General features: G+C 44.2%; 2 protein-coding genes across 2 annotated transcripts; both read left to right on the top strand.

The window, feature by feature from the left end:
* Positions 1–24,583: 24,583 nt before the first annotated feature.
* Positions 24,584–56,176, top strand: CCDC174 (coiled-coil domain containing 174). The gene is made up of 11 exons (XM_036869081.1): positions 24,584–24,677; positions 27,779–27,883; positions 28,591–28,691; positions 36,147–36,205; positions 38,170–38,344; positions 41,724–41,819; positions 42,804–42,946; positions 43,735–43,829; positions 44,369–44,501; positions 47,574–47,726; positions 49,046–56,176. Exons 1-11 carry the CDS (start codon positions 24,636–24,638, stop codon positions 49,342–49,344), a joined length of 1,401 nt encoding a protein of 466 aa, XP_036724976.1. The 5' UTR covers positions 24,584–24,635; the 3' UTR covers positions 49,345–56,176.
* A 1,845-nt stretch (positions 56,177–58,021) lies between these two features.
* C11H3orf20 (chromosome 11 C3orf20 homolog) lies at positions 58,022–136,683 on the top strand. Its single transcript, XM_036870202.1, has 15 exons — positions 58,022–58,496; positions 59,258–59,398; positions 63,162–63,281; positions 69,589–69,724; positions 70,722–71,006; positions 81,214–81,366; positions 82,139–82,259; positions 88,188–88,319; positions 93,715–93,838; positions 94,430–94,682; positions 122,525–122,828; positions 124,946–125,053; positions 126,143–126,285; positions 135,494–135,628; positions 136,587–136,683. The coding sequence occupies exons 1-15, from the start codon at positions 58,022–58,024 to the stop codon at positions 136,681–136,683; spliced, it is 2,727 nt and encodes a 908-aa protein (XP_036726097.1).
* Positions 136,684–144,179: the final 7,496 nt, after the last annotated feature.

Genomic DNA, 144,179 nt, shown 5'->3' with positions numbered 1-144,179 from the left:
AACTGCCTTCCTTGCCTGACCCTCAATCCAGGTCAGTGTCTATGGGCTTGGACTAAATGTCTCCAGAGAAATGTCTTTAAATAAGCAGATTCCATACTTGAGATGTGGCCAGAACTGCCCCAAACCATCTCTGTTTGCCCTGTCACATTTGCACAGTTAGGTTTTTTGTTTGTTTTATAAATTTATTTATTTATTTATTTATTTTTTGGCTGTGTTGGGTCTTTGTTGCTGTGTGTGGGCTTTCTCTAGTTGCAGTGAGTGGGGGCTACTCTTCGTTGTGGTGCACGGGCTTCTCATTGTCATGGCTTCTCTTGTTGGAGAGCACGGGCTCTAGGCACGTGGGATTCAGTAGCTGTGGCATGTGGGCTCAGTAGTTGTGGCACGCGGGCTTAGTTGCTCCCCGGCATGTGGGATCTTCTCAGGCCAGGGATCGAACCCGTGTCCCCTGCATTGGCAGGCAGTTTCTTAAGCACTGTGCCACCAGCGAAGCTCTGTTTGTTTGTCTGTTTGTTTGTTTGTTTAAACCAATCATTGTCTCTTCTTCAAAAACCATGAGAAGGGAAGATATTAATCGCTCCATTCCATATGTAGCTTGTATCAGAGGGCTGCACAGCCATCCAGAACTCGAGGGGTCAAGATCCTAGACAGAGGGCAGCTCACTGAGATGAGCCCAACATTCTCCCTTGGGTCATCTGCACGGTGGGTGGAGGTGGAGAAGCCAAATGAGCTCTAAGTAGTTTCCTGGGGCTGACTAGACAAAGTTCGAAGTTCAGGGCTACCAAAGCCACCAAGACTTGAAGATCCTAGAGAGAAGGGGGGCACAGAGAAGTCAGCCCAACCCTCACTACCAGTTTTTCCCGTAGGCATTTGCTACTGAAAAGCAGAATTGAAGTGTTCTCCAGTCTCACAGCACTTAGGAGACAAAGTTGCAGTTTGGAGCCCATCAGAGAGGAGAAGCTCTAGGAACCATCCAGGGTTTTCGTTGGGACCATGGCAGGGGAGGAGGGGATTATAGCCCAGGAGTAAGGGGGAACCACAGGTAGACCAAGACTTACAAATATAGCAACCCAGACTTGTATCAGCTGAGCCCCTGATGAGATTAAGGCAATATACCCTAACTCTAGCTATGTAACAGGAAAGGACAAGTCTTCTCTGGAGGAAGCTAACATCATGAAGACCCTCTTCAATTTCTCATGCACAGTGTCTGGCATTCAATTTTTAAAAATTGTTTTAAACCAGACACACCAATAAGTGGAACCAAAATGAAAAAAAAAATAGCCAATAGAAATAGACCCAAAGGTGACCCAGATTTTAGTGTCATCAGCTGTGGATGTTAAAACAACTGTGACTGATATGTTCAAGAATATGTAGCAAATGCTGAATTTCACCAGACAATTGGAATCTATAAGAAATAACCAACTGGAAATTCAATAACTGAAAAACACAATCACTAAAATCAAGAACTCAATGGACGGGTTTACAGATGATTGTGTGCCTCTGAAGAGAGGATCTGTGAATTGGAAGATGGGTCAGTAGAAATATGTAGAAAAATATTTCCAATATAGAAAACAAAAATGATGGAAAATACAGCAAAGAGATGTACGGCACACCGTGAAAAGCTTTAATGTACATGAACTGGAGTCCCAGAAGAGGAAGAGAAGTATAATGGGACAGAAGCAAAAGTCCTGATAATAATCAAGAATTTTCCAGAACTGATAAAAAGACATCAAGCCATAGTTCCAATAAATGCTACAAACCCAAAGCAGGATAAATATAAGGCAAACAATACCTAAGCCCGCACGAGTAAAATTGCAAAAATCCAAAGGCAAAAAGCAAACAAGCAGAAAAGACGTAAAAGCAGTCAGAGGAAAAAAGACGCATTACCTTCAAAGCGACAGTGGTCAGACTGACAGTAAACTTCTTCACAGAAACATTGGAAGGTGGAAGGCAACGGATGGCATCTTTAAAGTACTGACAGAAATCAACTACCAACCTAAAATTCTGTACACAGAGAAAATATCCTTCCAAAAGAAGGCAAAATAAAGACACATACAACTGAGAGAGACGTTACCCACAGACCACACTAAGAGAAGTTCTATAGGGAGTTCTCCAAGCAGAAGGTGAATAATCCCAGATGGAAACATGAACATGCAGAAAGAAACGAAGGGTAAATTTGGAGTAAATTGAAATGGAACTTGACTGCACAAAAAAGCTATAATGTTTTCTGGGGTTTAAAATACATGTAGCATTAAAATGCATGAAAACAACGGGCCAGGTAAAATACTGTGAGGCCCTAGCATGGTCTCCAACGTGATATAAGTACTAATTTACACTGGACTCTACTAAAGATGCATGTCATGATATTGAGGGTGACCACTAAATTAATCAGCAAAGAATATATAACTAATAATCTAACAGAGGGGGGAAATGAAATAATAAAAAATTCTTGATTAGTCCAAGACAAGGAGAGAGGAAAAAAAACATAAAATTGGTGGTACAGATGGAAAACAAATGTTGACATTGTAGATGTAAAATAGAATTAATGCAACAGATACTGTAAAAGTACTTATTAAGTGCAGGACTTTGCTCAGTGCAAGACACACAGACAATTAAATCACAGTCTCTTCCACCATGCCATTTAGTTGGGATTTTAAGGAGAAGAAGCAATCTTGTCATCTCCTGTTGAAATTCAAGGGAGGCTTCATGAAGATGGTGGCATTTGAACTGGGCCTTTAAGGATGGGAAAGATTTTTCACAAGAGGTAGAGCAGGCTTGCTAGGAGGACCTGGGCAATGTGGGCAAATGGCCAGTGGCAGTAAGGAGCCCTGGGTGTCAGAGGAGCAGAACAGTGTGGATGGGGCAGAATGTTTACCCATGTGACTCATAGGAGAGAAAGTAATGAAGACCTGTCGGGCCAGATGAGGAGTAACCTTCAGTCCAGCCCAGGGAGTAAGAACCACATTTCCAAACCATGAAAACAAATAGCTGGAAGGAGGCATCGAGTTCATCTGGTCAACCTTCCCATTTTACAGATGAGCAAATTGAGACTTGTAAGCTCAACTATTAAGCTTTCTTAGTACAAGTATAACATGGACTGATGTGGGTTTTTGAGATCTCATTCTTGTGGCCCTTGGGGAGGATGGATTGGAGAGGCAAGATCAGAGGCAGGGAGACCAATGAGGGGTGTGTGATGGTCCAAGTGAGGGTGAGGGGCCCTGCCCTGGGGCAGGGATCCTGGAGATGGCTGAAGGGGAAGAGGCACATATGGGTGACACTGTGTGATGTGGCCGTGCTCCAGCAATGAAGGTTGGCTGAAAACCCCATGTGAATGAGTCAGGGTTCTCCAGTGAACCAATAGGGTGTGTGTGTGTGTGTATACATACATACATACATATAGATATTGATATATCGATATATTGATATATTGACATAGATAGATATAGATAGATAGAGAGATTTATTGTAAGAAATTGGCTCACGTGATTATGGAGACTGAGAAGTCTAGACCAAGGAAAGCTAATGTTGTAAGTTCCAGTCCGAGCCCTGAGGCTGGAGAAGACCAGTGTCCCAGTTCAAAGACTGGCAGAGAGAAAGGATTCTTTCTTACTTAGCCTTTTATTCTATTCAGGCCTCCAGTGGATTGGGTGAGGGCCACCCACACTGGGGAAGGCAAGCTGCTTTACTCAGTCTACTGATTCAGATGTTAATCTCATCCAGAGACACCCGCACAGACACACCCAGGATAATGTTTGACCACATATCTGGGCGCCCTAAGGCCAGCCAAGCTGACACATGAAGTTAACCATCACGCCACGTTAGCCATAGGCCCCTCTACCCAGCACACTCAAGGAGAGGCCAGCCTAGGCCAGAACACACAGTGTGAAATCATGCCCCCAAACTCAGGGTGATGGCATTGTGAACCTTCTGGGGAAAGGAACTAGCATTTATCAAGCCTCAGGCAAGTTTGCGCCTGGCTAAGCACCAAGGCTAAGAGTGATCTCACTTAATGCTCCTGATCACCCTCAGAGAAGGGTTTGTGCTTTTTCCTTTGCAGCTGAGGGAACTGAATCCCAGGGAGGCAAAGTGTGGCAGAGCTGGAGCCCCAGCTTGACTACTACAAGGCTCACACTGGTCCGCAGCATTAACCAGGCTTACAAATGACTCGACCCAAATATATTAATTACAGAAACATTACCTGCTGTACCCAACAGACCCCCAAATGCATTAGTGGCTCAAATATGATATAAGCTTATTTCTCACTCATGTGAAGTTCAAAACCACCTTCTCCATGCAGTGATTCAGAGATCAAGTTTCTTCTGTGTTGTGACCCCACCATTTCCACATGGTTATACACATTGAGCTGGTGAAAAGGGAAACAGGAGTCAGGGACGTTTGAGAGGCCTGGAAGAGGCTTACATCACATAATATAGATATAGATATATTCTTTTTGTTGCACATATATACAATGGAATATTACTCAGCCATAAAAAGAAATGAAATTGAGTTATTTGTAGTGAGGTGGATGGACCTAGAGTGTGTCATACAGAGTGAAGTAAGTCAGAAAGAGAAAAACAAATACCGTATGCTAACACATATATATGGAATCTAAAAAAAAAAATGGTTCTGAAGAACCTAGGGGCAGGACAGGAATAAAGACACAGACGAAGAGGATGGACTTGAGGACACAGGGAGGGGGAAGGGTAAGCTGGGACGAAGTGAGAGAGTGGCATGGACGTATATACAATACCAAATGTGAAATAGATAGCTAGTGGGAAGCAGCCGCATAGCACAGGGAGATCAGCTCGGTGCTTTGTGTCCACCTAGAGGGGTGGGATAGGGAGGGTGGGAGGGAGATGCAAGAGGGAGGAGATATGGGGATATATGTATATGTATAGCTGATTCACTTTGTTATACAGCAGAAACTAACACACCATTGTAAAGCAATTATACTCCAATAAAGATGTTAAAAAGTAAGAAAAAAATAAAATAAACCTAAAGTTAAGCAAAAAAAAAAGATATAGATATAGATATATAGTATCAATACACACACACACACACACAAACACACACTGTCTTAGATTAGACCAAGCCTTAGGGACTCTTGGTGCAAGCATTTATTTAGGGAAAGCTCAGGAGTACCTGGTAAGGGAGGGAGGGAAGCCGGATGAGGCAGGGAAGAAACCAAGCAGGGAGGTGCTTTCGGGAGAAGTCTGGCCTCAGCCTGACCCCACAGGTTGCTCTGGAGCACGAACAATACTTGAGGGAACAATACTTCCCCCCATCCCACAGGAAGAGTGTAACATCCCAGACACTGCCCCCCACACCCCCAGGAGGCTCCTGTTGGCTGAAAGCCATTCTCAGAAGGTGCAGCCAGAGCTGTTAGCAGCCAACACACACAGCAGCTGGGAGGTGGGTGCACCGTTTGGTGACAGGGATCCGGGTAGAGCGCTTGCAGCATCTACTATGAGTGGAGAGAAAGAAAATGTTCCTGCAGGAGAGGTTTTTTGACCAGGGTCACAAAAAAATAAGAGTTTTCCAAGAGTGGGGAATTAAAAATACTGATTTGGTACCTACTGTGAGCCAAATACTCTCCCCACATCTGGGCTTGTCTTGTCCCCGGATGGCAGCCCTGCCATCCTGTATGTGAGTGTCTGTTCCTGCCTGGACTGTGTGTGGCCTTCTGAGGGCAAGTTCTGGGTCCATTTGTTTTCGACCAGTGCCCCTTTCTCCAGCTCCATACTGTGTGCCAGGCCCTCAGGTGCCAGAATCCCCAAGGTGCTGGGGGACCAGTGAGGGAAACAAACATATAGGCAAATGGGTCACCACAAGACAGGACTGGCCAAAATACCCCAGGAGTAGTCCCAGCACCTGGCCCCGTGCTCATGTAGGAGAGGGGCTAAGTGTTTGGTGAATGACAGAAGAATGTCCTTCCCAGTCCTCCCAGGTCTCCAAGGGCTTGCTGCATCCCTGACAGAGTAAGGTGCTCAGTAGAAATTTGTGAAGTGGATGTACCCGGGGCTGGATTTGGGCTCAGAAATTGTTTTCTGTTCACTCTTCACTGTGGCTAAGCTGGACGCTGAGCTCGGGAATGTGTCTATACAGACCCCAGGGCTGCCATCCTGTCCCTGGTCCCCACCCCAGTAGACAGGTCTAATGCCAGACCCCAGCGGTCCTCCACCCCCTTTCCCCCCATTCCTGGTGTCTTTGTAGAAACATGGTATTTAGTGCCTTGGGTGCTAGAATGAGAAATGTGTGCTTTGGTTCTACATCCACTGTGACCACTGTCTTTGTCAGCCAGGGCTGCCATAACAAAATGACACAGACTTGGTAGGATTTAACCGAAATCTATTTTCTCACAGTTCTGGAGACTGGGGGTCCAAGGTCAAGGTGCCACCAGGGTCAGTGTCTGGTGAGGCTCTCTCCTTGTGTTGCAGATGGCCACCTTCTCACTGCATCCTCATGTGACCTTTCCTCATGCTCCCATGGAGAGAGAGACCTCTGGTGTCTCTTCCTCTTGTTATCAGGCCACTAATCCCATCTTGAGGGCCCTACCCTCATGACTTCACCTAAACCTAATCACCCCCAAAGGCCCCACTCCAAATACCATCACATTGGGGGTTAGGACTTCAACGTATACATTTTGGAGAGACACAGTTCAGTCCATAGCCACCATCTATGGTGTTGGTGCAGGACATAAAGGGTGAATGAGGTGTAAGAATTCCCTGCCCTCACGGAGCTTAAATTCTAGAGGGAAGGGGGGAAATGGGGGAAAGTTATGAGGTATAATGAGATATAATGAGTGGTTAGAAGAAAACAAACAGTCTGTGACAGAGGCAAAGTAGAATCTACTTTGAGAGGAAGATCAGGGAAGGCTCCTCTGAGGAGGTGGCACTTCAGCTGAGATTTAAATGGCAAGGAGAAGGCAGTCATGAGAGGGTAAGGGGAGCATGATCTAGGCCCAGAAGAGAGGAACAAGCTGAGCTAGTTGGAGGCACTAAGTGAGGACTCTGGCTGCCCCAAGATTTAGAGGAAAGGAGGCCATGGTCAGAAATGAGGTTGAGAAAAATGGCAAAGCCTTATCCCAAGGGCTCTGTGGTCCCATAAGGAGTTTGGATTTCACTCTCAGGGCAACAGGAAGCCATGTAGGGTTTCCGACAGGGAAAGACATGGTCAGATTCACATTGCCAGAAGTTCCTTTGGGATTCTTTTGGAAGTTCCTTTGGGATGGCCTGCAAGGGTCCATTCTGCAAAGGAATGGACTTCACGAGGGGATGAAAGAGGGTGGTCATCAGAGGCTGGGGAAAATATTGAGCTAATTGGTGGTCTGGGGCAAAGCAGGGGGACGCAGAAAAGGTGGGGGAAGCTACACCACTTGGTCCTAACTCTTTACCTCGTGAGGCCTTACCCTTTGCCGTTTAACTTTGCAGCGCCTGTTCCTTCGTGCTGGACTTGGCCACGTGAGTTGCTCCAATCAATGGGATGTCAGCAGATGTGACCCCAGCAGAGCCTAAAATGGGCCCGTGCACTTGGGGGGTGTTCACCCTGAGCCTCTGCCATCACTATGCACTGGGCTGGCCTGGCGGAGGATGGGAGACGTGTGCAGTTGCCCCAGGCCAAGGCCAGACTAGATCCGTGGCCAGCCAGCAACCCCCAGACACATGAGAGTCCCTCCAAGATTAGAGAACTGCCCAGCCCACCCCCAGCTGATCCTGGGCACGTGAACTGATGCTATCATTGGATGCTCTGAGGTCTGGAGTTGTTTGTTATGCAGCAGTACAGGAGCGCCACTCTGATCCTCGGGGGATACATTCCAAGACCCCCAGTGGAAGCCTAAAACCACGAGCAGTACCAAAACCTATATAGACTATGCTTCTTTTATGATAAAGTTCAACTTAGAAATTAGGCACAGGCAGAGAAAATATCTGAGATGCTGACATCACTACTCTTGCACTTTGGGACCATTGTTAAGTAAAAGAAGGGCTACTTGAACACAAACACTGGGATACCAGGACAGCCTATCTGAAACCAAGACAGCTGCTAAGTGACTAACTCCGGAAGCGTATCTAGTGTGGATGCGCTGGACAAAGGGATGATTCACGTCCCAGGTGGGAGGGAGCAGGACGGCGCGAGATTTTATCACACTACTCAGAACAGTGAGTGATTTAAAACTTCTGAAGTGTTTTTTTCTGGAATTTTCCACTTAAAATTTCAGAGCACGGTTGACCCCAGGTAACTGAAACCGCAGAAAACGAAACCGTGGCTGGGATGGGGGGTGGACTACGGTATTGTCTTTCTGTATCTTTCTAGCAGGTACAGGAGGAGATAGAACCAGACCACCTTGTTGATGTTTGTATGTGAGAGTGAGGGGTGGGGGGAGTCTGGAGGACCCCAGTTTTCTGGGTGGATGGGGTCACCTAAATAAAGACAAGGAAGAGGGGGTTTGGAGGCTAGCAAGGACGCAGGTCTGTGGAGAGGATCAGAAGTCCCGTTCTCTTTGCTCTGAAGGACAACAGCGAATCACTGAGGGCTCTCGAAGCAGGACAGTGACCTGGGACGGCAAGGAAGGGGGTAACCTGAACCGAATTCTCCCGTCCCCAGTGCATTCCCTGCCACCACCACCCCACCCCACCTCCCCACACCGTGGGCCTTTCCCAGAGGTTGAACTTAAACAAATATCTTTTGTCCATTCTGTTCCCAGAGAGAAACAGACTGTTTCTCCCCTTTTCCAGTTGCTAGGACACTAATCTGTTTGAGAAAGGCGTGGGAACATCTGGTTGGCAGGAACAGTGCTTCCGGGAATTTCCTTTGTATCTGTGATTCTATCGACTCTCCTGGTGCTCCTGAGGGCCGGGGCTCTCCAGCGAGGAGGGGGCAGCTCCGGCTGGTCACCTGGGCAGCCGCGAGGTGGGCGGGGCCCCTTTCAGTGAGCGCTGCCTGGATGCTAGTAAGTCCAAGTGCACGGTGCTGCGCCCCACCCAGAGGGGCAGCGCTCAGAGTAAAGGGCCCACCCTAGCTTTTTCCTGCTTTATCTTTCTTCCAAAGATAGACGTTAGTTTTGTGTCTGTTATTACCTGTCTTCCCTCACTAAACATAAGCTTCGTGAGGCCAATGCTTTGATTGGTCACCACTGTACCCCTGGTGCATAGAAAAAGGTCTGACACGTAGTAATAATAGTACTAAACGTTTGTGGAGGGCTTACCAGCTGCATGGCATTTTTGTGATTTCTTTAGATATACTAATCCTTTTAGACTTCAAAATGACCCTTCAGAACTTGGGTAGTATTTTTGTCTCCATGTTATAGGTGAGGAAACTGAAGCACATCAGCATCATGCAGTGGCTGACCTCTTGCCCTGTGCCTCCTTTGTGTCTTGCACACTCCTTAGCATGACTCTTGGTAGCAGATGGCTTAAGATAAAAGATTTTTTTCCTTTTACATCATTGGTTTATTTAATGGAAATGCCCGTGTGGTAGAACTGCTTTGAACACAGCTGAGACAAAGGGTTAAACTGAGCCACTGAGACTCTGCTTCTAGCATCGACTGGCTCTGACTTCCTTTGTGTGGGAAGTTCAGCCCAAGGCTCCCATCTCCCAGCAGCCTTGCAGAAGTCCCAGAATTGAGTCTCATTGGTCTGGCTTGGGTCATGTGCTGGTCCTTGAACCAGTCACTGTGGCCAGGGGATCGACAACTCTGATTGGGTTAGCCTGAGTCGCATGGCACCCCTGGATTCCAGGAACTAGAATGGGGAGGGGCAGCTTCCGGAGGGAAAAATCAGGGTCCTGGAACCTGAGGCCAAGGGGGGACCCAGCAGCCAGAACCCACAAGTGCCTACCACAGACGCCTCTTAGAGCCCTTTACACACTGTACAATTATTTGTTCATATGTCTGTCCTCCAGCTGGTAGGGAACAAGGGTCCTTCTCATTTATAATTCCAGAACATCATTCCAGCCCAAGGGAAGAAGAGCTTAATAAGTGGCCATTAAATTGTACGTTTTAGGCATTTCCTTGCTATGTGACCTACATAGCAAGTAAATCAGAACAGAGTCTGACAAAGACTTTTGTGACACGTATATTAAGATAATGCTTCCTGACATTTAAAACATCATAAATTGAGTGTTTTCTCAGTGTCCGTGTCCATACAGGGTGAGTCCATATGTCTCTCGTGGAATCCTCACAACGCTTGGGAAAGGAGACTCTCTCCTTGACAGGTGAGAAAACTGGGGCCCAGATGCCTTAAGTAGCTTATCAACGTACCACAGCTGGCTAGTGGCATTGCTGGGAGTTAATCCCAGGCAAGCTGACTTTCCAAGAGTTTCTGATGGTTTGCTGAAGGGGTTCTTAATTCAGCGGGACAGAGGGAAGGATCTTGGGATCACCTTTGGGGCTTTTTGAAAATATTCCTCTGTCTTAGTTTGGGTTCCCTCAGAGGCGGACCCTGAGTGGAGAATTTAAGTGCATACCTTTTTCTTGGGAGGGGATCCAGGATGCATGGCTGACAGAGCCCGAGTGAGACAGAGAGGGGAAGGCAGCCAGTGAAAATTGCTCAGATGTGGACACTGCTGGGGACAGTTGGAGCGGAAAGCCGTGGAGACTAGCTGAGGGTCAGGGAGGAAGTAGCTCACAGTTGTCCTACCTGAGGGGTGAGGGAGCTGGCATGCTTACACCCCGACTCTCTGCAGCCATTGGTTGGGGCTGCTCCCAGGGGGCGGTGCTTTGCCAGCATGTCCAGCAGCCAGAAAAAGGCCTCAGGCACCACCAGATGGACAAGCCAGGGTCCCTCGCAGGACACTGACAGAGGCTGCTGGGACCCTTGTCCTCCCAAGCTGGGAACTACTCTGTAGAATCACAGACCAAAATATCTGAAATTGGGGCCATCCCAGACCCTTAGTGGTGGAGCAGCTCAGCCACCTGCCTTATTCCCAGAGCCCGAGGAGCCCGAGGGGTAGGTGGCCGGCAACAATAGATGTTCTCGCGATATTATTGAACATTGAATGATTTCTCTTTGCCCCCAAGAAAGTACAGGACCGGAATCGCCTGAATGCCACATAGCTGGCGTGAGATGCAGCTTGTCAAGAGCAGGGTCTGGCAGGAAAGCAGCCCCCGGACGGCGCTCGGTGAGAACAGGGACCCCTCTGCACCAGCGCAGCAGCCGGGACGTCGTCAGTGCCAATCCATGTTCACTTATTGGACAAGTGATTGGATAGTCTGAGACGTTGTCTTGAATCCCAAACTCAAGACTAATGTGGGGCTACCCCAGAGCTGAGAGCAACGGGCTTGCCTCTGAGCAGGGGCACTTCTACAGTGTGGAGGGCGCCCCCTGGGGCTGGGTAGCCACCCTGGCTTCACGCCTCCATGTCCTGGGTTCTGGAGCCGAGAGAGAGGCGATGGTCCAGTGACTGTGGTGCCTTGTGGAACCTGTCACAGTCAGGGAGCAGCAATTCAGACTGTGACATTTCAGAGGGGTCACATTCTATGTGAATTTGAGGCAGTGCTTTGTAAAACATTAACAAAGCGCTATTTTAAATGCAAAACTGAAGATAATACAAATATTGCCCCCTACACACACACACACACACACACACACGCACACACACACCAGCGAGCGGAAGGAAATGCAAGTGTCAAGCATTTTCATAGCAGCCAGGCCTCCACAATTCTAAGTCATACTGCACTGCTGCCACACGGTGGCGCCACTCAAACCATAAACAAGTTGCCTCTGTCCGGTGCTTGGGGGTCTTGAATCATGAGAGTTTTGGATTTTGCACGGTCTTCGGGAGCACATTCCTCACACACTCCTCGTTGTGTTTTTTGCGTTGTGCTGTTTAAAATGTTCATTCTTTCATTCGAATAATTTAAAATATATTACTTTGTGACACCATTTCTTCATTGTTTAGTCTATCAGGCTGGCTTAGCGTCCTGGTCCCTGAGAGGCCCCAGAGATTTGCTTTCCTGTTGACCCCGGAAAGTCATCCATCCATCCCCTTCCCTCATCCATCCATCCCCAGAGACTTCTATGTGTATGTTCACGAAAAAAATACTCCCCAGCACCCACTCTGGGAAAGGTCTGGTGTTGGGAACTGGAGATCAGAGATGGACCACCCAGGACTCCCCAGCACCTAGAGGCTGGGGGAATCCAGGGAGGCCTCCTGGAGGAGGTGATGCCTAAGCTGAGTCTTGACATCGTTAGGTTGAGAGTGTGGACGTGAACATGAAATTATTAATTACCCACCTGTTTGTCTCATTGGCTGGACCACAAGCTCCTTGAGGTCAGGAAACACCTATTCACCTATTTTTCTGCCTTTCTAGTTAACATAGGAACTGGCAAGTGAATTAAGTATACTAAGTGCTTAGAGCCATGCCTGACTATGCAAGTATAGCTGCTATGATGGTGTTGTCATGCTGCTATTGTTGCTTTTAGCCAAATCACTGCATATGGAATAAATGAAAGAGTGCAATAAGCAAGTGGTGTGGTGGAAAGAGCCTCAGACCAGAGATCAAAGGCTTGGATTTGAATCCAGGATTTGCCTTTGACTAGCTCTGATCCTCAGGTCACCATCTATAAAATGAGGATAATAAAATCTTTCAGGACTGGGTGTTATGATGGTGGAACGAAATTAGAGGACACCCATATAAAGCATCCAGCATACAGTAGATGTTCAATGCTAATTCTGTTCACCCTTCTTATGTTATGGTCCCCAGGTACTTAGCACCAGACTAGGCAAGGGTATGGGCCCAATAAGTATTTATTAATGGTTTGATGACTAATATTCGTATTGCTTTAAGAGTATTAATCATGGTTCATGCTCACTGTCTCAAACAAACCCTTAGCCAGGAATGGGAAATATCTGCCACATGAACCTCTGCTCCCTACTCACTTCCCAAAGGCAGACATTACTAATCAATCATGGCATTCTGTTAGAACTCTTGTGGTTGGAAATGACAGACCAGCTTAAGCAAAAAGGGGTTTGTTGTACAGCTACTGGAGTAGCTCAGAAAGCCAGAGAAGGAGCTGCAGGCAGCAGGGAAGGTCTGGGCCCTCCTGGGAACCTCATCAGGTCCCCGTCACCTCCTCATTTCTCGTCTAGGTGTTTGGATGTTTGCTGGCATTATTCTCTCAGGCAAGGCTCTTGGTGACTGGTAGCTGGCAGCTCTGAGGTTACCTCCTTTCTGTTTCCTAACCTGGAGGAAACGTTGAGAGCATGCCCCTCTCCCTCCAATTTGAAAATTTCAGGAAAGGTGTCTCAGATTGGCCAGCTGGAGTCATGTGTTCAGTGGTGGGGCTGGGTGTTGGTTACCAGGACTGGCAGCCCACGGAATCACAAAGAGTCGGGAAGGAGCCATTCATTCTCCTGAAGAAAAGGGAAAGAGAAGCTGGGCAGACACCAGTGATGACGGTCTAACTCCTCACTACAGAGCCTAGATGAAGCCTCAGAATCCTTCTCAACACAGTGACCAGAGTCAGCGCTCAAGGCAAAGTCTATCTGATGTTTGGATCAAGACCACAGGGAGGTTCATGGTGCAGGAAAGAGGTGATTTTATCGGAAACTGCTCAGCCTGGGTTTGAATCTGAGTTGTCAGCCAGCAGGTAAGTTGCTTCACCTTCCTGAGCCTCAGTTTTCTCATGTGGTAAGTGAGCATAACAATGCTGGCCTCAGAGGTCTCGTAAGGGTAGGTGAGATAATCTGTGCAAAGTTTAGCTTAATCCCTAAACATTCGATAAATGTGAGCTCTTATGAGTTTGGGTTCCCCCAAAGCAGACTCAGAGACTTAAGATTTCCATGCGAGTAGTTTACTTGGAGGTAATCCAGGTTGTAATGTAAAGGAATGGGGGCGTGAGACAGGGAAGAGGAGGTGCAATAATGTGCAGGCTCTGGGCAATGGGACTCGATGCTGCTGGGGAACTCCGAGAGATGGCTGAGGATGCAGCTCAAGAGTTGTACCCTTCCCAGGGGGCAAGAGGGGTGGGGTATTGATGCACCAGCTGCCATTGGTAGTTGATGGAGGGCTACTTCTGGGCATTACCTCCCAGGCATTTCCAGCCTGCCTTGCGCCTGGTCCAAGTTTACTCCTGTGGTCAGAGAAGCACCTGCAGGCAGAGTCACAGGTGTTTGCAGTAAGAAGCCACAGGCAGGAGGGCAGGGACAGTGTGGGCTGCAAATGTTATCGTTAGTATCTGTAAGCTGTAGAGCCCTGTGTACACATAAGGGATGGTTTTAAGAAAGCGTCTTTTCTAGGGGAGCTGGAATTGCGTGGCATGGTCCTCACCCTCTTCAGTCCACAAATCCTGACACCCCGTTTCCCCACTGTTTCTTGACCTCAGCTTTCATCTGCCACGCATGATTGTTTTCCCCTGGGACCCAAGTACGCCATTCCTCATCTCTGATCTGGGCAACGCCCCAGCTCCGCGGGGAACTGACACCTATGGGCAGGGTGGAGGCCGGCTCACTTCCCCCCACTGAGGCAAACCTAGGGGCAGGTTGACTTCCTGGAGCATCCGCTGCTGGGTTCTTGGTGGCTCAGTGCTGGGCGTTCAACCCATGCATAAGTGCGGTATTTGTACAAAAAATAAGCTCGGTCTAAAATTCATTATACTCTTACCTAGTTAGTCATCTCTGGGCCACTCCCTTCTAACCAACTTCCTTCACATGAACGAGGTCTTGCCTGGTTTCTTTCAGCTCCTCCCAGCAGAGCTGGTTTTTTCTTTTCTTCTCTTATATAGCATTTTTCAAGATAACACTTCACATAATATAAAATTACCATTTTAAAGTATATATTTTAATGGTTTTTTAGTATATTCACTATATTGTGCAACTATCTAATTCCAGAATATTTCCATATCCCACAAAAGAAACCCCATAGCCACTAGCAGTTAGTCTAAATTTCTCCCTTCCCCACTCCATGGCAACTATTAATCCACTTTCTGTCTCTGTGGATTTTCCTATTCTGTACATTAACTATAAATGGAATCACACAATATGTGACCTTTTGTGTCTGGCTTCTTTCACTTAGTGCAGTGTTTCAGGACTCACCTGTGTTGTAGCCATACCAACACACGTTCCTTTTATGGATGAATAATATTGCATTGCATGGATAGACCACATTTTGTTTACCCATCATCTGTTGATGGGCGTTTGGGTGGTCTCCACCTTTTGACTATTGTGAATAGTGCTGATATGAATAATTTGTGTACAAGTTTTTGTGTGAACAAAAACTTTTCTAGAGTATAGACCTTGGAAGGGAATTGCTGGGTCATATGGTAACTCTATATTTAACCTTTTGGGGAACTGCAGACCGCTTTCCAAAGTAGCTGCACCATTTTACATTCCCCACAGCAGCGTATGAGGGCTCCACTTTCTCTCCATCCTTGCTAATGTGCTTTTTTCCACTAAAATTCTGATCATCCTAGTGGGTGAGAAGTGGTATCTCATTGTGGTTTTGACTTATGTTTCCCTGATAACTAATGATGTTGGGCATCTTTACACAGAGGATTGGTTTTGATTACCACACAACATGGAGGAAAATTCCTAATGTTGGGCTTGGACCTTTAGCATCTACCAGACTCAAGCTTCTTAGCTATAAGAAGGCACCCTCAGTCTGCCCTTGAACTGAGCCCTGCCCTAATTTCCTGGGAGCATCAGATCCCTTGGTTAAGTAAATGTCTGGTGTGAGTTAAGAATCTCCTGGTAGAAAGTGTTAGAAACCCAATCTACACTGAGCATAGAGGGATATATGACCTCACTTATCTAATACAGCCCAGGGCCATGATAGCTTCAGGCATGGGTGGATCCAGGTGCCCTAGAGATGGCATCTGGAAGCTTTCTATTGCTCGTATTCTGAGCTCTGCTTTCCTCTAGGTCAGCTTTATTCTGTGACAGGCCCTCCCCTCTTGGTGGCAAGATGACTTTGAGCAGCCCCAGCCTCACCTCTTTGCTGTTAGCAATACCAGTGAAAAGAGAACTTCCCTTTCCCAATAGTTCCAGCTAAGGTCCCAGACTTGTCACTCACTGGACTAATTTGGGTCATGTACCCATCCTTAAACCAATGACTGAGCCCATGGCAATGGTATTTGCTGATTGGCTGGGCCTGGGTCACATCTTCATCTTCAGAACTAGGAGGGGGCCAGCTCCTCCCAAACCATGTAGACTTAAGAGTGGGGGAATGGTGGTTCCCCACAATAAATTGGGGTGCTCTCACCAGAAGGGAGATTGGACACAGGTCAGAGAGAGACCTCAGGTGTCCACTGGACCCCCTAGACCTGGCTACCAGAAGTCTGTCCCTATTCCCAATGCCCTAGCAAGACACCCACCGTCTGGTCTCATCCCAGGACAATGTGATAGACCAAAGGCTGGGAACACACCTCAGGTAAGGACAGTGAGAATGCAGAGCTGTCTCCCTGATGATCCAAGGGAGGAATAAACGGAAGCCTTGGTAAAATTCACTCTGGCTTGTTTTCAGATTTGGTTGTGAGAAACAGACAGGCTTTCACGTTGATTACTTCCGTGAAGAGAAGCCCAATTCCTTTATGATAAAGTACCTCTCATACTAATGAGTCTCCCTAGAGCTGGTTAAGAGTCGGGGTTTGATTTGGTTGTTTGTTTCCTCCAAATTACCAGGAAGACTTTTTTTCTTCCGTTGGCGGCAGGAAGCAGCATTCCATCTGAAAACATCACCACCACCCTGCTTCCCTTCCCTGGGCAGTAGCCGGCTGACTCACTGGCTGGGCTCCACCAGGCTGGTTCGGTTCTGGCCGGGCTGTGTGAACATGAATGTGCGTGTGCTCCCACCTCTCCAAAACACAACCCCACGCGTTCGCGATGCCAACGGCACAAACCACGAACGCACGGTCCCTGAAAGGGGTGTGTCCCCCACGCCTGGGGCTGCCGACAGAAGCCATTCGGCAAAGGCTTGTTAATTCTTAGACAGTCGGGTGTGAATATCGTGCTGACATTTATAGCACGTCTTCTCCACGCTCGGTCTCGCCCACGCAGAACCACGCACCTGCAGGAGGGAACGCGAGCATCCCGTGCAGCAGATGTTCTGGGCCCTGCAAATGCTTAAATATGTACTCTCTATCGAAGGCGTAGTTGCCCAGCACAGGACCCGACGAGGGAGGAGAAGGGAGGGGTGCTCTGGCTTCCGCAAGCCTTCTCTGGGTGACCTGGATGGACCGCCTGATAAATCCCAGGCTTGGATGAAAACAAAAGGCTATCCTGGCTTTATTTTTTAAAACAAGCTCGGGAAAGATATGAGAATTTATTATGTAAACACACACACACACATAAAGCAACACATGGGCTGTAGAGTCAGAGAAATCTGATTTTGGGTCTCAATCCTCCCATCTCTAGCTGGGTGACCTTGGCTCAGTCGCTTAACCTCTCTGAGCCTCCTCACCTGTAAAGTGGGGATCTCAGAGGTCACTGCTTCTCAGGGTTGTGGTCAGGTTAGGTTAGTGATTCATAAGCCAGAACAGTGTTGGATATTATTTTCTTTGTTTGGACTTCTAAGTCAAGGTGGCGTGTCAGGCAACTTTGTCCTGATATTAGAGAGATTACAATTTCTAGCTGCCCTGGAGCTCAGCTGCCTGCCTCCAACTCTGGCATTCCCAAGCATCCCATGGTTGGGTCTACAGGTCGTCTCTCCTGCAGATCCAGCCCCTTCCTTGCTGTGACAGCAGGAAGTAAACCACTAATATGTTAAGTCATTGGTTCTCAAGGTGGGGGGCGGGGCATTTGGTAACGTCTGAAGACATTCTGATTGTTATGACTAAGGGTGGGGTGGAGTGGGGAGGGGTGACTGGCATCTAGTGGGGAGAAGCCAGGGGTGCTGCTAAACATCCTCCAATTCCAGACCAGCCCGAACAGGCCCCACCACAAAGAGTTACTCAGTCCAAAAGGTCAACAGCCCTGAGGTTAAGAACTCCTGCTCTAAAATACGGGCATCTTGAAAGAAGGGACTTGTTGCTTGCCTTAAAACCCTCCAACAGCGTCCGTCACACCCAGGATAAATTCTGGACCCCTTACCTTGATCTACAAGGCCCTGCGGGACCTGGACCCTGGCCACCTCTCTGACCTCACATCCTACCTTCTCCCCCTCCTCACTTTACTCCACTCACTCTTGCCTTCCCTCTGGTCCTGTTTCAGACCCCACGGCCTTCATTCTTGATGTTCCTTAAATACCTTTCCTGTTGCTCTTCCAATTATTCGGGTAGACTTTAAATGTCACCTGCCCAGAGATAGCTTCCCTGGTCACAGAGTCTGTATTAGATCCCCTCCCACCACCTCATGCTTCTCTGTTCTCACATCACATCACCATCCTCCTTGCATGGCAATGACCGCGATTCACAATGAGCTGATGTGCTGCTTACCGGGTGAGGGAGGGATCTGTCTTCCCCCCGGAATGTGAGGACACGAGGACAAGCACCATGTCCATCTTGTTTATTTCCGTACCTCCAGTGCCTTGCACAACAGCTGGCATATGTGCACGGGTCAAAAATAACTTTTTTGAATGAATGAGTGAATGAGTCATGGGTGGCAAGAGCAGAGTCTTTGCAGTCAATACCCCTGGATTGAGGGACTTCCCTGGCGGTCCCGTGGTGAAGACTCCGCTCTCCCACTGCAGGGGGCCGGGTTCGATCATCCCTGGTCGGGGAACTGGGATCCCACATGCTGTGCGGTGCGGCCAAAAAATAAAAAAAACAAACAAACCCTGAATTGAATTCTGGTTCCAACACCAGCTGTGAGTCACCTTCACTCTCCAAGCCTCTGTCTCCTTATCTGTAAAATGGGTGTGAAAATCCTCCCCCCAACCCCCAGGCCGCTATATGGATAAAGGGGGAGAGCATGTGCAGAGCCCCTGGCACGATTCCCAGCACAGAGCAGGCCCTTGTTAGCTGTGTGTTGAGTACAGAATGCTTGAGTAAAAGCACGACAGTCGATTCCCCGTGCGAGTCGTTTTGAGGGTGAATTCTCAGGAAGGAAGAAGATGGAGTTGGGGTGCAGGGGAGGCTCCTTGGAATGAAGGGATGGAGAACGTGTGCTCCCAAACAGAGCCCTAGCCCCCCAGGCAGCCTCTGCTTCTCCCTGTCTTGATGATCCTATTCCTCCCCCACCCTCCAGGACCATGATCCTAGCTCCCTCGTGCCAAAATCATGGTCCCGGCTGACGCCGGGCTTCCCTGCAGCTTGCCTCTCCCTTGCAGGATCCAGGAGGGATGCAGCCATTGTTAGGGTCCCTCTTGTGAGTTTCACAGTTCATCCCCTGAGGGCGCTTCCCCCGCTCTGTCTCTATCTATGTCCATCTAGACCATGCCAGAAATGAAAGTGGGCAGCAGGGTGTCACAATAAATAGCTCAGGCTCCGGGACCCAAGAGTGTCGGCAAGAAGGAATGTGGTTCGGGGCCTCTTTCTTTCAGGTACAGTCTCATATCAGATTTGGGGCCACAAAGGAACTTGGATTGTTTCCACCCCTGGATGTGTGAAGGGTGAGGACCACAGGCAGGATACAGAGAGGTGGCAGACTTGGAGAGAGATGGGTGGAGGAGCCCCGTCTGCTCGGAGAGGCAGGAGAGCTCCCATGGCCTCCGTCACCACCTAACCTCCCTCGGTTCCCTCTGTAAGATGGAGATGATGAGAGGCCCTGCCCGGTTAGGTTACTGTGAAAGTTAAATGAGTTAAAATACGTAAAGTGCCACTTGAGGGTGGGCTGATCCATGTGACTTACTTCCAAAGAGCATGGATTGAGGATAAATTTCTAGTGGAGAAACCTGGCAAATCCTGAGTCAAGCCAGGTGATCAAGGTTAATATCAGTGATGACACCTTGATCTTGGACTTCTAGCCTCCAGACTGTGAAGCAATACATTTCCGTTGTTTTAAGTACCCTAGTTTGGCCCTAGGAACATAACTCAGGACAAGAAGTGGGGAGTAGGGGGCAAGGGCAAAAGCAGCCTCTGTTTCTCTGCTTTTCCCCACTTCGTGGCCTTCAAGACCCTCTTGTCACCGAACTCAGGTTCAGCTGCTCGTGGCTCAAGAATCCAATACTGAGAGACAGTGTTGGGTAAAAGGAAAGACAGCTTTATTGAGGAAGCCAGCAATCCTGGGGAGAAGGTGGATTCATATCACAAAGAACCAACCCCCAACACCCCAAGTTTAGCTCACAGATAATATATGGAAAAGAGGAAGGGGCTAGGTGCTGAGGAGAGGGTTGCAGGTGCATGATCAGCTCATAGACATTCTTCTGATTGGTAGGTGGTGAGATAATTGGGAGTCAACATCATCAACCTTCTGGTTCCAACCAACCTGGGGTCTACGTGCTTGTGGGCAGCATACATTTAACTTCTTCCAGCTGGTGGGTGTTTCAGTATCTGTAAAGCAGCTCAAAGGATATGGCTCAGCATGTTACCTATAGCCCTTGAGGAGGAACAAAAGGTCCTTGACTTTGTTTAATGGCCAAACTATTATTATTTTGTCGTGTTTGACTGTTTTCCTTTGTTTCTGCATTTTCTTACTTCTCTGATTAAATTTATTCTTTGGAACTCGGGGAAGATCTAGGAGGCTAAAGTTTTTCTACAAACAAGAGGCAGGCAGAGTACATTGGGGGTGGGGGGTGTCTGTCCTGGGAAGGCCCTATGGTGTCCTGCTCGGTTACACTCTGAGGGATACCCCTGCCCGGGCCTTGCCAGGTCCCTGACTTGCCCTCTGTGCCCCACCCTTGCAGGGCCTCACTGGGCTTCAGGCTCCCTCTGCCCCTCCCAGCTGCCTCTGTTTATGCAGTGGGCCTGGGTGGGGTTGAACATAGTAAAGCATCTTCCCCTGCTCATAATAATCTGCTGGGTTGAAGTTGGGAGACAGCACTTGGGCCCTACTTGTTGGCAGTTTTCTCAAGGCTGTAGAGTTCTTAGCACCTCTTTTTTTCAGTGATGGCCTCAAGCACCAGTTTCCCAGGCTGCAGGAAAAGCCCCACTCAACATCCAGTTACTCCACATTTGCAAGCTCAGCTGGGCTTTCCAGGGCACCAAGTGATCCTTGTCCGGTCCCAGCTTGCCCCATCAGGCCTCCTGGCATTCACCTGGTGGGTCCCTTCTGACTGCAGTGACCTAATGACAGGTCTCTCCTGCAGAAATATTCTGGGGCCAGCTCCTATAAAAATTTCCCCCTTCCCCAGTAAAGTTGAAAGGATGAATGAATAAATGAATTAATTAATTAATGCAAAGCGAATATAGTCTCAGATCCACAGAGGGAGGACAGTGTGAGGTCCTGGCACTAGGCTGCCTAGGTTCAAATCCTGAGGCCAAGACTAGCTGTGTGACCCTGGACTAGTTACTTAACTTCTCTGTGTCTCAGTTTCCTCATCTGCCAAATAAAATAATAATAGCACCCACCCTTGAGGCTGTTGTGGGGATTCAATGAGATAATGCCAATAACTGATTTTGTACCTGATACTAATAAATGTTAGCTTCTTTGTCATCCAGGGCACGAGGCTCGGTATCTTTATACCTCATCCTGTGCTCATACTTAGAACCTAAATTTCCTTAGGTCCGACCTAATCTTTTTTCACACATTGGACTTGGCTAATTCATCCACTGCTGAGTAATTTATTATCAGAGACAGTGTGTTGGAGACTGAACAAATGTTAAGACACTGCGGGCTGGACACATCTGGGAGAGACATTTTCAGTTTGAGGAAACAGGATACTGGGTGGAGAGAAATCATTCACGTGCCAAAAGGAGCCTGGGCTGAATTAAACCTCTTGACTTAATTATCAATTAAAACATTGCAATAGCAGCACAGGTTACAACTTGCAACCCTGTTGCTATGAATCTTCATGCCAGAAAATGACTGCAGGAGCCCCCCTTTAAACTAAGAGCATGCCTGGGTGGCAGTGCTCACAGGGAAATAATTGCTGTATGTTTCCAAAGGCCGCCTCTCTCCATCTTTATTTAAAGTACCTAGGAGATCTGACAGACAATTAAAGGCCAATAGGAGAGGAAAAGGAAGAAGATAATAGCTCTCCCACCCAGCCTTACCCCTGTGGGACCCAACAGGGGTCGGGGGACAAGCTGAGCTCAAAGCGCTGCAAAACATGCAGCATCATAACACAGACTGTCGCCAGGCACGTGCCTTCTGCGGCGAGAAAACTGGCGCTGAGTGAACTTCTGTATCCCTCGACAGATGTATGCATAGCACTTTTCAGCCAGAAGACCATTTCCACACTCCTCTTTATCTCAAACATCCGTGCACCCAACTGGGTGCGAGAAGTGAGGCTCAGAGGCGGGTGATGTGAGGTTCTCAAGGTAACCAGAGGGGTGCAGCTCGGCTGAGCCTGATCTCGGAGGAAATCCTGTGTTTTTCAGCAGACGAGGGTCCTGACCTCCCCTTTCTTCCAGAACAAACCCAGGTCCGTGTGGGAGACCCAGTGGACTGAGATCTGGTTTAGAAGATGACACCCTAGGAAGAGAGCATGGTGTGGTAAAGAACAGAGGGCTGTGGCCTCAATTTTCGTACCTGGTAGAGGAAGGCAATTCCAGACAGACCCAGACATTTGGAAAGTATAAAAGGAAGAGGAGAATTTGAGGAACAGAATATGTGAATAATGGTTGATGTGCCAGGAGGGCATGCTGGTCAATCCAGGATTAAGCTTTCTGTGCTTCTCCAGACCTGGATGTGTGCGAGGGCTGGGGAAACAGAGGAGACTCACTGGTTTGCTCCCGGTAATTTAAATGGCTTGGAAGGTAACTGAAATCAGCTGGATGCCACGGGAGCGAGAACTTTGGAGGATGGTATTGGTACAAACCTGCCTAATGAACATGGAGATGACAGCCAGGACACTGACAGGCATTATACAGAGAAAGCTAAACTCTCAAGGTCTTCTGGGGCATCCATAAACAACTAAAAGTTTTTGCTTTCTAGCAGCCCAAGATCAGAACACTGACTGGCCTCATTACCAGTGGCCAGCTAGGCAAGGAAACTGAAGTTCATGGTTTACAATCTGTCTATGGCTTTTCCTTCTCCCCTCTTTCTTTTATATAAGTCCTCTTCTAGCCTTTATTAGATGAAATCAATCTATATGGGTTCTCCTCTTTACAAGTAAATAGCATGCAAATAATTAACTCAATGCCTTTGAGTTATTATTTGACTCTAGGGTCCATCACTTGCTAGCTGGCAAATGTCCTTTGCATGTCACTTAACCTCTTGGGCCTCACTTTTCTCCTCGGTAACATGGTGTAAATAGCTCCCACCTCTGGGATCCTTGCAAGGATTAAATGAGATAATCCATGAAAAGAGATACACACATATGCTATTGCTGCAATCATTATCATTTGTATCAGTTTCCTACTGCTGTTGTAACACATCACTACAAACTTAGTGGTTTAAAACAACACAAATTTATTCTCTTAACGTTCTGGAGGTGGGAAGTCTGAAATGAGCCTTACAAGGCTAAAATCTAGGTGTCAGCAGTGCTACACTGGAGGCTCTAGAGAAGGATTCATTTCCTTGTCTCTTCAGCTTCTAGAAGCTGCCTGCATTCCTCGGCAGTGGTCCCATCCTCCCTCTTCAAAGCCCACAGTGTAGCTACTTCTTATCTCTCATTGATTCTGACTTTTCTGCCTCCCTCTTATAAACACCCTTGTGATTACATTGGACCTACAGTACTTGGATAATCTCCTCATCTCAAAATCATTAGTCACATCTGCAAATTCCTTTTTGCCATATAAGGTAACACAGTCACAGGTTCTAGAGATTAGAAGATGGACATCTTGTGTGTGTGTGTTGGGGGGGCATGTGTCATTGGTCTGTCTACCACAATCATTAATACTTTTATCGACGAGCTCATTTACTTCATCTAATCCTAACTGAACCCCATGAAGTAAATACTATTTTATTCCCATTTGGAAACTGAAGCACCAAGTAACTTTTGCAAGGTCACACAGTCAATAAGTGGTGAAGCAGTGATTCCAGCTGAGGAAGTTGGCTTCTGGAGTCCATGTTCTTACCAGCTGAAATATGTAAAGTGACACACTATACATATATAGCATTATATCAATGTTAGTTATTATTGTTATTTCTACTAAAATTAATATAATAATCCTTATCTCATATGACTCTTGTGAGAATTTAAATAAACCTGTGAGAAGCACCAAGCAGTGCCTAGCATACAGCAGGTCTTAAAACGGTATTTAGGTAGATCTTTGCAGTCCTACTAACCCATCTTTCTTTTCACTGAGAAGACATTCATTTCAGTTCCCTTGCCCTTCCAAGATGGCGCCATCGCCACACACACACACACACACACACACACACACACACACACACCCGCCCCCGCAACTGCCCCACTCAAGATGGCGTGCATTGCTCTGCAAGACGTATGCCGCCCTTCTCAAGATGGCGACAACACTAGCCCTGTTACCTTCCGCCCTCTTCAAGATGGCCTTAGCAGTTAGCTTCACTCCTGGGCATGCTGACCTTCTCAAAATGGTGAATGACGCAGTGCGCACCATATCCAGACCTTCTCAAGATGGCGCCAGCGTCGTAAACAGCGGCGCTCTCATGAGGACACTTCCGGTTACGCCGGAAGCCGGTATAAGACGCCTCCCGGGAGGTGGTGAGGCGTTCACTTTAGGCCGGGGCGCTCCAGTGCGACCATGGACCGGAGGAAAAAGCCCTTGGACGTCACGGCGTCCTCGGTGAGTATGGGTGTAGCTGATGTTGCGGGCTCCGCGTCTCCCCGCCTCTGCCGGACAAGAATCTCGACCTCGTTTGTTTCTTCACTCGGGGACCCAAACTTGGCCTTCCCTCAGACAGAACCCCCGGCACTTGGCTTTTCTCCCAGAGAAAGCTAGGGCCCACTTCTTGTTTATAGAACCCCGAACGTGGCGTCTCCCCTCCGCCGTGCACCGGCACCAGGCTTGCCCCTCCGACGCGGACCAGAACCTGGTGTCTTTTCCGGGTTTGGAATGTCCCTGCCTCCCCTCCGCAACAACAGGCCAGGCCTCCTTGCCAGCCTTGTCTTCGTTACCGTCGGAGGGGGAACGCAACCTCTGCTAGCTGTGCAGATATGTTTCCCTTCAGTTCAGGGACCGGCATGTCCTCCCACAACATTAGAGAGTGTGATTTGTTCCCCAGGGTCCGAGATGCCCAGCGTCCCCACCAGGAACTAAACAGTTGTTAATACACCCGAAGGCTGCGCTGCCTGGGAGCTGTAAGGTCTAACAGAATGTAAACAGCATTGTTGTTAGTTGCTTCTAGGAAGAAAACCTGTTCTGAGTACTTTTGTGCCAGCACTTTGTGTGCACTACCTCATTGAATCTTCCTGACTGCTTTAAGAGGCAGGTGCTAGTAGTATCCCCACTTTATAGGTGATGCCGTTGAGGCTCAGAAAATGAAGTGGCTTTCTCCAGCTTACATACTGAGTTCTTAGTGGTGGAACTGGGCTCACTCCATCTGTTTGACTCCAAAGCTGTTGTCTTTTCCGTTATATCAGAGCAAATTGCCTAACCTTTGGTTTAATCTCGGATTTACTGCAGAATGTTAGGATGCAAGCGATACGAAGGAAAAGATGGAAGTAGCCCAATATTTGAGCTCCTTTCCCCCGTCTAATACTGAAAATTGGTACTAGTTATTATGTTTGAGGATTAGGAATCAAAAAGCTGTAAAATTAAAATTATCCTTTCCTGACGGGTTAAAATTAGCAATACTCATAATGTGAATGCCATCTGGGAATTGACACTTTTCTGAGCATCTTCATTTTAAAGTTCAAAAGTTTAATAGGAAAATGTCTGGCTAGGAAATTCATGTAGTTAAGAAGGCTTAGAGGGGGCTTCCCTGGTGGCGCAGCGGTTAAGAATCCACCTGCCAATGCAGGGGACGCGGGTTCGAGCCCTGGTCCGGGTAGATCCCACATGCCGCGGAGCAACTGAGCCCGTGCGCCACTACTGCTGAGCCTGCGCTCTAGAGGCCGCAAGCCACAACTACTGAGCCCGTGTGCCACAACTACTGAAGCCTGCACGCCTAGAGCCCGTGCTCCGCAACAAGAGAAGCCACCACAATGAGAAGCCCGCGCACCGCAACAAAGAGTAGCCCCCGCTCACTGCAACTAGAGAAAACCCGCGCGCAGCATCAAAGACCCAACGCAGCTGAAAATAAATAAATAATAAAATTTTTAATAAAAAAAAAAAAAAAGAAGGCTTAGAGGGACTTTCCTGGCAGTCCAGGGGTTAAGACTTCGCCTTCCAATGCAGGGGACGCGGGTTCGATCCCTGGTTGGGGAGCTAAGATCCCACATGCCTCTGGGCCAAAAAACCAAAAGACAAAATAGAAGTAATATTGTAACAAATTCAATAAAGACTTTAAAAATGGTCCACATCAAAAAAAAAAAAAAAAAAGAAGGCTTAGAAGAAAAGGTTTAAGTTTTTATTCCTTAAATGTACAAGTCTTTTTTTTAGTGATACATGTAACTTTATTTATTTATTTTTATTTTTTGGCTGCGTCAGGTCTTAGTTGCGCCGTGCGGGATCTTTCGTTTTGGCGTGCGGGCTTCTCTCTAGTTGTGGTGTGCGGGTTTTCTCTCTCTAGTTGTGGAGCGTGGGCTCTGTAGTCTGCAGCACGTGGGCTTAGTTGCCCCGTGGCATGTGGGATCTTAGTTCCCCGACTAGGGATCGAACCCACGTCCCCTGCATCGGAAGGCGGATTTTTTACCACTGGACCACCAGGGAAGTCCCAAGGCTTAAGTTTTAAATTTGTTTTTTAAAATTTAGAGTATTAGGCCCTAGAATGAACCTGCCCTTGGCATTATTAAAAACCCTGCCAAGCCTATTTTTAAATTGCTTTCTTCCAAACTAGAAATCATTGAGCTCAGTCATTTTGATTTCCCTTAAAAGTCAGTATGTGATGCTGGGGTTTATAAGTATCTACTTTATAAATGACCATGTGTATAAGTAGCTGTACTTGGATCCTTAAAAAGGAAACTGTCATTACATCCTTTTTTGCAGAGTAGATAGTGGTGACTGATCCAACTCCCCTGTTCCCTTTGCTCTGGCCTTTCCTATTCTTGAACCCTGTTGTTCAGCTAAACTTGCAGTTTCCAAAACATGCTGAAACAAAATTCACTCAGTCCATTTTATTTCTAGCTGTTGAAATCTTGCCTATCCTTTAAGCTTCATTTCAAAGCCATCTCTGATCACTCTGGCCAGAAGGAAATACTCCTTTATCTGAACTTTTTGCTACTTAATTCCACTCTTCACAGTGTTTATTACAACTGACTGGTATTGTAAGTTACATTTCTTAGGAGATTGTAGGCTCTTTGAGGTAGGAGTATTTCTAATTCATGTTTGTATCCTGCTCTTCAGTGTTAAGTGCCAGACATATACTGGTGCTCAGATTGTTGCTGAACAAAGACATTTTCCTATAGAAATAATAAATTGTTGTGATGTTTAAGTGAAATTACTACAAGAAAAAGCCAAGGACAGTGCCAGACAGAAGGTGCTTAATAATGTTAGTTGAATCTGAATCTAAAAGATGCAGATTTCATTTACCTTGCTTTATCACTCTCCCCTTGCCCAGAGGAAAGCCTTGAAGTGTTGAAAGTTAAATACATTTACAACAGAGCTGGAATGAAATATGACTTGGTTTTATTTTGTACTAGATTCTACATTTAAACATTTAGTTTTATATCCATTTTTGTCCATTTATAGGAGCTTGTAATCTTGTTTTGGGAATTATAAAAACTTAGAAATCCAGTCACTCATTAGAATTAATTGTTTTTGTTTGCTTATTGGTTTTATTTTAGTTGGTAGACCTTAAGGCTGAACTCTTCCGAAAACAAGAAGAATTCAAACAAGAAAAACTTCTAAAAGATGCTGGAGTTTTGGGGAAACCAAAACCAACTACTAAGGTAAAAATAAGATCTAATTATCTCCATCATTTCCAAACATAGGGAAATTACACCGTACTTAGGTTTTTTGAAAGTGTTCATGGTGTCTGCTACATAAAAATCCCTGTCTTGTATTTGAACATCTGCATGAAATGTTTTAAATATTAAGATAGAAATTAGTAAGATTTAAAAGCGCATTATAATGATCTAATTCTTTAGCACTTCTTTTGGAATAGTACATGCTGTTAATATGTGTTTGTTTACATTCCCATGGAAGATTATCTAGCTTTACAGGTGTTATAAATCCAAACAGAGATAAACAATTAGATAATAGAGAAATATAGCAGAAATATAGCTGGGTCTTTAAGAGTTATGAATGTTTTTACAATTTTATAGCTAATGGTATCTGTTACTTGTATTACTAAATCTCTGTTACATATATTTTCATTAGTCTAGAATTAGGTTGTAATCATTCAGGAGATAAAAGAGAAGTAACTGCAATTGTATAAAGAAATTTTTTTTATGTAGTTAGGGCTTTTTTTTTTTTCAGCTCCAGCTTTGCTATGTACAGTGTATTTGCAGGACATAGGTTGGCTGTCAGAAGTCTAGTTATTTCCACTGATTCATAAGATCTAATTATCTTTTTTTTCCTTCTGATGTACAAGACAAGTAGAGATTTTTTGCAATCATTTGGTGATTCTGTCTTGTCTTTTTAAATTATTCTCCAGAAACCAAGTATCTGGAGCAGACAAAACGCAGGAGTTTCTAATCGAGCTGAGAAGGATGCTGAACAGAAGATTGAGGAACAGAAGACTTTGGACAAAGCGAGGTTAAGTTTCGCTCTGATAAATGTAGCTGCCGTTGTGGCTACCCAGGCAAAGGAATGAAAGTTCAACTTTTACTCTTTTTGAATTACAATTTTAATTTTTATCATCCTTCTAGCCAAATACTCTGTTACTCTGAAAATAATATAATTTGCAGACATATATATAGTCTTATAAGAAGATAAGAGAAAGCCTCAGTTTAAAAGATGAAACAGTCCCACTTTGAGCCCCTGTTAGGCACTGAGGTATCAACAAGTGTTTAAGAAATGTCCCCATGGTGGTGTGGTTTGGGACTACTAGGTGGCATGCTATTAGCATTTAGAAACTGAATTTCCCCCTCAACTTTTTAATATGAAAAACTTCAAACCGACAGAATATTTGAAAGAAGAGTATGGTGAACATTCTAATACTTTTCACCTAAGTTCACCAATTAACATCTTTTAAAATTTACTTTTTTCTTCCCCCTCCCTCTCTCCAGTGTGTGTAGAGAAAGTTTGTTAAACATCATGATACTTTACCTCTAAATATTTCAGCATATACCTTTTAAGAATAAGGACATTATCCTGCATAATCACAATACTGCTGTCATACCCAAGAAATTTGACACTGATAAAATAGTAGTATCATATGGTCCATATTCAGATTTCACCAGTTATCCTAAATAAAGGTTATGTCCTTTATTGTTTTTTTAAAACATTTAATCCAAGATTCAATCAAAGAGTACACATTGCATTTAATTTTCATATCTCTTTAGTCTCTTTTAATCGAAAACAGTTCCCTTGCCTTTTTGTTGTCTGTTATGCCATTAATGTTTTTTGAAGAGTCCAGCCCAGTTGTTTCTACAGTGTCCCACAATCTGATTAGAGTCATACTAACCGTTGTTGGTAAGAATACTATTTTTTTTTTTTTAATTTTATTTATTTATTTATTTATTTATTTATGGCTGTGTTGGGTCTTCGTTTCTGTGCGAGGGCTTTCTCTAGTTGCGGCAGATGGGGGCCACTCTTCATCGCGGTGCGCGGGCCTCTCACTATCGCGGCCTCTCTGTTGCGGAGCACAGGCTGCAGATGCACAGGCTCAGCAATTGTGGCTCACGGGCCTAGTCGCTCCGCGGCATGTGGGATCTTCCCAGGCCAGGGCTCGAACCCGTGTTCCCTGCATTGGCAGGCAGATTCTCAACCACTGCACCACCAGGGAAGCCCCCAAGAATACTATTGAATATATAGGTGATGATATGTCCTCCCATTGAACCACATCGGGAGGTTCATGATGTCAGTTTAAGTCATTATTGATGATGATAACTTTGATCACTCAGTTAAGGTAGGTCTGCTAGACTTTTCCACTGTAAAGATGCTCTTTTGCATTTGTAATTAATCATAATCTAAGGAGGGAAACTGAGACTATGAATATCCTGTTCGCCAGTATGTTTTCATGCGATGGTTTTGTCTTCACTGATGAGTCAATTATTACACTGATGATTTCAAAGTTAGGATTTTTCTAATTCTGTCATTCCATGTTTATTATTTTTTCATTCTGTTTGTTAGCTGGCATTCTTCTGTAAAGAAGAGCTCTTCCCTTATTTGCAGTATCACCCTGGACTCAGAATCCCAAGTTTTAATGTCTGTCATGACTGCCACATGTGCTTTTGGATCCATTGCATAATGAAAGTTGAAAACAGTGGTTGCTAAGGCTCCTCAGCTCTTTTGGGTCTGAGAATAAAGGGCAGAATATTAGCCCATTTGGGGGATTGTTTTTCTTAGTGTTTGGCCTATCCTCAACAGACATGAGACTTAAAGGTATGTTCATTTTTGAGACTTTTTTCTCACTACTAGACATTATTCTTAGAATTTTAATTTTGTTGAAAGATGCTATAACTTTTTTATGCTTTATATATGTATTTTATTAAGATATAATTGAAATATAATGTTATATTAGTTTCAGGTTTACAACATAGTAACTTGATATTTGTATATATTGTGAAATGATCACCACAATAAATCTAGTTAACATCTATCACCACACATAGTTACAGTTTTTTTTGTCTTGTGATGAGAACATTTGAGATCTACTCTTTTAACAGACTTCAAATATGCAATACAGTCATTATACTGTACATTACATCCCCATGACTTAGTTATTTTGTAACTGGAAGTTTGTACATTTTGACCCCCTTCACCCATTTCATCCATTTCCTCCCCACCCCCTGCCACCTCTGGCAACCACCATTCTGTTCTCTGTCTCTATGAACTTGTTAGTTTTTTTGTTTAGGGTTTTTTTGTTTGTTTGTTTGGGTGTTTTGTTTTTTTTTGTTTTAATTTCACATATAAATGAAATCATATGGTATTTGTCTTCTTTGTCTGACTTATGTCACTTAGCATAATGCCCTCAAGGTCCATCCATAACATTGCAAATAGCAAGATGTCATTGTTTTTTTATGGCTGAATAGTATTCCATTGTGTATGTATATCACCTTTTCTTTATCTGTTCATGCATCGATGGACATTTAGATTGTATCCTTATCTTGGCTATTGTAAATAATGCTGTAATGAACATGGGGGTGCATGTACCTTTTGAATTAGTGTTTTCATTTACTTCAGATAAATACCCAGAAGTGGAATTGCTGGATCATATGGTAGTTCTTTTTTTTTTTTTTTGGCCACACTGTGTGGCATGCGGGATCTTAGTTCCCCAACCAGAAATGGAACCCCTTCCCCCTGCATTGGAAGTGCAGAGTCTTAATCACTGAACTGCCAGGGAAATCCCCATCTGGTAGTTCTATTTTTATTTTGTGAGGAATCTCCATACTCTTTTTCCATACTGGCTACCCCAGTTTATATTCCCACCAACAGTGCATGAAAGTTTCCTTTTCTGCACATCCTCACCAACCAACACTTGTTATTTCTTGTCTTTTTGATAGTAGCCATTCTAACAGGTATGAGGTGATATCTCATTGTGGTTTTGATTTGCGTTTCCCTCATGATTAGTGATGCTGAGCACCTTTTCATGTACCTGTTGGCCATCTGTATGTCTTTGAAAAAATATCTATTCAGGTCCATTTTTTAAATTGGATTGTTCTTTTGCTGTTGAGTTGTAAGTTCTTTGTTTATTTTGGCTAGTAAGCCTTTGTCAGATAAATGATTTGTAAATATTTCCTTCCATCCAATAGGTTGCCTTTTCATTTTGTTGATGATTTCCTTTGTTCTGCAGAAGCTTTTTAGTTTGATATAGTCTCTCTTCTTTATTTTTGCTTTTGTTGCCTTTGCTTTTCATGTCAAATCCAAAAAAAATCAGTGCCACAGCTCATGTCAGGGAACTTGTTGCCTGTGTTTTCTTCTAGGAGCTTTATGGTTTCAGGTCTTACATTCAAGTTTTTATTCCATTTTGAGTTAGTTCTTGTGTAAGATAGTGGTCTAGTTTCATTCTTTTGCATGTGGCTGTCCAGTTTTCCCAACACCATTTATCGAAGAGACTGTCCTTTTCCCATTGCATATTCTTGGCTCGTTTGTTATAAATTAAATGACCATATGTGTGTGGGTTTATTTCTGGGCTCTCTTTCCATTCCATTGATCTATGTGTCTGTTTTTATGCCAGTACCATACTGTTTTGATTACTATGGCTTTGTAATATAGTTTGTAATCAGGGAGCGTGATGCCTCCAGGTTTGTTCTTCTTTTCCAGAATTGCTTTGGCTCTTTGGGGATTTTTTATGGTTCCATACAAATTTTAGGGCTGTTCATTCCATTTCTGTGAAAAATGCCATTGGAGTTTTAACAGGGATTGGTTTGATTTTGTAGATTGCTTTGGGTAGTATGGACATTTTAACAGTATTCTTCTAATCCGTAACTATCTTTCCACTTATGTGTATCATCTTCAGTTTCTTCATCATTGCTATGTAGTTTTCAGTGTATAGGTCTTTCATCTCCTTTGTTAAATTTATTCCGAAGTATTTTATGATTTTTTTTTTTTTTGGCTGTGCCACATGGTATGTGGGATCTCAGTTCCCCAGCCAGGGATCGAACCTGCACGCCCTGCAGTGGAAGTGTGGAGTCTTAACCACTGGACGGCCAGGGAAGTCTCTTCTGTTCTTTTTGATGCAATTGTAAATGGGATTGTTTTCTTATTTTCTCTTTCTGATAGATCATTATTAGTGTATAGAAACGCAACAGAGTTTTATGTACTGATTTTGTATCCTGCAACTTCACTGAGTTCATTTCTTAGTGCTAACAGTTTTTTGGTGGAGTCTTTGGGATTTTCTTTTTCTTTTTTTTTTTTTTTTATTATTTATTTTTGTCTGCATTGGGTCTTCGTTGCTGCGTGCAGGCTTTTCTCTAGTTGTGGTGAGCAGGGGCTACTCTTCGTTGCGGTGGGCGGGCTTCTCATTGCAGTGGTGTTGCGGAGCATGGGCTCTAGGCACACAGGCTCAGTAGTTGTGGCGCCCAGGCTTAGTTGCTCCGTGGCATGTGGGATCTTCATGGACCAGGGCTCAAACCCGTGTCTCCTGCATTGGCAGGCGGATTCTTAACCACTGTGCCACCAGGGAAGCCCGGGATTTTCTATATATAATGTTATGTCATCTGCAAATAGTGATAGTTTTATTTCTTCCTTTTTGATTTGGACGCCTTTTTTTTTTTTCTCGCCTAATTGTTCTGGCTAGAACTTCCAATACTGCACTAAATAAAAATGTTACGGGTAGGCATCCTTGTCTTGTTTCTGACCTTAGAGTAAAAGCTTCCAACTTTTCACCATTGAGTATTAACTATGGGCTTGATCTTTTTTAGTTTCCTCTGTATAACAGAGTATTCCTTGGTACTTTGCTGTGATTTTTCTACCCAGTAACTTTTTACATAATACGTTCATTGTGCTCCTGGGGAATCAAGTCTCTCCGTGATCTGCAGGACTTCTGCATCTCTCCAGAGCTTACAACAGGCAGAGATAGTTCCATGAGGATGTAAGGCCTCAGGCAAGTTACTTTTCCATTGAGACTCTTTCCTTATCTGTGAGGTGTGGTGGTTAATACTTAACTCATGAAGCCCTTTAAGAGATTAAATGAGATACATAGTGTCTGGCACATAGTGGGTTCCAGATAAGTGTCCCATACCCTTGCCCTCTGAGTTCCATCTTCACTACTTGACTGAAGAAATGTTCTTTAAAGTCACCAATGACTTCCTCATCTACTAAATCCAGTGGCCATTTCCCTGACATCTTCCTTGATCTCCATTATTTTTAATTAATTAATTTAGTTATGTATATTTTTTGGCTGCATTGGGTCTTCGTTGCTACACGTGGGCTTTCTCTAGTTGTGGTGAGCGGGGGCTGCTCTTCGTTGTGGTGCGCGAGCTTCTCATTGCGGTGGTTCTCTTGTTGTGGAGCACAGGCTCTAGGTGTGCGGACTTTAGTAGTTGTGGTGCGCAGGCTCGGTAGTTGTGACTCGTGGGCTCTAGAGCGCAGGCTCAGTAGTTGTGGCGTACAGGCTTAGTTGCTCCACAGCATGTGAGATCTTCCCAGACCAGGGCTCGAACCCGTGTCCCCTGCATTGGCAGGCGGATTCTTAACCACTGCGCCACCAGGGAAATCCCTCCATTATTCATCTGAAGACTCTTCCTGCCATCTTAAAACTGTCTTCTTTCTGTTACACTGCATCCAAACTTCTTATCCTTTCCCTTGCACTCTTGTCCCCAGCTGTCTCTGTTGTGTTTATTTTGTACCACTCTCCCCTTTGCTAAGCACCCTCTAGCATGCTGGTGTCTCCTTGAACATGTCAAGTTCATTCCCTCTTCATCTTTCCTCTGCCTGACTTGCTTTCTCCCTGAAGATTCCTTCCATGGTTGACTTCTTGCTATACAAGCCTTAGGCCAAACGTCCTCTTCAGAGATGTTTCCCCTGACTACCCTATCTTAGTGTCCTGCCCAGTTGCTCTGTCCAGACAGTGTATTTTGTTTTCTAAATTTTTTGAAGTTTTATTTTTACTAAGATGATGAGATTCTGTAACGAGACTGCTTGTTACACTGAGCTCCATCTGAAAAAGAGCAACTTAACCTCTTAGAAGTTGATATGACTTAGCTGGTCCACAGAGCACGCCATCAATGCATGACAAAGGGCCTCTATTGGGAAAACCTGCTTTTATTTCCTTCCCTTCTTCTCACTGTCTGAAATCCTCTTTTTCATTGATTTATTTGTCTTTCTCCCTCTCTCGAGTGTGACCCCCATGAGAGCTGGAACTTTGTCTTATGCACCTAAAACAGTGCTTGGCACTTGCGCAGTCAGTACTTGCGAATGAATGTGTAAAATGAAAGAGGAATCTTTCTGACATAGATGCGAAGAGGCTGTAACTGGTGGCATGCTTTACGTGTATTATCTAATTAATCCTCATTACAACCCTAAGAGGCAGTGCTATCTTTCCCATCTGTTGTGATGTGGGAATTGAGGTATATGAGAGGTTAAGTCACTTGTTCCAGAGCACACAACCGTGTGACCAAGGGACTTTATTGCCTTGGGACACCATTATTATTATTATTATTATTATTATTATTATTATTATTATTATTATTATTATTATTTTGGCTGCTCTGCATGGTATGTGGGATTTTAGTTTCCCAACCAGGGATCAAACCCATGCCCCCTGTAGTGGAAGCACAGAGCCCTAACCACTGGATCGCCAGGGAATTCCCTTGGGACACCATTAGAAATGAAATTTTCTATTATGATTAAGTGTGATGCTTCACAAGCAAAAACTCAGATGACTTCTTTGGGGCTCTTTACCATCATAGGTATTTCTAGAATAAAAGAATTGTCAGCTGTCTTACCCATGAAAGAATAAATGTCTCTAGAATTAACATGAGCAGAGAGACTGCTGTGTTGAAATACCAGGCTTGATGTTTGTTTTTTATTAGCTATTTGTCATGAATACATTATTCATGTTCTGTATAAAATAGACACGATCATATTTTTAACAGACTTCCAAGAAGTTGGTCTCTACCTGCCTTAGGCCTGATGAGCCAAGGAAGACCAGGGACCCTTGTGTAAGACAAGGAATTTGTAAAACAAATGAAATTTGGCAATCTATTTGGAAGGTTGCAAATAGAAAATGTTTTTGTTTAGACATCTCTCTTTTTTTGGTATTTAAGTTGCATTTGGCATTTAAATTAAATTGGAATCTTAATTCATTCATGTATTCACTCATCAAATACTTACTGAGCATCTGCTATGCACCAGATACTGTTTTAGGCCCTGGGGTACAGTCATGAATGAGAGAAACATGGGCTAGGCTTTCACGGAGCTTACGTTTAGTTGGCAGAGCAGACCTGGCTGGGCCTGAAGGTCCCCTCAGGGCCGGGTTTCAGCTCTAGTCGTCAGGCTGGGTCCCTTGGGCAGCTTGCAGCAGTAAGGCTGGGGATGGGGCAGACCTACCAGGAGTGGCAGTGATAAGACCATTTCTAATACTTGCTATTTTTTTACTCCTAGGGAGAAATTGGAAGAAAAAGCCAAATTATATGAAAAAATGACTAACGGAGACTTCATAGGTAAATATGATTATTTATGTATCTTTATTTTCTGTAATTCATACACCTCTGTGGTATTTTATTATTTGTTAAAATAATTGTAAGAATAGGGAGAAATTTAAAAAATAAAATTGATTACTTTCCGTGCCAACACAGAGACAAGAAAATCAGCAATAGTTTTTCAGTTACCCTGTGGGTGCTGGGCCCCATGATAGGTGCTATGAAGGGACAAGCCAGTACGGTATAAGCCAGGTTCTCTGCCTCTGCCCTCAAGGGGGGTATCATCAGTGGAGGAAAATGGCACAGAACAAAACAAATTTAGGAAGCAAGGTCTAAATTGGCCACAATTACAGTTATTGCTGTGTTAAAAAAAAACCTGGGAGGAATTATGATTCTATCAGGGTACTGGAGTTATGGTTCCTTTTCCCCTGTTTTTCTCTATTTTTAGTTTTTTTCTGTGATGTGCTTATAGTTGCTTTTAAAATAATAAAAAAAAGATCCCCCTTTCCTCATACCCGCCCCAGAAAAAGAAAACCCAACCTACAGTTCAACAGCAGTAGAAGAGATTTTACAAGGCAGTGCATATCTTATTGCCTTTAAAAGGCATGTGTGGAAGTTTCTAGGGAGAAGGTGGCTCTGATGGGGGTCTTGAAGGCGTTGGAAAACTGGAGAAAGGGATTCTGCAGGGGGAGAATGGAGAGAGCAGATCAGAGGGAGGAGAGGGCCAGAGCTGGCAGGGCCAACTAGCAGGGCTGGGTCTGAGGGGCAGGGAAAGGGGGCAGCGGGGCAGCAGGAGAGCAGCGGGGCTGGACCCTGATCATGGGCTGCCCAGACGGCAGAGGCCTGTTCCCTGTGTGGTGGGGAGCCCAGCATGGGCAGGTTGGGTGCTCGCAAAGCTGAGGGCCCTGGGAGACGTTTTGCCTTCCTCCTAAAGAAGCAGCAGGGTGTCAGTCAGCAGGAGGCCTCACTGTTACATGGTCTTACAACTCAGTTCTGGGAACGTATATCTCTTTCCCATTTGAGTTACATGTTTTTGTGGCTTAAAAAAAAAGTCTATTTTCATTTGATTCAAACTTTACTTATATTGTTAATATAGAAATCAAGTCCAAAGGAGTGTGTGGACGTGGAGATTTGGTTCTGTCCATACCAGCAGGCCCACCTCCTGATAGGCATATTGGACCAGCATGTTTGGGCTAGTTAAGTTTTGGAGCCTCAGCTATTCTCCACTGTACAGCGAGGGTAACACCAGTCCCTGGTAGTAGGGAACCTACTATCTGTTCCTTAGAGCTTAAATCTAGCAGAGTGAAACTTCATGTAAACATTGTGAATACATCCGCTATCCTGTGTTAAATTAAAATCATGGATTGCTATTTAACTTTCAGTGTATGTTTTAGCTCAAGTAGATCGTAAGGCCTGCAGGCAGATGGCACTTTACACATCTCTGTATGCCCTGCAGATCCTGGCACCATGCCTTACCTGAAAGTGGTGTTCTTTGGATTGAAAAGAATTCAGATGACTTCTTTACCTGTGTTATGACCCTTCAAACATTTGCCATACTTTAGCAGTATAATTAGGGTTATGGGATACGGCCCACATGTTTAGAGAGGGGTATTACTGATAGCGACAAAGACTTAACTGAGAAATATAGTTCTGCTTCTGTATTATGTAATTGGCTATATGAGTCTCTTGAAATCAGATGGTTTTGTTATCTTAAAGTCTTTTGTTATTGACAAGACAGTAGAAAACATTAGGCTTTTAAAGATTTTTTTTATGTGGTATATGTGTCCAGTGGCCTATTTACAGCTTCCCTGTCAGTCTCGAGGTGGCTCTGTGTCTTTGTGAGCATTTAGGGGGTGGGTGGAGACATCAACTACTGAATTGTCGGGTAATATAGCCGCCTAGTGATGAATGTGACTGCTTCATGTCAATTCCATGTGTGTTCTTCTTTGATGTCAAGAATCTGAAAATTGATTTTTGTGTCCTAGATGAAGAAGTGGAGGATATGTACCTTGTGGATTTCACACAGAAGATCATAGACAAACACAAAGAAATGGAAGAGATTGGTGCCAATAGAGATTATAGAAGGACAGAAAGAGATGATGATGAAGAAACCGTTTCTGAAAAAGATATCCCTCCTCCCCAGGACCCCAGTGAAGAATGGTTGGTGATATTATGCCATTTGGTCATGTTAATATTGTCAGACTTGCGTTTAGTTTTTGAGAGTCATGTTGTTTGGTTGTTATCAAGCCATTTCTCTCTATCCTTAAATATTTATTTATTTATTATTTATTTATTTTCACTGTGCTGGGTGTTAGTTGTGGCATGTGGGCTCTTCGTTGAGGCATGCGGGCTCTTTAGTTGTGGCATGCAGACTTCTTAGTTGCAGCATGTGAACTCTTAGTTGCGGCATGCATGAGGGATTTAGTTCCCTGACCAGGGATCGAACACAGGCCCCCTGCATTGGGAGCGCTGAGTCTTACCCACTGGACCACCAGGGAAGTCCCAGTCTCTCTCTCTTTTTTTCTTTTTTTTTGGCCGCATTGGGTCTTCGTTGCTGTGCGTGGGCTTTCTCTAGTTGCAGTGAGCAGGGGCTACTCTTCGTTGCCATGCGCGGGCTCTAGGCATGCGGGCTTAGTGTTGCGGCTCGCAGGCTCTAGAGCGCAGGCTCAGTAGCGGTGGCACCCGAGCTTAGTTGCTCCATGGCATGTGGGATCTTCCCGGACCAGGGCTTGAACCCTTACCCCCTGCATTGGCAGGCGGATTCTTAACCATTGTGCCACCAAGGGAGTCCCTTTCTCTCTATTCTTAATCAGTTTTCTTTCTTTAGAGACTCCACTTTAAATAGGATTGGATTTATAGGTATAGAAGCAGTAGCTCCAATAAAGAAATAATTACAAATAGACTGAGCTCCTGCCATGTGCCAGGCACGGAGGCATTGATATGCCTGTTTCATTGATGTGAAAGAGTTGTTTAGGCAGAAGAATGTTCCTTTTTTACCCACGCTAACCTACCCTTGTCCTTATTCGGGCATCATGGAGAGTCATCACGTAGATAGTGTCATCTCTATTTCCAGTGAAAAGAGGCTGGCAGAGCTGATCCAGTGAGCCTTACTCTGGCTGTGACATTTTCTGGCGGTGTGGTCTAGGCATCGTGACCTGGATCTGGACTGCAGCAGTTCTGCCTTTCACTTGTGATATGATTGTGATCAAGTTCCTACCCTCTCTAAGCTTCAGTTTCCTCATCTGTAGAACAGGGATGGTGATGCCTAGTAGGTGAATGATGGGGAAACTAAACTAGTCTTTTGTTTACGAGAGACCAGAATGAAAATTCCATTATGATTTTTTGTACCTAAGACATTGTTTAGAAACTTGTTCAAAAGGGCTTGAAATTGCATGGAGATGCACTGATGCTGTGTCCTGGGAGTAACCCTGCCTGTTCCCCTCCTGCTGGTGCAGAGCCCACCCCTTCCCTGCTTCAAGGCTCAAATGTCCTCTTTATGGGGGTGTTTGTTAGGAACTGCTAGGATTGTTGGCAGCACTTGTTGACCTTTTGTCAGCCATTGCCCCTGTGGGCAGGAGTCATTTATGAGTGAAGAGAGCAGTCTTCACTGCTTGGGAACACAGAGAACTTGCATCTTCATGCTGTGGAGGGGTCTTCTTACCTGCCTTCTAAAACACTTATATTTGGGGTGGGCTAAGTGGCCGCACGCTTGCTATAGCAACCAGAAGAGGAGCATGTATGATGCCATCCCTTCCGTCATGCTTCTCATCATCATTTCTAGTCTAAGTGGTTTCTCCCTCATCTGAGCTCTGGTAGCACTTAAACATACTTTCTGCTCCTTTGGGTCTTACCTTTTATTTATATTGACACATAACTGGCCTCATTACCAGAAGAAGATGGAGGCAAACTTCTGGTACTTTTTATACCCTGCCTGCTCCTGTTAGGAGTGTTTCATGAGTGTGTGCCCTAACTTCCCCCTAGAGCCCCGTGAAGAGGGCATGACTCCGAGCCCTCCTGTGTCCCCCTTGTACCTCGAGTACTTGTTTCTCTGAGAGCTTGCTCGGTGATTGCTGATTACGTGGGGCAGTTGCTGGCTGCTGTTCTGCCACTTCTCTGTGATGGGATCTGAATGTTTTGGAGGCCTTCCCCGGAGACAGAATGGCCTGTGATTGCTTTTCATAGCAGAAATCTCATCTCCTTTGAAAGGTTTAATGTCTTTATTTTTTCCTCTCATATTAATGCCTGTATGATTACAACCACTTTGTTACTGATTTGAAGAGTTTGGAGGGCAATTGAAGGTGTCACATGCCACCATATGGTGAAGGAAGATGCACTGCAAGCAGTTCTGACACTTTTTTGTTTTTAAAGTAGGTTCCAGAATTGTAACTGCTTGTAAAATCCTTTAGGTAGTTAAGTTCCAGGTGGTGGAAAATCTTTCCACAAAAATACTGTAAATAACTACTCAGACCATCTGGCTAAATGGTTTTTGTTCTCCATTCATAGAAGAAGAAAAAAGGAAAAGAAGAAAAGGGAGAAAGAAACTGCTCTCTGCTGTTGGAGGTTTTATTTCTGTGGTCATCAGCTTTAGGACTACAGTTGTGGATTCCCAAACATTCAGTTTTTAAATCATAGGCTGACAGTTGGAATCGGCAGGTGTGAGACAAAAGAAAAGGCTAACAAAAGCAAAGCCACATGCATGGGAATCTGACCATGAGTTGGTCCAGCAGCAGTGCTGGCCCTTCTGTGCTTTCAGCCTCCTGCCAAAGGCTGTGAGGGAGTCCTTGCCCATAATTAAAAAATTAAAAATGTTTTGCATCATAATGCAAATGAAATGTTACTCATGAAAACCTGCCCTTTTCCTGTTGGGGGAGTCTCAGTATTTCACTGGCCTTGCCAGCTGCCTGGCTCCCCTGCCTCGTACCTGGACAAAGGTACTTTGGGCCAGGATGAGGAAAGAGGAACGGGGGTGAAAGATAACAGACTGGCCCACTGCTGAGGTGCTGCTTTGGTGTAAAATGTGTGTTGCTTGGCTTCCTCCTAGTTAAAAAGAGTCTCTCAAAATACTTATATTAAGAAAGTTCTAATTCATTGGGAAGAATTGTACCAATTCGAAGAAATACAGGAAAGAATAAAAAGTCAAATTTGGGAAGACTGTAAGGAAGTGAGCAAGCTGAGAATATGGTACGGAGCAAAGTTATTATGATGCTGATAAAATATTTGGAATTGTTTAAACCAAATTAAAGTAAGTTCTGAGATGCTGCAGCAAGGGTCTTTGTGGGGTATTTATCTTGAGGTCAGAGATGTACATGATCATTTTCTACAGTTTCTAAAACTAAGATTTAATAAAGGGCTCAATGAACTTACTGTGTGTCAACTTTTAACTTTGAAAAACATGTTCTTACCAATGGTAGTGGTCTCTCAGGTTGAGGGTTTTTCTTGGTGATGGGGCCTAAATTAACTTTTTACTGTGCACCAACTCCCTGACTTAGGGAACCATATGTCATGTACAATTTTCCATGTCTTTTCACTTTTATTTCAGGGTGGATTATGTGGATTCTTTAGGGCGATCCCGGCGCTGTATGAGAAAGGATTTGCCACATCTGCTGGAAATGGATAAAAATCTTCAGGGGAGGCTGTAAGTGTGACATGCAAAGCTTTGCCCATGACATGCAGACACGGGGATTGTTTTGTGCGCAAGGCTGTTTTTAGTTAATTATCTTTGGTGCTCTGGTATAGGAATATTTTTTTAATGTATAAGAATATTAGTGGAAGCACTTTTTTGGGGTTAGCATACACATACACACATAGTCCACACTCAGGGAACAACCTGAGTGGTTGATCATCCATATTGTGTAGCTACTAAAAGGGATGAGTTAGAGCCTATCTGTTTACTTGGAAGGATGTCTGCCTACAGAGTAACAAATAGAGAATGAGCCCAGACCAAGCCAACAAACAAACCACTGCGGAGAAAGTGTTTAAGAATATACTCTTGGTTATCCCACAGCAGGTGGGGGCAGGGAGGTAGTTAGCTTAACTTTTTGTTTATATACCTTTGCATTTTGAAGTAAGGGCTTTATGGCTAGAATTTTTTCTGTGGTGCCTAAGACACACCTAAGAGGTAACTTGCTAAAACATCCCAGGGAATAAAATTCTCACCAAGGGCAGCTATTGTGTGGAAAGTGTTGGGAGAAGCTCCACCTTGTCCACGTCCTCCAGGGTCAGGTAGGCCTGGGCTTGGCACAGGGAAGAAAGTGCAGAAGCCCTGAGCCACCTGACGAGACATGAGGTCCTGCACGGGAGACCATCCACAGGAGGCCCGTAGTTCCTCCTCTCTGCCTCTCCTGCCCCCTCCATTCAGCCCAAGACCAGGGTGGGAAGGAAAGTAATTTGTCTGAGTGGTGAGGCAAGATTTCATTTTGCTAATGTAACATGTTGCTTGCTTTGATTAAAGAAAGGCGAAAATAGTTTTTGCAGGTTCCCAGTGGTATTGTGGGTCAGAAGCCTCTGTAAGGAACGTCTTCTTCATAACTAGAGTTACTCATCCATGTTCGCCCTCCTGAACTGAAGCATTGCTGTGTCACAGCTCTTATCTAAGATGGTTTTTACTCTATTTTCCTAGTTTCGTTAGTCCTGCAAATGAAAAAACCTTACTATCTGAAGATATGAGAAAAGAACTCCAGCGCCAGCAATGGGAGGAAGAAGAGAGGGAGTCCCTGAGAAGGCCAATGGGGCCCGTACATTACGAAGACATTCGTGAAAATGGTATAGACATCTGGCAACTTTTTTTTTTTTTTTAATTTATTTATTTTTGGCTGTGTTGGGTCTTTGTTGCTGTGCACAGGCTTTCTCTAGTTGCGGCGAGTGGGGGCCACTCTTTGTTGCGGTGCACGGGCTTCTCATTGTGGTGGCTTCTCTTGTTGCAGAACACGGGCTCTAGGCGTATGGGCTCAGTAGTTGCGGCTCGCGGGCTCTAGAGCGCAGGCTCAGTAGTTGGTGGCACACGGGCTTAGTTGCTCCATGGCATGTGGGATCTTCCCAGACCAGGACTCGAACCTGTGTTCCCTTCATTGGCAGGCTGATTCTTAACCACTGCGCCACCAGGGAAGCCCCCATCTGGCAGCTTTTTAAATCATTTTTTTATCTTGAACAAATGACAAGCATAAAAGGAAGTATTCGTAAAGCAGCAGCTCTTACGTGGAAATAAAAGATTCTGCTTTCGGAATTGAAAATATCCCTTTTTTCACTTCATAGCCTAAAAATATTCATATTGGGAGTATCTTCCTAACAGAGGGTCTGTTAATCCGAGTTTGCTCCTCAAGAGAAGTGGAGGCAGCCTATGACTAAAACGTTAATGAATATTTGTTACGCTTGTCACTTGGCAAACAGGATGGAAACAACTTCTAACTTTTTTTGTAGCTGCTTCTTAGAAAAAACAAAACAAAATGTGTGAGACATCATTGTGTTCCTTTTTGCTTTGGTAGGAATTTGGTCTGAATTTAATTCACTGATCAGGGAAATCTAATCTTTTGGATAATTTTGACTTATTTCAGAGGCCCGGCAACTTGGTGTTGGATACTTTGCCTTTGCCCGAGATAAAGAGTTGAGAAACAAGCAGATGAAAACTTTAGAAATGCTGCGTGAGCAGGTACAAATTAAACTCAGTTGATGTTAAGGATTTGAGCGGTTGGGTTTCTTGTTGTACCGTACTGCAAAAAAATCTAGTAAATTAATTAGAAATTTACATTGCTATTCAGAATGCAATTATCGGTTTCATAAAGGTAATTGCCATATTATTTTGGTGTTTCAGACTTTAAGATTATAGTTGTTCAAAAGTAACCTGTATAACTTTGATGTTTTAAACTTGCTTTCAAATATGGCACTTTTGGAGCAGCCTGGGTGAGAAAATAGAAGGTTATTAGAGGGGGATTAAGGAGTAGGACAGAATTTTCTTGAATGGTAAGCCTTCCAGGATACTCTGTGAACTCTTACTAAACTTCAGAAGACATCAGAGGGCTTGTGTAAGAGGACTTAACGGGTCTTCACGTTGAAGATCTCAAGGATGGCTTCTTAGAGGTGGCATGAAAATCAATTAGTCTATTTTTAGAATAATATTAATTATTTCATCTTTTTCAACAGAAATATTGTGAATAGGCTAATAATTTTCTAATTTTCTGTTCCGTTCAGACAACAGATCAGAGAACAAAACGAGAAAATATAAAGGAAAAGAGAAAGGCTATGTTAGAAGCAAGACTTGCCAAACTCCGACAAAAAAAGATGAAAAAATCAAAAGAGGATGGAGCAGAGGAAGAAGATAGAGGTATATCTTGGCTCGTGTTTCTAAACCTCAAAAGGAAAAATTTTAGTTCAGTTGATATCTCAATAATAGGACTGGCAATGTGGAAATCTAGTTTTATTCTCTAAGCAAGCAGTGCACCTTGGAGATACTGCCAGGAACAGTGTTTATAACCAAAGTGGCGTGGAATTACACTCCAAAGAAAATTTTAGGCTGTAGACAAGGGTATTAACAGTACATTGTGTTGTTTCATAGAACAGCATGGTTTAGTAACTGAGACTTAGGAGTAAAATACCTAAGTAAAATACTTAGAAGGTTTTTTAGGATAAAATTTAGTTGTGCACGTACATGTTTTAGACCTATTTCCATTTGCGATGGTTGTGGTTTTTGTTGGTTATTATAAATTAATGTATTTTAAAGAAGACATGCATTCAGAAAGTTAATAAAATAAAGGATTTACAAATATGGGTATAGACAGCTTACCAAGGGACTGTTGAAATGCTTGGGAGCACCGTCCAGTACTGTGGTCAGACTTGCTCACTGTGAGAGTTATGCTAGACTGGGATAAACTGCCCCAACAGAGACACTACAGAGACTGGCTCAAACCAGGTGGGCGTCTGCTTCTCTAGTTTGGACACCCATCCAGGGCAGGTAGTAGCTCTGCCCTGTACGGTCACCTTTTCCCTGGCCTCCTCCTGTCTTACTGCTTCTGCCATTCCATAGAGGGTTCCTCTCACCTGCACGGTCGCTAGCTCCCCAACACCTGTTCATGATCCAGCCCTGGGGAAGAAGGGGCGGGGAACCAGCTTCCATTCTAGGAATGTGAGTCGGGATCACACACAACCTACGCATTTACATGCCAATGGCCAGAATCCACAGGCCATCCCCAGCTGCAGGGGAGGCTGGGAAATGGCCTCTCTGGCGAGGTGACACATATCCAGCTGAAGCTGGGGGGCACTGTAGTCCCAAAAGGAAGAAGGGGGTGTGGGTGTTAGGGGCACATAGAAGCTTCTCCAGCTCTCACAGAAACCTGTGCTAAGCCACGGGCCATTTTCTAATTCTGAACACACTTCAGTTTAGCTTTGAAAGGAGATCAAAACACTTAGAAATCGGAAAATGGTCCATTTAGTTTTGTATAAATGCTGTCTCCCTGTGACATGTTAAACTCTGTATTGTTTCTCTGTTTTTGCTCTACTCCTGAACATCTGTCATTTCCACAAGATGTGAAGTGCCACCAGTGCTTTTTAAAAATCTGTTTTCTTTTAAAATATGGCCAAAATAGAATAGCCTACAGCCTGTCGCCAGGCTCCAGCTCTTCATCACCCTCAGTCCCCTTGCTTAGTCGGAGACTCTTACTTTAGTTGAGTAATTGGGGGGTTTCTGGTCCTTCGATTGTTGGTCAGGGGAAGCAGGGTGGCATAGTGCCAAACAGAGACTTTTTTTTTTTTTATATAAACATCTTTATTGGAGTATAATTGTTTTACAATGGTGTGTTAGTTTCTGCTTTATAACAAAGTAAATCAGTTATACATATACATATGTTCCCATATCTCTTCCCTCTTGCATCTCCCTCCCTCCCACCCTCCCTATCCCACCCCTCTAGGTGGTCACAAAGCACCGAGCTGATCTCCCTGTGCTATGCGGCTGCTTCCCACTAGCTATCTATTTTACATTTGGTAGTGTATATATGTCCATGCCACTCTCTCACCCTGTCACATCTTACCCCTCCCCCTCCCCATATCCTCAAGTCCATTCTCTAGTAGGTCTGTGTCTTTATTCCCGTCTTGCCACTAGGTTCTTCATGACCTTTTTTTTTCCCTTAGATTCCATATGTATGTGTTAGCATACTGTATTTGTTTTTCTCTTTCTGACTTACTTCACTCTGTATGACAAGACTCTTAACTCCATCCACCTCACTACAAATACCTCCATTTCATTTCTTTTTATGGCTGAGTAATATTCATTGTATATAGGTGCCACATCTTCTTTATCCATTCATCCGATGATGGACACTTAGGTTGCTTCCATGTCCTGGCTATTGTAAATAGAGCTGCAATGAACATTCTGGTACATAACTCTTTTTGAATTACGGTTTTCTCAGGGTATATGCCGAGTAGTGGGATTGCTGGGTCGTATGGTAGTTCTATTTTTAGTTTTTTAAGGAACCTCCATACTGTTCTCCATAGTGGCTGTATCAATTTACATTCCCACCAACAGTGCAAGAGTGTTCCCTTTCCTCCACACCCTCTCCAGCATTTATTGTTTCTAGATTTTTTGATGATGGCCATTCTGACCGGTGTGAGATGATATCTCATTGTAGTTTTGATTTGCATTTCTCTAATGATTAATGATGTTGAGCATTCTTTCATGTGTCTGTTGGCAATCTGTATATCTTCTTTGGAGAAATGTCTATTTAGGTCTTCTGCCCATTTTTGGATTGGGTTGTTCGTTTTTTTGTTATTGAGCTGCATGAGCTGCTTGTAAATCTTGGAGATTAATCCTTTGTCAGTTGCTTCATTTGCAAATATTTTCTCCCATTCTGAGGGTTGTCTTTTGGTCTTGTTTATGGTTTCCTTTGCTGTGCAAAAGCTTTTAAGTTTCATTAGGTCCCATTTGTTTATTTGTGTTTTTATTTCCATTTCTCTAGGAGCTGGGTCAAAAAGGATCTTGCTGTGATGTATGTCATAGAGTGTTCTGCCTATGTTTTCCTCTAAGAGTTTGATAGTGTCTGGCCTTACACTTAGGTCTTTAATCCATTTTGAGTTTATTTTTGTCAAACAGAGACTTTGAAATCCATCCATCCTGGGTTTGAATCCTGGCCCTTGTCACTGTCTACCTGTGTAGCATTTCTGATCTTAATTTTCCTTATCTATAAAATGGGGGTAAAATGGGAATACCAATCCTGACTTTATTAGGGTTATTACAGGGTTAAGTGAACTATTGTATACAGAATCCTTAGCCCACTGCCTGGCACATGATAGTTGCTCAATAAATACCGGTTATTGCTTGTACTCTCAGGATGAGCATGTTCTATTTAGTTTTTTAAGTAGTTTTAAGCTTTATTATAATGAAGTCTTATTCTCTTGCCAAAAATAGATGGAGATGTTATTGGGCCATTGCCACCAGAACCAGAGGTCATGCCAGCTCCTCATACAGCTGCCCAGAGTAGCAAAGTCGAAGTCATCGTTCAGGAGAGGAAGGATACCAGGCCTGGGGTGCCGCACGTCCGCGAGTGGGACAGAGGAAAAGGTAAGGCGGTCAGTTCTCCTCAACAGAGTGTGATTCTGGTGAGTCTTAGTGGTCCTTGGAAGCTTAAGGAATTCTCCACATCCTTGAACTTGTTTCTTCTCAATACCCAGGAGCATTAGAAAGTGTGATTATAAAAGATCAGGGTCTACAAGGCATCATGCCTAAAGGATGAGTTTTGTTTTTTTTAAGAAGCACTTGGTGGAAGGTTTCTGAAATTCCCGCTGCCCCCGTGTGGTCTTACAGCTTTGGGATGCTGGTTTTTTTTGTTTTTTGTTTTTAATTTTTGGCTGCTTTGGGTCTTCATTGCTGCGCGGCTCTCTCTAGTTGCAGTGAGCGGGGGCTAGTCTTCGTTGGGGTGTATGGGCTTCTCATTGAGGTAGCTTTTCTTGTTGCGGAGCATGGGCTCTAGTTGCTCCGCGGCATGTGGGATCTTCCCGGACCAGGGCTCGAACCTGTGTCCCCTGCATTGGCAGGCGGATTCTTAACCACTGCACCACAAGGGAAGCCCCTGGGATGCTGTTTTTCAGGAACCGTTTTTTAAAACCTTATGAAGGTTTGGTACTTTAATGTATTCTGTGTTTTAGCGGTCTCTTTTATGTTCAGTTGAAAACAGTCTGCGTCCCAGTGTATTAACTTGGATTCACATATGGTCCCATTGGGTTATGCAGAATTGTCTGTAATTTTTTTCTGTAAATACACCATGGTCCCTACAGCAGCCTCTCTTTGGGCGAAGACTCTGGTTTATGTATTTTTGAAAAAGATCATTTCAGTGGTACATGAGCGTGAATTGTTGGAACTGATGAGATCCATGACTAAAGTAAAAGATACGCAGATGGGTGAGTGCCTTTGGTTAGTGCTACTGTTAGAAATAGAGGTGGAATACCAAGATAGATCTGGACCGGTGCCTTTTGTGTCTTCTAAAACTCAATAAAAGACAAAACTTGTGTTTTGCTATGAAGTACCTGTGACATCATGTCAAGCAAATGATTTAAGTGCTTGATTTTTTATGTTTGTCTCTCACGTGTAATTTTAGTACTTTTTTGGCATTGTCTCCAGAGCCTGCCAGCCTTCTTTCTCCACAGAACCTTCCTTGAACCTTTCTCCACATGGAAGTTCTCACTCCTTTCTCTTAGCCTGGTTCCTTATCCTTTGTAAGCATCACATATACCTTGTATTATAGTTTTGTTATTACTGTCCTTGTTCTCCAGAGAATTTTAGGTGGCTTTTAAGAAATATATACAATAATTAAAAAGTAATAACAATAAACATCCAATGATTCAATAATCAGTTCTAATAATACTCTTTCTTATTTTTACTAGACTTTTCCTTTGGGTATTGGTTGAAGAGGCAATCAGATCTCCGGGCTGAGAGAGACCCTGAGTTTGCCCCACCATCGAATTACTTTGTGGACCAAAAAAGAACTGGTTCTCTGAGTAGCCAGGCATGGAACAGACCTGCACCTGCACAGAGTGACCCGGGGCAGCACTCTGGCCAGAGCCATGACCCCGGCTCTTCACATACATCATCCACTCCAGCCCCTAGCGGCCCACCACAAGCCCAGGCGGTCACTTTTGAAACCCTGGATGATATGATTTCATACTATAAACAAGTGACATGAACTTAAAAACACTATAACTTGGGTTTGTACTGTTGACGGTGCCTTCCTTTCCCAGAGCAAGAAAATAACTTAACTTTAGGGACTGAATTGTAACTTTCTCTTCCTGTCTTTTCCCTGAAGATCCAGACTTCAGGCTGTATTTTTCAGCAGCAGGGAAGAAAATGAATGGTACTGTGGGAAGTCTGGCCACTTAGCTGTTCATTTCATTCTAATTGGTATGGATATACCAATTCATCTGGATTTACATGTGAGCTGAGATAGAGTAAACATACTCTGTAATATTTGATACTAAGGAGTTTGTAATCCTGTCTGCTTCATACCCACTCCCATGACTTACTCAGATTTAAGGGTTCCACTCCTTTCCTTTTGCCAGTACTAGCTTGTAGATGTCTTTGTTCCAAGCATTCAGCTTCCAGGTCATTTGGTGGAGCATCTGTCAGGAAGAATTTTGGCCTGTCAAATGGTGGCACATGAGGGTACACTGGGAGGCAAAGTGATCTAGTCTCCAGGAGGACCCTGACACTGATGGAGAATTAAGCACGTCATTTGAAATGATCAAGAAGACCAGGGAGGACTTCACAATCCAGAAAGGTAGACATTGACGTCACTTGTTCTTACTATCACCCCTTCTTGAGTGGCGATTATCACAGCCACGCATAGTGGGTGTTCATTAAGTGTGTATTGAGTGACGGGCACATGTGGAGGTTGCTGGGCATGGTAAGAGCAAGAGATGCTCCTTAGCCACCAGGGTTGGTTTTTCATCTCCGCCTGCCTCCCTGGTTCTCCCGCTCTGGGCCCTGATCTCTCTCGGGAGCTGAGTCACCTCAGCCTGGGTGGGATGGACTTGCGCTGGAGCGAGGGACAGCAAGGTCCTTTTGACTTTACTAACAACGAGTGGGTGAGCAGAGCTCCAGAAGGACTTCCTGTGCCTGAGTACCGTTCCCGTCCTCTACCTACTACACCACAGTGTCCTCTTCACAGCTGCAGACAAGCAGTAGAAGTTGACCACCAGATCCACAGGGCTGTTACAGCTGCCTCCCAGGCCAGTGAGTCTTGTAAGAAGGTGCTAGAGCAGGTCCTTGAAGCGCCTGCTGGAGCCCGTGGTCTCTGTCCCCACAGCACAGTGGTGTTGCTGGGAGCACCCCTGTTCTCATTATGGATTGCAAGCTGGAGCACAGAGAGGGTCAGTGATTCATCACGTGATGTCTAAGTGACAGATGGTTTAGGTGCAGGTTTGCTTCAGACTCATGTTTTCTTCAGCACCCTCTGCTCTCAGTCTTTTTCCCCAGTATTGAGCAGTAATAGACAAAATTCCAAATTCTTGCAAACTTAACCTCTGAAGTCCAGATCAAGGGTGGAGTTGCAAGACCTATTAAATGGTCATTTTGTCAGCCTGATCAGGCAAATACCTCTCCTAACAAAAATGAAAACCAACTGACCCAGCTGCCTTTTTCTGCAGGAATTGACAAACTCATCCTAAAATTCATATGGAATTGCAAGGGACCCAGAATATCAAATATTCAAAACAATTTTGAATAAGAACAAAGTTGGGGGACTCACTTCCTGATTTCAAGACTTACTACAAAGCTACAGGGATCAAAACAATGTGGTACTGGATTTCCCTCTTGGCACAGTGGTTAAGAATCCTCCTGCCAATGAAGGGGACACGGGTTCGAGCCCTGATCCGGGAAGATCCCACATGCCGTGGAGCAACTAAGCCTGTGCGCCGCAACTACTGAGCCTGCGCTCTAGAGCCCGGGCACCTAGAGCCCATGCTCTGCAACAAGAGAAGCCACCACAGTGAGAAGCCCGTGCACCACAACTAGAGAAATCCTGCGTGCAGCAACGAAGACCTAACACAGCCAAAAATATATAAATAAATAAATTTATAAAAAGCAAAAAACAATGTGGTACTGACATATTGATAAATCACTGAAACAGAGTTGAGAGTCCAGAAATAAACCCATACATCTATGGTCACTTGATTTTTTGACAGTGGTGCCAAAATCATCCAGTAGGGAAAGAACAGTCTTCTACAGATGGTTCTGGGACAGCTGACTCGCCACATGCAAAACAATGGACTTGGACCCATAGCTCACACCACATACAAAAGCACCTCAAAATGGACCAAAGGCTTAAATGTAAAACTGTAAAACCAACTGAAACAGCTTGTAGGACAAAAGGAGAGGAGAGAAAAAGAAAAATTGGAATACTAAAAGGAAAAAACAATTATTAGGTATCCTAGAATCATAAGGAAAAATAGAAGAAAAGAGAAGGTGAATAATAGACAAATAAGAGAAAGATGGGAAGAGGGTGTGTTTATAAGGTAGAGCAGAAGGACTCGAGAGGCATAGTATAGAGAAGGGATGGGAAGACTAGTCAGGCAGCAACAAGCGCATGAGTATAGGAGGAAGTGGTCGCGGAAGGGGCCCCCAAATAACCTTTTGTCCTTGCCCAGGGCACCCACAGTGGATGGCAGAGCAGTCTGTGCACGTTGGCTCAGGGTCACTGTCGACTAATAACTGTAAGTTGGATATTCTCTAGGATTTCAAAGACTGTGTAAGCCTTTTTCTAATCCCCTTTTAACAGCATATGTTGAGTGTTTTATGAGCCCAGTTTTATCCTCTTCCATTTCAGACTCAAGGTCCTTCAGCGTTCACACAATTCCAGTTCTACTGTTTCTCGTGGGCCTGTTTTGTAGGAGTGTGTCCAGCAGATGGCACTGGAGTTCTTAGACTGCAGACCTGTGCTCTGGTAGCACCGCCCAGTAGAAATGGGGTGTAAGCTGTGTGTGTCAGTTTCAGTTTTCTAGGAACCACATTTAAAAAGTGAAATTAATTTTGTGGTATATAGTCATCCCTCTGTAGGTGCCAGGACCTGCCATGGAAACCAAAATCCGTGGATGCTCAAGTTCCACAGGCGGCCCTCTGTACCCACAGTTCTGTATCTGTGGTTTCAACTAACTGTGGATCCTGTAGTGCTGTAGTAGTGTTGAAAGATACGCGCATAAGTGGACCCTCACAGTTCAAACCCATGTTGTTCAAGGGTCAACTCTATTTAATCCAGTATATCCAAAATATTTCAACATTTAATCAATATACAAAACGTTTAATGGGATGTTTTGCATTTCTTTTCACACCAAGTCTTCAAAATCCACTGTGTATCCACTTATAGCCCATCTTAATTCAGATGCTAAATTTTCATCAGGAGTACTTGATCTGTATTTAGATTTCATAAAATAAACATTTGAAAGTAGATTCATATACCCAGGTTCGTCCAAACATACTTAAAACATTTAAGAGTTTGCCAATAACTGAATTGATTACCAAGTTTTAAATTTAATAATATTAAAATGTAGTTCCTTAGTCATACTATACCACATTTCAGATGCTCAAAAGACACGAGTCTAGTGCTACTGAATGCACAGCACAACTCTAAATGATCTGTTTTTACATGTTTTGTGGTCTGACTATACATAACTCTCCTGTTAGTAACTAAAGGACTGGCAAACACATCTCTTCCAAGCATACATTAAGCATTCACGCTACTCCTATGGCTTGTTTGACTTGGGAGCCAGCAGTGCTGAAATCTATCAGAAAGCATGACCCCACCTCATTCGTGGCATTGTGGAGCTAAACGAAATGTTTTGGATCAGAAATTGCTTTGAATTATTTGTTTTCATTGTAATCTTTTCTCCAGGCCTTTGTGTGTTTTGATACAGTTCATTTGAATTGGCTAAATAAATCATTTTGTTTGCTTGCACAACTCCCAAAGGAGAAACTTTAAATCCATATACATGAGATTCCTGCTATGTTTAGCCCTGCATTTGCCGAAGACTTGTGGGATAATTTATTTCCTCTTAAAGCCGTAGTGCAGCCTGGGAGATGGCTATCAGCTGACCTTGTTGTGACACACAGATGAGGCAGTAGAATTTAGAATTTGGAATGGACGTGGGTACTGGTCTTTACAGTTAATACAACACAGAGTAGCCACGCCATATGTGTTTAATTTTTTTTCAGCCAGAAAATTGAACTAAGTCAGTTATATGTCAGGCAGTTCCTGTAAAAAACTATATGGCTAAGGTAAGTCGTGATAATTGAAAAGAATTTGTTAACCTGCTGAAAACCATGAGAGAAAATGAAACTCCCCTGGTCCTGGCACCTGCCCTGCTGGCTGGTAGGTGGTGAGGCATTTGCTGGTGTGGACCTGGGCATTGGCTTAATGTTCAGAGCATGTGTGTGGGGCGGGGCAGAGTGGGGAGAACAGTGGGATGGTGTAGATCATTGTCTAGGAAATGGGAAAACCAGAACAATCAAAAGAAGCAGGGTGTTTTAGTGAAAACCTGTCACCCAGGCTGAGTATTGATCTTCTGTTACCGTTTCTCGGTAAATCCCAGCTGTTCGTGTAACCATGCCCAGTAAATGTATGTCTGTCCAGTGATGGGAGTGGTCACCAGTATTACTTGTTTTCTACCCTCTATTTAAACAGCATCTTTCCCCACTACATTTCTAACTGCCATGTTCTCTCCAACTCTAAGCTCATCTGCTAGGTGGTGGTTTTGCCCGGTTGTAAAAACCTTCCCTGGGGTACGATGCATTCTGTTTCTCTTTGGTTGTTATCAGCAAGTAAGCTTCCCTGAGCTTGAACACGGGTGTAGCTCTTGACCTCTCAGTCCCCACACCACTCCTCTCTGCACAGACAGTCTCAGTTGTTCAGGGTTGATATGGAAACCAGGAAACACAAGAATGGGCCCTGCTCCCAGCCCAGGTCTCCCAGGTCACAAGCCTGTCTGAGAACATGCTGCTTTCTTTTCAGGGAGCCTTGTTTATTGTCTTCTTTCCTAAAGTGTCATCTTTACCTTAAAACTGAAAGACTTTGTATCTCTGCTTCCAATTATGATCAGCATAGGTGTTTATGGGATGTGTAATCAATGTAGACCTGCCATTTGTGTGTTTTTTTTTAAATTTAACATTTCTCAAAACTGAGCTCAAGTTATTTTTTTGCTGCCTTATACTTCATATTAATCTGCGTCGTTGTCAAACAGTTCCTCAGTTGTTGGCTGGCTACGTTATTTCACTGTTAGGGATGAAGTGGCTATAAGCATCTTTTTGTTTGGTTTGACCACATTTGAAGAACTATCTTCCCTCCTCCTTTTAAAACTGTTCCCTTGGGCATTACTTTCAGAACTAAAATCACTGGGTCAAAGCACTGATCATTTTTTTGTCTCTCGATGGGTCTTGCCGGGAGACTCATCTTAATGGCCCTTTGGTGCCACAGTAGATCCCCCTGGTGGAGGATGCAGGTGGTTTGCAAGTGGATTCAACTCGAGGAAGAGCGGTGACTGAGGTTGCAGTCTTGAGAGCAAACCTTGCTGGGCAGCAGGCAGTTAAGCTTGATCGTATGCACGTGACCCCCCTCTCCTTCCTCTCAGATCCACTTCTCTCCATAGCTCAGCCCTTCTTCCTCTCATCTGCTAGAGAATTCGAGCGTCTGTCCAGAACGTTCTTTTATATATTGAATGGAGAGGACAGCGTCTATTAGTTTTTCTAATTCCATTTCCACCTCTTGCGTGCATCAGGTGCGGGCTTGTTCTCTTACCTGTCCCAGCCTGAAGCTGCGCTTACTCACAGGTGGCAGTCACATGGTTACATCTGGACTCACTGTCCTTATCAAAAGCGTTCTGGTTAAAACCAGAGAGAGTCAGAGACTAGAGAAAATAGCAAACAAAGTCAGGACCAGATTACTTGAAGGAGCAAAGTTTAATTTTGGTTTTAAATATACAGCTGGATACAACTTCTACCCAAAAATGTATTCTTGAATCAGTGCCAGTTTTGTAAGTCTGTTCTGCCTGTTGAGCATTGAGCTACTTGAGGGCAAGGCCTGTGTCTCAGTGATGGAAAAATGAACGAGTGACAATGAAAATTAGATATATGGAAAGGAGGGAGTGATGTTGTTCCCACACGGCTGGTTGTCCATCAGGAATCACATTTGGCTGCAGGAACAGAGATCTGAATAAAGGGTCTTAAAGAGATTAGGAGTTCGTTCTCTCAGGTGAAACAAGTTTGGAGGCAGGTGGTTAAGTGCTGGTGTGTGGGTGCCATGATGTCAGCAGGAGTCCGGGCTCTGTGCCTCTGCTCGGCCACCTTTAATGCATGGCTTCCCTCCTCAAGGTAACCTCATGGCTCCAGATGGCTGCCAGAGTTACAGCCATCTCATCCATTCCAGACAAGAAGAAAGAGAAGGGCAGTGAGTAAAGAAAAAGTGTTCTCTCCATGCAGACAGACTTCTTGAAAAGATGTCCAGGATCCCACCCAACAGCTCCACCTGCATCTCATAGGCCAGAATGGAGTCACGTGGTCACCTCTAGCTGAATTTTGCAGAGATAAATACATGGTAACAAATAGAGGTTATTTGTGCATTTAATTTAAAATGATGTTTCTTTTCAAAAAAAGCAGTTGTTCAATCTGAAAAGACTCTTCTCCAAAGAAGATATAAAAGTGGAAAAGTGGCCAATAAACACGTGAAAAGGTGCTCAACATCATTAGTCGTTAGGGAAGTGCAAATCAAAAACACAGTGTGCCACTTCACACCCTCTAGGATGGCACTAAAATAAAAAAGACATAATAACAAGTGTTGACAAGGACATGGAGAAATTTAAAACCTCATACATTACTGGTTTTGTAAAAAGAACTGTAGAATGGTGCAGCCACTTTGGAAACCAGCCTGGTAGTTCCTGAAAATGTTAAACATTGAGTTATCATATGACCCAGCAATTCCATTCCTGGGTATCAACCCAAGAGAATGAAAGCATCCATTCACAGAAAAACTTGTACCTGAATGTTCCATTGTAATAGCCAAAAAGTGGGAACAACCAAAGTGTCCAACAAATACTGAGTGGATCAACAAATGGTGGTCTCTCCATATAATGAAGTATATGAGTGAAGTACTGGTACATGCTGTAACTTGGACGAACCTCAAAAATATGATGGTAAAAGAAGCCAGTCACAAAAGACCGCATAGTGTATGATTCCATTTATATGAAATGTCCAGAACAGGCAGATCTATGGAGGCATACAGCAGATTAGTCGTTGCCTGGGGGGAGGAGGAATGGAGAGTGAGTGCTAATGGGTTTGTTGGGGGGGTGACGAAAATGTTCTAAAATTAGATAGTGGTGATGGTTGCACAACTGTGACTATACTAAAAATCATTGTACACTTTAAAAAGGGTGAATTGTATGGTATGTGAATTATATCTCAATAAAGCTGTTTTTAAAACCAGCTTTTATCTGTTTGTAAGGCATATCTTCAAAATTAACCCCACAAGAAAGGAACTGGTAGGGGGTGGTGTGGGGTTCCTCAAACCAGTTAACATTTCAAGGATTGTATTCGTCTTCTCTTCATTTGAATCCTGGCTTTAAAACAGATCTGCCCTGCATGGTCAGGGTCAGATCCCTCTGGCTGGTTGCCCAGATGACCAAGATTCTGAGTGGTCTCTTTGTTCTGTAGACTTATTTCAAAAACGAACCTATTTTTCTGAGTCTCCAAAGCTGAAGAATAGAGATGCCAGGGAGTCAGCAAATAGATGTAGAAAGCCACTTTATCTGCAAACCAGCAGAATGTCTGAAGGGGTTGCTCTGTGGGACTCTCGTTCCTAGGAGATTTTTTTGCTGATGGATAGGCAGTTCAGTTGGAAGCCCGTGAGGAAGTCGTGTTGTGTTTGGAAAGGTCTCTATGCCAAGAGTCTGCAGGCAGGCAACTCCTGACCAAGAGCTGTGTCTCTATAAGCCTTCGATTCCTCATCAGTGAAACGGAAAGATAATAGCCTTTTCACACCAGGGCAGCCGCACTGTAAATGCTGAGTGTGTGCACCAGGGGCGCAGTTCTGGAATGGCAAATTTGGGGTGGCTCCAGAGGACACAGTTTGAAGAGTGAAAGAATGAGGATTGTCTGGCAGGAGAAGAGGGCCATGGACGTCATGCGGAGTGGTTGTCAGGATGGAAGGTGATAGAACTGATGATTAGAAGGCTGCGGTATCAGGAGTTGTCAGAAGTTCTAGATTTGAGGAGATGTGGTAAACGATATTAGTCATTGGATTAAAAAAATTCATCCTCCTCCTCCTTTCCCATCTGCCCTTGGATGTACATCTTGAATCCAGGCCCATCCTTGCGCTGCAACCAGGAGCTTCCACATCATCTTCCCCCAGAGGGAACCAATGAAACATCTTTTTGTTTTTGCAGGTTTTTATTGAGAGCCCACAAGCAGATCTTCCACCCTCAGATCTCTGGCTACGAAAGGTGCGATGGAACGTTTTTCCCTTGCCCATCCTTTCCCTTCCTCCAGCCCAGGGTCTGTTTGGGGAACCTGCTCATTCCCAGGCCCCTCCCAAAGTGACTCACTAACGTGGTCTCTGACAGGTCCCCGGGAAGGGGAGTGGGGTGACGGGGGGGCATCCCTTTGTGGGAGAGAGTGACCAATTATTTATCCTCCCGCATAGGATGCACTGGCTCAATGATCTGTAAGGGCCATTTCAACACTTCATTCCATCTGTCCCCAAGGCCTCACCTTAGGTGAGAACGTTGGCTCTCATTCAGCTCTCAGGGTGTCTGCCTCCTCACAGCTGAAGGTCCTTCTTGTCTGAGATGGACAGTATTACCTAGCAGTATGCGTGCTCTAGGACCATGAATGACATCAAGACTAACCGAGAACTGTACCAGCAGTACACCGCCACGGCCCCCAAGCTGCTGGCCCGCATCTCCAGGCTGCTCATCGTCTGCCAGAACGCAGGCGTTTCTGTACCCAAGGGCATCAGAAACATCTTTGAGTTCACCTGGGAGGAGCTGATCACTGACCCCATGATCCCTGCCCCTTCTGAGATCCTGGGCCTGGAGATCAGCATTGGAGCCCCGCCCGTGGTGCTTATGGAATCGGCCCCTGTGCAGGCCCCTGTCCAGAAGAAGCCACCCCCGCCAGTGCTACCACTGCCGATGCTGCCCGCTTCCACTGGGCCGGCCAGATTCTCCACGCACTCTCCCACCCACGGCCACCGGGGGCCATCCAGCCAGGAGACCCTGCACAGGTTCCAGAGGCAGTCTGTCCACCTGCTGACCGAGCTCCTCACCCTGAAGATGAAGGCCATGCTGGAGTCCGTGTCCAGTAAGTCAGCGAAGACTGGCTCACCGGATCCTGGCTCATTTTTCTGGGCCTGGAAGGGTATGGCCTGGGCATGTGTGTATGCGTCCACTGCACCCACCCCAGACAGGTCTACAAGGATGCGCTGTGAAAAGGTGGCAGCCAAGGGTCTGCTTTGCAACTCAGCTCCTTCCTGAGACCACCCCCAAGAATCATCCTTTCACCCCTCTCCGTTCTCCATTTTGTCCTCCAATCCCTCCAGCTTTGCTGAGCCCAGATTGAGAGGTTGGCCATGAGAACAGTGTGAGGTATTGAAGGGGGCAGTTTGTGGAAATGACGCCAAGGTAGAGAGAGGCAGCACCCAGGAGGAGGGGGTAAATCGGGAGGGCCAGTTGGTGGGTAGCAAGACAGAGCCAAGCAGAGCCAGAACCAGGAGAGTCGTGAGAACCGGAGTCTGTCCACAATGAGGGTGTTATCCCAAGATCAGGGACCCAGAGTTTCATCAGTGATGGAACCTTCTGGATTCTGTGTTATTTTAAATACCAATAGCATCAGTCCCCAGGCCTGTGGGTGGGAAGAGAGAAGGACAAGGGGGCAGAGAGCAAAGTACCATCTGACAGGTCTTGGGAGCTCGAGGCCCTCTCATTAGGAGCCCCCTCATACTTGCTCACCCTAGAAATAGATCACTCCCCCTTACTTCCTGGGCTGTTTATGGAAGTCCTTTTATAGACGCATTAGCCCCATGCTGGAGGAAAATGAGTAGTTGCCTTTGATGATTCCTTTAGTAGGTGCCAACCCCCTGGACATTACAAGGCGCTTCGTGGAGGCCAGCCAGCTCCTCCACCTCAATGCCAAGGAGATGGCTTTCGACTACCTCATTGGCACCATCGGGAGGAGTGGTTGCAGTGTCGGACAGATGGGGAAAGGTGGGTACCTGAGCTTCAGCTCTTAGGCGAAAGGTCAATACCAACAAGAGTGCAATGGAAAGGTCAAGTCCCCAACTTAAACGTTTGACATTTCCAAGAGTTGAGGTGGATGTGAAGCAACAGGTATTCTCGAACACTGCAGGTGAATGTGTATATCCGTGCAATTCCTGTGGAGAACAGCTTGGTGGTGTCTGCAAGGTGGGAGATGCTCTAGCATCTTAAAACCCAGCAATTTCTCTGCTGGGTCATTCCATAGAGCTGTGGTTCTCAAACTCTGCAATGAAGGACCACTTTGTAAAATTTGTAGTCTCTTGTGGATCACCCCTCTTAAAAACATGATAACGTCACAACAACATCAAATTGTTAAGCAACATCAAATTGTTACATAGTCTTCTAAATGTTTATTCTCAGTTTTTGTACTCAGCTGGTCATGGTCTGGTGTGGATTCATACCAGTCCACAGGCCACACTTGAGAGTTACACTGCCCTAGACAAACTCACATGTGCAAGAAGTCATACCAGAATGTTTACTGCAGAATTGTTTGGGATGGAAAAAAAATGGAAACTACCTAGATGTCCATCAACAGGAGAAAAATAAATTATAGTGTATTTAGATGATGGAACATAATGAGAAGTGAAAATGAATCAAGCACTGAAGCACACATATCAACATAGATAAACTAAAAAAATAGTGTTGAGCAAAAAAAAAAAAGTTATAGAAGGATACATTCGGTATAATACTATTTAAAGTTTAAAATAACAAAATTATAACATTGCTTATGGGTACATTGTACAAAGTGTAAGTACAAAAGCTGAATGGCAATAACATGCAGAGTTAGAGAAAGTGATCTCTGCTAGCGGGAAGGGGAACATCTGGGATCTGGAGGACAGCAATTCAGTCATATCTGTACTGTTGTATCTCCTAAGCTTGGTGGATATACAGGTATTCATTTTGAATGCCTGAAAGTCCTCACTGTTAGGAGGCTTCATGCGAAGCATAAAAAATTTATATCCCATAACCATTGGCCCTAACCTATAAAATCCATCCTTTTTAGTGTCTCTCCCTGTCCTCTGAGTGTGTGTCAGGCTTCCCTTGGTGGTCAGAGGTTAAATACCTGATGATGATGTACATATACACAGGGGAAATAAATTGCATAGTAAAATTGCAGTGCTCGGGGAAAAAAAATGCGGGATTTCGTGAAGTCAATGAAAATGATGTTGGAGAGCTTCTGGGTGCTCACACGAAGCCAATCATTAGCGACGCAGAGGAGCAAAGCTAGTTAACTGCTGAGGACAGGAGAGTCATCTCGGGTGACTACTCCATGGAGAAAGGACGACTTGGTTATCAAAGGGTTAACAGTAAAAATTTGGATATTTTTGCAAAAGGCAGGCATGAAGGGACTCATGTTTTATTGCTGTCGTACAGCCATGCAGGAGAAAAGGAAAATCACACCACCTGAAAAAAACAGAGTCATTTTTATTTCTTATAAGAATTAGCATATGCTTACGATATCAATGGATTTTTGTTAAATACAAGATAGAGAAGGTTATTTTGATAAACTTTGGTTTCCTTTTCTAACATAAAGTCCCAATCAAGCATCCTCCTACTATTTACCATGAAGTGGGTGGGGGCGTCTCTGCTTTAAGGGAAGGTACTCTGCCCATTGTGTTCAGGATCAGCTGTGCTCTGATAACACAGGTCCTCTGATTATGCTCTATTTGGTTGTCAGCAGACACGGAGTTCTGCGCCCTGCACTCCATATAGGGCTCGGAGCTCCACCTCATTTGGGGGACAGCTGCCTGATGGTCTGTTGTGTGGGTAGGTAAGTCCACGGGAGGGGTCCTGGTAGCCCCAGCCCAACCGCCCACCCTCAAACCTGCAAGTGGTGCTCTCCTATCTGAACGTTGTGTTCCCTCACCTTGAAAAGAAAGTCGTCGTCCCCATTAGCGCTCCACCTCACAAGGTGTTTAAGCATCTTGGAGGGTCATAGGCTTTCACCTGTGATGCAGTGGCTTCCTGCATCTCTCGTGGCTTGTGGTTAACCTAGTGGAGGAGACTGCAGAGAGCCTCTCGGTGATGTGTTTGTCCGGCTGCATCAGCAGAGTGCTGAGCAAGCCTCTCCTCCATCACACTCCTCAGGAAATCTCTCTTACTTGTTGGCACATCGATTCCTGATGCTCCTCTCTTTAAACAAGCCAAGAGTTTGAAAAGAAAATCTAGGTAACAAAATATAAATAAAGGAGCGATCTGTTTCTTTGGGAAAAGCATTCACCCTAGAAGGACTTGAATTAGCTAGGTTTCCCGGGGCTTTAAAAAGAAGATTCAAACTCTTGTTGATCTGTTTTGCATGAATTTTGCTTTTCTGAACCATCTAACTGCTGAGGTAGACGCAAGTTGTTACTGAGTCTGGAGTGGTATTCCTTGAAAGCTGTAACCAGAATATACCCATTGCTAAGGTTTAGCATCAGTAACCAGAATATACCCATTGCTAAAATTTCCTTTACTTAACAGATACAGTCTTTTCCAACACGGCTGTATACCTTTAACAGTTGTCATTCTGAGTGAGTGTAGAGTCCTTCTCATATTCATGTTCCATAATTAACTGAATGCTTAGGTTTCCAGGTTTCTTGTTATTAGTATAATATACATTGTAATACACAGCTTCATGCACATTGCTTCTTATCACTGTTGTGTTGGTTATTAAGATTAATCTCCCAGGAGAGAGATTATTGGACAGAGGGTCTCAACATGTATATAGTTCTTGCTAAATATTGCTTTCTTGATGAATTTTCTCTGCACCAGCAGGGTTGACTGGTTTTATTCCATCTTTCCCAGCATTGGCTATTATTAGTTCTTTTCATGTGGTCCTAACTTCACCAGTGAAGGTGATTGTTCATGAGCTTGCAGCATGCAGTGTGCAGTCTCTGGGTATAGTTTTTGTCTACTTAGGAGGTCAGGTTTGCCATTTTCTTTATGAATTTGAATGAGCCGTGTTGAATTGCTTAACATTTCCTAACAGTTTCATGCCCAACTAGTGAAATGACTGTATTTGGGGGGAGAATAAGCAAATAATTTGATAAGGTTTATAGAAGAATGATCAAGATTTTCCACAAGTAAAGGGGTGCTAAATTTTAATTCTTAAGTGGTTAGGTATCAAGTGATTTTGCACAAGACAATGTGATTCTGCAAGAGACTAATCTATTGTTGAAGAAGCATCTGATTTCTGTGGCTTGGATAAGGGGAAACAGATTACTCTCAATTTCCTTCTAGCTAGCCCAGTGTTTATTCTCTTGACCTAGTGCAGCAGTTATATCTGTATTTATCCTTAGAGTAACGTCACCTGTGGTGCTTTCTCTTCCTTGCTCCCTGCTCTGGTGTCATTTCATTCTTGAATTTTATTTTATTTATTTATTTTTTATACATCAGGTTCTTATTAGTTATCTATTTTATACATATCAGTGTAAATATGTCAATCACTATCTCCCAATTCATCCCACCACCATCCCCCCATTCTTGAGAGATATTGAGGGCAGGGAATGGGGGACACCGTAGAGGAGAACTTTAAAGATTTCTCTTAATTACTCTGAGCCTTCTCCAGCATTAAAAAATCTTTTTCTTCCAGAAATTGGTTGTTTTGTAACAACAGGGCACTTTAGAATGTCTGGTCTACCATACAACTAGGACAAAAACTTCATTATTATACTTTTGGTTAAAAAATTAAAATAAAAAATTGAAAGCAGAATCACTGTCTGTTCCACTCCAGATTCCTCCACAACCATCCCAGCCATGGGAGTGAACTCACCTTACCAGCTTGTCTACGAGTCCTCTACTGGCTGTCTGAGCTTTTCCCTCTCAACCGGAAGGGAAGTCAAGAAGAAAACAGGTAACAGTGATTCCCAGCAAGACCTTTTGACCTATCTTTGGTGGTGGGGGTGGGATGGGGAGGGGGATAGAAGATTTCCTGTGTAGGTTGATGAGATGATTTGATTTGGTTTTCTGATAGGAAGGATATATAGCTGCCCTGGCTGGAGACCCAGCAGCTATTGACAGATTCTGTCCCATAAAAGGTGACATATCTCAACCCAGTCACTCCACTTTGCAGTTTCATCGTTTAAATGTTTACAAGCGCTCCATTTCTGTTAATGCGGTTCCTCTCACCTGGGGCAACACCCCTAGCAAACCCACATCTTCCACCTCCTATGTTATCCCGTGCTCACCCCCTCTTCTCAGAGAGAGACCTGTGTTACCCATACCCACCCAGCAAGTGGGGGAACCACTACCTGAACGGACGTATTTGGATACCAAGCCTAACCGTGTGTCCCCAACTGGGTCAGTTTATGTGGGCAGAAAACCGACATAGAGGCCATTCCTATTCTATTGCAGAAAACACAGAGCAGAAGGAAAGGCTTAAAGGAAAGAACTGGTGGCAGGTGAGACCAAACAGGGTAGCAGTGACTGTGCAGCCAGAGCTTGGAGGAGAGATGAGTTGGGGCTGGAGAGGGCAGAGAAGGAACTTTCTCCCGTAGAACTTCCAGAGCCTCCCAGGCTGTGGTGGTAGAGTGGTGGGGTAGGGGAGGGGCTGTATTCGCAAAGTGGTGGTGGGAGGATCCACAGAAGTTTGGGATGCTCAAAGACTGTCCAGTGATTCCCACAGACACTGGAGGTAAGGCTAGAAGTTGAGAAGCTTGGATTTTATTCCTGAGTCCACCTAGGATTGCTATGAGATTTGCCTTCTTCCAGGCCTCACTCTCCATATCAAGTTGATCCTGTAGCCTTTCAGTCAGTGAACGAATGTTTATTGAACAATTGCTAGTTGTCAGTCACTGTTCTGAATGCTGTGGGTACGCGTGTGGATTCTCAGACAAGGAACACCTTCCCTGATGGAGGTGACATCCTCAGACTCTTGTTTCCCCTGTTCCTTTACCTCTCATGACGCATTTTCTGTCACTGTGAGCATCACTTCCAGCATCCCTCTTTATATGCTCCTGGTTTATCATATCTCCTCCTGAGCTGGCCCTAAATCTATGCAGTCACTTTGAGGGGAAACAAAGTATCCTCAGGACACCCAGTGATTTCATGATTTTTTTCTTCCTAATGACCTCAGGGGTGATGCCTTGAGTAAGGTTGTTCCAGAACAAAAGTTACATATGTCTGTTGGTCTCTTTGTCTATGTGGATGTTTTCCTCTGCCACCCGAGGATGTGACTACCCCATGATGTTGCATCATTCTCACTAGGATGTTCAACGCTGCTGCATTTCTTATAGGTTCCTGATATTGTTTAGAAATTATTCTCACACATGCGTGCTAGGATGGGTGGTTAACCTTCCCTAATAGTTTATAAGTAACCGTGTGTCCTAGCTTGCCCAGGAAAGTCCCAGTTTATGCTGTTGTCCTGGCATAGCTATTAATTATACCCACTTTCACTCCAAAGTACACTAGCTTAAAGAACATATTGTAGAGTCATTGTGGTTTTAAGTCACTTTGGGTTTGGGACCTCTGCTATCTGTTCCATGTACACATGCTGTCACACCTTGCCTGCTGGCCCCCTTTGCAGTTCTAGGGTCGTGCAGACTTGGAGCAGACAGGCTCCAGGAGTTGGACCTACTCCCTGAGCAGACAACAGCTATTTCTGGAGCATAGCCCAACTTTACAGGCAGAGAATTGAGAGAAATCTGTCAAAAGTGGTTCCTGGTTGTCACACTTGGGGACCCAAAGCAACTAGGGGCAGGCCAGAAATGGATGCTCAGGCCAGCAGATGTTCCAGGAGGTCAGCCAGCAGGTAGGTGGACCTCAGGGTCAAGTCTCTGGTCTCATGGCTGGAGGAGTCAGGAGAGGGACCAGGAACCACTCAAGGTGACAGATACCAGACATGGTACCCAGGCACCAACCAGAAACCTCAAGGCTTGGCTGACAGAAAGACTCCATTCTGAGGCCTTCAGGGCTCAGTTGGAGCCTCAACAATGCCCCTGGCCTGAAGACTCATTTTATTTTTGAGTCCAAGGTGAAGATGAGCCTGCATATATCAAGGGAAAGCATGTGGCTCCAGCTGAGTAGGCAGCAGAGGCTCAGAAGCAGGCAGGACCTGAATAGATGCTTCTGGAAATTCAACCATGGATGATCACCTCCACAATTTTATGTCATCATATTCTCATACCACCTAAGACTTACCATGGGGGATAACTGTGAAAATAATGGAAATAAGCACAAAACATTGCCACCACAGATTTGAGTAGGCAGAAGAAAGAATCAGCTCGAAGACAGGACAATGGAAATTATTGAGTCTGAAGAACAGAAAGAAAAAAGATTGAAGAAAAATGAACAGAGCCTAAGGGAACTGTGGGACACCATCAAGTGGCATATGCATGTGGGAGTCCCAGAAGAGGAAGAGAGATCAAAAGAGGCAGAGAGAATATTTAAAGAAATTATGGCTGAAATTTTCCCAAATTTGATGTAAGACATGAATATAAACATCAGAGAAGCTCAGCAGACTCCCAGAAAGATGAACTCAGAGAAACCCACACCAAGACACATTAATCATCAAACTTTCAAAAGACAAAGACAAAAAGAGAATCTTGAAAGCAGTAAGAGAGAAGTGAATCCTCACAAGGAATTTCAATAAGATCATTAGCAGGTTTCTTATCAGAATTTGGAGGATACAAGGTACAGGGCAAATATATTCAAAATGCTTAAAGAAAAAACCTGTCAGCTAAGAATCAATCCTGAATTCAGTAAAACTGTGCTTCAAAACTGAGCAAGACATTAAGACATACAAAACCTGAGGCAGTTCATGACAACTAAATCTGTGCTGCAGGAAGTGCTCAAGGGAGTCCTGCAAGATGAAATGAAAGGACAATAGACAGAACCACAAAGCTATATGGAGAAATAAAGACCTCAATAAAGGTAATACATAGGAAATAATAAAAGCTAGTATTATTGTAACAGCAGTTTGTAACTGCACTTTTTGTTTTTCTACATGATTTAAGAGACTAATATATTTAAAGAAAAAAATTAGTGTAAAAGCCAGTATTACTGTTAACTTTGGTTTGTAGCTCCAAATCTTAGTTTCTACATAATTTGAAAGATTAATGCATTTAAAAGAATTGTTAATTTATGTTTTGGGACATACAATATAAAAAGATGGAATTTTTAGGACATTAACAACTGACAGTGGTGGGGATGATGCTGTAAAGGAGGAGAGTTTTTGTACGTTATTGAAGTTAAGCTGGTAAAATTCAAATTAGAGTGTTATAACCTTAGGATGTTAAATGTAATCCCCATGGTAACCACAAAGAAAATAACTACAATATACAGAAAAGGAAATGAGAAATTTTAAAATTTCACTACAAAAAATTAAAACAAATGAAGACAGTAATGCAAGATATGAAGAACAAAAAGCTCTAATAAGGCATAATAAACACAGTAACAGAAGCAAGTCCCTCCTTATCAGTAATTCCTTTAAATGTAAATTGGTTAAATTTTCTAATCAAAAGACAGAGATTGGGAGAATGAATAGAAACTCATGATCCAACTATACGCTGTAAGAGACTCACTTGAGATCCAGAGACACAAGTGGGTTTGAATGTGAAAATATGGAAAAAGATATTCCATGCAAATAGTAACCAAAGGAGAGCAGGGGTGACTATACTAATATCAGGTAAAATAGACTTTAAATTTAAAAAGATTACAAGAGAGAAAGAAGGACATTCTATAATACTAAAATTTCAATACAGTAAGAAGATACAACAGTTATAAACATTTGTGCACCTAGTGACAGGCCGTCAAAATATATGAAGCAAAACCTGACCGATTGAAGACAAGTAGTTCTACAGTAATAGTGGGAGACATCAATAATCCACTCACAATAATGGATAGAATAACAGACAGAAGTAAGAAAATAAAAAACAACACAATAAATCAACTAGATCTAACAGACACATGCAGAACACAAACAAAACAACAAAAACAATGCACATTCTTTTCAAGTGTACATGGGACATTTCTCGGATAGGTCATATGTTAGGCCACAAATTAAGTCTCAGTAGCTTAAAAGAAATAGATTTCATTCAGAGTATCTTATCTAACCACAATGGGATGAAGTTAGAAATCAATAACAGAAGGGAAACTGGAACGTTTACAAAACTGTGGAAATTAAATAACACACAATCAATGGATCAAAGAAGAAATTACAAGGAAAACTAGAAAATACTAGAGACAAATGAAAATGAAAACAGCATACCAAAACTTATGGGGTACAATGAAAGCAATGCTAAGGGGAAAATTTATAGCTATTAATGCTTATATTAAAAGGCAAGAAAGATCTCAAGTAAACAACCTAACTTTACAACTTAAGGAACTTTAAACTAAACCCAAAGCTAGAGAAGGAAGGAAATAAAGATTAGAGCAGAGATAAACTAAATAGAGAATATAAAAACAACAGAAAATCAATGAAACCAAAAGTTGATTCTTCAGAAAGATCAACACAATTGACAAATCTTTAGCTAGATGGACTAAGAAAAAAAGAAAGGAGACTCAAATTCCTAAAATCAGAATTGAATATGGGGCACAACTACTGATTCTACAGAAATGAAAGGGATTATCATAGAGTACTATGAACAACTAACTGTGTTCCAACAAATTGGATAACCTACATGAAGTGGACAGATTCCTAAAACACAAAACCTACTTAGACTAAATCATGAAGAAATAGAAAATTTGAACTAGACCTATAAATAGTAAGAGATTGAATCAGTTATCAAAAATCTCCCAACAAAGAAAATCCCTGGACCTGATAACTTCAGTGATGAATTCTACCAAACATTTAAAGAAGAATTAATGCCAATCATTCTAAAATTTTTCCCCAAAATTGAAGAGGGAACACTTCCCAACTCATTCTGTGAGGCCAATATTGCCCTGATATTGGAGCCAAAGACACTAGAAGAAGACTACAGACCAATATACCTGATGAACATTGATGCAAAAATCCTTAGCAAAATATTAGCAAACAGAATTCGGCAGCATAATAAAAGGATTATACAACATGACACTAAACAGGATTTATTCCTGGAATGCAAGCATGGTTCAACATGTAAAACTCAATCACTGGAACTTCTCTGGTGGTCCAGTGGTTGACTCTGTGCTGCCAATGCTGGGGGCCCTGGTTCGAACCCTGTTCAGGGAACTAGATCCCACGTGCCTCAACTAAAAGATGCCGCATGCCACAACTAAAAGATCCTGCACGCCGCAATGAAGATCCCGAGTGCCACAACTAAGACCTGGCACAGCCAAATAAATAAATATTTTAAAAAACTGAAAAGAAAGATTTGGTCTATACCTATAATGGAATATTATATAGCCTTAAAAAGGAAGGGAATTCTGCAATATGTTATAATATGGGTGAAACATGAGGACATTATGCTACATGAAACAAACCAGTCACAAAAAAGAAAAATACTGTATGATTCCACTTATAGGAGGTACTTAGAGTAGTCAAAATCGTAAAGATAGAAAGTAGATTGGCAGTTGCCAGGGGCTGGGGGTAGGGGAGAATGGAGGGTTATTGTTACAGAGTTTCAATTTTATAAGATAAAAAGAGTTATGGGAATAGATGGTGATAACGGTTGCACAACACTGTGAATGTATTTAATACCACTGAACTTGCTTCTTAAAAATTAAGTTGGTAAATTTTTGTTATACGTATTTTACCACAAACACACACAGAAACTCCCAAAACATCACAGTCTGAGTCCCAGTTGATACACTCTGCCCTCTGCCGAAGGGCGAGATAAGCCAGCATCAGAGAAGTGTTGAAGCCCTTGAGCTATTGAGATGGAATTGGGACTTTCTGTCTTAAGTCAGAAGTGTCACAAGGGAATCCCTTCTGCATCCACCACAGCCACGTGTGTGCTCTCTCCACCCAGGACCAGGCCGCCCTTGGGGAAATGTGGCTGGATTCATCACTCTGCATGAGTGTTCCTGACACACACTCGGTTGACTCACAGAGTGCCGCCTCTGTTTCATAAGTGACCTGCTGGGGATTCTTGTCCCTGGAAGCATAAATGATTCCCACAGTTATTTTGATTCTCAAGGGATGCAGCTCTCCTGCTCTCCCTGCCCCCTCACCCCAGGTGAACATGACGTCTTGAGAAACCATTTTCTAAAACCCTCCCTAACCTCTTCATCTCCAACTACAGGCAAACCCAAAAATTTGGAAGAAGTAGTCTCGACATCCCCACAACGAGGAGCGGGAACCTCTGCCTCTGAGGTTATCGAGTTCAGCGACCCCTGCCCTGAAGCCCGGGAGAAGCTGCAGGAGATGTGTCGCCTTATGTGAGCACCTTAGTGGCTGGGGGCGGATGGGAGAGGAAGGCACGGCCTGTGTGTGCGTGGAGGGGGATCACGGACATGTCGGCTACCCAGTGCCCCCAGCCACAGTGACAGGGTGATAGTCGTCCCTCACACACACATCCCTAGTCCTTCCACATTCACAGTCCTTTTCAGTCCTACTATGACCTTATGAGGAAGGCAGGTTTATGCCCATTTTACAGATGAGGAAACTGAGGTACCCCAAGCACATGGTAAGGCATTGTCTGAGGTCCCACAGCTTAATGGGCCTGTCCCAGGACAATGTTCTTTGCCTCCTCACTGGTGAGACCCCTTTGCATGGCTTCTTAAAGTTTACACACCCTTACAGTTAAGAATGTTTATTTCTTGACATAATTTGTCAGATGTTCTCTTAGAAAAAAAGAAACAGCTCTCAAAACAAACAAAAAACACTGACATGGGTGATTAATGGTATTTATGATTTTGTGGGTCCCACAAGTCCTAGCAAGTGAATCTGCATTTCTCCAAAGGCCCGGACCATGGGCCATAAAGGATTTTAAACCTAGTCACATCTAAGCATATATGTGTCCTGGGGCTCCCAGGCCACTGTCACTGCAGCTGTAGAATATGCGTAGAGGGCAGCCACCCAGTTTGCTCCTTACTGTGACATTCCAGAAGGAAGCTGTCTTCCTTTGTAAGCTCAGGATTGGGAGGTGATCAAAGCCTCCAGCTCTGCCACCCCATTCCACACGCAGCTCCATTCCATGGGTCCCCACCCCTGTGCAAAAGGTGGAAATCAGGCCAGGGCCGGTCTCAAAGGGGTATGGGGACCTTCCCAGTTCTTCCTAAAAACATTGCCTGTAAGGATGAGGGGTTGGGTAGGGACAGGTACTTTGGGGACAGGGAAATGGAATGGGAGTCTCGGGAGCTGGGGAGGGGCTGCAGAGAGCCTGGTGAGTGAGAGGTGAGTGGCTAGAAAATATGTTGGTCTCCTTCCCTGCAGAGAAGCCGAAAGGGTCTCGTGGAAAGGGAGGAATATCTTCTACCCCATGATCTTACGCAACTACAGGGCAAAGATGCCCCCTAATCTAATGTCGACCCCCAAAGGGGACGCTCAGACCCCAGGCGCCCACCATCCTCACCCTCCAGGTGCTCAGACTTCCACTCCCACCCCTCACCAACCTCCTGCCCATCATCTTCACTGGGGCCGGCATTCTCAGGAGTGGAAGGCACCCAAGAAGGCCATCAAGTTGCATTACACCTTCTATGATGGGTCCTCCTTCGTTTAGTATCCTTTTATTTGGTGCTTCCCTTTCTCCCCAGCAGCTCAGCCCAGAGAACTCCAGGCTTTGATAAAGCCAGAGTGTTTCCTTTGACTTTTCATTTGGTCAGAGAAGCCTGGTGATGGGTCCTCTGGGGTATTAAGAGTTTGTCCAGGTCAGAGAAGAAGTACCAAGAGTCAAGCCTCAAATTCAGTCCTGATCAACCAGGACGTACTGAACCCGACTATCTGTGATCGCGTGTCAGTGCGGGCTGGGGGTACAGCAGCAGTCCCTGCCTTCGAGGCTCTCCCAGGTGGGAAGAGGTTGGAGACACAGAACAATTCATCTTTAGCCGAGAGAAGGTGATAGGAGACCCTTCATCCTGGGGGGGGGTCTTTGTCCTTCTGTCCCAGTCTCAACGGGTAAGCCCTGTGGTTCTTGCATACTTTGCCCCCAAGATCCATGTATTTGGAGTCTAACCCGCACCGCAGATACCCTGCCTGGCACATGCTCGGGTTGCTCTGCAGCTGAGGTCTGTTGGTATTCATGAGCATATGGGCAGCTGGGTCCCAACCTTGGGGTGTGTGAGTGGCACAACGGAACACATTTTCTCGTTGAGAATCTGGTGAAAGCTATAGACTCTCTTCCTAGAAATATGAACTGATACACATGAATGTAAAACATTTCCTGTGATTGCAGGGGGTCTGCAGACCTTCAAAGCTTGTCCATGGACAAGAACCCTAGACTGAGGAAAACTAAGATTTCTAACGTGCAGGGTAAAGGCTGAGAGTTATGCATATTTTAGCATGAATGGAGTCAGATTGCTTTCTTCATTCACAGATGTTTATCGAGTATTATATGCAATGATTAGTGGAATGGAGTGAATGTACCACTTTACCTTAGAGGGAGGTGGCTCTCTGTGCTATCTCAACAGGCGGTCCAGCAGGCCTGCCTGGCCAGGGCCCCCCTCGCTTCCTTTGGCCTCCTCTCCACTGAACTGGGAATTCAGAATTGCAGTGCCTGTCAAAGGAGTCCTATTGTTTCTCTGACCATAAATGAGTGCATTCATTACCCTCTGCTCAGCCCTGCTTCCGGGGCACCTTGTGCATTGAACTCAGCACACACCTTCCCAGGCAGCTGCTGCTCACAGGGGTCATGGGGCTCCCTCTCCCCCGTTTTCTTACTCCACACTGCGTTGAATGGGACCATCTCCCTGAGCTGGTGAAGCTGTGTCTGTGAATTAGGTTGCTATTGGCAGGACCAGAGAGGGGTGGGCAAGTGTAGATCAGGGGATCAAGGTACTGCAGCCCAGCCTGCTGGGATCCGTGTTCTCTCGCCTGCCACAGAATCCCAAGGACCCCCTGCTAGGACCACCCCAGGCCTCAGGCCATCGATGCTGGTGCGCTTGACTCAGACCCCAGTGATCTTGGTCATTAATGTATTTCTGCTGTGGGAGTCCCAAGAGGCCTGGGTTCTAGGCCCAGTTCTTCTTGGTGACCCTGCACAAGCCATTCCATCTCTCTGGGCCTCACTTCTCTCCATTATAAGGTGAGGAAGTTGGACCCAGTGATCTTGAAGGACAGCATCTGTGTTACTGTGATCAAATGGCCAAAACACACGTGCAGGTGTTGGATCCCTCTGGAGTAGAGAAGATGTTTGGGAGGCACTTCCCTCCCTCATGGGTTCCACAGAACCCTGGACTTGGCAGCTAATTCTGTCTTCACGGAGACTGCTGGGCAAAACTCTCAGGTAGAAGTGATGTGTCTGCCCTTGGATTGCCAAAAAGCTCCAAGCCCCAGTGGGTTTGCACTGGTCAGTGTCAGACCCCAGAACCATCCCGGCATCCCTTTCATTTGGGCTGTCAGCATCTCCTTGGATCTCTGTCTTCAATGGCTGAGTCTCCTGTCAAACTTCCCTCAAGTCCTTTTTTCATACAAAGATACAAACTCACCACATTAAAAACAAACCATAATCACCATGTGCCCAGTACTGTGCTAAGTGCTGTTCCTTTAGGGATTTGTTGAGCACTCAGAACTGCTGTGAGGTGCACATTTTTTTTTAATATGGTAAAATGCACATAACATTTACCGTTTTAAGCATTTTGAAGTGTACAATTCAGTGGCGTTCATAGTGTTGTACAACCATCACCACTATCTAGTTTCCAGCACTTTTTCATCAACTCAGAAGGAAACCCTGTACCTATCAAGCAGTCACTCCCCATTTCCCCTCCCCCACAGTCCCTGGCAACTGCTCATCTGCTTTCTGTCTCTACGCATTTCCCTATTCCAGACATTGCATATAAATGGAGTCACACAGTATGTGGCCTTTTTATCTGGCTTCTTTCACTTAGCATAATGTTTTCGAGGTTCTTCCATGTTGTAGTATGCATCTGTTCTCCCAGTTCCCCGACCAGGGATCGAACCCCAGCCCTTGGCAGTGGGCGCACAGAGTCCTAACCACTGGACCTCCAGGGGATTCCCTCCTTTTATTTTTTTGATTGGGGTGAAATTCACATGACATAAAGTCCTCTTAATTTGTACAATTTAGTGGCATTTAGCACATTTACAGTGTTGTGCAACTAACTCCTCTATTGAGTTCACCCCAAAAGAAAACCCTATACCCATTAATTGGTCACTCCTCATTTCCCTCTACCCCCAGGGGCAACCACCAATCTGTTTTTTTTGTCTCAATGGATTTGCCTATTCTGGACATATCATATAAATGGAATCTTACAATATGGGGCCTTTTATGCCTGGCTTCCTTCACTTAACATAATGTTTTCAAGATTCATACATGTTGTAGCATGTGTCAGAATTTCCTTCCTTTTTGTGGCTGACTAATATTCTATTGTATGGATATACCACTTTTTAAAATCCATTCTTTCATTTATGGACATTAGATTGCTCCCACCATTTGGCTAGTGTGAATAATGCTGCTATGAACATTCTTGGAGAAGTTTGTATTTGCACACTGTTTTCATTTCTTTTCGGTCTATACCTAGGAGTGGAATTACTGGGTCATATGATAATTCTATATTTAACTTATTTTGAAAACATTCAGAATGTTTTCCAAAGTGGCTGCACCATTTTACATTCCCACCAGCAATGTGTGAGGGTTTCAATTTCTCCACATCCTTGACTATACTTGATATTTTCCAATTTTTAAATTCCAGCCATTCTAGTGGGTGTGAAGTGATATCTTGTCATGGTTTTGACTTGCATTTCCCTAATAGCTAATGATTAGGAGCATTTTCATGTGCCTTCTTTGTATAATCTTCTTTGTAGAAATGTGTATTCAAGTCCTTTGCCCATTTTTTGATTAAGTTGTGAGAGTTCTTTTTATATTGTGGATACTAGGCCCTTATCAGATACATGATTTGCATATTTTTTTCCTGTACTGTGAGGTGTCTTTTCATACTCTTGATAGCATCCTTTGATATACAAAAGATTTAAATTTTGATGAAGTCCAATTTTTCTATTTTTTTGGATTTTATATCTAAGAAACTATTCCTTATTCTTCTGTTTTCTTCTAAGAGCTTTATAGTTATAGCTCTTACGTCTAGATCTCTGATCCATTTTTCAGTTGATCTTTGCATATGGTATGAGTAAGGGTCCAACTTCGTTCTTTTGCATGTGGTTCCCAATTGTCCCAGCACTATTTGTTGAAGAGACTATTCTTTCCCTCATTGAATGGTCTTGTCGCCCTTGTTGAAAATCAATTGACCATAGATATATGGGCTTATTTTTGGACACTCAATTCTGTTCTGTTGATATATATGTCTATTATGCCAGTACCACACTGTTTTATTATCACTTTGTAGTAAGTGTTGAAATCAATAAGTGTGGGTCCTTCGTCTTTATTCTTTTCTTCAAGATTATTTTGGTTATTTGGGTACCCTTGCAATTCTGTACGAGTTTTAGGATCAAGTTTTCCATTGCTGCAAAAAAGATTGATGGGATTGGTAGGGATTGCATTGTATTGGGTTGGCCAAAAAGACCCTAAGATGTTACAGAAAAACCCAAACAAACTTTTTGGTCAACCCAATATCTGTAGATCACTGTGGGGAGCATTGCCATTAACAATATTAATTCTTAAAAAAAAAAATTAATTCTTCCAATCCATGAACACCAGGAACAAATGATCTGAAATGCTATATGAGCAACAACTACAATAGAAAAGCAATAAACAAAAGGAAATGATACCATTTACAATAACATCAAAAAGGATAAAATACTTTGGAATAAATTTAACCAAGGAGGTTTAAAACTCGTACACTGAAAACTACAAAATATTGCTGAAATAGAGAGGACTGAAATGAATGGAAAGACATTCCATGTTCATGAAGGACAACTTATTTCTATGTGTTGATGTTGTATCCTGCAACTTTGCTTTGCATGTTTCTAGAAATTGATCCTTTTCAACTAGGTTACCTAACTGGTAGAGGTACAGATCTTCATATAATTCTCTTATGATCTTTTTTCATTTCTGTAAGGTCAGTAGTAATGTCTCCACTTTCATTTCTGATTTTAGGAATTTGAGTCTTCCTTTTTTTTTTTTTTTTTTCCCCTCAGTCAGTGTAGCTAAAGTTTTGTTAATTTTACAGATCTTTTCAAAGAACCAGTTTTGGGTTTTGTCGGTTCTCTCTATTGTTTTTTCTGTTCTCTGTTTTGTTTTTCTTTTCTCTAATCTTTATTATTTCCTTCCTCTGGTAGCTTTAGTTTTACTTTACTGTTCTTTTTATAGTTCATTACAGTGGAAGGTTGGGTTATTGATTTGAGATCTTTCTTCTCCTTTAATATGAATATTTAAAAAATTTTATTGGAGTGTAGTTGATTTACAATGTTGTTAGTTTCTGCTGTACAGCAAAGTGAATCACTTATACATATATCCACTCTTGGTTTTTTAAATTTTTAATCTTTTTATCTTTTTTAAAATTGAAGTATCGTTGATTTACTATATCCACTCTTTTTCAGATTCTTTCCCCATATAGGTCATTACAGAGTATTGAGAAGAATTCCCTGTGCTATACAGTAGGTCCTTATTAGTTATCTATTTTTTATATAATAGTGTGTATATGTCAATCCCAATCTCCCAGTTTATCCCTCCCCCCCACCCTGTTTCACCCCTGGTAACATAAGTTTGTTTTCTACATCTGTGACTCTATTTCTATTTTGTAAATAAGTTCATTTGTACCATTTTTTTTAGATTCCACATATAAGTGATATCATATGATATTTGTCTTTCTCTGTCTGACTTCACTCAGTATGACAATCTCTAGGCTGTATAAAAAAATGAAATAATGCCATTTGCAGCAACATGGATTGGACCTAGAGACTGTCATAATATGAATATTTATAGCTATAAATTTCTCTCTGGGTACTGCTTTCACCTGATCCCATAAGTTTTGGTGTTTTTGTTTTCATTTATCTCAAAGTATTTTCTGATTTCCCTTGTGATTTATTCTCTATCCATTAGTTGTTTAAAAGTGTGCTTAATTTCCACCTGTCTGTGAATTTTCTAAATTTCCTCTGCCAGTGATTTCTATTTTCATTCTGTTGTCAGAGAATATACTCTTTATGGTTCCAGTCTTTTGAAAATTTATTGAGACTTGTTTTGTGGCCTAACATACTGTGTAAACCAGAGAACAATCCATGTGAACTTGAGAAGAACGTGTATTCTCCTGTTGTCAAGTGGAATGTTCTGTATATGCCTGGTAGGTCTAGTTGGTTTATACTATTGTTCAAGTCCTCTGTTTCTTGATTGATTTTCTGTCTAGTTTTTCTAGCCATTATTGAAAGTAAGGTAGTGAAGTTTCTCTTATTGTAGAACTATTTCTTCCTCTAATTCTGTGCATTTTTGCTTTATATATTTTAGGGCTCTGTTGTGAGGTGTTTATACGTCTATAGTTGTTATATCTTCTTGAGGTATTAGCCCTTTTCTCAATACATAATGTCTTTCTTTGTCTCTTGTAAAAATTTTTACTAAAGTCTATTTTGTCTGATATCAATATAGCCACCTTTCTTTTGGTTACTATTTGCATGGAATATCCTTTTCCATCTTTTCACTTTCAACCTAGTTGTGTCTTAGCATCTAAAGTGAGTCTCTTGTAGATAGCACATAATTGAGTAATATGTTTTGTTTTGTTTTTGTCCATTTGGCAGATCTCTGCCTTTGGAGAGTTTAATCCATTTAAATTTAAAGTAATTGATGATATAGGAGGACTGAATTCTGCCATTTTGCTGTTTGTTTTCTTTATTTTTCATGGAAAGGCATTTTATTTTTATTTATTTATTTGTGGGGGCTGCATTGGGTCTATGTTGCTGTGCACGGGCTTTCTCTAGTTGTGGCAAATGGGGGCTACTCTTTGTTGCGGTGCATGGGCTTCTCATTGCAGTGGCTTCTCTTGTTGCGGAGCACGGGCTCTAGGCGCACGGGCTTCAGTAGTTGTGGCCCGTGGGCTCAGTAGTTGTGGCTCACGGGCTCTAGAGCGCAGGCTCAGTAGTTGTGGCACACGGGCTTAGTTGCTCCGTGGTGTGTGGGATCTTCCCAGACCAGGGATCAAACCCGTGTCCACTGCATTGGCAGGTGGATTCTTAACCACTGTGCCACCAGGGTAGTCCCAAGGCATTTTATTTTAAATACAGTAGTGTGTACATATCATTCCCAAACTCCCAATCTATCCCTCCTCCCACCCTTCTCTCCAGTAACCATAAGTTCCTTCTCTAAGTCTGTGAGTCTATTTCTGTTTTGTAAATAAGTTCATTTCTTTCATTTTTTCTTTTTGGATACAGCGTATAAGTGATATCACATAATATTTGTCTTTCCCTGTCCTACTTACTTCCCTTGGTATGATAATTTCTAGGTCCATCCATGTTGCTGCAAATGACATTATTTCATTCTTTTTAATGGCTGAGTAATATTCCATTGTATATATGTACCACATCTTTATCCATTCATCTGTCAGTGGACATTTAGGTTGCTTCCATGTCTTGGCTATTGTAAACAGTGCTGCAGTGAACATTGGGGTGTGTGTATCCTTTCGAACCATGTTTTTCTCTGGATATATGTCCAAGGGTGGGATTACTGGATTATATGGTAGCTCTCTGATTTCCTTTTCTCCACACTTTCTAGTTATTTTCTTATTGATTCCACTGGTATAATGGGTTGAATAATGTCTAACAAAAATTTATGTTTACCTGGAACCTCAGAATATGACCATATTTAGAAATAGGGTCTTTGCAGATATAATTATTAAGATGCAGTTATATTGGATTAGAATGAGCCCTAATCCACTGTTGTCCTTATAAGAAGAGAAAACAGACACACACAGAGGGAAGAACACCACGTGATGACTGAGATAGAGGTTAGAATGATGCATCTCTAAACCAAGGAATGCTAAAGATTCTTGGTAACCAAAAATAGGAAGAGGCAAGGAAGTGTTCTTCCCCAGAGCCTCCAAGAATATGGCCCTATCAGCACCTTGATTTCAGGCTTCTAGACTCCAGACTGTGAGAGAATAAATTTCTGCTGTTCAGGTCACCCAGTTTGTGGTACTTAGTTACAGCAGCCTGAAGAAACTAATTACATTTGACAACGTATTAGTTTGAGTTAAGACCAACTTAGCCTCAGTAGCATGTAAGACTCTGCTCCTATACAGCTCCATTCTTCCTCCTTTATTTCGTTGTTAACAGAAATTAACTCTTTATATATACATTGCCATTAATATAGATTTACAAGTATTGTTTTATGCATTTGTTTTTTCAAATCATATAGGAAAAAAGGAATTATAAACAAAATAATAATATAATACTGAATTTTATATTTACTTATGTAGTTACCGTTACTGGTGTTCTTTTTTCCTTTGTTTGTTTTTGAGTTACTGTCAAGTGTTTTTTCATTTCAGCCTTAAGGAATCCTTTTAGCATTTTTTGTAGGGCAGGTGTACTAGTGGTGAACTCTCTCAGCTTTAGTTTATCTGGAAAAATCTTAATTTCTCCTTCATTTTTGAAGAATAGTTTTACTCAATATAGAAGCCTTGGGCTTCCCTGGTGGCGCAGTGGTTGAGAATCTGCCTGCCAATGCAGGGGACACGGGTTCGAACCCTGGTCTGAGAAGATCCCACATGCCACGGAGCAACTGGGCCCATGAGCCACAATTACTGAGCCTGCGCGTCTGGAGCCTGTGCTCCGCAACAAGAGAGGCCGCGATGGTGAGAGGCCCGCGCACCACGATGAAGAGTGGTCCCCAGTTGCCGCAACTAGAGAAAGCCCTCGCACAGAGACAAAGACCCAACACAGCCAAAAATAAATAAATAAATAAAAGAACGTGAATTTCAAAAAATATATATATAGAAGCCTTGGTTGATAGCTTTTTTTTTTTCAGCTTTTTAAATATTTTATCCCAGTACCTCTGGCCTTCTTGGTTTCTGATGAGAACTTGGCCACTAATTTTATTAAGGATACCTTGTACATGAAAAGTCTCTTCTTTTGCTGCTTTCAAGGTTCTTTCTTTGTCTTTATGCAGTTCGATAATAACATGGCTGTCTTTGAATTTATCCTACTTGCAGTTTGTTGATCTTCCTGAATGTATAGAGTCATATCTTTCATAAAAATTGAGGAGTTTTCGACCATTATTTCTTTCTGTCCCCTCACTTCTTCTGGGACTCCTGTTATGCATATATTTGTCTACTTGGTGGTGTCCTACAGGTCTCCTAGGTTCTGTTCATTTTTCTTCATTCTTTTTTCTTTTTGCTCCTCAAGCTGGATAATTTCAATTGTTCTGTCTTCAAATTCACTGATATTTTTCTTCTACTGCTCCAGCATGCTGCTAAATCCATCTAATGAATTTTATTTTTTTTTGTTTAATAATTAATAAATTAATTTGTTTGTTTATTTTTAAATTTAAAAAAATTGAAGTATAGTTGATTTACAATGTTGTGTTAGTTTTAGGTATACAGCACAGTGATTCAGTTATATGTGTGTGTGTGTGTGTGTGTGTGTGTGTATATATATATATATGTATATATATATATATAATTTTTCAGATTCTTTTCCATTATAGGTTATTATAAAATATTGAATATAGTTCCCTGTGCTATACAGTAGGTCCTTGTTGGTTATCTATTTTACATATAGGAGTGTGTATATATTAACCCCAAACTCCTAATTTATCCCTCCCCTCACTTTTCCCCTTTGGTAACCATAAGTTTGTTTTCTATGTCTGTGGGTCTATTTCTGTTTTGTAAATAAGTTCATTTTTTTAGGGTTCCACATCTAAGCAATATCATACGATATTTGTCTTTGTCTCTGACTTACTTCCCTTAGTATGTTAATCTCTAGGTCCTATATGTTGCTGCAAATGTCATTATCTCATTCTTTTTTATGGCTGAGTAATATTCCATCGTGTGTGTGTATGTGTGTGTGAGTGTGTGTGTGTGTATGTGTATGTATATAACACATTTTCTTTATCCAGTCATCTGTTGGTGGACATGTAGGTTGCTTCCATGTCTTGGCTATTGTAAATAGTGCTGCAGTGAACATTGGGGTGCATGTATCTTTTTGAATTATAGTTTTCTCTGGATATATGCCCAGGAGTGGATTATAGGACCACTGAAATTCTTCCTGTCTGGGGCACTTCTGAAATTCCTGCAAAAAGGATAGTAGCTGCCCACACCATATCTGTTTTAGTCAGGACCAGTGCTCCTTGCAGCCTCCTTAGTAGGAAATGAACAGGGAGACATTGTCTACTCTTCTAGATTGGTAAGAAGGGGAAGCAGCCTAACAGCATTAGAAACATCTCTGGCCTCAGAGTTCAGATACTGGCTCTGCCACTTCCTGTGGTGTGATGTAAGGCAGATCATTTCTCTTCACCTTGGATTCCTCATCTGTTGGGTGAATAACTTACCCTGGTTTGTCTGGGACTTTCCTGGTTTTATCACTGAAAGTCCTGCATCCCAGGAAACCCTTTACATGCAGGGAAACCCTACTCATCCGTGAGATGATGGTAATAGTACCTACCACAGGGTGGTTGTGAGGAGTAGAAAGAGGATACAGGGAAGCACCCAGGGCATGGTTGGTTCCATAGTCATTTAGTTGTTACTTATGCAAAGTGCAGAAGACTGGGAATGATGTACCAAACAGCTAAAACACTGACATGTAGACTTGCTTTCCATGAGGCACCTAAGAGCAGAACCCTGAGAGTTTTCTGTTAGTTCTACTTAACAATTTCTGCCAGCTATCCCTCCGGAAACATCGCTGTGTGTCAGATCCCCACGTGCTGCAGAGGAAGAGCCATCACCTGCCTGTTTAATGACACACCCAGCTTCTCCTTCCTGGCCATGTTCAATGCTGAAGGCCAAGGCTGCGTTCACTACAACCTGAAGGCCCGGTGAGTCGGTTGGGGGAATCTTGGCCCCATGGAAGTATCTCTGCGGGTGACAAAGTGGGACACTGAGGTGGAAAGTAGGAGCCCCTGGGAAAAAGATGGACCAGGCAGTGTCCAGAGGTCTAGGAAGACGGTGTGGCAGGGCCAAAGCAGTGCCTGTAGGGACATAGGTGCTTTGAGGCCCTTCCTTACTTGCTGGATTCATGTCATAGCCAATGAGAAGGGAAATTCCCCAAGTCCTACTCCACTTGTTCCCCCCAGAGCACTAAGATCTTCACTGTTAGCTAGATTCATGGAAGAATTCTTTAGGGGAGAGAAGTGTTTTATACTAGGAAGCAGTGAAGGAGAGGTCATGGGTAGCACATATTCTTGGCAGCCAAATGTTGATTTTGTCTAATTTTCCTAAGGAACTGTTCTTGGAGGGATTGACTTACTTTCATGTGACAGATGTTCCATTTCCCATTTTGGTGCCTGAGCTCTTATATGCTCAGGCTCCTGGGCTACGGGCACACATCCCATTTCTCTCCCCCTTGGGTTTGGCCTGAGCCTCCACCATCTCCGTCAGATCTGACCTTCCCAACAGACTCCCCAGTAGCATCAACAGGTGTGAAGGGACATCAGACCATGTTAGGCGGGGTAAGTAGGGCCACCTGCAAGAGTCCACAGTTCCTCCAGCTGGGGCAGAGTCTCAGAGCCCTGCCTGCCTATAGCCTGTAGTGGTGGGGGCTTCCTTCCGGGACCTGGAGGAAGCTCCTCATTTACGTATCTCTCCTAGCTGCCCATACGTCTTGGTCTTGGATGAGGAAGGTGGGACCACCAATGACTACAAGGGCTATGTAGTCCACAAGTGGAGCTGGACCTCCAAGACGGAGACTTTGCTCTCCCTGGAATACAAGGTAAGGGTGGGCAGCAGAGGTGAGGCTTGCCACTGGGCTGCCCAGCATTAAGGGCCAGAGGGCTCCCTGTATGACAGGAGCCCTAGCCTCAAGGAGCTTGTAAGCTCAGAGGTTCCCACGTTGATGGGCAGTGGTCCAGGGCTGGCTGAAGTGAACTTTTCACCAGCCTACAGCAACTGTTGGCTGCTGTACTGACCTTTCTTGGTAATATGCTTCCTGTTTTATTTTTATTATTAATGATATTATATTTTATAGTTAAAATGTCCTTTATTTTAGGAAGTAACTGTTACAGTAGTTGATAGTTTTATTTTTAATGCCTATGTGTGACAATAAGAAAAGTAATTCTATGTTGGTATCCCCAGTTTTTGTTTTTATAGTTTTACTCTCTGTGAAAGAAAAAAATCTGAGAGTTAAAGGAAGCTGATAGACACAAATCCTTTTTTCATTCATTTGGTTGTTCAGCTGTTCATCAAAGAGTTATTAAATAATAAATGTTTGATTACTAATATTAAATACTAACACATTTAATATATTAATAAAGCAAATAAGTGTGCTTGTCACTTTACCTATGGCAGAGTTTCTCATCCCCGGAACTACTGACATTTTGAGATGGATAATCCTTTGTAATAACTGTGCATTGTAGGATATTTACCAGTATCTCCCTAGATGCCAGGAGTACCCCCTCTCCTAGTTGTGGCAACCAAAAATTTCTCCAGACAGTGCCAAATGTCTCTGGGAGGCAAAACTCACCCATTGTTGAAAATCACCAATCTAGGGGATAGAAAGATAGACAATACCCCTCAAGGAACTCAGAAATCTAGGGGAATAATAAGAGTATGTGGTAGAAAAGTATAAGGGCTGTGAGAGAAGGACAAGCTCATAGGGTTGGGATTCAGAGAAAGATCACAGAACATAGAATCCACCCAAGGTAAGAGTTACAGACAGAAAAAAAAAAAAGAGTTACAGACAGAAGCACTGTTAGAGTTCATGGTAGGGCTCAAGCATCCTGTCTCATGCCCTTCCTGTTCATCCTCTACGTTGACCACTGGATTCTCATTCTTATATCTCGATTCCTGTAGACCATACCTCTGCTCAGAAACATTTAATTCCTTGAACATGTCTCACCCTTCCTACCCCACTGGCCTGAAATATAATACATCTTCTCTCTCTGCCAATCCAAATTTTCCCTCCTTCAAGGCCCTACTCAGACTTCCTGTCCTCATGGCACTCCAGTCCACACCCATTTCTCTCTTCTCCCAGTGCCCACTGTCTGGATTAAAAAGTAATCTGGGGCTTCCCTGGTGGCACAGTGGTTGAGAATCTGCCTGCTAATGCAGGGGACACGGGTTCGAGCCCTGGTCTGGGAAGATCCCACGTGCCGCGGAGCAACTGGGCCCGTGAGCCACAATTACTGAGCCTGCGCGTCTGGAGCCTGTGCTCCGCAACAAGAGAGGCCACGATGGTGAGAGGCCCGTGCACCGCGATGAAGAGTGGCCCCCGCTTGCCGCAACTAGAGAAAGCCCTTGCACAGAAACGAAGACCCAACACAGCCATAAATAAATAAAAAATAAAATTAAATACATTTTAAAAAAAAAGTAATCTGGACTGAAATGACAAATTTCAGTCATTGTACAATTAGTCATGTAATGAAGAGGTTCTCAGTTGTGGCTGCATATCAGAATCACCCATGGGACTTTAACAAAAATATAGATCCCAGGCACAGCCCTAGAGAGATTGTGATTCAGTTGGTCTGTCATGGGTTCTGGATTTTGTAGTTTTTCACAAGTATTTCTATTGCTTGACCAGGTCCAGGACCCCCAGTCCAGGGGTGTATTGAGTTATTGCCTCACTATTTAACTTTTTTTAGTTGTATGAAAGTTTACAATCCAAAAAGATTATAAATTGGTTGCAGGCAGACACCATATGTTATATGTCAGTATGGCCAAGTGGACAGAGAACTCTGGGATGAGGATCTGAGGAGCCAAGTACTAGTGTCAGCTTTGCCAAACCCTGGGTGTGCAGCTTTCTGAAAACCACTCAGCTTCTCTGAGTCTTGGTGGCTCATCAATACAAGGTGGGTCACAAGAGCCTCCCTCCTGCCTCACACTGTTTCTGTGAGAACTAAATGAAACAATGGTGGGGAAGGTGCTTTGACACACTAAAGTGTTTTCAGCAGCGTGTTTTAGTTCATTGTTCTGTTCCCTAGAGCTGCATACAGAAATGCACAACAGGGGCTGGTACAGTCAGGAGTGGCCTGGAACACAAGTGGCCTTGAGTTGTAACATTAGTGTGTGTGCATATTATTCTCATAGATACAGATAAGAAGGAGGGAGAGCATTCTGGATAGAGGAATAGCATCTGTAAAGGCTTGGAGTTGGGACTCAGGGTGGCATTGTTAAAAGTTCACAAGTGCTTCTCATGAAAGAAAAGTAGACAAGAGCTGTGTGTGTCAGGAGGGTGGAGGTGAGAGGCATTGGATATCATGCTGAGAAGTTTGCATGCTGTCTTGGAGGCTGCAGTGGCAAGTCTGTTTCTGCCCAGATATTTATCGTTCCCAGCATTTTCATTCCTCTCTGAAAATTCAGTTTCCCTCCAGTATCATTTCTCTTCATCCTGAAAAACTTCCTTTAGCATTTCTTGAAATGGAGATCTTCTGGCAACAAATTCTGTTTTCTTTCATGTGAAAAAGGTCTTTATGAAAGAATATTTTTGCCAGATATGGAATTCTGGTCGACATTTTTTTCTATCAGCATTTTAAAGATGTTCCACTGTGTCTGTCCTCCGTAGTTTCTGATGAGAAGTCTGTAGTTATTCAAATCATTGTTCATTCTCTCTAGTTGCTTTCAAGATTTTCTCTTTTAGTTTTCTAAGTTTGACTATGATGTGTCTGCGTGTGGTTGTCTTCATATCAATTCTGTTTGGGGTTTACTGAGCTACTTTAATCTGTAAATTCACATCTTTCACCAAATTTGGGGAGTCGTCTGCCGTCATTTTAGGGAAAAAATGCACTCCAGTCTCTTTCCTTTTCTTCTGAGACTCCAATTACATGTATTTTAGACCTTTTATGTTGTCCCAAAGGTCCCTGAGTCTCTGTTCTTTTTGTTATTGTTCAATATTTTTCTGTTTACTTTTCAGATTGGATAATTTACATGGATCTATCTCCAAATTCACTGACTTTATTCTGTCATTTCCATTCTGCTGTTATGCTAATCCTGTGATGTTTAAAAATTCCAGATATTTATTTTCAACTCTATGATTTCTGTTTAGTGGTTTTTTATATTTTCTGTTTCTCTGCTGAGATTTCCTAATTTTTCTTTCATTACAAATATATTTTCCTTTGCCTCATTGAGCATAGTTAAGTTAGCTGCTATAAAGCCTTGTCTGGTAATTTCAACATCTGGGACGTATCAGACAGGATTGGTTATTTGTTGCCTTGAGAACAGCTCTCACTTCACTGGCTCTTCACATGTTGAGTCACTTTGGATTGCTGACATTGTGGATGTTATGTTTTAGAGTCTCTGAGTTCTGATGTATTTCTCTGAAGAGTGTTGATTTTTTTGTTTTAACAGGCAGTGGGCTTGTTTAGACTCATAATGCAAACTTTGTCTCACCCACAGTGGGCAGCAGCTCAAATCTCAGTTCAGTCTTCTGTTTCCCTGGAAGTAAACTGCCTTGAGTTTGCACTGCTCACACATGGTTCAGGGATCAGCCAAAGCTGTGGACTGTTTAATCATAGCATTTGGGACTCTATTTCTCTGTCCTTATGTAATTCTCTCCTTACTTTTCTGTGACTGTAGTTGACCCCACGTTTTGTCCTTTGGTTCTTTGGGCCAGAAAGAACTCATCCCATGTTGATCCTTTTAAGTTTTGACTCTTCGAAATCTGCGTGCTTTTGCTTACTCTTCTGAGCCTTTGGGTAGTTGTTTTTTGTATTTTTTCCAAGTTCTGTGGGAGGATCAGCCTGTTAGGAGCTGACTCAGCTATGCTGGGAGTATAATCAGCTGGTTAGTTTTTAAGCTGAGGGCTGGTATGCTCCATCCAGCATTTATGTGGAAGGCTGACTGGAGAGGGAAAGATCAGCAGATGGAGCTAGTAGAAAGACGAGTTAAGGAGTTACTAGCCAGACTTGACATGATGAAGGGTATTAGTAGTATTTTTTAAAGGGACCATTTCAGTAAAATAAATCAGTGGTATTCAAAAGTGGGCTGTAGGGGATAAATGAGAGGAAGAGGGAATTATAGATGACTGCACATGGAGTGTGTGTGTCTGGGTGGAAACAAAGCAGTTTCTGAGAGGCTCAGAGGCCCATATGGTTTTTGATGTGCTGATTGGGCTCAGTGGACATCTCTCTCTGGACAGGGATCCTCACCTAGAGTGAGAGATTGGGGGTGATATACATGTGGCTCACGAACTCCCAGGAAGATGAGCAGTGGCTGAGTTCATAGAGCACCATCGTTGGGACATTGGGAAGAGGAAGAGAAACCACCCAGGGGCCAAGATAATTAAAAACAGCTCTACCAAGCTAAGCCCTTTGCTTATTTTATCTGTGAAATCTGCTTAGTGCCCCAGAGAAAGATTCTGTTATTGTCCCCAGGCTCAGAGAAGCTAAGCAACCTGCCTAAAGTGTCCAACCACAGTGCTTGAGCTCCCAGCCACAGCTCACAGCTCTGTTCTACACTCTCTAGAAGGAGAACAGGAGCAGGTAGTGTCTCTCTTGAGTGAGAGTGATCTACAGGTTTGAAGATGTCACACACTTGGCAGGAAGATGGTCATGGATCAGATGTTTTCAGGGTGTGGAAGGGGACTAGCACCCAGGCTGCACAGAATGAGGAAGGGGCTGGGTGGTGAGGAAATTTGAGTGTGGACCTTTGGACCAGCAAGTGGAATCCTAGAAGGAAATGGAAGGAGTGAAGATGGAGTGCACTTTCTTAGTTCCGAGGAGTTCTGGGGCACGTGTAGGTCAGGGGCTGTAGAGCTACAGACGCCCAGGCCCCGGTGGGGCCACTGTGCATAAATAACTCTCTGCACACCTGAACCAGCCAGGGCCTCACGTGTGCATTGCTCTGCCACATCCTGACAATATCTGCTCGTGTTTGGTGTGGGCCTTTGTGGTTTAGAAAGCCACTTCCATAATCTTTATCTTATTTGAACCTAACACGAGCATTTTGACTCTGATATTGAAGATTGGGAGCTTCAGAGAGGCCCAGTGGCTTGCTAACCAGAGGCAGAACTGGGACTCACTCCAGACCACAGAGTTCTTAGTAAGGAGTCAGTTGCTATAAGGGCAGCTCACCCTCCCTGTGTTCTTCTCTGGGACTGCTACCTAGGAAATCCCACCCTTTTGGAAGTGATGAAAAAGGGTGGTTCCTCCTCAGGGGAGGAGTGGTGACACATTTGGTGACTGCAGGAGAGGGGAATGAGCATGTGTGGCATGGCCCTGGCTGGGTTCCCTTTTGCCATCTGCCCACCCATCTGCAGAGGGGTGAGTTCTGGTCCCCCTGCCAAGGTAGTTCTGCGTGCTTTCCTAGTCAGACCTGGTGCCTGGGTGGACACAGCGTCAGATTCAGGGACAGTGTTGGCTTCTGACTCCTATCCAACTCTACCAGAACCAAAGCTGACTCGCCTGTTGGATCCCTGTGTCTCCTTCACAGTTGGTTACAGGTTTGGGTTGGAAAGGGAAAGGGCAGGGGTAAGGAACCATCATTACTTTTTCTGCTAATCCCTGAAAGAAAAATTGGAATTCTTATGTGTTCTCCCTGAAAACAGGATTCTAGCATAATAACCAGAAAGATCTTACAACTCTCTTAGCCCCAAGCCAAGAGGGGTTTTGGTTTTGTGGTTTTCTGTTGTCCCTCCTACCCAGTCAGGAACGGGTAGGTGGGACAACAGAAGCAGGGATCCACTGAGTCCTGGTTTCTTCATCCACAGGTGAATGAGCAAATGAAGCTGACGGTGCTAGGGCAGGATTCTATCATGGTCACCTTTACCTTCCTGAATGAGACAGTAACACTCCCCGTATCGGCCAACAACTGTCCCCACGGGACATCACACGATAAACGGGTAAGGCACGCAGACCAGTCACCCAGGCCTGATCCCAGAGTGTTTCAACATGGATTGTCACTTTGGAATGCCTTTGTTCTTCCTGGCTCCCCTACCCATACAAGGCCCCACCTCTTTCCCTGCCTAATGGACTTCTACTCATCCTTCACTGTCTGACTTTAGTACCACCTTCTCTGTGAAACTTCTATCAAGAGTCTTTCAGGTGTGACAGGATCCATTGCAGACTAGCTTAAGCATGGAAAGAAACTGTATTGGCTCAGTAAACTGAAAAGTCAGTCTGTAGATAGGCAGCATCAGGCATGGCTGGATCCAGGCCCTCAAAGGATTCCATCAGATCTTCCCATCTCTTGGCTCTGCCTTCCTCTTTGTTGGCTTTATTCTCAAGGAGTTTCTCTTATTATGGTGACAAGATGGTCATGAGCCTCTCCAGGCTTATTGTTCTACCAGCTTTGGTCTCCCCAGTAAAAAGAGGACTTCTCTTTGCTAAGCACTTCAGTAGAGGTGCCAACACCAACATCATTGGCTCCATCTACTGCCTGCACCTGAAATGTTCTCTGTGGTGAGGTATGTGTGTTGCTCTTACTAGCCAGGCTCGAGTGGTCATGTCCATCCCAGGAGCTGAGGGGTGTGATCAGCCCCAGGTATACCACTTAGGCAAACGATTAGGCAGAAGTGTGTTCCTAAAGGAAAATCATGGTGCTGTTACCAGAAAAGGGAGATATGATGCCGGAGAGAGTAACTGCCCATGTGTTGATGACCCTCTCCACCACCCCATTTCCCATCCCAGGTAGAATCTGCCTGTCCCCTTGCTCAGCCCTCCCAGCCGTGACTCACCTCCATTCCAACACTGCTTTATTTATAAGCCAGCCTTCTCTACCAAACTGGGAATTCCCTGTGATTCCTACAGGTACTGTTGCCCTGAAGCACAGGGACTGCTTCAAATGAAGCACTTGCTAAGGGGGTAGGTGAGCCAGTGTTGGAGTCTGGAAACCCAGTTCTTCATTCACTGGGTCTTTGTGGATCCTACTGTGTGCCTGGTCCAGAGTCAACATTGTGAAAAGAGATGGAGAGGATGAGGGGACAAAGTCCCTGATCCCCGAGGAGTTTATAGTCTGGAAGAGAATAGTTGACATTCACGATGAGACTGGGGTGGCCACGGGCTCCTTGGTGGCACTGACCGCTGGCATTACACACAGGGGATTGGCTCACTCAGGAAGCCTCCTTGGAGTGGGAGCGGGGGGACCACACCTCCCAGTCTTCCTGGGGCCAGTCCCAGTTTATGCCTATCAGCCCAGGAGTTATTAGTAGCATCCCTTTCACTCTCAGAAGTGTCCCAGTTTGGCTGATAAACTATAGTCACTCTGAAGGAGGCATTTGCACTGTGAGGGCATTTGCCACCACATGCCGAAGGCTCATAGGCTCGCAGGGCTGACAGAGCCCATAGGAGCAGCCAGCCCCATGTCTCCCCTTTACGTGGGGACACGCGAGGCTCGCATTTGTTGGAGAGCCATGTTATCTAAACAAGACACAGAGAACACCTGTGTTTTTCCTGGAGGGAAGCGTTGCACCTGTTTTTTTCACTGCTCTTACATTTCAGCAGCATTTCAACTTCATTAGTTGATTAGCTAATTCAATAAACATGTATTAGCACCTGCCGTGTGCCGGATTGGCTGCTGGGGATGTCAAAGTGAAAGAAGCCTCACTCCCTCTAGTCTCTGAAATACTTTCAGTCTAATGGAAGGGGCAAAAGCATCAACACAGGTTTGTGATCCAGCTTGACTGGTGTGGTGCGCGGGAGAGAGGGGCGCTGAGGGAGCTGGTAGGTTCGTTAAAGGGATCTCATTGAGCACCCAGGAAACTCAGATGCCAATGACTTCAGCCTACACTCCTCATGCCAAAGAGCAAAACAACGCCAGGATTTTGAGTCCATTAGGGCTGAGATGACTGCTGATTGATGAGTCCATTCTGTCAATTTGGTTCCATGCTCTTACTCTAAACGTCATTGTTGGCTGACTAAGTACACAGGATGTATGAGGTCACATGTCTACATTCCTTGAAAACCTTTTTATACTGTATTTTAAAAAATGTGCATTTACTTACCAAAGGCAGTAGATAATAGAAAAATTTTTGTTCACATAAAATTGCAGTAATGCTTCGTTTTTCTGGCAACCTCTTGTCTGGTAATCTCTGAAATTTGGAACATGGCTAAGAACCAGGACGTAAGCAGTTGAAGGCCCCCATGAACAGCTGAGAGAAATCATTCTAAGTTCCATGTACCGAACATGTCCTCTTGGCCTAGGAAAGCCCCTCAGTCATTCACATCTTATGTTTTCTTAGCTAAATGCAGCCTTAGAGAGCTAGAATCAGAGGTCCAGAGCTGTGCTGTCCAATATGGTAGCCATGAGTCACAAATGGCTATTGAGCACTTGAAATGTGACAATTCCAGGCTGAGATGGGCTAGAAGTGAAAGCACACGCTGCATTTCAAAGACTTAGTATGAAAAGAGAATGTAGCATTTCTTATTGATCATTTATTTTGACTACATGTTGTAGTAATCATATTTTTGATGTATTGGGTTAGATAAATATGTTATTAGAATTAATTTCACCTTCTGAGAATGTTTTTATTTATTTATTTATTTTTGGCTGCGTTGGGTCTTTGTTGCTGCTTGCAGGCTTTCTCTAGTTGCAGCGAGCGGGGACTACACTTTGTTGCAGTGCGTGGGCTTCTCATTGTGGTGGCTTCTCTTGCTGTGGAGCACTGGCTCTAGGCGTGCGGGCTTCAGTAGTTGTGGCTCACGGGCTCTAGAGTGCAGGCTTAGTAGTTGTGGTGCGTGGGCTTAGTTGCTACACGACATGTGGGATCTTCCCGGACCAGGGCTCAAACCCGTGTCCCCTACATTGGCAGGCGGATTCTTAACCACTGCGCCACCAGGGAAGTCCCCTGAGAATGTTTTTAATGTGGCTTCAGGAATGTTTAAAGCCACACATGCAGTTCGCATTATATTTTTACTGAACAGTGGGGATCTAAAGGTGGAGTACTCATTAAGGGAAGTTCGCAGAGGCTGACAGTGCAGAAGGAGGCTGGAAGTTATCTATTTTTTTTTTTAAATTAATTTATTTATTTATTTATTTTTGCTGTATTGGGTCTTCGTTTCTGTGCGAGGGCTTTCTCTAGTTGTGGCAAGCGGGGGCCTCTCTTCATCGCGGTGCGCGGGCCTCTCACTATCGCGGCCTCTCTTGCTGCGGAGCACAGGCTCCAGACGCGCAGGCTCAGTAATTGTGGCTCACGGGCCCAGTTGCTCCGTGGCATGTGGGATCTTCCCAGACCAGGGCTCGAACCCGCGTCCCCTGCATTGGCAGGCAGATTCTCAACCGCTGCGCCACCAGGGAAGCCCCTGGAAGTTATCTATTAAAAAGAACATTGTAACTCAAAAAGCATAACCATCTTGGAGACATCTAGCGTAGGGATAAACAGACAAATACATTAAAACAGCTTCTGAAAACCACCGCATTCTAGAGGATAGTCGTTGATGTTGACCAAGGAGACTGATTTGCCCCAGAACATCCTCGTCTTAACCTCTTCTGTTTGAGAGAGCAGGATGGTGTACTGTATATTACAACCTTCTGACTAGATAAACAACAACAAATGAAGACTTATTGTGGGTAACAGGATTTCCAAATGTTGACCCTAGCTTCCAGATTAAGCATCTTGGAATATTTTTATGTGAAATCTCGAGGCTGGCAGAGAGCCTCAGCTAGGAGGTGGCCTTAGGCCTTCCCTTTCCTTGCTGGGCATCGGTTTCCCCATTTGTATAGTGATGTGTAAAGGCCCACCCAGCTATCCCACACTTCTCTCCTAGGACTTTAAAAATCCATTCAACTGCAGTCGTGTGTGTGTGTGTGTGTGTGTGTGTGTGTATGTTTGGAGCTGGTTGTCACCCACTCAACAGCAAACCTGTGGCCATCTAGGAAAGCTGAGGGGTGGGAGTAGGGTGGCCTCTTCCCTCACACTCCCTGTCAGTGGAAAACTTGTTAAATGGTTTCCCCAGACACCCATCACCCTGGAAGGAACCACCCATCAGAGCGACAGGCAGAATGGCAGTCCCAGCTTTTATAGCCCTGCGGCCAGGCTCCTCACTAAATTTTCTATCAAGGCAGCACTTTGGAAGCGAAGAAATGCCTCAATTTAAATGCTTTATTAGCCCAGTGCTGCCTCAGATCCTTTTGGGAAGCAAGACTGCGTATAAATTATAAATAAATAAATAAAATTAGCCCAGAGGCAGAGGTTGGGGCCAACAAACAGAAGGATCGTTGAGGCTTTGCTATTAATTGGGGCATCCTTTACAGAAGCTCTGCCTGCAGGACAAAGAGGGACACGTGGCTGACTTTATCGCTCTTCAGAAAGTCTGTCCACCACTCACCCCGCTCTCTCCACCTGAGGCTTCAATTCTGCAGATGAAAAATTATTTCACACCTCCTCTGTGTGAAGTGGGAGATATAGACCACATGGACCCTGCCTTCAGGGGCTGACGAAGTTTAGGGATAAAGAAAGTAAAAAGTGACCAGCACCCAGAGCAAGAAGGACAGGAACGAGCAGATGTGCAAGCTCAACGTGGGGAGTGATTGCTGGTAGCTCAGCAAGTCTGTGACGCCTTCCTGAAGAAAAAGTCAGACCCTGATTACCGTTAACTCCAGAATCTGAACCTAGTTTCGCCCCGGCAGAGGCAGAGGTTGAACTGCAGGGCGACCTCAGCTGTCCCATAGTAGCTCTGGAGCCAGTGTGGCCCTTTGGAGTAATCCTGAATTGAGGCTGGAGGCCTGGGCCTTGGTTCTCATGGGGACCAGTCAGTCTGTGTAACCCTGGCCTAGGGCAGTCTCTCAGCAGAGAGCGGCCAGCAGGGTGAAGAGGGTTCTGTGGGTCGTGCAATAGAGGGAGACAGGCAGCAAACGTCCAGAGAGGCGTTTGTCCACCCAGTTATTCATAGCGCAACAGGCATTAATTGAGTGCCTTCTGTGCGATGGGCACTTGGACACAAAGGAGACCAAAACCCGATCCTTGTCCTCTAGGAGCTTAGAGTCTGGCTGGGGAGACAGGCTCCCACGCAACTGATCACTTCACAAAGGGCTAACCTCTGTCTTCAGGCTGCATAGAGAAAGTGGTGAGGGTCCAAGGCAAGGAACAGTTCTGCCCAGTGCAACCAACCTCCCTGGGGGGAACGTTTGAGGTGGGTTGGGTCAGTGTGCGGGGATTCACTGGGCTGAGGGGAGAGAGGTGGGTCCCAGGCAGGAGCGGCACATCCTCTAAGCCAGGGCTAAGCCTTGTGGTCACTGGGCTGGGCAGACGGCTCCTGGCGGGGCAGGTGACAATGCCCTTCCCCTTGGCCTTTCCCCAGATGACCCGCAGAATCAGCAGCGTGGATGAAAAGGTGTCTAAGATGAGTCGGGCCCTGGCAGAGATCAAGAGGCGGTTTCAGAAGACAGTGTCCCAGTTCATGCACTCCGTCCTGCTGGCGGCAGGTAAGGAGACTATATAGTAAGATTATAAATCTTACTACCTAGCGTTATAAATATTTATTTGTTTTCCCATCCCCACCCCCCATTCCTGCTTGGAGTGCCAGAGGCAGGAAATCCTGTATGGGGTCATCTTTATGCCCAGTGCCCAACATTTAGTAAATGTTTGGTAAGTGAATGAAGAAATGAGAGGCCCTTGGCCAGTCTAGCAGAGAAAGCAAAAGAAAAATACAACCAAGAACATAGATGGAAATGACTTAAGTCTGGAGGCACAGGGAACAACATGGTTGTATGGTGTACCCAGCCTCTACACTGAGTGCTATAAAGGACGCAAAGCTGAATGAAACACAGGCCCGTGGGGGAAGAGGGATCAAAGGTGGGTCTTGACAGATGGCCAGAACTGAGATCGATTTGCTCTTCCATTCAGCCAGCACTTACGGATCCACTAGCTGCACTAGGGTGGGAGCACTGGCCCAGGCAACGGGAGGCAGCAGACTCTGCGAGAGTAATGGCCTGGAGAGGGAGCTGTGCGGTGTCACAGCGGGGCACGGCGGCCAGGCCACGAGGGGGAGTGACACCAGTGTCTTCTGTTCACAGGCCTGTTCACGATAGAATATCCGGTAAAGGAAGAGGCAGAAGTCACTCGGACCAGATTAAGGTCCGGGCCCTATCCCGAGCACGCCACCAAGCTGAGTGTATACACAGGAGAAATCCTTTCATTACAGTCTCAGTCAGCCCAACCCGAATCCTCAATTGGAGAGTCTTCGAAGGAGGAGCCTGTGTTGGCTCCTGTGAACCCCACTCGGAAGAAGCCCATCAAGGTCCAGGCCAAGGCCACGGTCACACCCAGGTGGGCTTGGGCCTTCATTTCTTCCAGCTTCTGTGTGTCAGATGCTGAGATGGGTAGTAAACACGCTATGGTGAACAAAACAGATGAGGCCCCTCCCTCTTGGAGTTGAAATTTTAGGGGTGGGGAAAGATAGAAGATAAACATGTGAACAGCTGAACTATTTTAGTTAGGGATAAGGCTGGGATGAAAGTAGACCGGGGAAATGGGTTAGAGCCGAGGCTGGCAAACTACGGACAGGGGCCAAATCTGGCCCCACTGCCTGCCTTTTTTATGGGTGAGCTAAAAGTCGTTTTTACCTTTTTATTTTTATTTTTTAAAATAAATTTATTTATTTATTTATTTAATTTTGGCTGCATTGGGTCTTCATTGCTGTGCGCAGGTTTTCTCTGGTTGCGAGCGGGGGCTGCTCTTCATTGCGGTGAGTGGGCTTCTCATTGTGGTGGCTTCTCTTGCTGTGGAGCACGGGCTCTAGGCGCACGGGCTTCATTAGTTGTGGCACGCGGGCTCAGTAGTTGTGGCTCACGGGCTTTAGAGCGCAGGCTCAGTAGTTGTGGTTCACGGGCTTTAGAGCGCAGGCTCCGTAGTTTTGGCTCACGGGCTTTAGAGCGCAGGCTCAGTAGTTGTGGCTTGCGGGCTCTAGAGCGCAGGCTCAGTAGTTGTGGCGCACGGGCTTAGTTGCTCCGTGGCATGCGGGATCTTCCCGGACCAGAGCTCGAACCCGTGTCCACTGCATTGGCAGGCAGATTCTTAACCACTGCGCCACCAGGGAAGCCCATTTTTATGTTTTTAAATGCTTGGGAGGAAGAAAATCAAAAGACGAATTTTTCGTGACATGTGAAATGATATGAAATTCAAATTCAGGATCCATAAGTAATGTTTTAATGGGGCACAACCATGCCCACTCATTTACATGTTGTCTGTAGCTGCTTTCCTGCTAAGATGGAAATTTTGAGTCATTGTGACCAAGACCACCTGGCCTGCAAAGACTAGAGTTTTTACTGTCTGGCCCTTTGTAGAAAATGCTGACTGACCCCAGGCACGGAGAGTGACTGGAAAGTAGGGTGGGATGTGGTACACTAGGTAGACAGTCAGGGAAGCAGTTCTGAAGAGATATTTTAATGGAGGGCTGAAGGATTAGAAATAGGCACAAAGAAGGATCAGGAAGGAACATCAGGCAGAGGACAGAACAAGTACAAATACCTTGAGATAAGAACAAGTTTGGTATGTGTGAGGGAAAGTGAGAAGACCAGTATGGAGCACTGTGAGGAAGGGGGAAGAGGGATGCAAATTGAGGACAGAAAGGTAGGCAGGAGCTGGATCAAGTAGCCTTGCGAGTGTTATAGAGGAAGCCGTTCTGTACCTGCAAGGCAGGAAGTGACATCATCTGATTCATGAGGTTTTTAGAAAACTGAAAAAAATGATAAGATATATATCTCTTGTGTTTTAAGTTAAAAAATTTTATAAAATATAGAAAAATGAACAAATCCTAAGTTTATATAGCTCAACGTGTATCACAAAGTGAACATACCCTATAGGCCACAAGAAACAGAACATTATCAGCTCCTTAGAAGTTCTCTTTTGTCCCCTCCCTATCAATAATCCCACCGTCCTCCCCAACAGGATGATTTCTCACATCATAGATTTATATATTTTTAAACTATTTAAATAGAACTATTCAGTATGTATTCTTTGATGTCTGGCCTCTTTTGCTCAATGTTACAATGTGAGATTTATCCATGTTGCTGCGTGTGGCAGAACCACTGCTCATTTTCATTGCTATGTAATAAACTATTGTAAGACTACACTAAAAATTTTATGCATTCTAATGTTGGTGGATATTTGGGTTGGTTACAATTTTGGTAATGACAGACTGTGCTGGTTTTTGTATATGTCCTTATTTCTGGTTGGGATATGCCTGGATGTGAAATTGCTGTCATAGAGTATGTGTATGTTATGCTAGATCCTGTAGTTCTGGTGAGACTACGTTTTCCAAATGGTGGTTTCAAGTTCCACTCCCACCAACAGTGTATGAGCATTCCAGTTGCTCCAAATCCTCACAATGCTTGATATTGTCCATTGTTTTAATTACAGCCATTCTATAATGATGAAATATTTTTTAATTTGCATTGCCCTGGTGACTACAGAGGTTGAGCACCTTTTCAATTGTTCATTGACCTTTTTGGATATTCTCTTTTGCAAAGTGCCTGTTGAGTCCTCTCATCCATTTTTCTACTGGTTGTTTGTCTTTTCTTGATTTATATTTTGGAGTTCTTTGCTGTGGATACAAGACTTTTGTCAGTTATACATGTTGCAAATTATTCTCCCACTCCTACTCTGGCAGTGGTATCTATTGATGCACAGAAGTTGCTAAGTTTAATGTCCACTTTTCAGTCTTTTTGTTTGTAATTAGTTATTTGTAACCTATTTAAGAACTTTCTCTACTCAGACAACATGATGGTATTCTCCAAAGTTGCCTTCTGTTAGTTTTTTCTTTTAACTTTTGCATTTATATCCATCCTCCACCTGCAAATGATTTCTGTGTATGACATGAAGTAGGGGCCAAGTTTTATTTTCCCCCACATATATACTGAACTGATCCAGCATCACCTATTGAGACGATTGTAATTTTCCCTCAGCTCTTTGGTGCAAACTCTGTCGTAAATCAAGGGGCTCTACATGCTTAAATCAAGGGCCGTTTTTCTGGAGTCCCTATTTTGTTCCCTATTTGTTAAAACTTTTACCAACACCTAACAGTCTTAGTTATTATAGCTTTTTTTAAAAAAAAACTTTTAAAAATATTTATTTATTTATTTTGGCTGCACAAGGTCTTAGTTGCAGCATGCGGGATCTTTAATTGTGGCATGCAGACTTTCTTAGTTGCAGCATGTGGACTCTTAGTTGTGGCATGTGGACTGTTAGTTGTGGCATGCATGCGAGATCTAGTTCCCCGGGCCCCCTGCATTGGGAATGTGGAGTCTTACCACTGGACCACCAGGAAAGACCCAGTTATTATAGCTTTATAATGAGTATTGATATACAGCAGAGTAAGTACTCAGTCTTTGTGTGATAAGCTGTTTTGCTATTCTTGGCCCTTTACATTTCCATATAATTTTAGAATCATCCTGTAGATTTAAAACATTCTCCTGGGATTTCAATTTGATTCTTAATGTCTTTGTAATATTGGGGTATTTCAATCCATGAATATGGTATATCTGTTTATTTGTTTATGTCTTCTCTAATCTCTCTGTAATATTTTGTGATTTTCAGCATAGAGGTCTTGTATGTCTTTCATTAGATTTATTCTATGATATTTTATAGTTTTGGTGCTCTTATAAATTATGTTTTAATTTAATTTTTCTATTTGTTGCTGGTTATAGAAAGGCAATTGATTTTGTTTTAGTTGAATTTATTTTTAAATTAATTACAGTAAACATTACTCTTTTTTGTGTAAAAGTCTATGAGTTTTGACAAATGCATAGAGTGGTGTAACCTCCACTGTAGCCAAGATACAGAACAGTTTCCCCACCAGCTGAAAAAAAAGAAAGAAAGAAAGAAAGAAATTCCCTCATGCTACCCCTTTGTAGTCAAACTCTTCCCTCACCTGTAATTCCTAACAACCACTGATCTGTTCTCTGTAGCTATGGTTTTGCATTTCGCAGAATGTCATATAAATGAGATTATATTGTATATAGCCTTTTGAGTCTAGCTTTTTTCACATGGCATAAAACATATGAGATTCATCCATGTTGTTGCATGTATCAATAGTTTCTTTTTTTTTTAGTTAATTTATTTATTTATTTATTTATTTTTGGCTGCGTTGGGTCTTTGTTGCCGCATGCGGGCTTTCCCTAGTTGTGGTGAGCGAGGGCTACTCTTCATTGCAGTGCGAGGGCTTCTCATTGTGGTGGCTTCTCTTGTTGCGGAGCACGGGCTCTAGGTACACGGACTTCAGTAGCTGTGGCACGTGGGCTCAGTAGTTGTGGCTCGCGGGCTCTAGAGCGCAGGCTCAGTAGTTGTGCCGCATGGGCTTAGCTGCTCCACGGCATGTGGGATCTTCCCGGACCAGGGCTTGAACCCATGTCCCCTGCACTGGCAGGTGGATTCTCAACCACTGCACCACCAGGGAAGCCCCTCAACAGTTTCTTTTTATTGCTGAATAGTATTCTGTTTCAGGGAGCCCCAACACCACCCCCACATTTAGAGATCTATTGATACTAGTACGCATGGGATTCAGCATATAGTCGTCTCATGGATAAGGTTTATTACAGTGAAAGGATACATGATAGGATGAGCTAAGGTAAAAGACACAGGTAGAATCTGGATAAATCCATATACAGACTTCGCCATGCGCTCTCCCTCCTGTAACAGGACACACCAAGCGTGCTTCCTTCTCTAGCAGTGAAAAATTGCAGTAACATGTGCGATGTTTCTGCCCAGGGGTGCCCATTAGCAACTCAGAGCCCAAGGTTTTTATTGGGTAGTAGTCATGTAGATACTCTCTGCCTAACAAATATCAAAGTTGCAGACTGCCAGAAGGAAAGCACGTGTTCAGCATAAATCACATTATTTATATAAACAGTGTACGCATAGTGTAGGAAATGGTTCAAGTGCCAAGTTCCCAGACACCAGCCAGGGGCCAACCTTGTAGGCAGGTCCTTCTAAAGACAGCAGCTTCAGGCCTCCTATGTTAACTCTCTTCTGTATATATTATGTGACATAGGTGGGCAAAAATTTATTTATCCATTTACCCATTGAAAGACATTTAAATTGTCTTCAGTTTTTAGTGATTATTAATAAAACTGCTATAAATACTCAAGAACAGGTTTTTATGTGAGCACAGGTTTTCATTTCACTTAGGTAAATTCTTCAGAGTTGGATTGCTCGGTTGTATGTAAATGGTGTGCTTAACTTCATAAGAAACTTCCAAACTGTCTTCCCAAGTGGCTGTACCATTATACATTCCCATCAGTAATGTGTGAGGGTTCCAGTTGCTCCAAATATTTGTCAGTACTTGATATTGTCAGCTTTTTTTCCCTTAAATTTTAGCCATTCTAATATATGTGTGGTAATATTTCAATATCATTTTAATTTGCATTTGTCTAATTACTAATTATGTTGAACATCTTTTCATGGGCTTATTTACCATTCATATATTTTCTTTGGTGAAGTATCTTCAAATCTTTTCATATTTTTAAATTGGGTTATTTGTATTCTTATTGTTGAGTTTTGAGAGTTCCTTACTCTGGATATAAGTACTTTATCAGAAATGGGACTTTGAAATATTTTTTCCCAGTCTGTGGCTTCATTTTTCATTCTCTTAGTAGTGTTTTTGTGGAGCAAAGTTTATTTTGGTGCTGTCCAGTTTATCTTTTTTTTTTCTTTTCTGTATTGTGCTTTTGGTGTCATGTCTGAAAACTCTTTGCCTAACCCAGTGGTTCTCAACAGAGATGATATTGACCCCCAAGGGACATTTGAAAATGTTTGGAGACATTTTTAACTGTTATGACTGGGGAGGGGATGCTACTGCTATCTAGTGGGTAGAGGTCAGAGATGCTGCTAAACATCCTGCAATGAACAAAATGATCCCCCCCAGCACACACACACACAAGAAAGAATTATATGGTCCAAAATGTCAGTAGTACCAGTTGAGAAACTCTGGCCTAACCCAATGTCACAGAAGTTTTCTTCTAAAAGTTTTATATTTTTATGTTTCACATTTATGTCTGGGATCCATTCTGAGTTAATTTTTGTATAAGGTACAAAGTATGGGTTGAAGTTTATTTATTTATTTATTTTGCATATGTATATCCAGTTGTTCCAGCAGCATTTGGGAAAAAGATATCCTTTTCTCTATTAAGTTGCCTTTGCACCTTTATAAAAAGTCAATTGCCCATATTTGTGTAGATCTCTTTCTGGACTCCCTATTTTGTTAATAGGGTGAATTACATTGATTTCAAATGTTGAACCAGTCTTGCATTCCTGGAATGAACTCCACTTGGTCATATGTATTATTCCTTTTCTCTGTTGCTAGATTCAGTTTACTAATATTTTGTTGAGATTTTTTACATCCTTAGTCATGAGGGTTATTGGTCTGTAGTGTTTTTTCTTGCAATGTTCTTGTCTGGTTTATTAGTGTAATGTTGGACTTAAAAGTTTCTTGGGAAGTAGTCCCTCCTCTTCTACTTTGTTTTGAATTGGTATTATTTTTTTCCTTAAATGTTTAGTAAAATTCACCAGTGAAATGGTCTTGCCTGGAGTTTCCTTTGGTGGAAAGCTTTTTAAAATCAAACTTAATTACTTTAATAAATATAGGACTGTTCAGGTCATCTATTTTTCTTGAGTGAATTTTGATATTTTGTGTTTTTAAGGGAATTGACCTATTTCATCTAAGTTATTGAATTTATGTGCACAGAATTGTCTATAGTATTCCCTTATCATCTTTTTAATGTCTGTAGGGTCTTTTTTTTTTTAAACTTACCATCTTCACTATATTTAAGTGTACAGTTTAGTGGCATTAAGTACATTCACATTGTGCAACCATCACCACCATCCACCTCCAAAACGTTTTTCTTTTTTTTTTCACACACACACACTGTATTTTATTTGTACAAGAGATAAATAAACTGACACCAAGCATTGTAAATGGATGGCCACAACAAAAGCAACAATGATTGCAATTACCAAACACGAAACACACTCATACTATGTCATAATATTGACATTCAGTCCAGTAATCCTCCACTGTAACAGCTCCTTTACTTTGCAGTGAAAATTGATTTGTATATTTTTTGCCTCTGAGTCCTTGTGGGATTTTTTTTTTATTCAAACAGAAAGTCACAAAAATTATAATCATCCTCATCAGTTCACTCAGTCCCATGTAATTAATTTTTTTTTATCTTGATCTTTTGTTAGCACTGTTATGAATTCATCAGTTTTCCATTAGAGTTCTGAAAATGCTTATTCATTCATTTCAGCAGTATAGTCAGTTACCAGAAACCTGTACTTGTCAGAGTCTTTTCCATGAATTCCTTGAAGATGAAACCCTTTTATAGGAACATTTTTGCATAAGCATCAGAGTACACCCAGAACTGTCTGTAAATGACAAAAGACTTAAAAATGACCATGGTTAAAGATTTGATGAAAGTTCATAATAATGCATTTGACAAGGAAATTTAGTTATTTCTGAGATATACATTTTAAAGTAATAACTAGAATTATGACTTATAACATTATACCAGAACATGTAAGATTTTTAGAAATTTCATGTAATGTCTGAAACATTTATATTAACATATTTCCATACAAATAACCCAAAGAAAGTTTAGTATTAGTTGTGTTTTTTTGTTTGTTTGTTTATACTGCATATTCTTATTAGTCATCAATTTTATATACATCAGTGTATACATGTCAATCCCAATCGCCCAATTCAGCACACCACCATCCCCACCCCACAACGGTTTTCCCCCCTTGGTGTCCATACGTTTGTTCTCTACATCTGTGTCTGAACTTCTGCCCTGCAAACTGGTTCATCTGTACCATTTTTCTAGGTTCCACATACATGCATTAATATACGATATTTGTTTTTCTCTTTCTGACTTACTTCACTCTGTATGACAGGCTCTAGATCCATCCACGTCTCAACAAATGACTCAATTTCGTTCCTTTTTATGGCTGAGTAATATTCCATTGTATATATGTACCACAACTTCTTTATCCATTCGTCTGTCGATGAGCATTTAGGTTGCTTCCATGACCTGGCTATTGTAAATAGTGCTGCAATGAACATTGGGGTGCGTGTGTCTTTTTGAATTATGGTTTTCTCTGGGTATATGCCCAGTAGTGGGATTGCTGGGTCATATGGTAATTCTATTTTTAGTTTTTTAAGGAACCTCCATACTGTTCTCCATAGTGGCTGTATCAATTTACATTCCCACCAACAGTGCAAGAGGGTTTCCTTTTCTCCACACTCTCTCCAGCATTTGTTGTTTGTAGATTTTCTGATGATGCCCATTCTAACTGGTGTGAGGTGATACCTCATTGTAGTTTTGACTTGCGTTTCTCTAATAATTAGTGATGTTGAGCAGCTTTTCATGTGCTTCGTGGCCGTCTGTATGTCTTCTTTGGAGAAATGTCTATTTAGGTCTTCTGCCCATTTTTGGACTGGGTTGTTTGTTTCTTTAATATTGAGCTGCATGAGCTGTTTATATATTTTGGAGATTAATCCTTTGTCCGTTGATTCATTTGCAAATATTTTCTCCCATTCTGAGGGTTGTCTTTTTATCTTGTTTATGGTTTCCTTTGCTGTGCAAAAGCTTTGAAGTTTCATTAGGTCCCATTTGTTTATTTTTGTTTTTATTTCCATTACTCTAGGAGGTGGATCAAAAAAGATCTTGCTGTGATTTATGTCAAAGAGTGTTCTTCCTATGTTTTCCTCTAAGAGTTTTATAGTGTCCGGTCTTACATTTAGGTCTCGAATCCATTTTGAGTTTATTTTTGTGTATGGTGTTAGGGAGTGTTCTAATTTCATTCTTTTACATGTAGCTGTCCAGTTTTCCCAGCACCACTTATTGAAGAGACTGTCTTTTCTCCATTATATATCTTTGCCTCCTTTGTCATAGATTAGTTGACCATACGTGCGTGGGTTTATCTCTGGGCTTTCTATCTTGTTCCATTGATCTGTGTTTCTGTTTTTGTGCCAGTACCATATTGTCTTGATTACTGTAGCTTTGTACTATAGTCTGAAGTCAGGGAGTCTGATTCCTCCAGCTCCGTTTTTTTCCCTCAAGACTACTTTGGCTATTCGAGGTCTTTTGTGTCTCCATACAAATTTTAAGATGATTTGTTCTAATTCCGTAAAAAATGCCATTGGTAATTTGACATGGATTGCATTGAATCTGTGGATTGCTTATAGTCATTTTAGTAGTAGTTAGGAGTAGTCTCAGGGCCCTATTTAGGGACACTGTCAGTGCCTGAGTTAGGAGTAGTGTCAGGGCCTTAGTTAGGGACAGTGTCAGTGCCTGAGTTGGGAGTAGTGTCAGGGCCTTAGTTAGGATCTGTGTCAGTCCCTGAGTTAGGAGTAGTGTCAGGGCCTTAGTTAGGGACAGTGTCAGGGCCTGAGTTAAGAGTAATGTCAAGGCCTTAGTTAGGGAGAATGTTAGTGCCTGAGTTAGGAGTAGTGTTGGAGTAGTTTAGTAGGTAGGAGTAGCTTAATAGGTAGTTAGGAGTAGTTTAGTAGGTAGTATAGTCATTTTCACAGTATTGATTCTTCCAATCCAAGAACATGGTATATCTCTCCATCTGTTGGTATCATCTTTAATTTCTTTCATCAGTGTCTTATAGTTTTCTGCATACAGGTCTTTTGTCTCCCTAGGTAGGTTTATTCCTAGGTATTTTATTCTTTTTGTTGCAATGGTGAATGGGAGTGTTTCCATAATTTCTCTTTCAGATTTTTCATCATTAGTGTATAGGAATGCAAGAGATTTCTGTGCATTTATTTTGTATCCTGCAACTTTACCAAATTCATTGATTAGCTCTAGTAGTTTTCTGGTGACATTTTTAGGATTCTCTATGTATAGTATCATGTCACCTGCAAACAGTGACAGTTTTACTTCTTCTTTTCCAATTTGTATTCCTTTTATTTCTTTTTCTTCTCTGATTACCGTAGCTAGGACTTCCAAAACTATGTTGAATAATAGTGGTGAGAGTGGACATCCTTGTCTCATTCCTGATCTTAGAGGAAATGCTTTCAGTTTTTCACCATTGAGAATGATGTTTGCTGTGGGTTTGTCGTATATGGCCTTTATTATGTTGAGGTAGGTTCCCTCTATGCCCACTTTCTGGAGAGTTTTTATCATAAATGGGTGTTGAATTTTGTCAAAAGCTTTTTCTGCAGCTATTGAGATGATCATATGGTTTTTATTCTTCAATTTGTTAATATGGTGTATCACATTGATTGATTTGCATATATTGAAGAATCCTTGCATCCCTGGGATAAATCCCACTTGATCATGGTGTATGATCCTTTTAATGTGTTGTTGGATTCTGTTTGCTAGTATTTTGTTGAGGATTTTTGCATCTATATTCATCAGTGATATTGGTCTGTAATTTTCTTTTTTTGTAGTATCTTTGTCTGGTTTTGGTATCAGGGTGATGGTGGCCTCATAGAATGAGTTTGGGAGTGTTCCTTCCTCTGCAATTTTTTGGAAGAGTTTGAGAAGGATGGGTGTTAGCTCTTCTCTAAATGTTTGATAGAGTTCACCTGTGAAGCCATCTGGTCCTGGACTTTTGTTTGTTGGAAGATTTTTAATCACAGTTTCAATTTCATTACTTGTGATTGGTCTGTTCATATTTTCTGTTTCTTCCTGGTTCAGTCTTGGAAGGCCCATTTCTTCCAGGTTTTCCATTTTATTGGCATAGAGTTGCTTGTAGTAGTCTCTTAGGATGCTTTGTATTTCTGCAGTGTCTGTTGTAACTTCTCCTTTTCCATTTCTAATTTTATTGATTTGAGTCCTCTCCCTCTTTTTCTTGATGAGTCTGGCTAATGGTTTATCAATTTTGTTTATCTTCTCAAAGAACCAGCTTTTTGTTTTATTGATCTTTGCTGTTGTTTTCTTTGTTTCTATTTCATTTATTTCTGCTCTGATCTTTATGATTTCTTTCCTTCTGCTAACTTTGGGTTTTGTTTGTTCTTCTTCCTCTAGTTCCTTTAGGTGTAAGTTTAGATTGTTTACTTGAGACTTTTCTTGTTTCTTGAGGTAGGCTTGTATAGCTATAAACCTCCCTCTTAGAACTGCTTTTGCTGCATCCCATAGGTTTTGGATCGTCGTGTGTTCATTGTCATTTGTCTCTAGGTATTTTTTGATTTCCTCTTTGATTTCTTCAATGATCTCTTGGTTATTTAGTAACGTATTGTTTAGCCTCCATGTGTTTGTGTTTTTTACGTTTTTTTCCCTGTAATTCATTTCTAATCTCATAGCGTTGTGGTCAGAAAAGATGCTTGATATGATTTCAATTTCTTAAATTTACTGAGGCTTGATTTGTGATCCAAGATGTGATCTATCCTGGAGAATGTTCTGTGCGCACTTGAGAAGAAAGTGTAATCTGCTGTTTTTGGATGGAATGTCCTATAAATATCAATTAAATCTATCTGGTCTATTGTGTCATTTAAAGCTTGTGTTTCCTTATTAATTTTCTGTTTGGATGATCTGTCCATTGGTGTAAGTGAGGTGTTAAAGTCCCCCACTATTATTGTGTTACTGTCAATTTCCTCTTTTATAGCTGTTAGCAGTTGCCTTATGTATTGAGGTGCTCCTATGTTGGGTGCATATATATTTATAATTGTTATATCTTCTTCTTGGATTGATCCCTTGATCATTATGTAGTGTCCTTCCTTGTCTCTTGTAACATTCTTTATTTTAAAGTCTGTTTTATCTGATATGAGTATAGCTACTCCAGCTTTCTTTTGATTTCCATTTGCATGGAATATCTTTTTCCATCCCCTCACTTTCGGTCTGTATGTGTCCCTAGGTCTGAAGTGGATCTCTTGTAGACAGCATATATATGGGTCTTATTTTTGTATCCATTCAGCAAGCCTGTGTCTTTGGTTGGAGCATTTAATCCATTCATGTTTAAGGTAATTATCGATATGTATGTTCCTGTGACCATTTTCTTCATTGTTTTGGGTTTGTTTTTGTAGGTCCTTTTCTTCTCTTGTGTTTCCCACTTAGAGAAGTTCCTTTAGCATTTGTTGTAGAGCTGGTTTGGTGATGCTGAATTCTCTTAGCTTTTGCTTGTCTGTAAAGCTTTTGATTTCTCCATCGAATCTGAATGAGATCCTTACCGGGTAGAGTAATCTTGGTTGTAGGTTCTTCCCTTTCATCACTTTAAGTATATCATGCCACTCCCTTCTGGCTTAGAGTTTCTGCTGAGAAATCAGCTGTTAACCTTATGGGAGTTCCCTTGTATGTTATTTGTCAGTTTTCCCTTGCTGCTTTCAATAATTTTTGTTTGTCTTTAATTTTTGCCAATTTGATTACTATGTGTCTCGGCGTGTTTCTCCTTGGGTTTATCCTGTATGGGACTCGCTGCGCTTCCTGGACTTGGGTGGCTATTTCCTTTCCCTTGTTAGGGAAGTTTTAGACTATAATCTCTTCAAATATTTTCTTGGGTCCTTTCTCTCTCTCTTCTCCTTCTGGGACCCCTATAATGTGAATGTTGTTGCGTTTAATGTTGTCCCAGAGGTCTCTTAGGCTGTCTTCATTTCTTTTCATTCTTTTTTCTTTAATCTGTTCCACAGCAGTGAATTCCACCATTCTGTCTTCCAGGTCACTTATCCGTTCTTCTGCCTCAGTTATTCTGCTATTGATTCCTTCTAGTGTAGTTTTCATTTCAGTTATTATATTGTTCATCTCTGTTTGTTTGTTCTTTAATTCTTCTAGGTCTTTGTTAAACATTTCTTGCGTCTTCTCGATCTTTGCCTCCATTCCGATCATCTTCACTATCATTATTCTGAATTCTTTTTCTGGAAGGTTGCCTATCTCCACTTTATTTAGTTGTTTTTCTGGGTTTTATCTTGTTCCTTCATCTGGTACGTAGCCCTCTGCCTTTTCATCTTGTCTATCTTTCTGCGAATGTGGAGTTTTTTTCCCACAGGCTGTAGGATTGTAGTTCTTCTTGCTTCTGCTCTCTGTCCTCTGCTGGGTGAGGCTATCTAAGACGCTTGATGGGAGGGACTGGTGGTGGGTAGAGCTGACTGTTGCTCTGGTGGGCAGAGCTCAGTAAAACTTTAATCCACTTGACTGCTGATGGGTGGGGCTGGGTTCCCTCCCTGTTGGTTGTTTGGCCTGAGGCAACCCAACACTGGAGCCTACCTGGGCTCTTTGGTGGGGCTAATGGCAGACTCTGGGAGGGCTCACATCAAGGAGTACTTCCCACAACTTCTGCTGCCAGTGTCCTTGTCCCCACGGTTAGCCACAGCCACCCCCCACCTCTGCAGGAGACCCTCCAACACTAGCAGGTAGGTCTGTTTCAGTCTCCCCTGGGGTCACTGCTCCTTCCCCTGTGTCCCGATGTGCACACTACTTTGTGTGTGCCCTCCAAGAGTGGAGTCCCTGTTTCCCCCAGTCCTGTCAAAGTCCTGCAATCAATTCCCACTAGGCTTCAAAGTCTGATTCTCTAGGAATTCCTCCTCCCATTGCCAGACCCCCAGGTTGGGAAGCCTGATGTGTGGCTCAGAACCTTCACTCCAGTGGGTGGACTTCTGTGGTATAAGTGTTCTCCAGTCTGTGAGTCACCCACCCACCAGTTATGGGATTTGATTTTACTGTGATTGTGCCCCTCCTACCATCTTATTGTGGCTTCTCCTTTGTCTTTGGATGTGGGGTATCTTTTTTGGTGAGTTCCAGTGTCTTCCTGTTGATGATTGTCCAGCAGCTAGTTGTGATTCCGGTGTGCTCGCAAGAGGGAGTGAGAGCATGTCCTTCTACTCCACCACCTTGGTTCCTCCCCTCCTTCTTCTGTTTTTTTTTTTAAAGATTTATTATTTATTTATTTATTTTATTTATTTTTGGCTGCATCGGATCTTAGTTGCAGCGTGCAGGATCTTCCTTGAGGCATGCGAGATCTTTCATTGTGGCGCGCAGGCTTCTCTCTAGTTGGGGTGTGTGGGTTTTCTCTTCTTTAGTTGTGGTGTGCAAGCTCCAGGGTGCATGGACTCTGTAGTTTGTGGCACGCTGCCTCTAGTTGAGGAATGCGAGCTCAGTAGTTTTGGCACGTGGGTTTAGTTGCCCCACGGAATGTGGGATCTTAGTTCCCTGACCAGGGATCAAACCCGCGCCCCCTGCATTGGAAGGCATATTCTTTACCACTGGACCACCAGGGAAGTCCCTGTCCATAGGGTCTTTAGTGATATTCCCTATTTTATTTATGATATTGGTAATTTATGTCTTCTCATTTTTATCTTGGTCAGTCTCGTTACAGTTTTATCAATTTTATTGATCTTTTCAAAAAATCACTTTTTGGTTTCATTGATTTTTCTCTATTGTTTTTCTATTTTCAATTCCATTGATTTCTGCTCTTTATCTTCCTTCTGCTTGTTTTGTGTTTAATTTGCTCTTTTTCTAGTTCCTTAAGTTGTGAGCTTAGATTATTAGTTTGAGCCCTTATATTTTTAATGCATAAGTATTTAATTTTGTAAATTTCTCTCTAAGCACTGCTTTGCCTACACCCCACAAATTTTGGTATGTTGGATTTTCGTTTTTATTCAGTCTAAAATATTTTCTAATTTCCCTGTGTTTCACCTTTGACCCATGGTTGTTTGGAAGTCTGGTATTTAATTTCCAAATATTTGAGGATTTTCTGGATGTCTTTCTGTTATTGATTTTTGGTTTATTTATGGTATAGTCTGAGAATGTATTTTGTTCACTTTCCATTCTTTTAAATTAATTAAAGTTTGTTTTATGACCCCAAATATAATCTGTTTTGGTGAATGCTGTTTGTGCACTTGAAAAGAATATATGTCTGTATTCATGGTCTTGGTGGGTGGAGTCTTCAACAAATGTCAGTGAAGTCAAATTGGTTGATATTGTTGTAAAAGTCTTATACATCCTTGTTGATCTTCTGTCTTGTTCTGCTGAGTAGTAGGAATGGAATGTTGATGTCTCCAAATATAATTATGGATTTGTTTATTTTACCTTAATTCTATATCAGTTTTTTGCTTCATACATCTTGGAGCTATGTTGTTGGGTACAGCACATTTAACTCTTTTGTCATTATGTAACATCTCTCTTGATACCTGATAATTATGTTCTGAAGTCTACTTTGTCTAATGATAATATACCCACTTCAGCTTTCTTTTGATTAGTGTTTGCTTGATACAACTATTCCATTATTTTACTTTTTTTTTTTGATGTGGACCATTTTTAAACTCCTTATTGAATTTGTTACAATATTGCTTCTTTTTTTTTATGTTTTTGGTTTTTTGGCCACGAGGCATGTGGGATCTTAGCTCCCCTACCAGGGATCGTACCCACACTCCCTGCATTAGAAGGCAGAGTCTTAACCACAGGACCATCAGGGAAGTCCCCATTATTTTATTTTTAATCATCTATATCATTATATTTAAAGTGGGTTTCTTGTAAACAGCATATAATTAGGTCTTGGTTTTTTGTTTAGTCTAACACTGTCTTTTTTTTTTTTTTTTTTAATCTTTTGGCTGTGCTGTGCGGCATGTGGAATCTTAGTTCCCTGACCAGGGATCGAACCTGCGCCCCTTGCATTGGAAGTGCAGTGTCTTAACCACTGGACTGCCAGGGAGGTCCCTGACACTGTCTTTTAATTGGCGTATTTAGACCATTTACATTTAATATAACTATTGATATAGTTTAAGTCTGCTATTTTATTATTTTTCTGTTTGTATCCTTTGCTTTTTTATTTCTCTCTGCCCCCTTTCCTGCTTTCTTTTGTATTGTTTGAATATTTTTAGTATTCCAGTTTAATTTATCTATTGGCTTTTTGGCTATAGCTCTTTGTTTTTTAATTTTTATGTTATTGTTTGCCTTAGCATATACGTTCTATTCAATACATGCCTTACTTTTCACAGTATGTTTAGGCCTAATAATTACCATTTCAAGGGAAATGTAGAAGCCTTACAATCATAAGTCTCTTTACCCTCCTTCCTTTCTATTATCATATGTATTACATGTACATATATTTAAACTCTTCAACAACATCATAATATTTGCTTTCAACAGTCAAACATATTTTAAAGCACTTAAGAAAAAATACATAGTGTATTATGTTATTTGTTATTTGTCATTCCTGTTGCTCTTCTTTAATTCCTGAAGTTCTGAGTTTTCCTTTGTTTGCAGCATTTCATGATCTGTGGCTTTCATTAGTTTTGCAAAATTCTCAGCCATTAATTCATGAGATATTCAGTCTATCCTTTTTCCCTTCTCTCCCTTCTTCCTTCCCCTCTTTTCCTCCTCCTTTTCCTCTCTTCTGCATCTGGCACTCCAGGTATGTTTATGTTATACCTTTTCAGTGAGTTCCATGCATCTTTTTTTCTCGAGTCTATATTTTCCATCCTTTGTACTTTAGTCTATATTCTACTGACCTGACTTTCAGTTTACTAATATTCTTGTTAACTGTGTCTAATATGCTGATAAAACTTATCCCTTGAGTTCTTGATTTCATTTATTCTATTTTTAAATTCTAGAATGTCTAATTGATTCTTTTAGAATTTTATTCTCTGCTGAAATTCTTCATCTTATCTCCTGTTTTCTTGTATATATTAATCATGGCTACTTTGATGTCTGTGTCAGATATCTCCAATATCTATATCCCTGTAGATGTTTCTCATAGTTTCAGTTAGTCCTTGACTTTTAAAGTATTTGATGTTTTGTGCATGCCACACATTGTATATGAAAAAGTATAGAGATAATTTGAGGCTCTGGATGATGTAATGTTCCTTAAGATAAGATTTACCTTTGTTTTCAACTGTCAGCTTGGCTGTGGCCAGACCACCCTCATCCAGACAGGAGCTGAAACTGTGCTTTGGTCTTTGTTAGGGCTTGTCTATTTCTGTTTCACCTTCACTCTTCAGGATTGTTATCAGGGCCATCTTCTTCAATGGGCCCTGAACTCCCACTTTTCTCCCTTTAGCCATGAGCATGTCAGGAGCTCTGCTCAGTTGCTCAGCCTGTCATCCCCAGGTTTCATTTTCAGAATCAGTATTTGCTGAGAGGGATAAAGCTGTCTTAAAGGTCACATTCATCTTCTTGGTTTCCCTCTTCTTCCAGATCCTGACCCTGCAATTTCTCATTGACTTGTGAAGTCTCTAATGCATTTAAACAGTTTTTAAAAATATTTTTTGTTGAGCTTTTCTCATTTTTCTCAGAAGGAAGATTGGTCTAAAAGATACTAATTAGCCATTGTTGGAAGTGGAAACATTTCTTATTGCTCTGTGGGAAAATTATTTTAGGGTGGGAAGAGTGGAATCAAAGTAGTTAGGAGACGATTTTAGTAATCCTGATGACACTAATGTTGTGCTGTCAAGGGTAGTAGCAGAAATAACAAGAAAATTAGACATATTTCTAGTACATTTTGGAAGTAAAGCTAACAGAACTGACAGATGTGGGATAAGGGAGCTCTGCGATGGGCTGCTAGTCATAGTAACTTAGGCTCTAGGCTTTCAGCATTGCAGAGGTCACAGCTAGCAGATGGGAGGTGGTTCCAAATGTGTGGGCCTGTCTGAAGAGTAAAGTCAAGTTCAGCTATAAGGAGAACCTTGATGAGACCAGGCTGAAGAGGTTGGATCTGATGTGCAGGACAAATGGCTAAGTCCCAGACAGAGAAAGCAATGGGGAGGACCTTGTGACAGGAGCAGTGGCCTGTGATGGGAGATACGTGACCCCACAGGGAGGGAACTGGAATAGTAAATACCCAACCTTATGCTCCTCCTCTCCTCCGATCTCCTGCTGGTGCCCCATTAGCAAAACCCAGCCTAGAATTTCTCAATGCCTGTGCAAGCGAATGCAAACATACTTTATTTCTTCCTCTTTCTCTCTTCTTTTTTGCTTAAAAAATATCATATTAATAGCACTGTTCTGAACTTTGCTTTTTTTACTTAGTATATTTTGGAGATTATTCTGTGAATCGATTTCATCTTTTTTTTTTCCTCAGGATGGGTAATATCCATTGTATAGATGTTCCATGATTGATTGGTGCAATCCTTTATTCTTATTCTAAGCCATGCTGAAGACAATAGCCATATATATTCATTATCTCACACTTGTACACATATATTTGAGTATAAATTTCTAAAGATGGAATTTCTGGGCTAAAAGTCATATGCATTTATAATTTTAAGAGATAGTGCCAAATTAATCTCTATAAGGGTTGTACCAAGTTACAGTCTCTCATCAGCCAAATATGTTACCTTAGTATAGTTTTAATTTGTATTTATCTTATTATAGTGAAGTTGAGTATCTTTTCATTTCTTTTTCAATTTTTTTATTGTGGTAAAATACACATAACATAAAGTTTATTATCCTAATCATTTTAAAGTATATATTTTAATGATATTAAATATAATGTTGTGCAACTATCACCACCATTCATCTCTATTACTCTTTTCATCTTGTAAAATTGACAGTCTTTACCCATTAAACACTAACTTCCCATTCCCCCTCCCCCAGTCCCTGGCAACACCATTCTACTTTCTGTCTTTATGACTTTGACTACACTTAGTTCCTTATATAAGTGGAATCATACAGTATTTGTCTTTCTGTGACTGGTTTATTTCATGTAACATAATGTCCTCAAGGTTCACTCATGTTATAACATATTGCAGAATTCCCTTCCTTTTTAAGGCTGAATAATATCCTATTTCATGCAGAGACCACATTTTGCTTATCAATTTATTGGTCAGTAGACACTTGGGTTACTTCCATGTTTTACCTATTGTGAATAATGCTGCTATGAACCTGGATGTACAAATATCTCTTCAAGACCATGTTTTCAATTCTCTTGGGTGTATACCCATAATGGATTTGCTAAATTATATAATTCTATTTTGTAATTTTTTTGAGGAACCACCATACAGTTTTCCACAGTGGCTGTACCATTTTGCATTCCCACCAACAGTGCAGAGTGTTCCAATTTCCCCACATTCTCACCAATACTTGCTGTTTTCTGGGGGGTTTTTTGATGGTAGTTATTGTAATGGGTGTGAGAGTGGTGTCTCGTAGTGTTGATTTCCATTTCCCTGATGATTAGTGTTGTTGAACATCTTTTCATGTGCTTATTGACCATTTTGCATATCTTCTTTTGAGAAATGTCTGTTCAAGTCCTTTTCCCATTTTTCAGTCAGGTTGGTTATTTTGTTGAGTTTTAGGAGTTCTCTATATATCCTGGATATTAATCTCTTACCAGATACATTATTTGCCAGTATTTTCTCCCATTCTGTGGGTTTCCTTTTTACTCTGTGGATAGTGTCTTTTGGTGCACATAGTTTTTGTTTTTATGAAGTATAATTTGTCTATTTTTTCTTTTGTCACCTCTGCCTTTGGTGTCATATCCATGAAATCATTGCCAAATTCGATGTTGTAAAGTTTCTCTGCAATGTTTTGTTCTAAAAATTATAATATTTTATGTTTTACATTTAGATCCTTGATCCATTTCAAATTAACTTTTGTATAAGGTGTTAGGTAAGGATCCAACTTCATTCTTTTGCATATGGATATCCAGTTTTCCCAGCTCTATTTGTTGAAAAGACTGTCCTTTCCCATTGAATGGTCTTGGCACCCTTGTCAAAAACCATTTGACCATAAATCATTTGCGAGGATTTATTTCTGGGCTTTCTATTCTATTCCATTGGTCTGTATGCTTGTCTTTATGCCAGTACCACACTGTTTTGATGACTGTAGCACTAGAGCAAGTTTTGAAATCAGGAAGTGCGAGTCCTCCAACTTTGTTCTTCTTTTTCAAGGTAGTTTTGGCTGCTCACGGCCCCTTGCAATTCCATGTGCATTTTAGGGTTGGCTTTTCTATTTATGCAAAAAGAAAAAGGGTTTTGGAATTTTCATAGGAAATGTGCTAAATCTGTAGGTCATTTTGGGTAGGATTGCCATCATAACAGCATTAAGTCTTTCAATACAAGAACATGGGTGTCTTCCATTTACTTAGGTCTTTAAAATTTTCTTTCAACAGTGTTTTGTAGTATTCACTGTGTGAGCCTTTCACTTTCTTGGTTTCATTTATTCCTAAGTATTTTATTCTTTATGATGCTATTATAAATGAGATTATTTTCTTAACTTCCTTTTCAGATTGTTCATTGCTAATGTATAGAAACATAACTGGTTGTTTTTTTTTTACATAATTGGTTTTTGTGTGTTGATCTTTTTTTTTAATTAATTAATTAATTGATTGATTTTTGGCTGTGTTGGGTCTTCGTTTCTGTGCGAGGGCTTTCTCTAGTTGTGGCAAGCGAGGGCCACTCTTCATCACGGTGCGCGGGCCTCTCACTATCGCGGCCTCTCTTGTTGCGAAGCACAGGCTCCAGACACACAGGCTCAGTAGTTGTGGCTCACGGGCCTAGTTGCTCCGCGGCATGTGGAATCTTCCCAGACCAGGGCTCGAAACTGTGTCCGCTGCATTGGCAGGCAGATTCTCAACCACTGCGCCACCAGGGAAGCCCTGTGTTGATCTTTTATTCTGAAATTTTGCTGAATTTGTTTATTAGTTCTAATAGTTTGTGCTTGCACACATGCGCATGTGTGTGTGTATATGTTCTTTAGGATTTTCTATATACAAATCATATCTGTGAATAGAAATAGTTTAACTCCTCCTTCTTTTCAATTTATATGGCTTTCACTTCTTTTTCTTGCCTAATTGCTCTAGCTAGAACTCCAGTACAGTGTTGAATAGAAATGGTGAAAGTGGGTATCCTTGTCTCATTCCTTATCCCTAAGGGGGAAAGCTTTAAAGTCTTTCACCATTGAGTATAGTGTTAGCTGTGAGTATTTCATAAATGCCCTTTATCATGTTGAGGAAGTTCCTTTAACATGTCTGTCAAATGTTTTTATCATGAAAGGGTGTTTGACTTCGTCAAATGCTTTTTCTTTGTAAATTGGGAAGATCATGTGGTTTTTGTCCTCTTCATCTTATTGGTGTGATATATTACATTGATTCATCTTCATATGTTGAACCACTCTTGCATTCCTTGGACAAACTCCTCTTAGTCATGGTGAATAATCCTTTTAATATGCTGCTGGATTTGGCTTGCTAGTATTTCTTTTCTTTCTTTTTTTTTAGTGCAAAAGCGATATTAAATTTTATTTTTTTATTTAGTTATTTAAATTAATTTTTTTATTGAAGTATAGTTGATTTACAATGTTTTGTTAATTTCAGGTATACAGCAAAGATATATATATATTTTCTTTTTCAGATTATTTTCTCATGTAGGTTATTACAAGATATTGAGTATGGTTCCCTGTGCTATACAGTAAGGTCCCTGTTGGTTATCTAGTTTATATATAGTAGTGTGTATATGTTACTCCCAACTTCCTAATTTATCCCTCCTTCCCACCACTGCCCTTTGGTAACCGTAAGTTTGTCTTCTATGTCTATGAGTCTGTTTCCGTTTTGTAAATAAGTTCATTTGTATCTTTTTTTTAGATTCCATATATAAGTGATAGCATATGATATTTGTCTTTCTCTGTCTGACTTACTTCACTTAGTATGATCAACTTGAGGTCCATTCATGTTGCTGAAAATGACATTATTTCATTCTTTTTTATGGCTGAGTAATATTCCATTGTATTGATATATATATATATATATATATATATATACACCCCACATATTCTTTATCCATTCAGCTGTTGATAGCCATTTAGGTTGCTTCCATGTCTTGGCTATTGTAAATAGTGCTTCAATGAACATTAGGATGAATGCATGTTTTCAAATTATGGTTTTCTTCTTTTGTGGTATCTTTGTCTGGTTTTGGTATCAGGGTGATGGTGGCCTCATAGAATGAGTTTGGAAGTGTTCCTTCCTCTGCAATTTTTTGGAACAGTTTCCGAAGGATAGGTGTTAGCTCTTCTTTAAATGTTTGGTAGAATTTGCCTGTTAAGCCATCTGGTCCTGGACTTCTGTTTGTTGGGAGTTTTTAAATCACAGATTCAGTTTCAGTATTTGTATCGATAATTGGTCTGTTCATATTTTCTATTTCTGGTTCAATCTTGGGAGATTGTACCTTTCTAAGAATTTGTCCATTTCTTCTAGGCTGTCCATTTGATTGGCATATAGTTGCCTGTAGTAGTCTCTTATGGTCCTTTGTATTTCTGTGGTGTCAGTTGTAACTTCTCCTTTTTTATTTCTAATTTTATTGATTTGAACCCTCTCCCTTTTTTTCTTAATGAGTCTTGCTAAAGGTTTATCAATTTTGTTTATCTTTTCAAAGAACCAGCTTTTAGTTTCATTAATGTTTTCTCTTGTTTTCTTTGTCTCTATTTAATTTATTTCTGCTCTGATCTTTATGATTTCTTTCCTTCTACTAATTATGGGGTTTTTTGGTTCTTCTTTCTCTAGTTGCTTTAGGTGTAAGGTTAGGTTGTTTATTTGAGAATTTTCTTGTTTCCTGAGGTAAGCTTGTATTGCTATAAACTTCCCTCTTAGAACTGCTTTTGTGGCATCCCATGGGTTCTGGGTCATCGTGTTTCGTTTTCATTTGTCTCTAGGTATTTTTTGATTTTCCCTTTGATTTCTTCAGTGATCCATTGGTTGATTTCTAATCTCATAACATTGTGGTCAGAAATGATGCTCGATATGATTTCAGTTTTCTTACATTGACCAAGGCTTGCTTTGTGGCCCAGCATGTGATGTATCCTGGAGAATGTTCCGTGTACACTAGAAAAGAATGTGAATTCTGCTGCTTTTGGATGGAATGCTCTATAGATATCAACTAACTCCATTTGGTCTAATGTGTCATTGAAGGCCTGTGTTTCCTTATTGATTTTCTGTCTGGATGATCTGTCCATTGATGTTAGTGAGGTGTTAAAGTCTCCCACTATTTTGGTGTTATTGTCAATTTCTTCTTTTATATCTGTTAACATTTGCCTTGTATATTGAGGTGCTCCTGTGTTGGATGCATATGTGTGTGTGTGTGTATATATGTATATATGTATATTTACAATTGTTATATCTTCTTCTTGGATTGATCCCTTAATCACGTGTCCTTCTTGTTTCTCTTGTAACAGTCTTTATTTTAAAGTCTATTTTGTCTGATATGAATATTTCTACTCCAGCTTTCTTTAGATTTCCATTTGCATGGAATGCCTTTTTTCATTCCCTCACTTTCAGTCTGTATGTGTCTCTAGATCTCAAGTGGGTTTCTTGTAAAGAGCATATATATGGGTCTTGTTTTTGTATCCATTCAGCAGTCTATGTCTTTTGGTTGGAGCATTTAATACATTTACATTTAAGGTAATTATTGATATACATGTTCTCATTGCCATTTTCTTAATTGTTTTGGATTTTTATAGGTCTTTTTTCTTCCTTTCCTCTTTTGTTCTCTTCTCTTATGATTTGATAACTATTTCTAGTATTGTGTTTGGATTCCTTTTTCTTTTTTGTGTGTATATCTATTACAGATTTTTGGTTTGTGATTGCCATGAGGTTTTGATATAGTAGTCTATATAAATACATGACTGTCTTAAGTTGTCAATCTCTTAATTTCAAATGCATTTCAAATATCCTGCATTTGTACTTTCGTCCCGTCACAATTACTGGTTGTGATATTATATTTGTGTGTGAATGACTTCCTGTCTTTACTGTATGTTTGCCTTTACTGGTGAGCTTTCCTACTTCAGAATTTTCTTGTTTCTATTGATAGAAAATAGAAAAAAATTCTTGTTTCCTTTATTTTCTGCCTACAGAAGTTCCTTTAGCATTTGTTGTGAAGCTGGTTTGGTGGTGCTAAATTCTTTTAGCTCTTGCTTGTCTGTAAACCTTTTGATTTCTCTGTCAAATCTGAATGGGAGCCTTGCTGGATAGTTTGTCTTCTTACTCCTGGGTAGAGTATTCTTTTTTTTTTTTAATATTTATTTATTTATTTATTTGGCTGCGCTGCATCTTAGTTGCAGCATGTGGGATCTTCGTTGAGGCATGAGGTATCTTTAGTTGTGGCATGCAGACTCTTAGTTGCGGCATTGGGATCTAGTTCCCTGACCAGGGATCAAACCTGGGCCCCCTGCATTGGGAGCACAGAGTCTTAGTCACTGGACCACCAGGGAAGTCCCAGAGTAGAGTATTCTTGGCTGTGGGTTTTTTCCTTTCATCACTTTAAATATATCGTGCCACTCCCTTCTGGCCTGCAGAGTTTCTGCTGAAAAATCAGCTGATAACCTTATGGAGATTCCCTTGTATGTTATTTGTTGCTTTTCCCTTACTGCTTTTAATATTTTCTCCTTGTCTTTAATTTTTGTCAGTTTGATTACTATGTGTCTTGGCATGTTCCTCCCTGGGTTAATCCTACCTGGGACTCTCTGCGCTTCCTGGACTTGGGTGATTGTTTCCTTTCCCATGTTAGGGAAGTTTTCAGCTATTATCTCTTCAAATATTTTCTCAGGCCCTTTCTCTTTCTCTCCTCCTTTTGGGACCCACATAATGCGAATGTTGGTGCATTTAATGTTGTCCCAGAGGTGTCTTAAACTGTCCTAATTTCTTTTCATTCTTTTTTCTTTCTTCTCTTACGCAGCAGTGATTTCCCCCATTCTGTCTTCCAGCTCACTTATCCATTCTTCTGCCTCATTTAATCTGCTATTGATTCCTTCTAGTGTATTTTTCATTTCAGTTATTCTTCAACTCTGTTTGGTTGTTGTTTATATTTTCTAATTCTTTGTTAAAAGTTTCTTGTAACTTCTTGCAGTGCGCATCCATTCTTTTTCCAAGATCTTGGATCATCTTTATGATTGATCATTACTCTGAAGTCTTTCTCTGGTAGATTGCCTATCTCCACTTCATTTAGTTGTTCTTCTGGGGTTTTATCTTGTTCTTCATCTGGAACATATGCCTCTGCCTTCCTAGTATTTCTTTGAGGTTTTTTGCATCTATATGCATAGTGGATATTCATCTGTATTTTTCTTTTCTTACAGTATCTTTGTCTGGCTTTGGTATCAAAGCCATACTTTCTTGTTTCTCTTCATGCCTCATAATTTTTTGTTGAAAACTCATTTAGAATGTTACAATGCAGCAACTATGGAAATCAAATACTCCCCTTTCTCCAGGGTTTATTATTGCTGCTTGTAGTTTGTAGTTGTTTGTTTGTGACCTTCTGTGAAGGGACATAGTTATGGAGTTCCCTACTCTGCCATTTTAGGCAACATCGCTCCTATTTTCTTATGATTAATTCATTTCTATATAATTTTCATAAATTGTGTGTTCACTTCCTTTGTCTATATTTTATTGGGTTATTAAATTTTTCAAATTCACTTACAGTTATTTATGTTGTAGGGAAACTAGCCACTTGTTTGTGATAGGAGTATCATATATGTTTTCCAGTTTGTCATTTCTTTTTTGTCTTGGCTTGTGATAGTTTCTCCACGCAGGGTTTCTTGGTTTTTTTCTATTGTGTAGTTGAATTTATCAGTCTTTTTCTATCATGACTTCTGGACTTTTGAGTCATAATTATGAAAAGTCTTACCTGCTCCAAAGTTATAAAAGGATTTTAACATATTTTCTACTAGAACTTTTATGGCTTAATTTCCTACATTTAAATGCTTAATCCATTTTGGATTTATCTTGATATAAGTTGTGATTAACAGATCCAACCTTTTGCCCTGCAGATGTTCACGTTCTTGAAGAAGAGCTATCCTTCAGTTTGTTTAGCAAGTATTTATTAGTATCAGGTAGCCTCTGAATAATTATGAGCAGTAAATTACTTGCATTGCTCTTTTTCAGAGTGATCTGGCTTCTAATCCTAGCCCTTACCACTTAATGACTGTATGAACTTGGGCAACCCCTTCACCTGGTGGGAGCCTTCTGTTTTCCCATTTGTAAACAGTGATAATAGTGTCTGCTCAGCCTATTATTTAGGGTTATTACAAAATAAACCAAGACAATGTCTATGCCAAGGACTATGGATGCTGTAAAATGCTAACCAGGGTGTAAGGCAGTAGTAATGATAAGAGTAAAAGTCATAGCAGTTCTTTCTATCTGGATGGTACTTATTCCCGTCTAAATACAACAACCTTCACAGCCCTGCAACAACCCTGTGCAGTGTCTGACACATAGTAGTTCCCTGATAAATACTTGTTTGATTATTTTTTGAGTACGCATTGAATCTTTTTTTTTTTAAATTTTATTTAATTTAATTTATTTATTTATGGCTGTGCTGGGTCTTCATTTCTGTGCGAGGGTTTTCTCTAGTCGCGGCAAGTGGGGGCCACTCTTCATCGCGGTGCGCGGGCCTCTCACTATCGCGGCCTCTTTTGTTGCGGAGCACAGGCTCCAGACGCGCAGGCTCAGTAATTGTGGCTCACGGGCCTAGTTGCTCCGCGGCATGTGGGATCCTCCCAGACCAGGGCCCGAACCTGTGTCCCCTGCATTGGCAGGCAGACTCCCAACCACTGCGCCACCAGGGAAGCCCTGAATCTTTACTCTTATTCCACTGAGGAGAACACTCCAAACTCATGAACTCATGGATCTTATGTTCCATTGGGATGGAGAAGTAAAACAACAAAAATAAATAAGCAAAATGTATAGTATTTTTTTAAAAAGCTTTTTATTGAAACCGTTTTCAGCTTGTTAGGAGGAAACATCTTAGTTTCAGACAGAAGTGGTCCACACAGTTGCAAGCTTTTACCTTAAACTGTTTCGGACAGGAACTTTTAAATTTATTTTATTTATTTATTTTTGGCTGCATTGGGTCTTCATTGCTGCACACGGGCTTTCTCCAGTTTCAGTGAGTGGGGGCTACTCTTTGTGGCGGCGCACTTGCTTCTCATTGCAGTGGCTTCTTTTGTTGCAGAGCACGGGCTGTAGGCACGTGGGCTTCAATAGTTGCGGCACACAGGCTCAGTAGTTGTGGCTTGCGGGCTCTAGAGTGCAGGCTCAGCAGTTGTGGCACACAGGCTTTGTTGCTCCATGGCATGTGGCATCTTCCTGGACCAGGGATCGAACCCATGTCCCCTGCATTGGCAGAGAGATTCTTAACCACTGCGCCACTAGGGAAGTCCTATATAGTATTTTAGATAGTCAGCAGTGGTAAAGAAAATAGGCAGGGAAGGGGGAAGTTTGTTGGGGATGGAGGGATGCAATTCCCAACAGAACAGTCGGGTGAGACAGCACACATCTGGGGGAAAAGCCAGGCAGGCAGAAGGAACAGCAAGAGCAAAGGGCCTGAGGTTGGAGGGGGGTGAGAAGAGGCCACCGGGGCTGAGTGCAGTGAGCAAAGGTGAGAATGTTGGAGGAGAATAAGAGGTAGAGGGGGTGAGGAAGAGGCCAGATCAAGTATAGCCTTGGAGGGCATTGTAGGGACCTTGGCTTTTATCCTGTGAAGGTGGGAAGCCACTGAAGGCTATTGAAGAGAGTAGTGATGTGGTATGACTTGGCTCTTTTTCTAAAAAATTTTTATTAACATATGGTTGATTTATAATGTTTCAGGTGTACAACAAAGTACACACATACTTTTTCAGATTCTTTTCCAGTATAGTTTATTATAAGATATTGAATATAGTTCCCTGTGCTATACAGTAGGTCCTTGTTGTTTACCTGTTTTCTATACAGTAGTGGGTATCTGTTAATCCCAAGCTCCTAATTTATCCCTCGCTCCCTTTCCCCTTTGGTAATCATAAGTTTGTTTTCTATGTGTGGGTGTGACTTAGTTCTAACAGGATTCCTTGAAAGACCCATTAGGAGGCACTGGTAGGCAGTCAGGCAAGAGATGATGGAGGCTTAGACCATGTTACTAGGAGTGGGGGCAGGGAAAGTGGTCGGATCCTGGATTTGTCTTGAATGTAGAGTAGACAAGCTTGCTGATAGATTGGACGGGATGTGGGGTGTGAGAGAAAGAAAGGCGTTCAGGATGATTCCAGAGTTTTTGTTGGATGGATGAAAGAGTCCCTTGCAAATCCTGTTTTGCAACTGAGGAAACTGAGGCACAGAGAGGTTAGGGGACCCATCCAAGGCGGCATTGCACATTGGTGGCAGAGGCCAGACTAGAACTGCCTGCAGCCCAACTCTGACTCTGCAGCAGTGGGGGCTTTGTTCATCTGGAGCTGGGCCTGGGGGCCAGGGACCTGCACCCCGCCCACTAAGCGCCACCCACTTGTTCTTCCTGGCAGAGGGAAGGCCGGAGAGGTTCACAGCCCCACCAGGTGGGCAATCTCACCCTCCGACTGCCCACTGGTTCTGCGAAAGCTCATTCGCAAAGAAGACGTCCGGGCCGGCTGCAAGTGCATGGTGAGGGCACCCTTGGTGTCCGACGTGGAGCTGGAGCGCTTCTTGTCAGCACCCCGAGACCCCAGCCAGGTGCTGGTGTTCGGGATCGTGTCGAGCCAGAACTCCACCAGGTCAGGGCAGCTCCAGTGGCTGCTGGACACACTCTACAGTCACCGGCAGCAGGGCCGTGCCTCCCCCTGCATCCAGGTTGGTCCTGGGCCCAGCCCAGGACACGGGTGGGGGAGACCCCCGTGGGGCTGGGATTGGCTAAGCCTCTTGCTGAGAGCACGTGGGCCGTCTTTCACTTCCTTTTCTCCTGGGCTTTTGCACACGCTCTTCCTACCATCTGCAGCCCTCTTCTCTCTCTGCCACTCATCCTCCTGTCCCAGGTGAATGTCACCACTCAAGGTGGGGGCCTTTTCTGACCTTGAGACAGGTCAGGGTGCTGGCCATTTTCTTCCAGACCACAAGCTGCAGATTATGGTCATGTACTGGAGTGAGCATTTAGAGGAGACGTGCTCACCATGGGACCCTCAGGGCTCAGGAATGTTCATGGCCGAATACCCGCGTGTAGGTCCCGTGCCAGGCCCCAGGGGTGGCACTGATAGCAGCCCGGGCAAGGGCCATGAGAGGACAGGTCTAGGCACGTAGGAGCCCAGGAACGGGGCCAGCGGCCTCTGAGGGTCAGCCAGGGTCTCCCAGGAAGAGAGGGTTTTGGCAGATGGGTGTGTGTTCCCAGCAGAGGCAGCAGGCTCCGCAAAGCTTGGGGGAAAATGGCCGCTCCAGGCCCCAGCTCACTGTGGTTGAAGTTCTAGGGGTTGGTCAGTCAGGGGCGCGTGGAACCCACCCCACCTCCTTGCTGCAGAGTCGCTCCTAAGTCTCATCATCACCCTGAATCAGCAGCAGTTCCCAGCCGGGTTAGCACAGTTCATGGGGTGGCCCCGTCCCCAGACCAAGTGGAGCAGAGGATGCCAAGTGTGACCAAGCGTGCGCATAAGAGCTTCATGTCCACCGCTGACCTCCTTCAGGTCCTCTTTGCCCTGTGACCTCTCGAATTCATTGTTTTGCCCTGTCTCTCTCTGGCTGCAATCCTGAGTTCTAAATTTCCATGTATGCCCTGGGAATGCCCCCTCCTTCCTTCTTCCCAGGGGTGCTGCCTCCCTGACCCCCAGGTGTCCACCCTCAGGTATGCACTCCAGCCAGTGCCTGGAGCTTGGCATCGGAACCCTTCTGATCAGACGCCAGAAGGCTTTTTACGGGTCTCATACATCAAAGCCACATATATTTTCTGGAGAGAATTCCAATTTAGTTAGATTCCATGAGCACTATTGAGTACCAGCTCTGTACCCATCTGTATATAGATATCATCCCTGCCCTTGTGGGAAGTTAGAGTTGACTTTAGTTTATTTCGGGGCTATTAATTGTTCACTAATAATTGTCTGAAAGTATAGGAAGGTGCAGTGGCCCAGCCCAGCCATGGGCAGCATGAATGGGCACAGGGCCTGGGCTGAGGTGGTTGAAGCAACGCAGGAATGGGCAGCGGGATTTGAGGAGGGCAGAGGACAGACCGGGGGTGGTGTCAGATCTCACGGTGACTCTGGTGCCACCATTCCGGTGTCTTTAGTTAAGGCAGAAACGTTCCCTGACATTCTTTTGCTCTGATAACTAGAACCCCAGGTGCAGTTCTGCATTCCACACTTTAAACTGAACGGTCAGGCAGAACAGCTGGGGGCACCTGGAATAAAAGACAGATAGAACCAGAAAACATCACATTACACATTAGTCATATTAATGGACCTGTAGCACCCAGAAAGGAGGGGAAAGAGACAAGCTTTACTCTGGATTGACCAGGTCCTACCTTGAGGTGAACATTCAATTCAGGTCCTGGCACTGGATTGGGTGACTGGGAGGTGTTCAGAGGGGCAGCCAGTGGGGGCAGAGGGGGGTAGACGGTGGAGGAGTCCTGGAAAGGAGTACCCCCAGGAGCAGGGCACACCTTCAGATCTCTGCAGGGCTTCTCCCAGGCAAAGGGATAAACAAGTCCTGCAGACCCCAGAAGGCTGGGCTCGTGGATGTCACGTGGTGGGGGGCAGTCATCTCCGTGATGGCCTTCACCAGCAGAGGGCCCTAAGCGGATCCAGGACATCCTCTGGGGATGGTCAGGGGAGGTGTGCGCGCAGGGGCTGAAGGGCCACTGAGCAGGAGTTGGGAGGGGATGTTGTATGGGGCTCAGGACTCAGGGGAACCAGCCTGGCTGAGAACGTGGGAATCCAAGTGTGTCTTCTTGGCATGGGGGTGACGGGCACTCCTTTCTCTCTCGGCAGTGCCGGCACGACCCCTACCGCCTGCTGCAGTACAACCTGGACAGCCCCCTGCAGAGGGACCCGCCCCTGCTGGTGAAGAAGTACGCTGTGATGCAGGGGATGGTTCTGGTGAGCCGGGGCCCAGGGGGACCCACTGCCCGCTGCCTGCCACCCTGGTCTTTGCAGCCCCTACCCTTGTGGAATCACAGATTTAGGGGCCAGGCTGAGGCCCAGAGAGCAGTACTGACCGAAAGTCGCCCAGCGCACGTTGCTGGGGCTGGAGCCTGGCTCCCGTCCCCAGGCTGACCCCATGTGTCTCCCATCCCAGGAGGCTGAAGGGACAGGTGATGCTTAACCTGAAGAAACAAATTCTCTTCATCTGTTTGTTTTTAAATAACTTTTTGCTAAAAACAGTGTATTGTAAAAAAAACACATATATTCATTGTAGAAACTTTGGAAAATGCAGTTTAGAAAATAATCACTTCATCATATCGGCCGGATGGCCTAATTGTTCATGCACGGAGCGCGTGCTAGGACCAGTGCTTTCGGGAGCCCTGGGGCGTACCCCTGCTCACATTTTGGTGTCTGGGCTCTTCAGTAATTTTCTGACTTTGAGGCCCTGCCTTTTAATTATGATTTTTAACTGCAGCATAAGAATCACTTTATTTCTCTACCTGTGTTCCTTTTGTTGGATGTTTATGTTATTTCCTTTTTGGTTTTGGCCATAATAAATAGCACCGTAATGGATATCCTTGCACAGAAATCTTGGACAGGCCTCTCTTGTTGAGGCTGACATGTGGAGGGTGGGGGTGCAGAGAGCAGTAGGACAAGATCCCTGCCCTCAAGGGGCCCCCGTCCCCTGGGACCTGCTCATCAGTGTAACAGATAAGTGGGTTAGAGGCAGAGGGGGTTGGGGGCCTCTGAGCAGGAAGACACCCTTCTGGCCCCAGGGCTCTGTGAAGGGGCATTTCAGCTGGTCAGGCCTGCAGGGGGCAAAAGCTGGGATGGTGAGGCTGCCCTCTGACTTGCAGGCCTGCATCGGGGACAGGCTCAGCCACACCTCACTGAGGGACTCGGGGACGGCAGCACCCCTGCCCCAGAACCACCAAAGAAAGGCCTGGGTTCCGGGACAAGCTCTGAGAGCCCGCTGCACTGTCCTGAGATTCAGTGCTGATGTGCTGAGGGTCTCCCCACTGTTTCCTTATTGTGTGTCAACAGATGCTCGCTGGGGGAAAGCTCCTTTTTGGGGGCTGCGTTTTGAATGGATATGGCTTCAGCAGGCGGAATCTGCTGAAACAGATCTTCCAGGCTCGACAGAACTGCAAGATGGGCTACTTCCTGCCTGAGAACTACAAATTTAGGTAAAGCAGGAAACACGTGGGATGAGGGGCGCGCACAGGGCAGGGTGACCGGGAGGGAGGGGCTGGCGCTGTGGGAGGTGCCTGGGCCCAGCTTGCTTGAGATGAGCAAAGGTAGGTCTCTAGGCTCCAGAAGCACACAGCCTGGTCCAGGGAAGGAGCCTGGTCCAGGGAAGGAGCCTGGCGTTTATGACGTTGCTCACAGCTGTATTGGGAGACAGCAGCGGATTCTAGAACGCCTGGGCAGTACCTGCCTAGGAAGCATTATCTGACTGCAGACGTGGGCCTGCCTCTGATTGCGTCCCCACGGCACTGAGTCTGGCAGCGTGCCACTCCCACCAGGCCCTCAGTTTTCTAGGAGTCCTGACACCAGTGTCTCGCCCAGCAGTAGCCGGGCATGGCCCTGCAGTGCCTCTGTTTCTGGGTCCTGTTTCAAGAGGGTTGTTGGCAGACAGCCTTGCATCAGAGCCCTGAGAGGGCCTCGCCGTCCCTTGGTAGGGACCGTGTCTTCCTTACCAGAGTTTTCATCTGCTTTGCTTTGTCCCGATGTAGTGGGAGGATTCAAGGAAACCGTTCCTCTGAGGTGGGCAGGTGCGGGGGAGAAGAGACTGGTGTCGGGAAACGCAAGTGGTGGTAGGCCTGGGAGCCAGATCGTGGGCTGCGGGCACTTGGGCCTTCTCTGTCCTCCGAGGAGCTGCCACAGAGACCACCGTCAGTCTGGGCTCGGGGTCCGTGAGGCCATCACAGCAAGAGCTGTGAACATGCAGAAGAGCTGGGGTTTCCTCAGCCAGAGGAGGAACTTGGCTGCCCAGGAGCTTCCAAGCCCCAGTCGAGACTGGGGTGGGGTCGTGACTAGAGAGTGGACTGGTTGTGACAAACAGAGCACAAGGGTGAGGGTGTGCCAGGCCAGGGACAACTGGGGCAAGGCCCCAGGCTCCTACAGTCCTGAGGGGTGCAGCCACCTGGGGACAGCCCTGCCCTGAGGCGCAGGCAGTGGGTGGGGAAGTCGCTGCAGGTCCCTGCAGGTATTAAGCCATCAGGGGGCTGGGTGTCCTGCCCCACGTGCCCTGGACCCCCCACTCCCTTCTCTTCGCATCCTCCGCTCATGCTCAGGGCCCAGCACGAAGGAGGCCCTTGGGAAACATCTGCTGAATGACGGCCAAGGGCTGATTTTATCCCAGGGAGTCAGAGGTCGGGTCAGAATGAGGAAGGGCTGGCAGACAGTGTGTCTGCTGATAACTGGCCACCCCTTGCCCACCTCCAGTGATGGGAGACCCCTCTCTCCAGAGGCCGCCCCTTTGCAGCCTAAAAGTCATGCCGCTTGGTCAGTTTCTGATCAGCTGCAGCACGCCCAGCCTAGTGCTTGGTCAGCCCTGGGGATTTGGAGGTGGACAAGACCTGGACCTGCTCTACCCTCACTGATCCAAAGGGCCGGAAACTGATGTGAGAAGGAGTGAAGGGCACTAAGCATTAGAGAAACACAAGTCAGAATCACAATGAGAAACCACCTCATACCCATCAGGATGCCTACTATTAAAAATCAAACACAAAAACAGAAAATAACAAGTGTTAGTGAGGATGCAGAGAAATTAGAACTCTGATGTAGGGTGCAGCCATGTGGAAAACAGGATGGAGGTTCCCCAAAAATTAAACGTAGAATCACCATATGATCCAGCAAGTATCCTTCTGGGTACATACCTAAAACAATTAAAAGTGTCTCAAAGAGATATTTGCACACCCATGTTCATAGCAGCACTGTTCCCAATATCCAAGAAGTGGAAGCAACCCAAGTGTCCACGGATGGATGAATGGATAAAGAAAGCGTGGTCTATCCACACAATGGAATATTATTCAGCCTTAAAAAGGAAGGAAATTCTGACACCTGCTGCAACATGGGTGAAACCGGAGGACATTATTCTATGTGAAATAAGCCAGACACAGGACAAATACTGTATGATTCCACTTATATGAGGCCCCTCCAGCAGTCAGATTCATAGAGACAAAGTAGAGTGGTGCCAGGGGGAGGGACATGGGGAGGTTTGTTTAATGGGGACAGATTCAGTTTTACAGGATGAAAAAGTTCCAGAGATCTGTTGTCCAACAATGTGAACGTACTTAACACTACTGAGCTGTACACTTAAAAATTGTTAAGATGGTAAATTTTATGTTACACGCTTTTTTTTTTTTTTAATAACTAACCACTTGGGCCACTTGCTTTTTCTCTTCTTGCACTTTATTTTTTTAAAGTTATTTGTTTATTTATTTATTTATGGCTGTGTTGGGTCTTCATTTCTGTGCAAGGGCTTTCTCTAGTTGTGGCAAGCGGGGGCCACTCTTCATTGCGGTGAGTGGGCCTCTCACTATCGCGGCCTCTCTTGTTGCGGAGCACAGACTCCAGATGCGCAGGCTCAGTAATTGTGGCTCACGGGCCCAGCTGCTCCGCGGCACGTGGGATTTTCCCAGACCAGGGCTCGAACCCGTGTCCCCTGCATTGGCAGGCAGATTCTCAACCACTGCGCCACCAGGGAAGCCCTATGTAACACGCTTTTAACAACAGTTATAAAAAGGGGGTTGGAGATGCTCTGTGGGTGCTTGCAGCTGACAGGGAAGAAAGGGACTGTTTTCCTCGGCTAGCGCGCTCCCAGGGCAAGGGCTGGTTTGGTCTCCGAAGCCCACCCTTTCTGCTCTGGTAGCACCGGGTCCCATTCTCCCTCTGGCCATCAGGTCATTCCCTACCTGCTACACCAACCTGTCCACGTCTGTCCCACGGCCTGCACTTCCAGTGTGAGCCTGTCCTCACCACAGAAGGCTTCCTGGGCACTGCACGCTGCAGCTCCTTTCTCCCACGTAGGCCCACCCAGGAGGGAGCCTCTCTGAGCCCTCAATGCACAGCCAGCCAGGCTGAGTGGGGGCGGGTGAGGAGAGAGACCCTGTGGGCAGTGTGGCCTCAGTGGGAGCTGCTATGGCCGTCATCTTTGATGCTCAGGACAGGGCACCAACGCAAGGCCCAATGAAGGCTCCTGGCCCAGCAAACAGAGCCACAGCTGGGAGTCAGGAACGGCCTGGAGACCAGAGCTTGGAGGCCCCCTGCCCCTCACCCACCCCGTGTCTTCTTTCCTTCCTTCCTTTGTTCAGCAGATAGTGACCCCCCCATCCCCACAGCCCTGTGCTCGGCACTGAGTCCCTGCTGGCCCAGCCCTCTCCTTGCCCTCTTGGCTTCTCTCGGACATTCTGCAGCTCTGGGGTGGGGTTCAGGCAGCGGCACAAAGGGACGGCCACGCGAGGGACCCCCAGGTGGAAGGCACAGAGGGACCCCCGACCGAGGGAGAGCTCAGCAGGCTGGAACAGTCAGGAGAGCTCCTGGGCAGAGTGGGCAGAAGCTGGGTCGAAAGGACAGCTGGAACGCACACAAGGTGGCATCTTGCGGAGGTGGCCGCCTCATGAGTCTGAGCTGCAGCCACCTGGACGCTTGGCGGCTGCTCTTCCCGGCCTCCCTCACTGGGCTCAGGGAGGCCTCCTTGTGGCCAGGAGAGGTTGCGCTATTGGCAGGCCCTGCGATGGGTGCCTGTGAGCAGTGGCACGCTGGGCTGCAGTGGGGACGAGGGAAGGGCTCCTCCCCCGCCCCTGGAGAGAGCAGTGAGATGCTCTTGGGAACACCAAGAGGCTCCACATGCCAGGGGCTCACCCCTGCCCCGGGGTGGGGGGATGATGGAGATGGGGCCACCTTAGCTACAGGTAAGACAGGTGCTACCGGATTCCCAGACCCCAAGTGCAGCCGGCAGCTGGGGGTGGTGCTTTGAGAAGGGTAGCCCAGGCAGCTTTGAGGGGCAAGGCCAGAGGGGGCTGGAACCCTTGACAGGCCCCTGGCGCTGAGGCCTCCTAAAGACCGTCTCCATGGCCGGGGGCCAGTGTTAATTCACAGACAACAAGACTATGGAGGGCCTCTGATGGGGGTGCCTCTCCATCAGGGTTACCCCCACTCTTGTTGGGTATCCTGCTGTTGGTCACCCTTCACCCAGGGACACACCCTTCACCTGCATCCCGCTTGGCTTGACTCCATTTTTCCATTTGGTGGTGCTTTGAGTTCCTAAGACGTGCTGAGCCACGGCCCATCCTGGGGAACAGGGGCAGGTTGGGTTGGGGGGTGCGGCGAGGGGAGCCCGCAGTGCTGTCTGCTTCCCCTCCGCCCTGTTCACTGCCATGTGCCCAGCGCAGGAAGTCTCAAGAGACCCATTCCTGGGGTCTGCTTTCCTGCCCCCTCTGTCCACCAGGATTCCAAGGGGACGGCGGGGAGGCAGCCTGGTCTACACTTCACCACCGCAGACCACGGATTCCCCCTGCCGTTGGTGCAGTCGCTGCCGCTTGGGCCTGCCTTTTGCCGTGCGTGCTGCCTACAGCGCCCGGCAGGGGCGGTGGGGAGAGGAGAGTAAAGCCGTGGGCTCCAAGCCCAGCTGCTGGATGATGTGGGAGTCCGGGAGGTGGGCCCCCTACAGAGGGGCTGGCCCAGGCCAGGAGCCCCTTGTGCAGCCCCCTCCCGTTGGCGCAGGGAGCAGAGGGGGCAGGGAAGTGCCTGGAGAGGCGGGGTCAGGCTACGCCACACACATGGCTTTGACGGTCACCTGCCCTCTCCCAGTAGGATGGGGACACCATTCTTTCAGGACCCTCTCAGAGCAGGGAGTCGAGAGAATCAAAAACTGTAAGAGGTGATGTGCTCTGTGATGACAAAGTGCTTTGTAAACTGTCGTATGCCCGGTAAACTGCAAAGCCTGTGTAAACTGTAATATGCCCGGTAAGCCCTGGAGCACTTTGCAAGCTGTGGTGAAATCTGTGAAAGACCGAGTCCTTTGTTAGGTGCCGCCTGCCCAGCCAACCACAGGGGCTCTGGACGCTGTGAGGTGCCCCATCGACTGCAGAGTGTCTTGTAACTCTGTGTGCCCTCTACCCAAACCTGAAGACGGGCCTGCTCCAAAGGGCCCCGTGAGCTGGGAGCCTGGAAAGTGCTTCACAAACTGTATGGTACACTGTACCCTGTGAAACACTGTAAACTACAAGACACTCCATAAATGACAAGACCCCTTATAAACTGTCAAGTTCCCTGAAGTGAAAAGTACATTTCAGACAGGGAGCACAGTGCTGTAATTGCACATGTAATCCTCGGTAGGCTTTGTAAATTGTAATGTTCCCTATAAACTAGAGCAAAGTCTCTGTAAACTGTAAAGTGCCACCGCATGTGAGGGGACGCTCTTCACAGTTGTGCCACTTGATAGCATGCCTACCTTAGAAGAGGCAGGAGGTAGCCTTTCAGTGGCAGGAGGGGCAGGCAGCGGAGGGCCAGGGCACAGTGTCAGGAGACCTGGGTCTCTCCTCGCATCAGCTATGCCCACCAGGCCCCCTCCAAGGAGGATACTGTGAAGGGTGGGCCCAGTGCCAGGGAGGAGCCAGCTGCCACCAGGCCCTCCCACAGTGATGCCGCTGTGAGGGAGGGCCACTCGCCCTCGCCAGCTGTTCACGCCAGCATCCACCCTCCGCCCAAGGAAACCTACCAGGGGCCTTGTTCACCCTGTCCTCAGGCACCTTGACAGCTCTTACAGAGAGGAGTCAAGCCAGGCCTGGGAAGAGGGTGCAAGCTCTGTGTGTGCAGGGACAGGGCGTGGCTGAGCCGGCCCTCCAACCTCCACCCCTGTCCTAAGGGGCCTCCCCACCTCCACACCCAGGCAGCTCCCCTAACCAGCCATGGAGGTTCTCAGCAGGGCTCTGGTTTGTGGCACTGTGAGCCTGCTGCCGGCTTGCCCTGGGTCAAGCCACTCTGTTAGGGGAACTGGAGACATGTGAGGTGTGCCAGGCCTGGTTGGTGAGATGAGACTTGTGAGCTCGTGGAGAGAAGACAATAGAAGCCTGCCAGCATGAGGCGGTGCCCGGGCTCTCTGTGTGTTAGCAGGTCACTGTGGACCAGTTCTTGAGGAGTCCTGGCAAGACCAGCTGGAGCGGGGGCCCAGCGGAAGGAGAAGCAGGCACTGGATAGGCAGGGGAAGGGCATGTCAAGGAAGGCTTCCGTGACCCGATCATGCAAGCAGTGGGGAGCCATTGAAGGTTCCTGAGCTGGGGGAGAGGCTTGATCAGCGTTGGGCTTTAGATTCATGAACCTGGTAGGGACTGGGTTGGGGCTACCAGGGTGTTAATAGGCTTGTCAGAGGAGCAGATGGTATGGATGAAGGTGGTTTTAAAGCCACTTCTGGGACTTCCCCAGCAGTCTAGTGGTTAAGACTCCACGCTTTCACTGCAGGGGGTGCGGGTTCAATCCCTGTTCGGGGAACTAGGATCCCGCATGCCCGCGCCTGCATGGCCTAAATAAATAAATAAATAAAGCCACTTCTCTCCCGGACAGGGGGACCTGAAAGAGCTGATTGGAAAAAGGCCACCTTCCTACAGTAGACCAGGGGCTAGATGTAGGGGGCTGGCCTCGATGCCACAGGGAGGAGGGGGGCTTCAGTCTGATGAGGACCAGCCCTTGGTGACACTATCCTTTTCACTGAAGTGAGTACAAAGGTTTTTTAAATTGCTGGAGGGGCTGGCCTGTTATAGACCCCCAGATGGCCTTCCCTGCTTATCCCTGAGCAAGGATGGTCTTGGCATGCATCTCCAGACTGTTCTTCCAGGAAAGCACCTGGCCTACTGTCAGCAGGAACAGGAGTGTTCCCGTCACCCCAAGAGGATGGCCGTGTGGCTTCACTGGCCTAGCCATTTGCGTTCCTTGATGCCCCATCATTTGGTTCATTCGTTCGTTCACTCATACCTACTGTGCCAGGTTGCTAAGATCAAGTCCTCTCCTCAGGTGATTGGAGGCTGACTCACAGAGCTGTGAACCCTGCACCAAAATAAATAGAGGAGGGAATCACTCCTTCTCCAAGAGTTCAGGGAAGGCTTCCCAGAGGAGGTGACACAGGAGCCTGGCCTTAAAAGATGAGTACAAGGTCCAGGAGAAAAGGAGAGGGAAAAGGCACTCCTGGCAGGGGATTGGATGGCACGGCACACTTTGGGACCTGGGAGCAGGATAGCTGTGGATTTAGTGAGGCTACCAAGAGGGGCTGTTAGAAAAACGTGCCAGTGGTTTGCGCCAGATTCTGATGGGCCTCGAGCTGGGCGTCACTCCAGAGAGCTGGGGCTCACCCCTGCAGAAGCTGCGGAGCCATAGACTGGTTTTAAGCAGGAGAGACAAGGCCCGATCCAGGAGGACAAGCCGCTGGGCAGCAGCGTGGACATTGGCCATGTAACGCTGGAAGCAGGGAGGCCAGGGAGGAGGCTTGTGCCCTGGAGGGGTGCTTCAGGATGGGCGGGACTGAGGGGCCGGCTGTGAGCCTAGCTTAGGGAGTAGGTGCTCAAAATTGCTTGTGGTATGAATGAATGAGTGACTGAACAGGGAGGAAATTTAGGGGGACCATGCTTCTTCCTGGGCTTTTCCCTTCTGCTCCCCAAGCACCCTCTGCCACCCAGAGAACCCAGGGTCCTCCTCCCCATCCAGCCTGGGCTGGGGCCCTGCAGGGGTTCCCAGAGGAGACATCCCCCTCTGCCCTCTGGGACCAGCAGGGATGGAGGCCAGCGCCCCTGGGCTCAGCCCAGACACCTGCACCATCCGTGCAGGACCTGACTTCCCAGGCCCCCTAGGCCTCCAGCCTGGTGTCCAGTGCGGTGCTGCGCAGGGTGGCTTGGACTGAGTTGTGTGGGGCAGGGGCAGGCAGCAGAGGGCGGGTAGAGGAAGGCGTCAGTTTGCAAACATTGTGAATACACCCAGCCTTTGTGACCCTGTTTTGGTATTTCTCCACTTTTAATTTTTCTAGGGCCCTTGGAATAATGGAAGAGGCCCCCTCCGCCCCCTTGTCTCTTATCTCTGAAATGCCCTGCCTTGAGCAAGTGGCATGCAGGGTCGGGTGAGGCAGAGGCAGGGGTGGGGGCACATGAGCTCTGTAAACATGAGAGTGAACGAAAAGGCCAGCGCTGTCCCTTCCACAAGTCCACTCTCCTTTCTGCCCTTGTCGGTGGGACAGGGACAGAAGCCCCTGAGCTGCCTGTCCCCTGGGGCTGCTTGATGCCCAAAGCCACCTTGTCACTGGAAAGTGCTTGTTGTCAGTGAATGGCTGCAGAGCCTTGAGGTGTGGTGCAAAGGTGAGGAGTGAGCACGGGAGAGGCTTGGACAGAAAGGTGTTGTCTCATGACTCTAGAGGCCAGAGTTCAGATTGAGGTGTGGCTGCCACGCTCCCTCCAAAGGTGCCAGGGGAGGATCTGTTCCAGGCCTCTCTCCCTGCTGCTGGGAGCTCCTTGGCCGTGGCAACACTACTGTCGTCTCGTGACATCCCCCATGCCTGTCTGTGTCCACACTTCTCCCTTTTATAAGGACGCCGGGTAGATGAGATGATAGGTCACGCCACTCTGGTGTGACTTCATGACTTCATCTTTTTTTTTATATATATAAATTTATTTATTTATTTATGGCTGCATTGGGTCTTCGTTGCTGCGTGCGGGCTTTCTCTAGTTGCGGTGAGTGGGGGCTACTCTTCGTTGTGGTGCGTGGGCTTCTCATTGCAGTGGCTTCTCTTGTTTCAGAACTCAGGCTGTAGGCCCACAGGCTTCAGTAGTTATGGCGCACGGGCTTAGTTGCTCCGTGGCATGTTGGATCTTCCTGGACCAGGGCTCGAACCCGTGTCGCCTGCGTTTGCAGGCAGATTCTCAACCACTGCGCCACCAGAGAAGTCCCCATGACTTCATCTTCACTCATTATTTCCAAATGAGGTCACATTCTGGGGTCCCGGGCATTAGGACTCCAACTGAGAATTTGAGGGGACGCAGTCAACCCGTAACACGGTACACGAGGACTTACATGCTGGCCTCCTGGCCTCTCTCTGCTCGCTCTGCGGGGCCCCCATGGCAGGCCTATCCGGTGGTCAGCACTGGGCGTACGGGTGTTGCTGACACAGGGTTAGGGCAAGTCCAGCCTTAAACAGAAGCCAGGGAAGCTGAGCTCAGTGAGTCTCCGGGTCCCCGGGGGTCCTCCCTTCACCCGCCTCGGGAGGAGAGGCATCTGTGCCCTTTCCTCTCGGAACTGGAGCGTTGAAAGGACAGAGCCGAGCGAGGGTGGCTTGCCCAGGCCCCCCAGCTCTGGGCCCCCTCTGGCTGGGCCTCCGCTGAGCACTCCCTCCCCTCCCAGCCTCCCCTGCAGCATTTCAGCCTCCACCCCAGGCCTGGAGGACCCTGACTCGGCCAAGACAGCGGTGTCGGGAGACATCCAAGGAAGCCTTTCCTCGTTGGCCTTGAGGAACAAGATGGAGGAGCCCTCCGCTGAAGCTGAGAAGAAGTAGGTGGCCACCCCCGCCCTGGGATCAGGGGCCTCCCCTTGGTTGGCAGAATGGGTGTGGCTCACAGCAGGGCCCCTGGCTCCACCACAGGCCACAGAGGCCACGAGGGGCTAAGTGGCCTTGGGCAAGTCACTTCCCCCCGGGTGCGGGTCCTCCAGCAATCCCTGACGTCTGGCCCGTTTTATCAACACAACGTCCAGCTGGCCGTCAAGGCTGCTCCCTGGAGTTGCTGGCAGTGTTCTGGGTGGTGGAGATGGAGGCCTTTTGTAGACTTCTCGGCAAAGCCCCACGGCCCAGACCCATTGGTCTGAGAAGGGTGGAGACTGCCCGCTGCCTCCCAGCAAGAAACTTCCTAGACCCGTCAAAAGTCCAGTGCGCTGGCCGCAGTAACTGCGAAGCAAATCATGTTCTGCAAGGGTGTGAAAATCACACATTTCTTTTTTTAAAATTATTTATTTATTTATTTATGGCTGTGTTGGGTCTTTATTTCTGTGCAAGGGCTTTCTCTAGTTGCGGCAAGCGGGGGCCACTCTTCATCGCGGTGCGCGGGCCTCTCACTATCGCGGCCTCTCTTGTTGCGGAGCATAGGCTCCAGACGCACAGGCTCAGTAGTTGTGGCTCACGGCCCTAGTTGCGCCGCGGCATGTGGGATCTTCCCAGACCAGGGCTCGAACCCATGTCCCTTGCATTGGCAGGCGGATTCTCAACCACTGCACCACCAGGGAAGCCCCACACATTTTTCATGAAGATAGAAAAGCAAAACTGTGAACACCCAGAAAGGTCACAGGTTCCGCCGGGACCCCCAGGTTGGAGCAACACCCAGAGGCCTCAGCTGCGCAGGCAGCAAGGCCCGCAAGGCCCACCCTCCTCGCCCAGGCCCAGGAGGCTCCAGGTACCACCAGACTAGCCCTCTCTACCCGTTGCCCCGCATCTGCTTCTCTCTGTTTTGGTTTTTAGACTGGTACAGCCTGAAGTGGATCTGCATCCTCTTAGCAGAGCCAGGAGGAGCAGTAAGAAGATAACCACCTGGAAGAAACAGGCCTCCAAGAAGTGATGCCACCCCATGGCCACCCGGAGTGCAGCCTGGCCATGGCCCCTCCCAAGCCCATCCTGGGCCCCCCAGCCCTGCCTCTCCAGCCTCCCACCCCTTCTCTGAACTCTGCCTAATAAACAAGCGTGCCTCCAGCATCCGGGTGAGGCCGTGGGATGGGCTGGCCCCTGCAAGGCCAAAGGCCCTGACAGCCCTGTTCCAGGCCGAGGCCTTAGAAACGCAGTGCTTCCTCTGTGGCCAGTGAAGTTAGCCCAAGAATCTCCCAAGGAAACGAAGGTCTTCAAGGGACCAAGCCAATGACACATTAACCCTGGGGAGGTCGTGGATGGGACTAAACTGTGCCCTTCTGCCCTTTGCTGGGTGGGGAAGGGCTCAGATTCTGGCCCATGTGGAAAACAGGGTGAGAGGGAGAAGAGGGAGCAGAGAGACAGAGAGAAAGCCAGGTGGGTGGGAGAAGAAACAAAAGGAGAGATGGAGAGCCATGAGAAGGGAGAGTGTGGGAGGAGAGGCATTGGGGGCGGAGGGAGTGGAGAAACAAGGGAGGAGGGAGACTAAGGGGCAGGGGGTCGGGAGGGAGAGGGGCATGGAGTGGGATGGAAGGGTAGTGACAGGCCACACCCACAGGCCCTCTGGTGGCACTGGGAAAGCCAGAGCCCGTGTGGCTTCCATGCACTGACGTCCCCTTTTAGCCCAGTCTCAGTGCCCTTTGGTGGATTAGACGCCCCTCCCTGAGTTGACAGCCTGAAGGATCCTTACCAGCATCACTGACCCAGAGATGGCAGCCCCCTCTGGTGTGCTGATGACTCCCTGGCGGCACCTGAGTGGGGCAGAGGTCACAGCAGCTCTGGGCCTGCGTGTCCCAGGCTCCCGAGAACCACTTCCCAGCAGGGTGAGGACCCCAGAGCGACTGCCTTGTTCTGCAAGCCTGGAAGAGAGAGATTTCAGGCCCTGGTCCGTGGGCAGCATTGGGTGATGAGCTCTACACGTGACTACTTGTGCTCCCCCTGTAAGTAGATGCTTCTTAAATTCAGTTCTTTGATGTTTAATTTTTATCCTTTGTATCATTCAAAGGCTTTTTTTGAATTATACATTTGTCCCCCTAGAAATGGATCTGAAATGATGTGCTGTGTTCATAAGCCCGCATCCTCTGAACTTAAGGGCCTGATAGTTGTTAGGGGTCCTGGGCGTCTAACCACTCTCCCCTCCTCCCCTCCTGAGCACAGGGACACAGGAGGACCGGAAGGCAAGGGGAAGCACGGTCCACCTCTGTCCTGGCACACAGGCACCCTCCAGCCTCTCAGGCAGGAGTCTGGTGAAGGTTGGAATGGAGACGTCAGCTCACCTCTTACCTTCCACCCCAAATCCAACTTTAGGGCCTGCACGCTCAGCTGTGCACTTCAGAGCTGTGTGCACAGAGAGCACAGACCTGTCTCTAAAGGATGGGCCTGGACCCAGCCCAGGGTGCTTGCCACACTGAAATGGGGCCAAAAGTGAGGTGGTGTGAACAGGGGTGCCTCCCACTGGTGGAATGGGGCTCTGCGAATGTCCAGTCCTACCTAATCAAACTGTCTCCTGAGTAGGAGGGAGAAAAAGGGGAAGCCCCCTTCTCCACGGAAACACCAGGAGAGGCGGATAAGGCTTCACTCCCCCAGCAATGCCCTCAACAAACCAGACATGGTGGGAAGGTGTGAGATTATCTGAGGAAGTCATAACTCTTGTCTTGACTAGAATAACGGGTATTTTCTTCAAGCTCCCTCCCGTCATCTTCCTTGGATATAGGGAGGTCCATGGCTTCCTAAAGCAAAAGTTGTGGCATAACTGAAGTGGACACTCCAGAGATGGCAAACAGATGGCACACATGCTGCTGCCATTCACCCCAGGCCCTTGCAGGCATCATTAATCAATCACAGCACTCTCAACCCTGGTGATGCCTAAGATTCCATCTTCAGCTCAAAGGGGCAGGCAGCCACTACCAATTAACTACCATACTTTGCCATCCTTGGAGTAGCCCTCTCCTCTACCTAGGCCTCAGTTTTTAGGAAGACTTTTTTAAAAATTTATTTTATTTTATTTTATTTATTTATTGTTTCTGGCTGAGTTGGGTCTTTGTTGCTGTGCGCGTGGGCTTTCTCTAGTTGCGGTGAGTGGGGCTACTCTTTGTTGTGGTGCGCAGGCTTCTCACTGCAGTGGCTTTTCTTGTTGTGGAGCTTGGGCTCTAGGTGCTCTGGCTTCAGCAGTTGTGGCTCGCGGGCTCTAGAGCGCGGGCTCAGTAGTTGTGGCGCACGGGCTTAGCTGCTCTGTGGCATGTGAGATCTTCCCGGACCAGGGATCAAACCCATGTCCCCTGCACTGGCAGGCAATTCTCAACCACTGCGCCACCAGGGAAGCCCAGGAAGACTTCTTAGAGGAAATGAGGGTGGAGTTAGAGCCAGAGCCTAGAAGGTAGGTTTTGTTAAGCCTTGCTGTGTGCTATCTATGCCAGCAGAGAAGTAAGGGGTGATCTGATTACTCACCTCCCTTGCCTGGCGGAAGCAGACACAAATCCTCTCACCCTGTCAGGGGGACATGTAATGATCAGTAGCTCCAAGACCTCTGGGAAAGAGGAGCAAGATCTCCCCTTATTACTGAGCATGTTTTCCCAATTCTTTTTCAAGGTGACCCAGTAGAAGTCCTAGGAGAGAGGAAGACTATCCACAAATAGATTGAGTCAAAGAAAAAACCAGAAGGAAACCCAGGGATCAGCATATCTAATGTCTCACTTTATAAAAAGGACTGAGGCCCTGAAAAAGGAAGGGACTACCAGAGCCATACAGTCAGCACGTGGTAGGCAAGATCCCGTGCCAAATCTACTCTTTCCCCACTCCATTCCTCTGTGTGGAGTTGGACCCAGGGCCAGAGGGAGGAGAAACCAGGAGGGCAGCAAGACAAAGGTCAGGCCCCCATTTCCAGCAATGGTACGGATTAAATGGCCTGAAAAAACTATCCTGTTAAAAAACACATAGAAATATTGAATAACATAAATCAAATATCCCTTTAATTGCATATTGGAGCTCACAAAGTAGTAAGGAAAGGCATCAGGGGCTGAAAAGAGGACCTGGGAAACCAAGTGGTACACAAGCGCTAAAACCACAGCTGTCCTGAGGCTGTTTTGATCCCAGTGACCCAGAACCTGGGCTTTAATGGTTGTAGGGAGACATGAAACAAAGACTTGACCTGAACAAGATGCCAAGCTTTAAATAATGCTCCCAAATATAGATCTGGGACCTTTGATACACACAAAATGACAAGAGAACTTGAATGTCTCAGTCAGGAAAAATTGGTTTAGTTGAGGATCCTTCCAAGAATGTACAACCCACGTCTGCCTTCCCAGAGATTTCAGGCTTTCATGTATATATAGTATGTATCTGAGGTCTGAGAAACCCAGTTAATAGCACCCCATGCAGCATGCCTGGCAGAAGCAAACACAAATCCTCTCTGATGATGTTCACTCTCAACCTAGACCTCATAGGATTCCCACAGAGAGAATCCAGTTGAACGTGAGCTCACAATCCAAAATTTAAAAGTACAAGCCAAAGTGAATGAAAACAAATATCAAACACTAAATTAGACATCTAGGACTTTAGATATTGGCAGTGTCAGACAATAAAAAAATGAATATGTTTCAGTGTTTAAATAAACAGAAGGATCTGAAAATGTATGCAAGGAAGAAGATAAATATCATGAAACAAAAAAAAAGATGGAATGAGTTTTGCTTCCAGACATGTTGGAATAACTGGTACTGGAGATATCCTCCTGACACAGCCAACCAGGACAGGAGAAACAAAGTGAGTTCTACACCGCCCCCACCCCCCAAGCTTTCCACCAGAGATGCTTTCTGGATCATGGTGCAAGAAAGGAGAATTGAGGCACATGGTGACAGTATTGCCGAACTGAGGAGAGAAATCAGAGTTTGGGCAGATAGTAGTGAATGGAATTTGGGTGCAAATTCAGAAGAGGGAGCTATGCAGAGAGGGTTCTAGGAGTCTGCATAGGGGTCTTTTTGAGTCTCAGCTGAATGCTAAACTGCACGTGCTGAGGGTGTGGCTTCATGAAGCCAGGTAAAGAACTACAGGGAGCTGTGAACTGAGGGTTGGGAGATGTTCAAGTTCTATCCAATCAGAAGACCTGGAGACCCCAGAGGAGTAGGGATAAACTAGTCTTAGAAACAATCCTTGACAAAACAATAGGGACAGAAAAAATAGATAAGTGGTTGCCTGTGGGTAGGGGAGGGGATGACTACAAAGGGCATGAGGGAATTTGGGAAAGGGGGGGGTGATGGAATTACTTTATATCTTGATTATGGCAGTGATTATCTGTATACATCTGTCAAAACTCACGGAAGTGTATACCTAAAAGGGTGAATTTTTTTACTGTATATAAGTTGCATCTTAGTTTTTAAATTATAAGAAAACAAGCCTTGAAGGATCAAGCTGATCTTCAAGTAACTTGAACTGCCTGAAAAAAGCCAACTCTCTTTGAAGGAAAACAATACAATACAGACACAACATAACAGAACAACATAACATAACATCTGGCATGCAATTAAAAAAAATATGTGAAGAAGCAAGAAAATATGAGCTAAGACCCGAAAAAAAAAGAAATCAGTCAATAGAAACAAACCTAGAAAAGATAGAAGTAATGCAAGTTGCTGACAAGGTCTTTAGAAGAACTATTATAAATATTTTAAATGATTTAATAGAATACAATGAGAGAAATGGAAACTACAAAAACACATGGATGAAAAATTTGAAAAATATGTTGGGTAAAAATAATGTTAGATTAGATGCTGTAGAAGAAAAAAATCAGTGAATTTGAAGACAGGACAATATAAAATAGCCAAAATAAAGTTCAGATGGTGAAAAAGTCTGAAAAAAATGAACAGAACCTTAATAACCAGTGAGACAACATTAAGTAGTCTAATATATGTATAATTTTGGGGACACAAAAGGAAGAGGGGGAAAGATGGTTAAAAAAAAATTTGAGATAACCCTGACCAAAAATTTTCTATACTTGATACAAGAATCTCAATGAATCCCAAGCAGGATAAACACAAAGGAAACACCACCAAGGTATCATACTCAAATTGGTGAAAATTAATAAGAGAAAAGCTTAAAAAGAATCACAAAGACTCATTATATACTGAAAAAATATATGAAAAATATGATTTTTCATCTAAAACAGTGTGAGTACTAAAAGAAAAAAGGCAACTTACAACTTTTATATCCAGCAAAAATATCCTTCAAAAATAAAGTAAAAAAAAAAAAAAAGTACAGTAAATGTGAATGGGTTACTCTCACCAATCAAAAAATAGGGACTCTTACATACACAAACTTGTATATGAATGCTCATAGCAGCATTATCCAAAAAGTGGAAATGACCCATATGTCCATGAACAGATGAATGTGTAAACAAAATGTGGTATAGCCATACAGTGGAATATTATCTGGCCATTAAAAAAATAAAATACTAATATATCCTACCATATGGATGAACCTTGAAATCATTATGCCAGACACAAAAAGCCACATGTTGTATGAATCCACATACATTAAATGTACACAATAGAGAAATCTCTAGAGACAGAAAGCAGATTAGTGGTTGCCAGGGAATGGAGAAGAGGAGGGGATTTTAGACCGGAGAGTGATTGCTTAAAAAGTCTGGGCTTCTTTTGGGGGGTGATGGAAATATTCTGGAATTAGTGGTATGGTTGCATAACATCGTGAATATACCTGAATGCCACTGGACTGTACATTTTAAGGGGTTAAAACTGTGAATTTTATCTCAATTTTTAAAAAACCATTGCTGAGAAAAATTAAAGACAAATAAATAGAAATATATGATTTGTGTATTAGAAGACTCAGTATTTTTTTTAATTAATTTATTTTATTTGTTTATTTTTGGCTGCATTGGGTCTTCGTTGCTGTGCGTGGGCTTTCTCTAGTTGCGGCTAGCAGGGGCTACTCTTTGTTGCGGTGCATGGGCTTCTCATTGCAGTGGCTTCTCTTGTTGCAGAGCACAGGCTCTAGGCGTGTGGGCTCAGTAGTTGTGGATCGCAGGCTCTAGAGCACAGGCTCAGTAGTTGTGGCACACAGGCTTTGTTGCTCTGCGGCATGTGGGATCTTCCCGGACCAGGGATCAAACCCATGTCCCCTGCATTGGCAGGTGGATTCTTAACCACTGTGCCACCAGGGAAGTCCCAGTATTGTTTTTAAAATTTATTTATTTTATTGAAGTATAGTTGATTTACAATATTAATTTCAAGTGTACGGCATAGCAATTCAGTATTTTTACAGATTATACTCCATTAAAAGTTATTACAAGGTAATGGCTATAATTCCCTGTGCTATATAATGTATCCTTGTTGTGTACCTTTTTTATACATAGTAGTTTGTATCTCTTAACCTCATACCTCTAATTTGCCCCTCCCCTTCCCTCTCCCCAATGGTTAGTTAGGAAACAAACTAACTGCTAGTTTGTTTCCTGTATCTGTGAGTCTGTTTCTGTTTCACATATACATTCCTTTGTATTATTTTCTAGATTCTACATATAAGTGATATCATACAGTATTTGTCTTTCTCTGTCTTATTTCATTAAGCATAATATTCTCCAGGTCCATCCACATTGTTGCAAATGACAGAATTCCATTCTTTTTTATGGCTGAGTAATATTCCAGTGTGTGTGTGTGTGTGTGTGTGTGTGTGTGTGTGTGTGTGTGTGTGTGTGTGTATCACATCTTTCTCCATTCATGGGCACTTGGGTTGCTTCCATATCTTGACTGCTGTAAATAGTGCTGCTGTGAACATTGGGGTGCATGTATCTTTTTGAATTAGTGTTTTCATTTTTTCCATATATATACCCAAGAGTGGAATTGCTGAATCATATGATATTTCTATTTTTAGTTTTTTAAGGAACCGCCATACTGTTTTCCATAGTGGCTGCACAAATTTACAATCCCACCAACAGTGTACTAAGGTTCCCTTTTCTCCATATCCTCTCTAACATTTGTTAATTGTAGACTTTTTGATAATAGCCATTCTGACAGGTGTGAGGTGATATCTCACTGTGGCTTTGATTTACATTTCTCTAATAATTAGCAATGTTGAGCATCTTTTTATGTGCCTGGTAACCATCTGTATATCTTTTTTGGAAAAATGTCCGTTCAGATCTTCTGCCCATTTTTTTGATTACTTTGTTTGGTTTTTTGATATTGAGTTGTATGAACTGTTTGTATATTTTGGATATTAACCCCTTGTTGGTCTCATCATTTGCAAATATTTTCTCCCATTCCATAGGTTGTTTTTCATTTTATCAATAGTTGACAAAAAGCTGTGCAAAAGCTTTTAAGTTTAATTAGGTTCATTTGTTTATCTTTGCTTTTATCTTTGCTTTTATCTCTGCCTTAGGAGACAGAACCAAAAAATATTGCTATAATTTATGTCAAAGAGTAATTTGCTTATGTT

Source organism: Balaenoptera musculus, chromosome 11, assembly GCF_009873245.2.
Source record: "Balaenoptera musculus isolate JJ_BM4_2016_0621 chromosome 11, mBalMus1.pri.v3, whole genome shotgun sequence".
Taxonomy (NCBI): Eukaryota; Metazoa; Chordata; class Mammalia; order Artiodactyla; family Balaenopteridae; genus Balaenoptera; species Balaenoptera musculus.
This window is presented reverse-complemented; position numbering and strand designations above follow the sequence as displayed.

Excerpts from the sequence above, each read along its gene's own strand:
- CCDC174 (XM_036869081.1), top strand. The coding sequence starts at position 24,636 with ATGGACCGGAGGAAAAAGCCCTTGGACGTCACGGCGTCCTCG. Across the intron at positions 28,692-36,146 it reads AAGACTTTGGACAAAGCGAG|GGAGAAATTGGAAGAAAAAG; the intron begins GTTAAGTTTCGC and ends TTTTACTCCTAG. Across the intron at positions 47,727-49,045 it reads CGAGTGGGACAGAGGAAAAG|ACTTTTCCTTTGGGTATTGG; the intron begins GTAAGGCGGTCA and ends TATTTTTACTAG.
- C11H3orf20 (XM_036870202.1), top strand. The coding sequence starts at position 58,022 with ATGAATGACATCAAGACTAACCGAGAACTGTACCAGCAGTACACCGCC. Across the intron at positions 58,497-59,257 it reads CATGCTGGAGTCCGTGTCCA|TAGGTGCCAACCCCCTGGAC; the intron begins GTAAGTCAGCGA and ends TGATTCCTTTAG. Across the intron at positions 81,367-82,138 it reads CACTACAACCTGAAGGCCCG|CTGCCCATACGTCTTGGTCT; the intron begins GTGAGTCGGTTG and ends TATCTCTCCTAG.